We start from the raw sequence: 144,179 nt of genomic DNA, 5'->3' as shown, positions 1-144,179 counted from the left end.
TTAAGTCTCTTTGTTTTATCGTGATGCGGAAATAATGTGTGCAGTTTGGATGCAACTGGTTGTCAAATATGTTGTACCGGCATAGGAAGATAAGTTGATAGAAGGAATGTAAACACATCACGCACTTTAAATCTGGCTATCTGCTCTGGGAGACGGTTTGAATGGATCGTTCATTTATTAGTTTTAAAATTCTGTATTCATATGTTACGTGTATATCTGGATGGAATTGAACCAAGTTCCTTATGATTCCTAACATGGAGAACCTAGTAAACCAAAGGCCAAGCTGATGCCAAGCTTCAGTGTAAAACTTTGAGCAGGTGCCAGGTAAATTGCATTTACAAATCCAAACATTTTAAAACATGAGTTGGACAACATTGTCGTGTTAATTATGCCCCACTACACCAGCCTGTCTGACAAAACAGCCGTTATATGTCATAGTAATCTTAACTAGATAGATGTATGAAAAAAATGACTATTTTAAAGAAATTCCAGGTCGGTCAGTTTATATGTTTGTAATAATTTAGGAACAAACACTCAAGTCAAGGCAAAAACAAATACAACCATATTGATAACAATTTCAAGAAAGCATTAAACAAAAGTGCAGTAGAACTAAATAGGAAAACATGCATGCTATCAGATAATTGAGGGATTCAAGCCAACATGTTCAAAAACTGAATTGTAAAGGTACACATATGATCATCATGTAGCATGAACCATCAATGGCTGTTAAACTTGTCACATTGACACAGACACTGCCACAACACTAATGAATTGATACATGTATATACTAGCATGACTATAGTAACATATTTGATAATATCCATCTAAAAGTCAAATGCTCATGTACATGATAAAGGATACAAATAAATATAAATGGAAAGCAAACAAACAAGCATTCATACATGTATATTGGGAGTTTTTTCTGTTTAATTTCTATGAATGTAAGAAGAAGTTGATACTTTACATGTACAAAATAATGTACATGTACTTTCCATTTTAATCTGATATCCATACCATACTTATTTTTTTTTTTATACAACTAGTCGAAAAATTAAAATGCAGACACATATTTCACGACTGAGCGAATAAGACACAAGTTCATCAAGGTACATTGTCCCTGAGTAAATTTTCAGCGTTGTAAGGTCACATGTTGTAAAGCTTTTCAATATTTGAATTCTTTCATTATTGATCATTATTTATTCTTTTTAGGTACATGTAAATTGGCAAATAGCATTTTTACAACAAATATTATTTAAGAATTCAATGCTTATTTTTGTAAATTTATTGAGGTGTAAAAGCGTTGACCGAAGTACATTTTGTATGAAGCGCAAAAGCGCTTCGTTCTAAAAATGTACGCACGATTCCGTATCAACTTCCCAAATAATACACGATGTTCTTGATGTATAGATTCTGCGTACTGGTGTTGTTTATCATCTTAACAACATGTTTTATTGTTCTTTCATTTGTCTTTGTTCTATTATTAATATTACTTTTACTGTTGAATGGTTTTATGTGATATCCGTTTGACGTGGCTCGGTACTTATACATCTCGTCAATGTGTTTGTATTGGCTTTCATTTTTTGGTGGTTTGTTTTGTATATGCGACTCTTTGTATTTCTTTTGTTCTTATTACGTGACTCTGAACTTTAAAAGATCCCGTCATATTATATTGGTCTATTATATGTCATTATGATATATTTATATTATGAATTACTATATACGTTGAACCACAAACGTCAAAATCATTCAATCGCGTAGTGGAATTAACTTTTTTTGGATTCTCATAAATTCTACCTATAACTTTTGGACTAGTTTGAATCTCGGTCTATTTCTGTAATTTATTCTTACATACTTTGATTTTTTAACCCTGTATGCTTACATTGCCTATGTAAATTTCAACTGTTTGTATGCACATTGAACGACAAATTTATGTGACGTATAAAAAATTTCTGACGTCAGACACTCAAATCAATCAATGTGTTCGTAGATAGAAGATGGTTTTGTGTTCTGTTAAATTGTCCCTTTTAAAATTGTTATACGATGATGACTGATGTACCCATATTATGACTATTTTATTAAATGTGATTGCTTATTTAACGCATCATGTAAATATAACGGCATTTGATGAGACTGTTATTAAAGTGAGAGGGTTAGAGCTATAAAACCAGGTTTAATCCACCATTTTATACATTTGAAAATGCTTGTACTTAGTCAGGAATATGACAGTTCTTGTCCATTCGTTTTTGATGCGTTTTGTAATTTGATTTTGCCATGTGATTATGGACTTTCCGAATTGATTTTCCACTGAGTTCAGTATTTTTGTGATTCTACTTTTTATTGATCAATGTTAGTATTCAAAAGAATTAATATTGATTGTACATTGTATATATAGATATGATAATATTTATTTGTATCCTTTGAAAAATCATGACCATGTTATACTTTCATGATAATGTACAAATAAATATTGAAATGTGATAGAGTTTATTAATTTCATTGAAGAAAATTATTTCTATTATTTATTATGTGCATGAAGTAGGATAAACACTATTTGAAATATTTCATGGGAGATAATTAACCTAACTGAGTTCAATGTTGAACAGGAATGCCAGATGGGGTAATTTCAATGAGCTCTAATTAATACTGGTGTGGAATATAAGAAAATGCATCCTCAGTCTGAGCCCTTATGCTGTCATGTGATGTCTGGTGTTGCTCATTGGACAAAATCGAAAACATGTAGCAAAACCATAAATATAGTCCAACATGTTTAACCCTGCCGCATTATGTATGTATGTGTCTGTCCCAAGTCAGGAGCCTGTTATTAAGTGGTTGTGGTTTGTGTGTGTGTAAAATATTTGTTTTTTGATCATTTTTTTTTTTTAAAAGGTCGTGAGTTTTCTCGTTTGAATTGTTTTGCATTGTCATTTTAGGCCTTTTATAGCTGACTATGCGATATAGGCTTTGCTCATTGTTGAAGGCCGTACAGTTACCTAAAACTGTTAATTTCTGTGTCATTTTGGTCTCTTGTAGAGAGTTGTCTCATTGACAATCATTCCACATTTTCTTTTTATAATATACTTTTGAAATATGAGCAAAAATGAGAGAACTTTCATATTTCAGGTCCTAAAATTACCTTGAACTTTGACCTGTTTACCTCATGATTGAAGCTTATCCTTTATCTAATGCATATCATAAAGTTATCATAATTAACAAATATAATGAAAAAATATAATACATAAAGGTTAGTTTACTATAGAAAATTGCACAAAAAGAGGTCATTGTCTAATTTTAGCTCCAAAAATTACTTGACCTTTTGACCTTTTGACCCTTAAAGGTTGAAACCAAACTATGATCTTTTGAATATCATCAAATGGTCTTTATCTACAAAGGTTGTGAAGATTATGAGACCAATAGGTAGATACACTTTTGCAAATTTAGCAAAAAATGAGATTTTTGTTGATTTTAGCTCCAAAATTTACTTGACCTTTGACCTTCTGAACTTTACATGTCATAAATATCATATTTTATTCTTATTATAAGATTATATGAAGTTTGGTTGGTTTTGCTAAAGATTTACATAAATTATACCAAAAAACATCAGAACAGGGATAGCAGGTTTCTTTTTACAAACTGTGACCTTGACATTCTAAATCAAAAATTTTCGAATTTGGTATGGTAAAAGTTTCTAAATTTTTTTTAGGATGAAACAATATGTAAAGTTAATTTAAATGTCATTTTTTAATGCTCTGCTAAAACATTCACTTTTGAACTGGTGAAGATATAAAATTGACAAATTTAAGACTTTTCTCCTTTTTCTATTATTAGTAACAATAACACAGTTATAAAAATAGAATACAAAAAAAAACAATTTATTTTTTATGTTTAATTTTACAAAGTTTACATGTAAGATTCCTTTTAAATAAACTCATCATAGATACCAGGACTAAATTTAAAAGATAGATAAGTAAAGTATACTATATAGATTTTTTAAAATTAGATACTATTTAAACCCCTTATTTGGCATTTGAGGACAAAAAAGGGGAGGGCACTGTAACCCAGCTCTGCGGTTAACCTCACATATTTTGCGGATTTTTATTTCATAGTAAGAACTCTTAGACCCCCTACTTACAATCATTGATAAAAATGTAAATTATTTTGCTTGTTGTATGTTGGCTAATTATGGGCCGAATACATTAACTCCAAATTATGAGCCTCTGGTAACAAGTTATATTAATCTGGGGTGTATTATTGGACATAAAAATTAGTAAAACTTGTTTGCTTTTAAAGTTTTAAGTTGTCCGTGTATAAATTTATGAAATTATTAAGAAATTAGTATTTGATCTTTCTCAACCAAAGTTGACCTTGTATGGATTTGACTATTAACTGTAAGTCCTTTTTTCCCTATATATCTCTTTAAATTCGGTTCTTATTCATTCAAGGCTTTCTTATATCCTACTTTGAACGTTGAGAACAACGATAATTCCAGAAGTACGCTTCGGGTGCATTCGACTCATGGAGAGCTGTTATAAATTGATTTTATAAGCATATCTTGAAACTACCGTGGATTTGCATTGATGAACAGGCTTAGTTATGTTAAAATGAAATAGTCATATCATAGTTTTCTATGTAGTGTGTGGGATGAATAAAATTACATAAATTATTTCCATTGGTAAAAACAATATCAATGGTGCAAAACTTTGACATTCTTTTGTTTATCTCATTCACGTTACAAGGAGTTAAATATCAAGTCTGTGATTTTCCCTTTTCTTATATTTTATGTATTTATGAACCACTCTTGTATAACTGAAAGATGAAGGGAGAGATAAGTATATCAGATTGTTTTCACGTGCAGACATTAATATATTTTTTAAAACGTGACTGGTGAATGGATTTTGATTTATACCACAGAAGATAGATGACCTTAGTATCTATGTAATAAGGGATTGTCGTAATACCTGTATTATATACCTTGTAATACAAAAGTAGTTTTACTTTCATAATATCACTTTCAGTTCATTATTAGTGTTAGAAAAGTTTCATTACCGATGGTAAATATACTTGGTCATATCAAATTGAGACAAGAGTCATTGAACAATTCGCTATTGTGTGATGCCTTATCACTTGATGTACTATATTTTAAAAGCGATGGATGTCACATGTTGAGAAGGATCTGATTGCCCTTCTGAAGTAACCGAGATCACTCCCTGATATTGGTGCGGCACGTGTTGTTATGATTTTTGGTCTTCAATGCTCTTCAACTTCGTACTTTATTTTGCCTTTTATTTGTTGTATTCGAGTGTCACTGATGAGTCTTTAGTAGAAGAAACGCGCCTCTGCCGTAAGTGTAAAATTTTAGTCCTAGTATCTATAAGGAATATATTTACAACCATTGGGTCGATGCCACTGCTGGTAGAAATTTATATCCCCGAGTGTATCACCAGCCAAGTAGTCAGCACTTCTGTGTTGACCTGAGTTATCATTGATATGTTCATTATAACATAAATTAACTGTTAACAAAATTTTGAATTTTTAAAATACTTAGGCTTTTCTACTTCAGGAATAGGTTACTAGTTCTCGTCCATACGTTTTTGATGCGTTTTGTTATTTGATTTAGCCATGTGATGATGGACTCTCCGAATTGATTTTCCTCTAAGTTCAGTATTTTTGTGATTTTACTTTCTAGCTGTATTTGGCAAAACTTTTAGGAATTTACGGTCCTCAATGCTCTTCAACTTCGTACTTTATTTGGTCTTTTAGATATATTTTGATTCGAGCGTCACTGGTGAGTCTTTTGTAGACTTTGTTTTAAATGTGTTTTACTACTAGTGTTTGTCCTTCCGTCGGTTATTTGTGTTTGGCATTGTCGTTGTTAGTTTAATTCGATTTATGAGATTTAATGTCCTTTTAGCATCTCTGCATCTCTAATAAATTTACATTAAACTAAGTGAACAACACTATAAATGTCACACTATTCTTGGTTTCCCTTCATCAGTAACACTCAAAGCCGAATTGTTCCAAAGCCAAAAATATATAAGAACCAAAACAGCCAAATAGAGCTATAAATGTATATGACCAAACATGGTCTAGACATAACAGCCATAATTCTATATATGCTTATTTTATTTAAGCTCCTAATGGGATATATAACCTTCATTCATTCATTATTGGGTGTGTTTATATAATAGCAAGTAATCCTAGTATCTGAACGCATTTTTTTAAACTAACTTGTTGTTTTTGCCGTATGGGCAGTCACATTTTTATGCCCCACCTACGATAGCAGAGGGGCATTATGTTTTCTAGTCTGTGCGTCCGTTCGTCTGTCTGTTCGTTCGTCCGTCCGGTCGTTCGTTCGTCCATCTATCCCGCTTGAGGTTAAAGTTTTTGGTCAAGGTAGTTTTTGATGAAATTGAAGTCCAATCAACTTGAAACTCAGTATACATGTTCCCTTTGATAAGATCATTCTAATTTTAATGCCAAATTAGAGAATTTATTCCACTTTCACGGTCCACTAAACATAGAAAATGATAGTGTGAGTGGGGCATTCGTGTACTGTGGGCACATTCTTGTTGTTCGTCTTTCAAAGACAAATGATTTTCGTTTTTACTTTGTATTAAGCAACTTGTATCATCTTAATTGAGTTTTTTTGCTTTTCTGGTTATCAGTAAGAACTCAATTACTTTTTGTTAGAATTGACAACAGTTTTGCTGAGGATTTAAAAAAAATTTCACTAACATTAAAAAAGAAATAAAAAATCTTTTAAGAAATGAAAATCCTGGAATAGAGATTTCTACAAAATTCGGGGTGAACATCTTCAAAATATATTTCCATAGGTAAAAACAAATATTGACAATGATGTAAAACTCTCTAATTTGTAATTTTATTTCCTAATGTCAAAAAGTAAATACCATTTCAGGGTTTTCTGTTGATTGCAAATAACAATTAGTTTCGTCACTTTTAATGGACTTCCACTTTTTTCCTTTGAGTTTGTTATTTCTTTCAGATCTTTTCCTTTTTCTTGAATTTATGACACATATCTATATTGATGAAAGATTAACCGAAATAAATAAACGATATCCTTTTAAGAACATATAATAATAATTTGATGAACGTGAATGAAAAACTTAATATTGCTTAAACTACTAACCAAATGCTGTAAGTAGTTACATACTTAAGGCGATTACCGTAACAACCCATTTACGCAATTCTATATATGCTTATTTTATTTAAACTCCTAGTGGAGGTTTCCAGATTTGCTACGTTTCAGGTACGGTTGGTACGTCACACAACCGTTGGTGTTGTTTGAGAGGTTTCATTTAATGCATGAGATTATTGTATGTAACATGATGAAAATAAAAAAAAAAATTGCATATCAGTGATAAAAACCTTAATCTTTTTTTTATTACGATTTCTCTGCTTCTAGAAAACCATGCATGTAATTTTATACGATAACATTTATTTTGTACACAAGAGAATGAATCAAACAGCCCTTACGTTACTGGAACTGAGTTGCCTCGACCTTTATATTCTAAAAGTAGATTTGCGTTTCTGTATGGCTATATATTAAGAAAAGGATTAGGATAAAGAATGTTTTTTAATACTCAAATATAAATTAGAATAATTAGAAATTACTTATTAATATCTTACTACTTGTACCTTACTTGTGTCGTTAATGACTACATAGACGGATTCAGGGGAGGGGGCTTGGGGCCCGACACCCCTTTTCGTGGCAAAAATTTGGTTGATTATATATAAGGAATCCCTGAAGCATGGATGGAGCGCCCCCCCCCCCCGCCCACCCCCCCCCCCCCCCTTTTATGAAAAGTTCTGGATGGGTCACTTAACTAGTACACGTGCTTATGGCAAAAATGAGTTCAAAATTGTGTTGATTTCTCATTAAAATAAATTTTTATTAATTAAGCTATCATTTGAGCAACATGTTTTCATAAAAAGCAACACACACTATAAAACCATCGATCTATCTTTTTCCTTATATTTTGTTACTGAACTTTTTAATAAAATTGTTGATTATATTAATTACTTAAAGAATAAATATAAATTTTATGACACTAACGAAAATCATTTTTTGAGTCGAAATATTTATCATCACGATGTTGGTCCAAGGACACAGTTATCGTCCTTTGGTTTTCGTTGTCTACGAATATAGTCCCTAGTGTAAACAGTGTATAACTTGCATGTTTTATTTAATACACTTTCCCAATTTATTTCTTTACATTAAATGCATGAAATATTAAGTAGGGGGATGTAATTACATGTCCAAAAAAATTGGGTGCTGAAACTTTATGTTAAGTAGTGAATTGGTCCAGTTCTAAAAGGTCAAATTTTATCACGTCTGAAGCTGTCAAACTGAATTTTACACCCCCTTAACACAGAATTGTCAATATTTTGAGTTAGAGCTGGGAGAAGTTTCTATAATTTTGATATTATTTGTCTCACTGGTAGTACACTACACTGTAAAAATATTTTTGAGAAAGAGCAGGTGCGATTTTTTTAATTTGAATTTATTGTCTAAAAGAAATGCACTACGAAATAACTGTGTTCTCGGGCCTGTTACTTTATCGTGTTCGCTTATTATTATTATTACATTAATATTTGTTAATATTGTCGCGAGTAAAAATTGTGTATTGCACGTGCCTTGGAGTAGTATAATATAATCTACGAGGGTTAATGTTAAACCAACATCCATCCGTGAATCCTTTTGTCGTACAGCATTGCCGAAAAAACTTCGTACAACACAGCGTATTTTGTTCACTGATAACGGCAATAATTTGACGCTATATTTACACTTACTCTAATGCAATATGAACAAGTAATCCTGTGTTAGGATGCTAACACAAAAGTCACCAAAACGGACCCCAAATCGTTTGTTCTGCGGTATCAATGATGCCAAATTACCTATGTGTAAAGTTTCATTAAATCGAATGGATTTTGATATTTTAACATTTTTGCCGTTTCCATGGTTACGGCGGCCATTTTGGAAATTTTGAGGTCAAAAGTAATGTCCACATATGGTAGGCAACATTTGTTTTAAGTTTCATCAATTTTGAAGCATTTTCAAATTTTTGGACATTTTTGCTGTTTCCATGGCAACGGCGGCCATTTTGAAAATTCCAAACTCAAAAGTTTAGTCCACATACATTAGGGAACATTTGCTATAAGTTTCAATAATTTTGAAGCATTTTGAAGTTTTTCATAATTTTGCTGTTTCCATGGTAACGGGGGCCATTTTGAATATTCCAAAGTCCAACCCCCACTGTAATGTGTTCCCTCCATAATTAAATACAATCATGTACCATTTAATGTCTCTAGAACTAATTTGACATTGATGTTCTGGAATGTTCCATAAAAATTCACCCCCCTAAAATTATGCCAAGGAGACCCCCTACTGAAATAAAATTAGTTCCAAGTTGAAGCTGACATGTGTCTCTAAACATTCATAAAAGAAAATATAATACCATCTACTCTATTTACAGCAGAAAATTGATGAAATGCAAAAAAAAATTGACCCCACCCATCTTTGAGCCCCCCTAATTATGCCAAGATGACACCCTGGTATCATGGACATTGGGTTCTGCAACCCCCATGATGCAGACCTATACCCAGAATAAATATAAATTTTCCATCCTGTACTGCTTCCCAAAAAATGGTACGACAGTTTAAGGGGTCAGAAAGAGAAGAATAAGAATAATAATAATAAGAAACGATACAAAAACAATAAGTCGCCAAAAACTCCGTTTTGGTGACTTAATAAATCTTTCTAACTCTTCGTAATGTTGCAAGGCAAATACTATGTTGCTATATAATGTCTTTTGCACCATTTACAACTGATTTGTGGATTCAAAATTAAGGATCATTTTCATCGGTTGGTAAATGTTTCTATGTAATTTGTTCAGGTTTATATGTACTAGTATCATGAATACGATACTTCTTAAAATAGTTAACTCCAGTTTTTTCTGAGTTTTCTCTCTCGGCTTACTGCGAAAAAGATAAATGAACAGTTGTGTTGATAAAAAGGGCATGTTTCTAAAATTTATAGAGCATATTGATTTTATGAGGGTTTTTTATTAAGAAAAACTTTAAGCCCGACGGTAAAGATAATTGTCCAAAAAGGAAGGATGTCAAGTAAATACGATATCAGCCATATCTCTATGCATAATTGTTCAAATTGAAGATGTAAACGACCTTGTATTTTTTATAATTTCTTTCTAGACGTCTGAATTTTTTTTTATCTTTATTTAATTCTTCAACATATATATATATATATACAACAGATAAATTACATATAACACAAAATTATCACAAGGCAATGTTATTTAAAAGTATAATGACATACTATTCAGTACAATAATTAGAAATTAAACGTTTTGACACCTTCGGTTTTTTGTAACGGAGTATTAATTTTTATAAAGTACTAGAACACACCCGTGATATCGCGGGTCCGTGACTGAATTAAGGTATATAACTATGCGCAAGCCTTATTTTAGTATTAGTATTGTCATCTGATAAAGTCATGCCGATTATAAGATACACAGTTTTTCTCTGCTTTCAAATCTTTCTGTTTGAACCCGTCGAACTAAAACTTATCAATAATTGGTAATATTAATTATTTGGAAAACAAAAGGTCCTGGAATAGAGTATTTTTAATCAACAACATTGTCCTATATTAGTTATAAATAAAGATGAATTCTTTGATTCGCTGTTTTACGTCATGTATGCCCACTAACAAATTGAAAATTGTTCCTCATTTTTAGTCTTGTTATCTTAGAGAGTCTTACTGATTAAAATACTACACTATGATAGGTAGCTACTTGACAATTTAGTAGTGTCAACCCTGTGATTATGACCCGTGTATATAGCATATTAACCCTGAATACACCGTTTGGTGGTGCCCCTGTTAGACGCGGAACGTACAGATAAGGTAATAGGAAACAGGTGAATATACTATTGGTATCGGTATCGGATTCGACCCGGAACTAGTTAATTATTGGCAACATTGATTACGTGGAAAACAAAAGGGCCTGGAGTGGTGTAATTTTCAATCTACACCTTTGTACTATATTAGTGATATATAAAGTTGAATTGTTTGATTCGTCGTTTTTACGTGATGACGGCTGATAAATTGGACTTCGTAATTTTAGTATTATAGATGTCTCCCTGGACCTTTTTTTTTTTATCTTCATTCAATATCCATTGACAAGGGTTTTAGACCTCACGCGTACAGACTGAGCAACGATTTGGTTTCATATTAGTTTTGTCATTTTTCTTTTGTTATTAAGGTCAATTTATTTTGTTCAAATTCATTTTATTTGATCATGTTTTCTAAAAACTTACCAAAATAAATACAAAACATTTTACAATGATACATAAAGTTATTACAAACAAAATTTATAAAGTTTTAAATTTGTTTTGTAATTTAGCTTCTTTGTATCTATGTAGTTTCATGGGGAAATAACTCTTAACTATAAACCTTTCGTATCAACGGTTACTTGCAACGGTTGCTTGACAGCATAATCGAGTGCACACACTATAGTTTCCTTCGAATACAAGAAGAAACCACATGAAATTAGTTCCAAATTACAGCTAAAAATTCTCAAAACAGTTCTGCATGTGATTCTTAAACATGTATTGATATACAGTGTATGCATCAATAATTTTCAAAAGTTAAATGACGGCTCCCACTTCGTACTACGGTTGGTACGGTAGCAAATCTGGAAACCTCTAATGGGATATATAACATTCATTCATTCATTATTGGGTGTGTTTATATTATAACTAGTAATCCTAGTATCTGAACGCATTTTTTCAAACTAACTTGTTGTTTTTGCCGTATGGGCAGTCACATTTTTATGCCCCACCTACGATAGTAGAGGTCCAATCAACTTGAAACTCAGTATACATGTTCCCTTTGATAAGATCATTCTAATTTTAATGCCAAATTAGAGAATTTATTCCACTTTCACGGTCCACTTAACATAGAAAATGATAGTGTGAGTGGGGCATCCGTGTACTGTGGGCACATTCTTGTTGTTCATCTTTCAAAAACAAATGATTTTCGTTTTACTTTGTATTAAGCAACTTGTATCATCTTAATTGAGTATTTTTGCTTTTCTGGTTATCAGTAAGAACTCAATTACTTTTTGTTAGAATTGACAACAGTTTTGCTGAGGATTTAAAAAAAAAAATTCACTAACACTAAAAAAGAAAAAAAAAATCTTTAAAAAAATGAAAAGCCTGGAATAGAGATTTCTACAAAAAAAGAAAATTCGGGGTAAACATCTTCAAAATATATTTCCATAGGTAAAAACAAATATTGACAATGATGTAAAACTCTCTTATTTGTAATTCTATTTCCTAATGTCAAAAAGTAAATACCATTTCAGGGTTTTCTGTTGATTGCAAATAACAATTGGTTTCGTCACTTTTAATGGACTTCCACTTTTTTCCTTTGAGTTTGTTATTTCTTTCAGACCTTTTCCTTTTTCTTGAATTTATGACACATATCTATATTGATGAAAGATTAACCGAAATAAATATACGATATCCTTTTAAGTACATATACTTATAATTTGATGAACGTGAATGTAAAACTTAATATTGCTTAAACCACTAACAAAATGCTGAAAGTAGTTACATACTTAAGGCGATTACCGTAACAACCCATTTACGCAATTCTATATTTGCTTTCTATTATCAACTCATCATAGATACCACCATTGTCAGTTTGCACACCAGATTCGCTATTTATCGTCAAACGCCTCATCAGTGACGCTCGAATCAAAACAGTTTAAAAGGCAAAATAAAGTACAAAGTTGAAGACTTTCAAAAGATTTTTGCAAATATAACTGATTCATTTTTTTCTGGGGTGAACAATCCCATGTAAGGCGATTATGGTAATGCATTCACCTAATTTCATATTGTGCTTTTTCTATTAAAGTTGCTAACTCCTTTTCATTTACTGTGGATTATTTTTGTTCGTACGTATCAATCTTTGTGGATTGAGATACCAACTTTGTTCGTGGATATTTGATTTTGTCATTTTGTCAAAGACTGCATACACGCCTATGAGAAATTATTCTTCGTTGAAATTTGTGGTATATTTACATCAACAAATACTACGAAATTTGTTATCCTGCGAATTAAAATGAATCCCAATTAAATGACATACTAATATTGTTACATTGCAATGTTTTTTCTCTGATTATTAATGTTGTCATGTATGTACTGATGTGTAACTCAATGTTGACTGCTCTACCCCTGTTTTTGACAATTTTACCTATTATGTATGTTTCTGTTGTTCACACATGGTTGTCAATAATACGGAATTTTAATGCGACTGTCATACAAATAAGATGTTAAGTTAGCGATAAAACCAGGTCTGACTCCATCATCCTCCAAATTAGCAAATGCCTCTACCAATTCAGGATTATTACAGTTGTTATCAAATTTGTTAAATGTGTTTGATCTTATGATTTTGTCATTTAATTAAGAAGTGAGTTTTTATTACTTTCCTTCTAGCTTGGTATTTTTGTTATTTTACTTTTCCCTAGATTAAACAGTTTAGTTCTCGTTTGCTAGTGAACTATAGTTGTACATATAATAAAGAAATTGCATGTCGAAAAACATTGAACTAACTACCTCGGAGAAATCCTTGCAACAATTAAAAAATCATTCAATTATCAGATTTAGGTTTTGTAAACAAAATGGCGATACTGTAAATGAATAATCAATTTTTGATTCAACAATATCCAAATAAGGTCAGAAATAGTATCATTAACTCTTGGTACTTGTTTAATTACTTTTAGCACGCCATCTTTTCATTTGACCACTCTATTAATGCACTAAATATAGGATTCATTTGAACATAAACTTTGTGAATGAAATTTGTTGAAACATATTTCTGATTTCCCAAGGTACTACGCAGACCTACGGGCACCTTGAGTATGACTATATCGTTATAAGATTAGAAACACACTAAAATGTTATAAACAATTTAGAAAGGAGTGTGATATGTGTGAGGTGCAAACCATACCAAACAAAACGTCTGGTTGGTTATGTTTTTTTTATAAATGAAAACCTTACAAACAGAAAAATCTATTTGCCTCTGCTTTGATCGATATAAACGTAACGTAAAGCGAATATCAAACAGATTTTTAGTATGATCGCTGTAAGTTCTGATATGATGGAAGATTAACTATTTCAGAAAGGATATACATACAGTTATATGTAACGGATATATAATGCACAATTTCAGTGCTTTTTGTTTCGTTTTAAGTCGTTTTAAAAAAAAATCTGATTTAACAGTATGTGTTATTTAATTAATTTTTAAATTCTTTTGCTTTGTTTTTGTCATGCGTAATATTATACTACTATTATCATAACACATTGTATTATCGTCACAATGATAAGGCATGTTACAAAAAGATTACACACCTTATCTCTTTACAGCCCAATCCGGCAAATACCAGTCAATTTCGGTTTCGGTCAAATATCGCAAAAATACAAGTGTTCAATATTGAGCTAATCGAGTAAACAAACATTTTAAAATTGTGATATTTAATAAAGCATTTATTTTTAAATACGATCTATGATTTAAGCATGTTTTTATGAAAATTTTAGGCAATATATATTGTTTGAACAATGCGCCAGATAACTTCAACATTATGGAATACTTTAGGTAATTTTAGAACTTATCCGGATTGTCACAAATAACGGTCAGCTGTATAAAACAATCATAGCATGAGAAAATATGTCACATAGTTTCTACGTTAAAATATTTTTATGACTCAATGAATTACGATGATGGTAAGCAGTACATAGTTTTTTTGTGTTATGTATCATTCATACCAGTTTGGTTGACATGTTCTTGTTGTTTAACGTAGATAGACACTTTTAAAAAAGAATTTGAACTCAGCATCAATGTGGGCGGCAGTGTTTGATTTGTTGATTATTTGTCAAATTAACATGTTGTAGATAATATTTACAAATTTTGAAAAAAAAATCACTCAATTGCTTATAACTTTCCTCAGCAGTTTTTGGTTTCTTTTCGACTAATTTACGCCTTATGTCTCCTAAGTATCTCCCCTTTTTTTTATTTGCACAAAAGGTGACAAAATGTATTCAAATTAAAATATACTTCATTAAAATGTCAGTAAGAAATAACCTGCAGTGAAAGGAATATCGAAAATATCTAGATGAAGACTAACCACTTCGCAGTAAAACCCATGTAAAACAAACGTTCAAGGATATGGCTTTTATTATAGCAGGGAAAGAATGAAATTTGTAATAATCTATTTGATATTTACTTAAAACTCGGTTGTGTTTCGTGGCAGCTTTCAGTTTAGTTGTTGTTGAGGCGTGTAAATCAGGTAGTACGCTCTTATGGTTTGGGAAAGTTTTATGTATTCAATGAATGTTGAAGTATTTATCAATCATACCGACAGAATAAACTAAAATACGATGTTCGCAATTTTACATCCTCTACCTGATAGGAAATCATTTAAAGGGGCCCTTTTTTTGATATTGCCATGTGATTATGGACTTTCCAAATTGATTTTCCTCTGAGTTCAGTATTTTTGTGATTTTACTTTTTATAGCTTGTTGTTCGGTGTGAGCAAAGGCTCCCTGTTGAAGGCCGTACTTTAACCTATAATGGTTTACTTTTTAAATTTTTATTTGGATGGAGAGTTGTCTCATTGGCACTCACACCACATCTTCCTATATCTATAGCTATAAAGCACACACATAATTTTAGGGCGTATCTCCTGTACAAAATTATATTTTCAGTATATGATGTCATAGACAAACAAATGTAACACTTACAAGTTCAGTCGTGATCATTTTCGTTAAAAAGAAGTGTGGGAGTAATAAGATATCTTGATGGATGGCCAAGTAACCGACGCTATTTGTCGCCATCCATCCCTTTTCGTTTTCATTCAACATTGATTAAATAGTTAATTGAGGAGCATGCGATGGTGTGTTTACAACAGATCAACTTGGTCTCGCCATTATGATACCGCTTCCGATTGCTTAAGTTGATCTTTAGAACGATCTAATAACATATGTTGATTTTGACAGGTCCTAAGGGGCACCTAATGAGCATTGTTTTCGTGTTGATAAGGAGCAAGTAAAATAAGTCATTTATGTATTGTGCATTACGAATAATGTTGAAGAGCATGCTGTAGAGGTTTTTAATTAAATTACTGTTCTTTTATTACGCATGAAAAATTCAAAAACAAATGGAAAAAGAAAAAAATGTGAATAAATGGCCAACAAGAGGTTAACACAATACAAGAAACATTTTTGCTAGCAATCAGCAAAATGTAAAAATTAAAGAAGTCTATTGAAAATGTTGAAATTAACAAATTAATTACAAACTTATTATTTACATCATGGTATGCAATATCCATTTTGTTCACATGATTTATTTGTTCAATCTAACATTTAAGTTATTTATTTAAATTGTCGACGCTACGAGATTGAGTTTTACTCGCAATGCTGCAATAAATTAACGCAGCAGTACAATAAGAATGTCAAGGACAGTCCTAACAAATAACATTGAACATCAAACTTGTTATTCTGTATTTGTCTGTCCCACGGCAGGAGCCTGATAATTAGTGGTCGTCGTTTGTTGTTGTATATCATATTTTTTCTCGCTCATTATTTTAAATATATTAGACCATTGGTTTTGACTTGTTTTACATTTGACTACGTGGTATAGGTTTAGTTCATTGTTGAATAGTGTATGGTGACCTTTAGTTTAAAAAAGAAGATGAGGTATGATTGCCAATGAGACAACTATCCACACAAGACCAACATTACAGAGACATTAACAACTATCGGTCACCGTACCGCCTTCATCAATGAGCAAAGCCCATACCGCATAGTCAGCTATAAAAGGCTCCGATAAGACAATTTAAAACAATTCGAACGAGAAAACTAACGGCCTTATTTATGTAAAAAAATTAACGAAAAACAAATATGTAACACATAAACAAATGACAACCACTAAATATACAAGCTCCTGACTTGGGAAAAAATTAAAATCACAAAAATACTGAACTCAGAGGAAAATCAATTTGGAAAGTCCATAATCACATGGCAAAATCAAAAAACAAAACGCATCAAAAACGAATGGACAAGAACCGTCATATTCCTGACTTGGTACAGGCATTTTCAAATGTAGAAAATTGTGGATTAAACCTGGTTCTATAGCGCTAACCCTCTCACTTTAATAACAGTCTCATCAAATTCCGCTACATTTACATGATGCGTTAAACAAACAGTCACAATTAATAAAATAGTCAAAACACATAGCAGTTCTCTATGTCATTTGATCTCTTGTCTTGCTGTGTCTTATTGGCAATCATGTCACATCTTCTATTTTGATTAAGTTTTAGAATTCGAGCAAAAATATAAATTAGTTATCTATATCATAAACATTCGGAAGTCACATTATTTTAACTAATATGAGGCAAACTATAAACCAAAAATTTGAATGCCAACATATTTGTATATATTTGCTTGTAAGAGAGAGAAGTAAAAGTTGCTTCATTTGGACTTTTAAATAACTTTAATATGCAACAATAGTTTACCGATGTTCAATGTTATTGGGTTCTGTTCCAATTTATGCCATATTAATATTAATTGATTAAGGAATCAGATGAAAAAATCGTGTAACCTTATGTTAAAGTCATTCGACATTTCAAATTAAAAAAAATAATGATGTACATGTTTTTATAACAAAAAATAACAAAAAACTTATCTACATATACATTTTTTGTCTGAGGAAAATTCTTGAATCGTTCAAATTTGGAAAAAAAACACATCCTTATCTGACTATCCATGCTTCTTCCTATATGATTATGTTGTTATGTTACACTATTGTTTCAGAAAAGGGTGAAGGATGGTAATAGTAAAACGTCAGGAATATAAAATGTTCATTAGTTGTCGTTTGTTGACGTTGTTCATAAATGTTTCTGGTGAAAAGATTAGACAGTAGGTTTTCCCGTTTGAGTGGTTAGAAACAAGACAAAGCTCCGTGTTGAAGACGATACTTTGACCTATAATGGTTTACTTTTACAAATTGTGCCTTGGATGGAGAGTTGTCTCATTGGCACGAATCTCACATCTTCTAAAATTTATTTTTATTGATTGTGTACAAAGGTATCAATGGGTTTACTTCGGTTTCAATATATGAACATTAATCAGCTGCCATATATTCACAACAATACTGTCCGAGTGAAATATATTTTTGAAGATAACTCTGCATTCGGATATTTTCGCGGGTACCAATTTTCGTGGATGAAGGAACACTTGCATGTTCGTTGATACTTGATGTCGTAGTTTTGCCGAAGTCAGCATACAAGTCAAAGAACATTTGTTTTTCATTGTATATTTAAGTTCGTGGTTCACCTTAACCCTCGAAATCCACTAAAATTGGAATTCAACGAATAAATATTAAACAACAGTTAACGATGAGGATGCGTTGAAAATGATTAAAATTGTAATCATGAGACTCAGTTTAAGATATATGCATGCATTGGTTCAAGAATTGGATTAACATTATGTTTCACTCGTTTAATATTTTAAAATAGCATTTGAGCAGTCACTTTACCTTAACATAACGTCAACAATGATACCATACTCCTAATTGTGTACACAAGCCGCGCATTTATTCTTCTTAAAAGGACTATTCAGTCTACCAAAGACAGGAGTCTGTATTTCAGTGGTTGACGTTTGTTGATGTGTTACATATTTGTTTTTGGTGATAAATAAGGCCGTTAGTTTTCTCGTTTGCATTGTTTTACACTTTTCATTTCAGGCTCATTTTAGCTGACTATAAGGTATTGGCTTTGTTCATTGGTAAAGGCCGTATGGTGATCTATAGTTATTTATTTCAGTGTCATTTGGTCGTTTATCTCATTGGCAATCATACCGCAACTTCTTTTTTTTACATTCAGAGTCAGGCATATCAGACATTTGATCTTAATCTGTCTCTCTAATGATTTATATCCTTGCTGGTTAAAGATTTATAGAAACTTGTGCTCTTTATAAGTGAAGTTATCAAGCATGATCGCTTTTTTATGACTTCGCAATTGGAAATTCAGAAGTTATGTACTTTTAACATCATATTCAAATTTCAACTAATCTTTTGTTGAGAACAGATATTTCCTTAGTGAGAAAAGTAGTTTTCTCACACCGCTCAAGAATTTTTAAAATAGCAATTGTCAAAATTAGGGAATGGTCATGCAACACTTTGCAAGCAAATTTAAGTAGTAATGATGGCGGTTCTTTTGGAATTTTAGGTCCTCAATGCTTTTCAACTTTGTACTTGATTGGCTTTAAATTATAACTATTTTGATCTAAGATTCACTGATGTGTCGAGATTGAGGTTGTATGGTTGAATCCAGCTAGTCGGAAGTTGTGTTAAACTCCGATAAAAACTGACCGACATGATGAAAAAAAGTGTTGCTGATTGCCATTCTAAATACATTGTAAATGAAAGGTCATGCAGTCAACACAAAACAAAACAAAAATCCAAATAAGGATAAAGCAGGCATTGTTTTCCGAATGTTAGTCCATTGAGTCATTTAAAAAACTTAACTGAATTCAATAAAGACCTATTCACCCCGCAAAAACATTAGAAATAGCTCTTCGGGTGTATACCTTTCTGGACAACATCTAATCAACATGATAAACGAACGTTAAAAACTGGAACAAAGGAGCTGTGAAGTACAAGATTAGAAGATGCAGACTCTGTTGGAAGATTTCAGAAAGGGATAAATTCCACTTACACTGGTAACTCGATACAAATCAATGCTAATAAATCTTAACAGAGTTATTAAGAAACCTTTACAGATTATGCAAAGAGATGACTATTGTAAAACAGTGTTCAAAAGGATGCATATCGTACCGTATTTATAAACGCAGTCAAAATTTAAAAGAGCACCTAGCTAATCAAGACTCCCGAGAACGGACCCTTGCTACGTTTGTCATAGAACTTTGCAAAAAAAAAATCCAAACACCGGTAGTTAAAAAAGTATATACTTCTTGTAAGTAGGTTATTAGTATAAACGTCCCTCTAAAATGATTTCAAGCCTTGTGGTATTAGTATGCATTCTGGTTATAGGAATCTTTGAATTGAGGAAAGTTTAACCAAAATGTTATTGAAATGGACATTTGAACCCGTCAAATATAAATATATATATATAGAAAAAGAACGGTTGTCATTAGCTACGAATAAATCGGTCAGCACATGCAACATTATCCTATAAATAAGGTTTGATTTTCTTAATCCTATTTTATCTCATCTGAAAGATAAATACATATGTATTAATTGTAAATCCTTTACTAATAATCTTTACAATGATTGTGGCGGTTGAATCAATCTACGGCATTCCGTTGCCGTTTTATTAGTTTCAATGTTCAGCTAATATTCGATTTTCTTAATGTTTTTCATAATTTTAAATGGTAACGTGATAATGAAAACAAATACTGTGATGACTTCCTGATTATTTACTTTGTTTGCTACTAAATGATTAAAATGTTAGGTAGTGGTTTAGTTTCAAGACATGTACGATGAGAGTTTATTACATGAAATATGTAGATGTATAATTATGATCATTTAGACAGCTATTTATAAAACACATGATTTGGATTTAAGTAGTAATAGATAATGTTACGGTCTATAACTGTCACATTATTTTTAGTACATTCCTATTTCTTTATGAATCAGGCGGTTGGCTTTTTTTGTCTTTTGAGTTGTTATATGTGTCAAATCGGTGCCTTTCATGGCAGGATTTACTTACCTTTGCGGAGCACATGAGATCAACCGCAGTTTTCTTGTTGGGTTCGTTTGGCTCAGTCTTCAGTTGTCTATATTGTGTTTTGTGTATTTATTTGCATTTTGTCTCTTTTTCACTTTCTTTTTTCCCAAGGCGTTGTGAATCTATTGGGAAAAGTAGTCAGTGAAACGCTGTTTATATATATTGGTAGTCATACCCCATTTCCTTTTTTTATATTAGTCACCGTTATAACAAGTGCTGAAGATAAGAATATATACGATTTTGTCCAGTTACGATAGCAACTCTTGATGGAAAAAATGATCCTAAATAAAAGGAAGAGATATGTATTTTTATAATGTCAGTTGCAGAGACAAAATGTGCTGATTTCTCTGTTGGTTTATTTGAAAATCAAACATCTAGCAAAAATAAAAACGTTTATAAGGAAACTGGCGACATTTAGATTCTGAATGACTAAAGAAAAAACCCAATTCTGCATAGTCGCGTGAGATTCGAAAAGGACATTAAACAGAGCTATGTTCTTATTGTTCATGTCTATGTATCAATAAGTTATCAAGTCGTTTGTCAAATATTTTATGCTACTTTCACTCAAGTGAGAGGTTTAGCTAGCTGTAAAACTTTTTTCAACAATGTACTATATTAGAAAGTGCTTGTACCAACGCCAGGAATTTGACAGTTGTTATCCATTTGTTTGGTGTATTTGGACATTTGGTTTGGCTATTTGAATAGGAACTTTCTGTTCTGAATTGTCCTCAGCGTTGGATATTTTTGTGATTTTACTTTGTCAATTGTGCGATACTCATATTTATCACATTATAGGTTAAGTATCTTGAATCATTATTCTATGTTGTATGCAATAAAAGACCTTTATTCTTTAATTTTTAAATGAAAACACCTGTTTTCTTTTCTTGGAAACTGCTGATGCGTTATAATCCCTCAGATATACTTTGCTATTCTATTTTAGGTTTCGCTTTGTGATATATATAGCTCCTCCTATATTTAAGTATTTAAGCATTTTCATCATTTACAAATGTCGAATTCGATCAAAAGCCACTTCAAATGCATTACATTAATGAAGTGTTCTACTGATTTTGAAGTGGACTTTGCAAATGACAAAATAAAATTGTAATTTCAGATTTTTTATGTAATTTCATTGTGAAGTACATTTTTGCTTTTGCCTTTTTTCATATTTAATGAAAACATGTTGTTTCATCGAAATTAGAGTCTCTAATTTTGTGCATTCATAATATTGAACTTAAATATCTATAGAAAAAATTCAGAATTTTTTTTTTTTAGTGTAAATTGTGTATTTTGTCCCCATTTTCTGATTGCCAAGATGTCAGATGTCCTGCTCTACTTGTTACTTTCAGGTAATGGGCGAAAAACATTGCATTAATTTACAATTAGTTTGACAAAACCATGCACTACATTACAATTATAATAACATTTTAAAATGTAATAGTTAAAGCAATGCATTACTCTGCAAAAGTAATTGTAATTGGTGCATTTATCAAGGTAATGCATTATATTACAATTACGTTTGCAGAGTAATGTATATAATTATACATTACATTTTGAAATGTTATTATAAAGTGAAAAAAATTAAACATTTTGAAAAACAATATGAAGTCTCAAAAGATTCTTGTATACGCAATTACCTTTCAGTTTACATATAAGAATTAATTATCACTTATTTGTGCATTTTTCCTTTGTTCTTTTTTTGTGATATTTTTCATATCATGCTTCTCGCTTGATATGGACAAATTATCGCTAGAAACTAAGGAGTGGTGTTGCTAACGAAATTGACATTGAAATTGACAACGTCGTCATATGTAAAATAGTGATAAACAGATTATCATTGGTTATCTCAACTCGATTGCTTTTCTCACTTTCGCTGTACAAGCTCAAGCGAGAAAACCAATCTCGTTGAGATAATCAACGATAATCTATAAGTATCATGCATTGGTCTATACAATACAACTATTACACTTATATTATCATAATGGTTGCAAGATATTATGTATCATGTACATCTCTTTGTTTTCTCTAAAAAGATAAGATGTCGTTTAACTTCACTTTTATAAAATTAATATACAGTTGATTTATTAATTCCAATAAAAAATATTTATTGAGAATTTTATGCCTGATTTAATAATAAACAAAGAGCTTAATTTCTGATCAAGAGTCAAAATGGTGAAAAGATTGATTGTAAAACAAACTAATAAGTGCTTTATAACAATGGTCAATTTTCTTTTATTTAAAAAAAATTATAACAAGGTATTGTCATTCTCAACTGTGTACCGACCCTCATTACAATTTCTATATTTAAGTAAAGATATGAGGCATACTTTACTGTATCTGTTTTATCATTTATTATTAAGTTTAATCGTTTAAATGCATAACATTGTCGTTAAACTTTGAATTAAATAGTGAGAGGTTATCAACTAGCTTCTTTTCATTCTTTTAAAGATGCCCCTGTATGAAATCTATCTTACATAAATAAAAAACAAGTCTTTTGCTTGTTGAATATATTGTTTTCTTGAAAATTATTGCGTACCAAAAAAAAAGCAATATTAGTATACCGCTGTTCAAAAGTTATAAATCACTTAAGAGAAAACTAATCCGGATTCAAAACTGAAACAGGAGGAAACACATCAAATATAAGAGGACAAAAAAAAACCAGAAACACTAAGTGCACCAAAAACAAACGACAATGCAACAAACAAATATAACAACTGCAATATTCCTGACTAAGTACAGGATATTTTAAGAAATAAAAGGCTAGAACCTGGTTTTGCCATTATCAAACATTCAGAAGGAAGATTAAAGGAGTTGTTGCAATAATTAATAACATGTTCAACTCTATGTGATCACCAATCTGATGAGAGTTAACATCGGTTTACTACAGTTATATAAATATGATCACGAGCCTTACACAAGTCAGAATCCATATCAGTAGTTATCTTGTGTTTTTAATGGTTGTTTGGTGTTGGTGCCAGATTATGTATTTGATAGTTTATAGTTTTTATACACTTGAATACACTCTCTATATCTTTGCATATGGTTAAGACACTTTTTGTGGTTAATTCCTGCCTTTCTGACTTAAGACAAAATCCTTCCCTTTGATTGATTTTACACAAACAAGTTAATCCTGTATTATACTATAATCGTGTTGTAATAAGACAGCATAACACCTTCTTGTTAAGACACCTCATTCGTGCGTTGAAACCGATAACTATTACTTGCATCGTTACCAAATGTAATTAATACTGAAAACAGTATTTAGTTATTTCATAACTTGTTAATGATTCGCGCCTTTTTACCATCTAAATCCGTGTGTGTTTTCCGTACTACTGGTCAACAAAATGGGAGGTATAGAGGACACCTATGTCCAAACGTCTGTCTTTCTATACGACCGACACTATTGTTACACTGAAATTCGAACTTTTAAAATGACGATTTATGAAAGTAAAACAAATTCATGGTTTTCTTATTTTTGTATTTTCATTACAATTGGGAAATATTTATAGGTTTACCTTAAAATTAAAGATAAGAGGGTGTGGTATAATTGCCCATTATGACATTTTCCACCAGAGACCAAATGATGCAGAAACTATAAACTGTGATAGCTCATCATACGGCCATCAAAAGTGAGAAAAACTTACATCGTATAGCAAACTATAAAAGAACGTGATATGAACTTTAGGCTGCTTCAACTTGCTTTGTAATTCTCATAAGTACCTTACATCTTTCACATAAATTTAACCCATAAAGAAATGACATATAGACAAATATATAGGACCATAAAATTTAATAAAAAGGAAAAAAAACTTAAAACTCTACACAAAGAGCAATAATTGCGTTATAAGACCTAAAAGGTGATATCTATTTGTCATACCAATGACAAGGGAAGATTTAAGTACACAGTTACCGTCTGTATTTTGATAAATGGATACATAATTTTTCATTTTCCATGGCTCGAAATTTAGATTATGATTTCTTGATTTTTAAAATACTGTTTTAAAGTAGCTTCAATAAACACATTGTTTTTAATTAGATTTTAATTATGTACGCCGGACTCGCGATTCGTCTACATACGTCTCATCAGCGACGGTAAATGAAATTTGAACATCATTAAACTCTTGAATTGCCGATTATAACTTTTACTGAGGAAATCCCAAATACTAGTATGTAACATATTATTATACACCTTTCCATTTTCCACTGTTATGATCCGCGCCGTTTATCAATACATGGCAAGGCAGCTTCCTAGGTCAAGCTTATCAACAAAAAATTGGTTGTTCCACTCGTTTGGTGTGTTTGAACTTTCGATTTTGCCATTTGTTTGGGGACTCTCCGTTTTTAATTTTCGATGAGTTCGATAACTTTGCTATTTTACTTACATAATAACAAAATAAAGAGCAATTTTTATTCTTTTATTTGGTTTTGTGTTACAGCATGATGAATATAATAACACAATAAAGAGTTGAAATGAGATATGTATGTATGAATATTGACGAAATTGAAAACTGTACGATATGCATAGTGACATATTACCATAATAGAATAATTCATTTCATAATTCCAAAATTTTACTATTAACAAAATTTGAACCCAAACACGTGGCACTGCACGTTTGATAAAGGCTGAAGTGTATCTATTACAATTAAATAAGGAATAAACATCGGTAGTTATTTTATATTTCCATAAACTGGAACTAACTGGATCGGTGACATATTTGACAGTTCATTAGTAATGAAATACAAAACATACAATTGATAATATAACTTTGGAGGAGTACACCGTTTTATCTGATCTCATGACTTAATCAAATAGACGTCAAATTATTAATAAACATGCAAAAAGGAGAATTGAATAGTCATGTAAAAAGGAAAACTGAGACACACATGCGCGTAAGATTAGCCCACGAGCGTGTAATTATGATTGCGAGTATCTAATTTTTTTCCTTGATACTATGGTTAATGCAATATGATAACTTTTAATATTTAAGTTGGAGGTGTAATTTAAATTATTTCATTGAAAGCATGATAACAGCAGGTTATCCAATTCTATTCAATAGAACCATGGTGTCAATGTCTATGGAATCTGATCATCGACTACTTTCACAAATAACCAGATGAGAAATTAAGTCATGAACTTTTAAATTGTGTTAAAGCCAGAGGGAATTATGAGAGTAAAATTGAAAGTTGAAAATTTTTTACTTGACTTTTGCGCCTGTCACAAGGCAGGTTCCTCTGGGCTTTGTTAGTCTTGTAATTTTTTTAATTTTAGTTTCTCGTGTACAATTTAGAAATGAGTATGGCGTGCATTATCACTGAACTAATATATATTTGTTTAGGGGCCAGCTGAATGACGCCTCCGGTTGCGGGAATTTCTCGCTACATTGAAGACCTGTTGGTGACCTTCTGCTGTTGTTTTTTCTATGGTCGGGTTGTTGTCTCTTTGACACATTCCCCATTTCCATTCTCAATCTTATTATGTTCAACCATCAGCGTGTTATTTACAACATGAAGTATATTTAATTTCATTACCCATAACATTCTCTTGCGTTACCGGGGATTAGGAATAAAATATCTGCTGGTAAAGCCGTCTAATGTTATTGTCATTTTTTTATATATACATATATTTTTAATGTAATCCATCTAAAGTCAATCGCGTTGACTTCATACTTCATATTTTTTTTATAATTCTGAAATTTTTACATTTTGCAAAAACAAAAACGCCATATTAGAAAATAAATCTATTACAATTTTAAACAGCATCTATTCTACACAAACACATACAAAACATCTTATAGAATTTTTATTTCTCATATTTAAAGTTTTCCCTTCTCTGGAAATGTATCAATCCTGTCATGCCTAATGACACGTATCCAGTGCCTACATTCGGTGTTGATTATATTACTGAAAATCTTCTTTAACACTATTTTAGTTTGAAATTTGAGCTTTATAAGAAAATGTTCTCCTTATAATTCTTGTTCTTTTATATGTTGCCTTATTTTAACAACTATTTCGGGAACTTCATGTTCAAAAGTTGTAATTTGTTGATGTGGTTCAAAGTGTTTCTTGTTTCTTGTTATCTATATATATTAATTCTATGACAAATCGTGCAGTGGATTTGGAGTTGTCTCATTGACATTCATACTACACCTCCTTATATCTATTTGAAAACTTTTTAGATTTTAGTATGTAATTGGATCTTTTAGGGAAAAAACTTTATCAACGTATCTAAATGTGAAATCAAATGACCTGGTTTCTTGGAATTTCTGGTCTGAAGGAGCTCCGACTTATTTGAAAATAAGTACAGGTCGGCAAGGAGATTCCATTAGAATGAGAACAATTTGTTGAAAACAATACACATCCAATTTCATCAAATATGTTGTCAATAAGAAACTTCAGCCCTGTTAACACTTGTTCTACTGTGTAGCACATTTTACATCTTGTTGACTATTAGCAAGGTATGTCGTATTGTATCCCATGCTACCACTTTCATGTTGAACAGGCAGACACAGAATGTAGGAAATGGGAGTTTTGAGTGAGTTAAACTTGTTTGAAGGCACTAATTCTACCTATAACCTGGGACTTGGTATAACAGTACAACATTGGAACGAAGTTTAAATATGTTAAATATAAATAACAGTCGACAATGACTGAACAGATAGATACATATTGAGAAAAGCACTGTGTCTAAACCACACCGGCAAAATTTGTTTGGACTCGATGGTATCTAACATCCGGCACAATGACGTTTGCAGAAGTTAAGATTCATATTACTAAGAAGTGTGTAAAGTTTGATCGTTTTGAGATATGGCGCGGCATGTTAAAAAAACACAGCTCCTGTTTTACTTACAAAGTCCTGTAACTCTAAAAGATTAATTTGATTTTCACTAAAAGGTTTGCAGATAGTTTGACCATTTCAAGAAATAACTTTGTTAAGCTTTTCGAAATCTAGATAAGCTGTTCTAAAGTTACGGTGCGACAAGTAAACGTTGGACAGAAGGATATACTGATAGATAGACGGACGGACGGACAGAATGACTGATAGATGGAGGAACGGACGGATGGAACGAATGACATACGGACGGACGGATGTATACAGTAATACGTCCTGTCAAAATTGTGACGAGGGTGGATAAACGCAATGAAATGAAGAAAAAAAACTCATAATTAAAGGTCAATAACTTTTATTAGGATATCAGCCAAGTCGATTTATTTGTATATCTTCTTGACTCCCTAAGTCATTTTTGCTATATGACTTTTATATATATATGTTTGAAAATAAAAGATAGAAATTGATAAAAAGAACTTAAAATTCGTCATTTCAGGACAATGGAATAACTCCTTTAAGAACTAATGTGAGAATTTTATAGTAAATGGACAAATATTAAAAGATAATCATCTGGCCCTTTAGAATTGTCCATATTTCTACGGCTTCTTTTAAATTGAAATCATGCACTTTCCTTTTTGTTTATTTCTTAGCCATGACGGCCATCCTTGTTGACGAGTGGGATCACAGTAAAATACCCTGATTATAATTAAAAAAGACATATGATTATAGATAAGGTTTGTTAAATGCATGTCAAGTAATTATAGATGTGAAAATTTATCAGTGTAAATAGTTATCAAAGGTACCAGGATTATGATTTAGTACGCCAGACGCGCGTTTCGTCTACATAAGACTCATCAGTGACGCTAATATCGAAATAGTTATAAACCAAACAAATACAAAGTTGAAGAGCATTGAGGATCCAAAACTCCAAAAAGTTGTGCCAAATACGGCTAAGGTAATCTATGCCTGGGATAAGAGAATCCTTAGTTTTTCGAAAAATTTAAAGTTTTGTAAACAGAAAATTTATAAAAATGACCACATAATTGATATTCATGTCAACACCGAAGTGCTGACTACTGGGCTGGTGATACTCTCGAGGACGAAACGTCCACCAGCAGAGGCATCGACCCAGTGGTGTAAATAGTTATCAAAGGTACCAGGATTATAATTTAGTACGCCAGACGCGCGTTTCGTCCACATAAGACTCATCAGTGACGCTTATATCGAAATAGTTATAAACCAAACAAATACAAAGTTGAAGAGCATTGAGGATCCAAAACTTCAAAAAGTTGTGCCAAATACGGCTAAGGTAATCTATGCCTGGGATCAGATAATCCTTAGTTTTTCGAAAAATTTAAAGTTTTGTAAACAGGAAATTTATAAAAATGACCACATAATTGATATTCATGTCAACACCGAAGTGCTGACTACTGGGCTGGTGATACCCTCGGGGACGAAACGTCCACCAGCAGAGGCATCGACCCAGTGGTGTAAATAGTTATCAAAGGTACCAGGATTATAATTTAGTACGCCAGACGCGCGTTTCGTCTACATAAGACTCATCAGTGACGCTCATATCGAAATAGTTATAAACCAAACAAATAGAAAGTTGAAGAGCATTGAGGATCCAAAACTCCAAAAAGTTGTGCCAAATACGGCTAAGGTAATCTATGCCTGGGATAAGAAAATCCTTAGTTTTTCGAAAAATTCTAAGTTTTATAAGCAGGAAATTTATAAAAATGACCACATAATTGATATTCATGTCAACACCGAAGTGCTGACTACTGGGCTGGTGATACCCTCGGGGACGAAACGTCCACCAGCAGAGGCATCGACCCAGTGGTGTAAATAGTTATCAAAGGTAACAGGATTATAATTTAGTATGCCAGACGCGCGTTTCGTCTACATAAGTAAAAATTGTATTGAAAGATAATGTACGACGGTCGACCGGTGTCAAGTGATGAAAAAAACATACTTTTCCTGTTGGGTCAAGTGAGCTAAAAACAACCAAGAATTCCAAACAAAATAACACAGTTCTTGAATTAAAAAAAAATGTGTAACAACTGAAAATTTCAAATTTCACTAACCGGATAACTTGATCGGACATACTAGTAGCAAACAACTTCACTGGCGGTTTTTTTTAATAAAAAAATAATACGATATAATATTATCTATATTTAGATGTACGCAATAACATGTCACAAATGCTTAAATGATTGCAATTCAATTTATGATGAAGGTCTGTAAGATAAAAAAAAAACGTTCACAGAAACTTAACCAATTGTTTATGGAACCATTTAAGTCGAGGTCTAATGAATCCTGCCAGACGGACATGGACACATTCTAATTATTAAAGCCAACAACACAAATCCCTTAACATATACCAATCAATGAAGGAAATAAGTTCACGGTCAAATGAATAATCATGTGGCCGAAGGAAAATTAATAGAGAAATAAGGTCAAGGGCAAAGGCAATGAACATATGGCAAATAGGGGGAAAATCGTTAGATCTGTGTTCCATACTTGTACATGTTACAGTCAAACCATCTAACTTTTGACATATGCAGCTTTATACAAATAGATCAAAACGCTATGAATTCGAATCACTTAGTGTCGCCTTGTTTAAAAATATCAATGAAAATATTATAATAAACATAATCAAACTAACATAATCCGATTTCGCGGGTGTCCCTGTTTTCTTATTTCTTACAATATTTTAATTCGGTATTCACTTTATAAGATAAGTGGCAAATTAAGAAGACATATAGATTGCACGCCCCCGTCCCAACCTTTGAAGACGTATAGATTGCACGCCCCCGACCCAACCTTTAATGCTTGGTAGTCGTAATTATTTCTTCCTATAAACATTCATTTTCTTTGTCGGTTATGCATGGATATATACATTTGTCTTATCATCAAAGATTTATTTTAACGATCTTAGAAAAGATTACATACATAGAATAATTATAGTACTTATAAAGGTGTCCATCCTATTGAACGAGAAAATCACATATCAATTGTGTATTTCGATTTTTTAAGACCCTAAAGTTTAACTCTAAATTAAAGTTTAAACATATTTTCCATAATTCATATAGAAAACGCATATTTGAGAACTACAACCTCAATTTGCGTTTAAACCTTCATTTCTATCTATTATTTTGTAAAAAAAAAGAATTGAATGCAAAGTAAAACTAATTATTTGTGTTCTATAAGAGAAGGAATTTTAGTGTTTGCTTATTATTTATTTAAAACTGAGACTAATCATATAAATAATAAGCCGTTGTCCTGTAAAAGAACTTGTTTTCCAACGACCCGGTCACAAAACTCCTTTTAAACACTGAAGTTAAATTATCAATTGTAATGTAATGAAATTATGTTTTTATTTTTTTACCAAACCGGGTTATGCATTGTGAAATATTTGACCAAACCGGATGGTAAACATTGACGTAACCGGCCAGTTCTATTTTTTGACATCACCCATTTCTTTGTTCCATACTCAGAAATACAAGTATTGAGATGGTAATCTCCGTGTTAGTATCCATCTTCCCGTACATTTCTTTTCGTATAATGTGAACAACTGAACGAGAAATTAAACAATTTCAAGTCAAGGTTGACTCAGTTCGTCATTTTGACGTGCATTTTTACTTATTCCTCCGTTAATAAAGAACGGTTGTAGAAAATATTGCATATCACATGCAATAGAAAATAGTTGTATATGTATATGCATTTTTCGATATCATAAAAAAAATAAGAAAATAAGGAGAAAACTATCTTTCTTTTGTCTATTAATGTTCTGTCATTGTGCCGGATATTAGATACCCTCGAGTCCGATCAAATTTTGCCGGTGTGGTTTAGACACAGTGGACGTAGTTTTTCTTGTTTGTCGTTTGTCATGTTTGCTTTTCGTTTAATTTGATATCTTAAATTTAAAAAACAATTTACTTTTTTGTATTGTCTTAAAATATGTTAGTCGAATATATAACGTAAATTATTTCATGAAAAAGGCATCAAAATAGAAGATCATGTTCTGTTTTGAACGCAGATTTATCATAAGTTCACTCTTACTTGAAAGATGAAAAGCCTTTGTACATGTACCAACAAGTTTGCTTTAATTTAACATCTAAATCGCAGTAAAATTAGATAATCAAAATTGAAGAGAATTATTCAAATCTGCCATCAAATCCAAATGTTTCATTTGAAAAATGATAGCAACAAAGAAAACAATGGAAAATAAGAATAGTTGGATTTGAAACCAATCGGCATTCCATATATAAATTGATATGAAATTGTATCCATGTTTTGGTTGTACATTTGTTGAAATTATACAAGTAATTCGCAGTTTTAACCATAATTTAATTAATATTTGCATTTGTGTCAGTGCGGGTTTTATTAATAATTTCCCTCGTGTAAATTTTATTACCTTAATGCCATTTTATTAGTTTTCAATTAAGACCGTAATGAGCTTGACACAGCCGACTTTGTATTATATCCTTTGCTCTGAGTAGGGAATAGTCGGTTAAATCACGTGACAGTGCGTAACGTGAAACCTGCTGTGCAATTTAAAACTGCACTTTCATTTTTGTAAACATGTTCTTCGGAAAGAGATTTCCCCTTTTGTTTGTGAACCATGGATGATTTTATTCCATAAAACAGTTTTATTGATAGTTTCTCTGGTTGGGTACTCTCTTTTGTCTCTCGTGAAAAATCAGTACATTACGCTTTATATGACCTTTCTAACATTAACAAATAAACTATGTTTTCTAAGGTCATATAATTATGTTCAAAGAGAATCTGTCAATTATTAATTTGTTAATGAAAAAATGTATTTTTGTAAAGTTTTAGAATGAAGGCTATTTCGAGTTTAAGGTAGCGCAATAAAATAGGATTGTCATTTCTAAGCCGGAGTTTTGATGTGTGCGTAAGACTAATCAAAGATCTACAAACAGTAGATTTATAGCATTATACTTTATTGCCTTTAACTCGAAAAGAAGATCTTATATTGGTATAATCTATAGTTACCATAGCGGATCATAACGAATAAATGACAACAGAGAACATATCATGTAAAATAAAATGATTAATTATCTTTCAGGAAATTCCGAAGTTTACCTCTAATGACAGACCATAACTTTTAAAATAGAAAGTAATATATATATAGAAAGTAAGTCATGTATATATAGTTCACCATCTGTGCCTGAAACAAATATACGCTTCTGGTAAAAAAAAAAAAAAGTCCGTTGCCAAATACATGAACAATTCGGCATGAATATGAAGCATATTTACCGATAAGTACAAACAACTAAAAGCTGTATGATCTTAATTTTAAACTGATGACATATCATTACTTTTAAAATAAAAATTAATACATATGTAGTACTCAAATATATGGTGGGTTCAAGAAATATGGCAAATTCCTTATCTATGGTAAATATGACGTCATGGCATCTCCAATCTATGGCAGATTTTTAAGACTCCTAATATAAGTCTTCTATGCATTTTTTTAGTTTTATAATCTCTGGCTGATTTTTAGTTTTCAAATCTATGATAGATTTTCTGCAAAAGTCAGAACAGTAATATCTTACCAATGATTTCAAAGTGCTTTAAGCAAATGTCTAAATGTAGCGAAAGAGCGCTTTTAAAGTAAACTTTGAACCAGTATAAGAAAAGTCCGAGTACGACTAGGAAACATATCCACAACCATTTTAAAATGAATATACAGGATCTTATGGCCCGGAAGAATAACCATTTCCTTCTCTGTGCATGATACCTGATTAACCTTGATTCAACTTAGTCCCTATACACCATATTATGCTTTCGCAAATAAAAATATTCATTCATTCATTTAAATAGGCGAAAAACTTTGAATGGCTTTGTCTGTGTGTATCATGCTTTGATCTTGAATGGCTTTGTCTGTGTGTATCATGCTTTGATCTTGAATGGCTTTGTCTGTGTGTATCATGCTTTGATCTTGAATGGCTTTGTCTGTGTGTATCATGCTTTGATCTTGAATGGGAGTGCCAAAGCTCCGATTATTTCTAACTGATCTTGTTTCCATTATTCTTCATATATACAAACAAAATATTCAACTATATATTATGTCAATAATTTAGAAAAAAAACATAGATTAATGGTTATGTGGGATACTATAAAAAGAGTATTAAAGTTTAATACAAAGGCATGTTTTAACCGATTGCTTCCTATTTAGAGAAGTCTAACTGCTTGTAAAAAGATGTTTAATTTGCCAGTGATATGAAATATTGTTTAATTATATTACATAATTACGATGATTCAAATCTATTTTTTCAGGTCGTATTTGTAGATGAATTTATATTTACAAGGAACAACGTGTCATTAGATGTAATAAAAAAATACTTTGGAAAAGTAAAAAACATATTAAAGATAAGATATGTGGTGAAAAGTAAAATTGCAAAATACTGAACATTGAAAATTCAAAACGGAAAGTCCCTAATCAAATAGCGATAACAAAAGCTCAATAACATCAAACCAATGAATAACAACTGTGATATTTCTGACTTGGTATAGGCATTTCTGATGTAGAAAATGGTGGATTAAGCCTGGTTTTATAGCTAGCTTAATTTGGGGAATCATAGCAAACAACAATTTCCCCTTGATAATCACCCTTTTTAATCGAACACTTTTAACTATGATTGTTATATTTTGTTTTGACACGAATGGAATATTGGTGTTATTTCAACAATGAGCAAAACACATACTACATAGTCAGCTATAAAAGACCACGAAATTACAAAGGTGGAACAATTCAATCGAGAGAAAAAAATGACCAGATTCATGTAAACAACAATGAACGAAACACACATATAGTATACAGCAACAAAACAAAACTTGGGACAGGCACATACGGAATGAGGCAGTATTTAACCTGTTAGCGGGTGTTCAACACTTCATCTAAAGGCAGTGGTGTAACAGTACAACATGCAAACTATCAAATGTTGGAAAATGCTAAACTCATCATTTCGATACAAAGTAGGAAAATCAGAAACAAAAACACTGACCGGACAAGGTATTTATAAATACATCCCTACAACAAAAAGGACACTTTCAAGTACAGATATGAGAGTACTCGCAGTTACTGACAGATAGTCCAAAGCCAATGACAACTAATAAACAAATCATGTATGCTAATGTTTGCACCTGTCCTAAGTCAGGAATCTGATGTACAGTAGTTGTCGTTTGTTTATGTGATTTATACGTGTTTCTCGTTTCTCGTTTTTTTACATAGATTAGACCGTTGGTTTTCCCGTTTGACTGGTTTTACACTAGTAATTTTGGGGCCCTTTATAGCTTGTTGTTCGGTGTGAGCCAAGGCTCCGTGTTGAAGGTCGTACATTGACCTTTATGGTTTACTTTATTTTAAATTTTATTTGGATGGAGATTTGTCTCATTGGCACTCACACCACATCTTTCTATATCTATCTAAGTCTAAAGTATCAATAATTTTACGTCCAACGTTCCAGCATCCAATGAATTGAGTGTAAGACGTCATTAACAAGTCACAGAAATACATGACCTTGATCAATGCTAAAATACTGGTATCATCAGTTTGTAAAACAGTAAATGTCCATTATATGAATATAGCATTGATAAAAAAATCAAGTACATTTAATTTTCATAGTTGACAGTTCAGACTTTTGTTTGAATCCGTTTGATTTACAAAGTAAAATTCGTCCGATCTCTACCAAGATAATTGAATGTAAAGTGGTAATTTTTCTTTAACAAAATTATACTTTCTTCCTTAGTTATTATTTAATTAACAAGGAATGATAAGTAAATGGTAGAGGAGTATAAAATGTTGGATACTATCTACCCGATATACTATATCATTCCAGTTAGGATTATTTTTTTAAAATTTGTTTTTTTAGGGAGAGTGGTGTCAATGTAAGCCAAACAAGTGTCCCATGAAATTGTGTCCTCTAGTTCATCTGTGAAATTTTGTTCATGGGACAGAATTCACATTTGTAGACTATAAATGAACTCATCATAGATACCAGGACTAAATTTAGTAAAAACGCCAGACGCGCGTTTCGTCTACAAAAGACTCATCAGTGACGCTCGAATCCAAAAAAGTTAAAAATGCCAAATAAAGTACGAAGTTGAAGAGCATTGAGAACCAAAATTCCTTAAAGTTTTGCCAAATACAGCTAAGGTAATCTATGCCTGAGGTAGAAAAGTCTTAGTATTTCAATAAATTCCAAAATTTTGTAAACAGTAAATTTATAAATATAACCATATCAATGACAATTCATGTCAGCACAACAAGTGCTGACTACTGGGCTTGTGATACCCTCGGGGAAATAAATCTCCACCAGCAGTGGCATCGACCCAGTGGCTGTAAATAAACTCATCATAGATACCAGGACTAAATTTAGTATATACGCCAGACGCGCGTTTCGTCTACAAAAGACTCATCAGTGACGCTCGAATCCAAAAAAGTTAAAAATTCCAAATAAAGTACGAAGTTGAAGAGCATTGAGAACCAAAATTCCTTAAAGTTTTGCCAAATACAGCTAAGGTAATCTATAATAAAATAGTGTCTCCCTCGGTGAAAAATTGTTCATAGTACTTGCACATAATTTCATGGATGTTTTATATAAATATGTCACAAAGGACAATATTTCATACTATAGCTATTTTTTCTGTTCTCAAAGAAGAGAAATAATTTAGAAATCATTGAAATTTTTTAATCAATTAGTTATTAAATCATAATCAAAATTTAAATAAAGACAACACAGATGTGTCTCGATACTAATATTATTCCTGACATTATTGATCTTGTTAAAAAGGGCGATATCTTTTTGCGCCAAAAAGTACCTCATTTGCGCCAAACTTCAAAGATGTTTAATCAATTCAAAGATTCCTATTGTATATTTAAAAAAAAATGTCAATTTAGTCTTATTATTTTTTGTTTAATAATTCTTTTGGTATTTGACAAGACTTTTATGCAGTATGGACATGATTTAACTATGAAAAAATGTCCAACGAAGGTCACAATAGCATCTTTTGTCAAGGGACACTTTTACATAGAAGTAGACAATATTTTATAATAAAATTATGTGCTGGACCAAATTTCATAGGTCGTATCTGTGAAATTTGGTCCATGGGACATCATTTCATGGGGGACATTATTTAATCCTACATCAACGTATATTTGTTCCGCCTAACGGAAGTTCTAATGGAAACGTTGTTATAAACATTGTCATAATATCTATTCCTGTTCGAACTAATACCATTTATTCCGTTAGGAACATATTCTGTAATATTAATTCCTGTGGAACTAATATTCTATAACATTTATTCCGTTAGGAACATATTCTGTTAAATTAATTCCTGTGGAAATAATATTCCAGAATATATTTTCCTTTGGGAACTTATAATATGAAGGAACTTCTATTCCGTGACAGTGGTTCGACGTGTCGGCCATTCGTTAATGATCGTTAATATATTTCTGTGTTGTGTTTTTTGTTGATTTTGTTTTAAATTTTCTCATGGTTATGTCAGTTTTTAATAAGATTATTGGTTTCGAAATTTGATGGGTCAGCTGCCTCAGTGCAACATACGCCACTGACTGCAGTTTTATTTTATTTGATATAATACAAAAGTTATTTTTAACTGTAAAGGTCAAGAATTAGGACAAGTAGTTTTATCTGGTTAAAAATAAAATGGTGGAATTGCACCTTTAAATTCAGCAAAAGTAAACACAAAAGAGGAGAACAATGAACGTTTGTTATCCACAATTGATATTAGAAGCCACAAAGCGGATTAAACCACACATATGGAAGACGCCTCTTATTTATTCATCTTATTTAAGTGATACTGTTAAAAAGACAAACGTGTACATCAAACTAGGTCAGTGAAAACAAATATATGTATGCAGAACTTTGATTTTCATTCTGTATTTAATGTGCAGTCTCTAAAATTAACCTGTATTCCCGTCAGTATTAATGTAGATTTATGTTGTCTTTTAGACCTGTACATTTCATGATGTGTATTTGCTAATCATTAGTATATATATTTTGTGTATCGTCTACATTACGATATTTACAATGATAAATATACACAAGAAAAATCAACGCTTGCATGCTTTATTACTATCAATATAAATTTTACCTGTTATCAAATAATTGTTGTGACCAAAGGAGTAGGTTCAGTAAGGAGGCCCCTCATGGGGGGGTCCTAGTAATCACATAATCACCATTTTTTTGCCAATATAATCACATAATCATTAAATATTTGCTTATCTTTAGTAATCAAATAATCATAAACTAAAAATACAGTCCTAGGTCATCAAATAATCATGAAATATTTGGCTTAATAATCAAATAATCATTAAAAAAACGGCCAAGTAATCACATAATCAAAAACCCCATGAGGGCCCTCAGTAAGACCCCTTTTTGGCCCCAAAATACATAAGTTTTAGAAAATTGTGAAAAAGTAATCTATTATCTTTATTTTGGAAAGTAAAATGCTTCTGCTACATAAATATGAGCTGTTTTTGATAATACAATGCATAAATATCGCGTTCTAGCATCATTTAGTCATGCTAAATTACTGAAATCTTCAAAATTTTAGCATTTTGGTTAATTTTTAGACGGTTTCCGTCCAAAATGAAATTGGCCGCATTCGTGTTCATTCAAAATATTGAAATGGTTTGACGATAATACAAAACATATGTAAAAGTTGAGGATGAACAAGAATGCGGCCACTTTCATTTTTGACAAAAACCATCTGAAAAGTGACGTTTTTTGGCATATTTGGTAGATTTTTCATATTTAAGCTTGAACCAGAGCGTTTTTAATATCAGTTAAAATCGTTCACATAAACTAATGGAATCAATTGAATTAGACGCTTAAGTGTTTAAAAAGTGTCCAAAAACTTTCGTTAAGTGAACCTGAAATTTGAGGCCAAATTCGGCCCTTACCGGACCTACTCCTTTTAGATAGTGATTGTAAATAAACTTCGCTAGCACCCAACATTCAAAATCTTATTTTATTTTTATTAATAAAGTGTTTCCCTTCTGACATAAAATATCAGAAACAAATAAAGCCGAATTTAATCCTAACGTATTTTAAAACAATAGAAACGTACTCTTGAACTTGAACATGATGGACTGAATGAGAAAGATGTGTTCTCAAAAGTATCTGTGAATGAATTAAATGAAGAATGGAAATAGACAATGTGTCAAAGACACAACAACCCGACCAAAGAACAGAAAACAGCAGAAGGTCACCAATAATTATATGTCTTCAATAATGCAGCATGAAATATCCCCTAGAAACTCCGGCACTCGGAGGCGTCCTTCAGCAGGCCCCTAAACATTTATACTAGTTCAGTGAGAATGGACGTCATGCTAAACTCCGAATTATACACAAGAAACTAAAATTAAAAATCATACAAGACTAACAAAGGCAATAGGCTCCTGACAGGCGCAAACAAACGCGGCGGGATTAAACATGTTTTTTTGAAATCTCAACCCTCCCTCTATACCTCTAGCTAATGTATGAAAGTAAACGCATAACAATAAGAACAGTAAAAAAACAGTTCAAGAGGAGTCCGAGTCCGATGTCAAACGAGGTAACAAAAAAAAAATAAACAAAATGACAATACATGTAATACATAAATTATAACAACAGACTAGTAGCAGTCTATATGAAACATATAATATGTTAAAAAGATCCGATCTAATATTGTCCTTAGCTTGTAGAATCTTATTTCCAAATGAAAAATCAATTTGGAATATTATTGTTCGATCTACCATGACCATAGTCATGATAGTGTTGATTCGAGATCCCTGATACAGTCTCCCTAAGTTTTTACACACGGCGCTATCATAGGTTTGGTTGATAAATGCTAGGTGACGCATAAACTGCACCAACTGTTATTCATCCGTATACATATATTCTCGTTTTATATATTCTATTCTCGTTGACGCATGCACATCAGCAACTGTTGAAATGTTTGTTATTGTCTTTTAGAAAGCGAACAGCTGACTGGTTCATTCAAGGTTCGTGGCGCATTTAACAAACTTTTACAACTTTTGGAGACTAATCCTGAGATAAGAAAGACCGGAGTATATACTGCATCATCTGGAAATCATGGTTTAGCATGTGTAAGTTTTTAAGCAATTTAATAAACATGAAATTAGAACTGAAAGTAAGTCTAAAGTAAATGTTATAAAAACAATACATTTTAAAATCCCCAAGCTAAACACGCACGTATACTCTGCAGAAAGAAAATAAACCGCATAAAAAGTCGAATTCATTTTAAATTTAAAGTTAACAATAAGTAACTGAATGTTCGACAAATCAATGCTTTAGCAATGAGTTTAATATTCAAGGGGTATTTGTAATTTGAAATACAGAACGTCGATACGAGCAATTTTGAATCTGTGTTTTCAAGACCTGAAAAATAAAGGTTACAGTTATCGTGAAGAAAAACTGTTTGTGTGTTCCAAAAGGAAACTTGTAGTAGTTAAATTATCTATAAAAGAATACATTGAATATAAATATCTATGGCGTTTAAACAAGCTAATGCCAAATGCTACTGTGCAATACCGTTAAATCAGGACTGTTGTACACTATGTTCAATGTCATCGTCCTGTAATACAATTAACGATTCCAAAGTATGTCACCCGACAATTCATCGGTCATTGACCAATTTCATTCTTTTGGCAGAGATAAAATCAAACTGTATATCTCAAGATAGCCTTACAATCGAAGTAAAAAAACTCAGCTGGATACAGAACCCCAAGAACGGAATCCATTTGTTCCGTCGACGTAATCGAACAGATGGTGATACAGCCACCGTTGCCGGAATGCCCGGTTTGTGTAATTTCCGCCGTGTTACTTTTTGTTTTAAATTATGTCTTGGTATCATCTACAAATAAACGTTCTCTCTTTATATGGAAAAATGCATCCTAAAAGTTTAGAGAACTTATAATCTCTTCGTATCATATTTCAGTTACAAGCGTCAAAGGTTTTAGACGTTCCTCTGACTATATATTGTCAAGAAGGGGTTGATCCTGGCAAGAAGGATTTTCTATTACACGAAGGAGCCAGATTGGTCTTGCATGGTCATGATTGTGTAGAAGCAGAACTCAAGGCAAGGTCAGATGCTGAGGTAACTTAAATAAATATCTTTCATTAAATTCAAAAGACGTAAAATGTTTTAATTTTTTTTTCTTCATTTTTTAGAACACTTGTTTCCACAGATAAAGTAAACACCTACCAAACATATACTCTATGGTCCTTATGCATATTGAAATGTATACATATTTGTATACTTGAAGAGAAATGGAAAATATATTTTGACACGAACGCTATTATAAGACCTAAATGTACACAAAAGATGGAGAACAACAATTAAAGATCAGTTCCTTACTTTATTGTACAGAATATAGTTATAAAAAGATGTGGTATGAGTGTCGATGTGACAACTTTCTCATCCAAGTTACAATTTGTAAAAGTAAACCACTATAGGTCAAAGTACAGTCTGTAACACGACGCCTTCGCTAACGCCGAATAACAAGCTATAACGGTCCCCAAAAATGATTAATGTAAAACCATTGAAACGGGAAAACCGAAATGTCTTTTTTATATACCATTTTCTACATTTTGAAAATGCCTGTACCAAGTCACGAATATGGCAGTTCTTGTCAATTCATTTTTGATGCGTTTTGATATGTGATTATGGACTTTCCAAATTGATTTTCCTCTGAGTTCAGTATTTTTTGTGATTTTACGTTTTTGCTGTGCATGTACTGTTTTTGTGTCATGGATGGATATCATATATTTCTTTATTTTTCTATCATATAAAAGATATTTATACTACATCTTCTTGTTTATTTATAACATATTGTATAGCCATGTGATTTACTTTGGTATTGTTCCGTTTGTTTTGTCTAGTTAAAATTTAGCCAACATGTGCTTTTTATGTCTTTTCCGTTAAGGAATATCCGTTTCCTTATGTGTCTCATAACGTTTCTGCACTCGTATTATAATAATAAAGATATATTGTGATAGTAAATAATGTTTCTCGCTGCAGAAATATATATCTTAGTCAGCAAAGAATAAACACATATAGCATTTACTGTCTTTGTTGCGTCATATCTAACATATATTTCTAGAATACTTTCATCGGGTACAATGACGAACGACAGTAAATGATGTCAACATTGTCTGAAGGAGTACATTTTTGTAGCAATCTTAGTTTTATCCTTCCTTTTTCATAATTTATAAATTGAAAAAATCATTTCAAATGCGTAAGTATTGACATCTAAATGAATTAGATATAGATTGACTTTTTTTAAATTCAATACAGACTCATGGTACAACTTACGTATCTCCGTACAATGACCCTACAGTAGTAGCAGGGCAAGGAAGTATAAGGTAAGTATCAACATAATTATCGTCAGTGCTTTTGTTTGTGACTCTGATTTGAGTGTAGGTTCACATTACTATAAGACGGGTCACGGTACTTTTCTATCCCAAATTCATGTATTTGGTTTTAATGTTATATTTGTTATTCTCGTCGGATTTTGTCTAATGCATAGTCCGTTTCTGTGTGTGCTACATTTTGATGTTGTGTCGTTGTTGTTATATATAACATCTCCATGCTTTATATATCATGTACTGTAGTACGACGCTAGATCAAAACTGACGTGGAAAGGTAACACCCGTCCACAGAAAGCTTCATTTTTATGAAGCCCAGGTGGTCGTGTGGTCTAGTGGGACAGCTACAGTGCAGGCGATTTGGTGTCACGATATCTCAGTAGCATGGGTTCGAATCCCGGCGAGGGAGGAACAAAACATTTGCGAAAGCAAATTTACAGATCTTACATTGTTTTGATGTTCAGTAGTTGGCGTTTGTTGATGTGGTTCATATTTTTTACGTTTTTACATAGATAAACCTGTTGGTTTGACCGTTTGAATGGTTTTACATTTGTTACATTTTGTTACATTTGTTATTCTCGTGGTGTTTTGTCTGATGATTGGTCTGTTTCTGTGTGTGTTGCGTTTCGGTGTTGTGTCGTTGTTCTCCTCTTATATTTAATGCTTTTCCCTCAGTTTAAGTTTGTTACCCAAATTTTGTTTTTTGTCCATAGATTTACGAGTTTTGAACAGCGGTATACTACTTTTGCCTTTATTTGTTGCAAACATCAAAGTATAATAAAGGCATTTTGTTTACGTATATAGATGTTTGACACAGATCAGTGTCGTGAACTTAATTTATTTTCGAGTTGCTTCTCTTTTGAAATAGCCATATGTAACGAAAAATGAAATATCACAATTTGTTCGTTTAAAAATATTTTAAAGTTAAAACAGCTTATGTTTAGATACACAAAGATGTGGTAACAGTGCTGATAAGACAACTATCCATCCATTTCACAATTTGTAAAAGTAAACCATTATAAATTAAAGTACGGTCTTTAACACGGAGCCTTTGTTCACACCGAACAGCAAGCAATAAACGGCACAAAAATGACTAGTGTAAATAAAGGCAACAGTAGTATACCGCTGTTCAAAACTCATAAATCCATGGACAAAAAACAAAATCGGGGTAACAAACCAAAACCGAGCGAAACGCATTAAATATAAGAGGAGAACAACGACACAACACCGAAACGCAACACACACAGAAACAGACCAATCATCAGACAAAACACCACGAGAATAACAAATGTAACAAAATGTAACAAATGTAAAACCATTCAAACGGTCAAACCAACAGGTTTATCTATGTAAAAACGTAAAAAATATGAACCACATCAACAAACGCCAACTACTGAACATCAAAACAATGTAAGATCTGTAAATTTGCTTTCGCAAATGTTTTGTTCCTCCCTCGCCGGGATTCGAACCCATGCTACTGAGATATCGTGACACCAAATCGCCTGCACTGTAGCTGTCCCACTAGACCACACGACCACCTGGGCTTCATAAAAATGAAGCTTTCTGTGGACGGGTGTTACCTTTCCACGTCAGTTTTGATCTAGCGTCGTACTACAGTACATGATATATAAAGCATGGAGATGTTATATATATATATGTCAATAGCTAGTTTATTTGATTAACTGTCCAACTAAATATACATTTAATGTAACCATTCTAAATGTGTTTATTAGTACATTAAAGTTTAATCCTTTACATTATTTCAGCGTAGAAATTTTCGAACAGCTGCCTGAGGTTGACGCCGTTTTAGTTCCAGTCGGAGGAGGTGGGCTGATTGCTGGAATAGCCAGATATATAAAACAAGTTAAACCCTCTACGAAAGTAAGTCAGTTTACACAGTTGAAAAAATCCAATGTTAAAGTATTACGTGGATGACCAATAACAGTCAACCAAATTCAACTTTGTACGAAAGTATTCGAATGATATAACTATGAACTTAAGTAATAAGACTGACACAATGAGGAGGAGTTTTTCTGCTAATTTAGACGTAACTTTTACAGCCTTTGATAACCAAAGGAGTAGGTTCGGTAAGACCCCTTTTTGGCCTGAAAATATATCAGTTTTACCACATTTTTATAATGTAAACTTTTAGACATGTATTGGAAAGTAGAAACTTATAACTACATAAATATGAGTTGTTTTTAATAATACTATGCACATATATTGGGTACTTGCATCATTAAGTCATGCTAAATTACTGAAATCTTCACAATGCTAGCATTTGTGTTAAATATTAGACGGTTTTCGTCTTGAATGGAAGTGGCCGCATTCGTATTCATACTTGATATTTAAAAGTAAGCTGTATTTGATGATAATAATAACATAGGCAAAGGTTGAGGGTGAACACTGATGCGAATACTTTCATTTTTGACAAAAGCTGTCTGAAAAGTGACGTAGTATGGCATATTTGATAGATTTTTCATATTTAAGCTTGAATATGAGCGCCTTAAATGACTTCATAAGTTCAAATCTTTCGCAAAAAATATAAAAGTGCTTAAAATTTTACACTATCTTTCAATCAGATGAACCTGAAATTTGACTTACTGGTCCTACTCCTTCACCAAATATTCTCTTCCGTACCTTATACACTTCGTCTCCTTTAACATGCCTTTATTTCACAGAATCGTCGACAAATTGCACGAGGCGAACCCACAAATTATCACTCTTCGCCATAGTGGTTTAATATATATTTTTAAACATAGTTTGTAATTTATATGTGAAATGCATACAGTTATCGTATCGGCAATATAAGTCTATAACAGTCTAAAGTATTGATATTGTATGAAACTTAACTACAATTTACATATTGTTTTACTTTCATAAGATTGACAGAATATAGGTTTACATAATGAGCTCAACGCAAATTATAATGGTATATGTTTAGAGTTAGATTACTCAGCACATTTTCGGGAAGACTATATATTATCACGTTACGTTTGTTTAAACTACTTATTTAGTGATGATTATGTAGATTTTTCCGGTCTGAACAAGATCACTGTGTTTCTGAAACTTTATCTAAATTATTTGAAACATTTAATTTTAATTAACCGTGTTGGAATACGTAAAAACAAAATTAAATGTATCAACATATTTTGATAAAGTTTCAGGAACACAGTGATCTTGTTCAGACCGGAAAAATCTACATAATCATCACTAAATAAGTAGTTTAAACCAACGTGATAATATCTCGTCTTCCCAAAAATGTGCTGAGTAATTCTAAATCCAAACATATACCATTATAACTTGCGTTAAGCTCATTATGTAAACCTATATTCTGTCAATTTTATGAAAGTAAAACAATATGTAAATTGTAAATAAGTTTCATACAATATTATTACTTTAGACTGTTATAGACTTATATTGCCGATACGATAACTGTATGCATTTCACGTATAAATTACATATTATGTTTAAAAAAAATATATATTAAACCACAATGGCGGTTTTCGGTTTATCGAAAGAGTGAGAATTTGAGGGTTCGCCTCGTGCAATTTTTCGATGATTCTGTGAAATAAAGGCATGTTAAAGGAGACAAAGTGTATTCGGTATGGAAGTGACTACTTGTTAAATTTGGCTACCAAAGACTGTGTAACTGTTACTTTCCTAAAAAGCAGAGACAACTCCAGCACACGTGTCAGTCTTATAACTTTTCTTATAAAAGTTTATTTGTTTCATATTAAATGCGTTTGTCTTCAACATTAAACTACATAGCGCAGCACACATAAGTTCACTCATGTTACCTCAATATATATGTTATCGTCAGTTAAAACGATTACAATAAAAGTTGTTTTCTAATAGATTCAAAATGTAGTCACTTCATTTATCCAGAGACTTCTGCATATCGCAACCAGATATCTTGTGTATGTTTGGTAGGTTTTGATTTTAATTCTAGGTGTATGGTTGTCAGCCGAAAAATTCAAAGGTAATGTTCGAGTCCGTGAAAGCCAACAAAGTAATATTTGAGGAATCTTTTCCAACATTATCAGACGCTACAGCGGGCGGATTAGAAGAATCGACGGTGAGTTGAGAAATTACATTCAAAAATTAGAATGAAAAAATCACTGATAAAACAGAAATCGTATGAGCGGTCTGGTTAAGGAATTTAATATCAAGATGCATAGATAGCGGGGTCGAATCTGAACTGAAGGACGTTCACATACATTGAGAGGTTGATAATTGTTCAAAATAAAAGTTCACAAAAGTCATTTCGAATCTTGCTAATACTTTCTATTCCTATGGGGAAAGGAGTTAAAAAAACATGTTTCGAATAATTTCAAATATTACGAACAGTAAATTAGCATATATGTTTACAACCACGTCATTAGGACTCAGCTGGTTGCAGTTGTCGAATTGGAAATTATACCACACCCTCGCGCCGAATTGGAAATCATACCACACCCTCGCGCCTTTATATTTTGAAATGGTTTATTCCTTGAATGCCAACATCCTTTGATCTACCTACAATTTACCTGTAAAATTATGTTGGCATTCGAGAAATAGGTACAAGAAGTTATCACAACAAAAGTGCATGCTTTTTAAAACAATCATTCTAATTAAACAGAAAAGTATATTCCAGGTAGCTAAATCATATTCCTGTTTGTGAGGTTGTTGAAAATTCATTTTTTTTGGTGTTACTGCTTGAACCAATATGTTCTTCTCTAAAAAATAAAACTTTGAAATTGTTGCATCACTAAGTCTTTGGACTTGGATGCTTTTCAATATTTCTATAGTTTTGTGTGCCGTAATATCCTCCTATTTTACTTGATGGAATTTCTCGAAACTTTGTATAATCTGATACTTTCTTCATAGCATAAACAGAAGAACAAATTGAATAATATGTTACTTGTTTGCAGACAGAGAACACAAAAAACAATACATATAACATAAGTCAACATATAAGCAGATTGACAAAAGCACTAACTAAAAATCTTCATATGTCTTGGAACATTGTTGGATATTTTTTGCAAGCAATTTTCATTAAACAGTCTAATACAAGTGTAAAATTTAATTAATTATACAATTAAAAAGTTAATATAGTATATTTACAAATAAAATATTCAATTTGATATGGATTTAGTTAAATCTATATATATATATCCTTTTTTTAGTTTAAAACAATTGTATTTAACTAGAATTTCTTTAATTTTTTTTAAATAAGTCTTATAAACATTTCCATTCCCAAAATATTTATTTTTAATAAAAAGTAATAAAATATAAAAAAAATCTTTATTTCTTTAGAATTTGTGATCATTTGAACCCCAAAATCTACTATATTTTCTTATCAAAAAGTGATAAAATGTTGCAATTTTATCAAGTACTCTAATTAATTTTTACATTTAAATACTCTTAAAATCATTTCAATAGGTATAAAAACACCTATTGTTCTTATAAACACATCTATAGAAATATTTTTGTTGGCATTCAAGGAATAGGTAATATATAAAATGTTGGCATTCGAGGAAGACACCTTTGAAATTAATCAAGAAGATACACGATACAGTGCAAACTGCACTGATCTCAATCAACAGTATAGCATTATTACACAAGTCTAAAGTTATGACCTGTTTATATTTTGTATTTATGACAATATACATACCAAGTCGGTTATATCATGATCGTGCAGTAACTGAAATAAATTTCCTCGGATTAAGTATACCTTTTTAGATATTATTAAACCTCAAATTGTCAAATCGTTTTACGGAACAACGACATCAAAATCAAACAAACCAACGCCAACCAACGAAACAACACTTAAAAAACAACCAACAATTAAAATGAACACGAACCAACATTTGTCTTTTATAATCGTTCTTTCTTTTTTTGTCTTAAACGTACAATATATTTCGTTATTAGAATTAAGAACCTGTCATTGACCTTGAGTATTTTACGCAAACCATTATTTAAACTTTTTTTTGCCGTAGGTAACATTTGAGTTATGTCGAGATTTTGTAGATGAATGGATAATGGTTGAAGAAGATGATATAGCTAAAGCTATGATGCTTATGGTAGAAAAACACCACAAGGTATACACTAAAAAAAGGGAAAAAAATCTTTTTAAAATATTATTTAGGATCACTTTTGTGATTGTGCCTTCGTGCCCTTTTGTGTTGAAGGTAGATAACCAAACATTTGAATTTATTTAATCACGATGATCTGACACCTCAAAAACTGTCATTCTTATAATTCTTCAGAGATTTCATACATAAAAAACAACAAGTTAAAACAATTGCAAACACGATGCAGAGACGAAAATACGGATGCAATTGTATATTTTAAATAAGGTGTAGGTTCATATCTATATATAGCTAGTACCTCCAAAAACCATGCGTTAAAGACCAATGTTTAACCGTGACAGTCCTTTTAATTTACTAAAAAGAAAAAAATTGATTTGAGAGAATTGCAGAATAATACTACTTTAGGGATTTTAGAAGCCAGAAAATCTACAAATATCTTTTTATTTTGTGAGTAAAATGTATGTATGGTTAGTTAAATGAGGAGACAATACCAATCTTCAAATACATTTGTGTGGATTATTTTAACTCTTAGGTCCGAGAACACAATTAATTCGTAGTGCATTTCTTTTAGAACATAAATGAAAATAAAAAAAATCCCACCTGCGCTTTCTCAAAGAAACTTTTACAGTGTGTTGTACTACTTTTGGGACAAATTATATCAAAATTATAGAAAACTTCATCGCCTCTAACTCAAAATATGGACAATTTTATGTTTAGGGCGTCTTGAAATCTTTTGACAGCTTCCGAAGTGCTCATTTTCAACCTTTTTCAGCTGGAACAAATCACTACTTTCCTTTAAAATTCTGGACCCAAATTTTTTTACAGTGTAATTTTATCCCCCTACTTGCAATTTGAGGCATTAAACATGGAGAAATAAATTTGGAAGAGGTATAAAAATTAATGGCAAGTAACCCACTGTCAACACTAGGGACTATATTTGTGAACAACGAAAAAACAACGAAAATCAAGGGACGAACAACGAAAAAACAACGAAAATCAAGGGACGACAATGGTGGTCTCGGACCAGTATAAGACTTACTTATAGTGGATAGTGTACCGTCAGTGTACTTCAATTTATGTTTAATATATATGTATAATGTAAAAGTTTATATATGTCACTATCTTACATTTCCGTTTGCTTGATTAAAATGTGATCTGTCAATGAAGAAATTAACCAGAAATCGTGTTATAGCCCTATGAGAAATGCATTACATGTTACACATAAGTAGTACATTTACAATAGAGACCTAATTTGCAGTTATATTACATGTGCAAATGTATTGTTCAGAATCAACTGTACTATTAAATTGCACACTGAGGTATGGCAGCCTTTTTATGATCTTTGGGATCGTTGGACGTCACAGATTATTAGTAGACAAATCAAACATCATATGATAACTTATTACGTTATACTTGGTTGGCTTTATAAATATTTTGATATGAGTGTCACTGATGAGTCTTATGTAGACGAAACGCGCGTCTGGCGCACTAATTTATAATCCTGGTACTTTTGATAACTATTATTCATTTTACTTCACAAATTTAATAAACACTAGAACACACCCGCGAAATCGCGGGCATTCAGAGCGTATTTGAAAGGATGTAAAGTGTTGTAGGAAGAATTTAGTAAAAGATTTAATGACTTAGGAATTTCAGGAAAAGTATCAAAAGTCAAAGGTACTTGGGGACCCTCCTCCTTTATTTCCAAAATTCCCATTTTTTTTCAATTAATTATATTATGAACATACATTTAGTGTACATGTATTATGAACATTCCAGTCAGGAGCCTGTAATTCAGTGGTTCAGTGATATTTGTTTTTCGCTCTTTTTTTGTACATAAATGATCATAAATAAGGCTGTTAGTTTTCTCATTTGAATTGTTTTACATTGTCATTTCGGGGCCTTTTACATCAGACTATGCAGTATCGGCTTTTGCGTATTGTTGAAGGCCGTAAGGTGACCTTTAAATGTTAATTTCGGTGTCATTTTGGTCTCTTGTGGAGGGCTGTCTCATTGGCATTCATACCACATCTTTTTTTTTTTAAATTTAGTGACTTGAGAATTTCAGAAAAGGTATCAAAAGTCATAGGTAATTTGGGACAGGATAATTGTTTTCTAGCATGCTCCTCCGTTTTCCACAAAAATATCCTTTTTTTTTTGGTGTGTTCTCTATTAATTTTAGCGCTTATCTGTATATTATGAACATTCATTAAAGGGGGGTCGTGGCAGAGGCGGATTTAGGGGACCCGCCCCCCCCCCCCCTTTCTGGAAAATAATTGGTTGCTTATATAGGGAATCACTGAAGCATGACCGGAGCGGGCCTCTCTTAGGCAGTCAACGGGCCCCTGCGTATAAAAATTTCTGGATCCGCCAATGCGGAGGGGCCCTGATCCCAATACCCACGTCAAAAAGAAATTCCGGATCCCGAAATTGTCCTGAAATTTCGAACTTAAAAACACCCGTTCCAGACGTCCCGAAATTGTATTTTCTTTTTACAGTCAATTCTCAGTTTAATAATTGATCCACAGCGGTCATTGATATATTATTCAGACCCTCTCTATTAAATAAACCACGTGACTGCCGTGGATAGTAAACTTGAAAATGATATCAGACAGAAAATACACTTTGTATTTGTGTCAAAGAAAAAAGAAAAATGCAAACCGGAGGTTTAATCTGACTTAAATTTCGTCCAATGAAGGATATAAGACAGAAAATACATATTCGTATTCGTAGTATTTAATTAATGTATGTTCAAAGTATACAGAAAAACGCAAACTGGAAGTCTAATCTGACTTAAAATTTCGCCCAATGACGGAAACATATCCGGACGTCTTTTTTCTCGTTTTTCACCCAAAATAACTCAATCTGAATAATCATATGAACGGATGACAAATGCGATTATGCACTGCACCCATAGGACACAGAGGCATCATGATTAATTTATTGTGGAAAGAAGAGAAGCGACACCCAAAATGAGATCTTCTCGTTTCATAGTATAGATACTAACCAATGTACCAATGAACGTTTTATTTACATCAAACCAAACTTTTAATTACATACTTTCACTGCCACACAATTCAAAATACAAACGTCAGAGCTATCTCGGACTATGTAAAAGAACTCTGCAAATGTAATAAATCGCATATCAGTAGACATATTAACTAACATTTACAATCATTCACAGCATGTGTGATAGTAAGTGACTATAACATCAGTTGAACAGAGTACATTTTTCAACGAATAAATGCAAAACAAACAATGTAATGGGAGGCATATGCGAATCCATGTCCCCACCCCCTTTTTTCAAAGGAAAGCATTGGTTTATTATATAGGGAATTACTGAAGCATGATTGGAACGGGCCCCTCTGATATATGACAGTCAGTGCCCCTTATAAAAGTTTCTGGATCCGCCAAGGGGGGTAATTCACTTGCTGTGGATTTTGTCTTGTCATAGCTCTTTATAGCTGACAACGGCATGGATCTGGATAACTTTAAAAAGTACGATAATATTCAGCCGAATACAGGCACGTCATGTTTACTTTGTTTGATAGTTGGCCCATTCGCCGTTTAAGAATCTAATGCATTCTGGGAAATATTTTCAAAACGTTATTAACAATTGAATTCAACCAATGACATAACGTTATTTTTATTGTGGTGTACGAATAATGAGATTACCCATAGTTCTTTGGATTCTGAAAAGGCGAATAGGAAATCATACGTATCTCATTAGTTATAAAAAAAATCTTATTTTACATTCGAAACATGTCATTTTTATTCAGATTGTGGAAGGTGCGGCAGGAGTATCCATCGGAGCTTATATGACAAATATGGAAAAGTTTTCTGGACAAAATGTTGTCATCATTTCATGTGGGGGGAATTTAAGTCTTTCCATCTTGAATGATATTGTATCTAAATATAAAAGTAAATAAAAGATTAGATTTTATTCGTGTTTTTTTTTTTTAATGTAATTGTATTCAGTAACAAGTATAAGGTTATTTTCATCAAATGTATAAAGCTAAACTATTAGCTGAAGCTGTAATGTGTAAATCTAGTTTTATCATGAATTAGTTTGATTTGCATGCAGAGATTAAGGTGGTACCTAACACTACAGGGAGATAACTCTATAAAATCAGCTAAGCGTTTTAATTACGTTATATTGTTAATGGAATATTAAGCTTCTCAATGATCAAAATTAGTGTTTGTTAAACTGCTATATAACCAGTGTAATTTTTCTGATAAAACGGTTGGTTCAAATTTTTTAGTCAAGGTGTTGGGTACCACCTTAAACGTTTATAATTGTACCCCATATAAGGGTTCTTAAAAATGTGCATATGAGCTTATGGACCTGGAACCATTTAAACCTTTTTTGTTTTCATTTTTGTTAATTTCTTCAAGATATGTAAGAACGAAAGAATTGCCTACATTTATTGCAGAAAGACAAAAAAAAAAAGCAAAAGGAAAAGGAAATATGGATTTTGGCAACAGTCTTATTTTCTTAACAAACATACCAAAATACTGATCTCCAAGGCAACTAAAAAACAAAATCTTACAAAATCAAATGCTATCGATCAACGGAACAAACATTAAACAACTTCCTGGATACAGACAATGTCCTAATTTAGATTTTAATCGGTGAAAGTTTCGGGACTTATCGTAGACAAAGAAATGATGGCGAATAGGGGACAGAGCCGTTATAGGCGCGCTTCTATTAACGTTACTGGTCGTACTGTAATTGACTTATCGTAGACAAAGAATTGATGGCGAATGGAGGAAAGTATATAAAAAAAAGAAGATGCGGTATGATTGCCAATGAGACACCTGTCCACAAGAAACCCAAATGGCACAGGCATTAACAACTATATGTCACTGTACGGCCTTCAACAATTAATGAGAAAAGCCCATACCGCATAGTCAGCTATAAAAGGCCCCGATAAGACAATGTAAAACAATTCAAACAGAGCCCTTAGAAGCGCGCTTCCATTAACGTTATTGGTGGTACTGTAATTAACCAGATGCACATTTAGTCAATAAATGTTTCTTGAAAGAGGGGCAAAAGTTACAAGAGGAACAGTCAAACTCATAGATTGAAAATAAACTGGCAGCGCTATGGCTAAAAACTAAAAGACAAACAGTCAAATAATATAACACAACAAAGAAACTTATGACGAAGCAACTCCAACCCCACCAAAAACTTGGGTGATCTCATGTGCTCCTGAAAATTATGAGATACTGCTCCACTTAAGAGATGCTTGGAGTCTCATACTCTAGAATGAAACGTTTTTATGGCCCCGGAACGAAGATGTCGGTGCCATATAGTTTTACCCTTGTCCGAAATTCCGAAATTCCGTCATTCCGAAATTCCGTCGTTCCTTCATTCCGCAACAAAACATTATACGGAGTTTTTTGTAAACGCCTTCAGATATTTTGGTATGTGAGTTAACCATGATGAGTTACAGATCAAGTTTAAGTTTTGTTCCGCTCCACTAATTTTTTGACGAAATGACGGGCTTTGGAATTTGATAAGTTGAAAATCACAGATATACGAACTTTTTTTCTAAACGCCTTCAGATATTGGGCTGATTTTTGGTATGTGAGTTACACATGATTGGTTACAGATCAAGTTAAAGTTTCGTTCCACTCCTCTAATTTTTGCCAAAATAACAGACATTGGACTTTGAGAAACTGTTGGAAATCACAGTTATACGGACTTTTTTCTTAAACGCCTCCAGATATTGGGCTGATGTTTTTGGTATGAGAGTTAACCATGATGAGTTACAGTTCCAGTTTAAATTTCGTTCCGCTCAACTAATATTTGACGAAATTACGGACTTTAGACTTTGATAAATTTGATTAACAGTTATATGGATATTTTTTTTCTATACACCTTCACATTTTGAGCTGATATTTTACATGAATAAAACACTTTATGTGTATTTGGCGAAATGTTTAGGAATTTTTGGTCCTCAATGCTCTTCAACTTCGTACTGTTTTTTTACCTTTTTACCTTTTTATGTATTCAATCGTCACAGATAGTCTTTTGTAGACGAACCACGCGGCTGACGCAAATACAAAATGTTGATTCTGGTACTTGTCATGCTTTTATTTCTAAGCTCTGTTTATGCACGTTATGCACAGTAACTCCTAAATGTTGGCCCTTTTTATGCTTCTAAAATACCTCAAAAACAAGTAGTTTGGCGTGTCATTGTCTTTGGAGTGTTTAGATTCTTTGTATTTGTTATAAGATATTTGCTGGGTTTATTTATGAACTCATCATACATTACAGGATTATAATTCTGTACTCCAGACTCGCGTTACTTTACGTCTGCTAAAGACTTAACAGTTACGCTGTACAATTGAAAGGCCAAATAAATTACGAACTTTATGTAGTACGAGTGTTGAGAGTTCAAAATTCCGAAAGGTGTATCCCAAGTCGACCATGGTTATCTATAATGGCGGTACATTGTCCTTTGTATTTTGAAACTATTCGAGACTCACGTTTAGTTCATTCACAGTTTTCAAGTGAAAAATTTAGAAATTGTAGAGATATTCTAAGGCCTGTGCACGTGCTTTCGGGTTTATTCCCTGTAGTATTATTCATTGTAGATGTAGAAGACACGTTGTCACTTTTTAAATGGTATCCTATGTTCACACCGACAACTTTGCTGTCGTAACAAAAACTGAAACAGGGGTTAAATGACAATTATTTTTTTTTTTATGAAAAAATAATGTTTAATAGTAGACAAGGAATAAAATATCCACCATTAAACATGACACCGGTCTTTAGCTCAACTAGAAAAATAATCCACCGGGGTAAAATATTTATCAAGTGGCAATCAAATCTATAATTGGTCGGACAGCGATTAATAAACACACCCGCTATTTTTTAAGGTGCAGTAAAATGAACAAGGAATTATAATTTATTATGTCTCCACAGTGACCAAGCGTGCAAAAATTCACCCCAATAATACTAGAAAGGTTTACCCAGCTATACAACCAGGTTTAATCCATTTTGTACAAAGCAAAATGCATGTACAATGTCAAGAATATGACTTCACAGTGGTTTTTTATTGCTTGATGTGTTCGAGCTCTTTGGGGACTTTCCATTTTGAATTTTCCTCGAAGCTCAGTATATTGTGGTTTAATTTTTAATTCACTGATAAGTCTTTTGTAGACGATACGCGCGTCTGGCACACATTCAAATTAAATTGCAAATGTATCAAAAGCACTGAAAATGAAACTTATACCATATTTTCTACATTATAAAATGCATGTACAAAGTCAGGAATTTGACGGTTGTTACCTTTTCCTTTGATGTATTTGAGCTTTTGATATTGCCATTTGATTACGGCTTTCCGTTTGAAATTTTCCTCGGAGTTCGTTTTTTTTTGTTATTTTACCTCTTATAATTTTTAAATGTACTTTTGACTAATTTAGGAGACTTATACTTTAGATTAGTAGTTGACTTCTGACATGGTCAACATGTCGCATTAGTCTTTTTTGTTGATCTGTTTACTGGTCAACGGTCGATAATCCAGATCAGGATGTTTTATAATAGAAACAACTTCGTTGTAATGATTTTTTTTCATCTTGAATGTCATAATAAAAAATATATCAGTTGAAATTCAGAGTACAATATAAAAAGATTATAAATTAGAAATAACCTATGACACATGATTTTGATTTACAGGCAATTTAAACGGTATTAATATAGTATATCAACGTAGTCAGTTTAGTGGGTTTCGTGTTTCTCAGTCTTATTTTTGCTTTGTTAAGTTTTGTTTACTTTTGTTTGTCTTGTGGTATTTTGCGTTTTTGCCATTGCGTTATGAGTATGTGTTCGACTAATGAGTTATAATGTTACTTTGGCAGCTCTTCTGTTCCTTTTCTATATATATATATTTAGAAGTCTACAGAGAAAATGTTTTGAATAAATAAGCTCATCATAGATACCAGGACCAAATTTTGTATTTACGCCAGACGCGGGTTTCGTCTACAAAAGACTCATCAGTGACGCTCGAATCCAAACAAGTTAAAAAGGCCAAATAAAGTACGAAGTTGAAGAGCATTGAGGATCAAAATTATTAAAAGTTTTTGTCGAAGTCAGCTAAGGTAATCTATGCCTGAGGTAGAATAGCCTTAGTATTTCAAATATTTTGTAAACAGTTAATTTATAAATGTAACCATATCAATTACAATTAATGTCAGCACAAAAAGTGCTTACTACTGGGCTAGTGATACCTTTGGGGAAATAAATATCCACCAGCAATGGCATCGACCCAGTGGTTGAAAATAAACTCATCATGACACATACATGACTTACTAAGAACTTGGGGAAGAAATTTTTGAAAATACGAAAAAGGAAAAATGGATATCTCTTAAATTTGACATTCATTTTACATCTTTCAAGTATAGTAATTAACAAATGTAAGATATCTATGAAGTTTTTAAAAAGTTTTAATTCCCTGATTACAATTAAAACTCCAATTACAATGAAATGCACTGATGAATTAAGTGACAATAAGGTACCTCTTCACAATATGACACACTGTTTTATAATATAATCTTAACATTTTAAATTTAAGTGTAAAATTGGACAAGGTTTCACATCCTTAGATTGTAACTCAACAGAATTTTTTTTTTCTGTGCATTGGATAACTCCATGTGACGTATATAATTTTTCTGACGTCAGACACTCAAATCAATCAATGTGTTCGTAGATAGTAGATGTTGTTGTGTCCTGTTAAATTGTTATACGATGATGACTGATGTTCCCATATTTTGACTATTTTATTGATTGTGACTGTTTATTTAACGCATCATGTAAATGTAACGGAATTTGATGAGACTGTTATTAAAGTGAGAGGGTTAGCGCTATAGAACCAGGTTTAATCCACCATTTTCTACATTTGAAAATGCCTGTACCAAGTCAGGAATATGACAGTTCTTGTCCATTCGTTTTTGATGCGTTTTGTTTTTTGATTTTGCCATGTGATTATGGACTTTCCAAATTGATTTTCCTCTGAGTTCAGTATTTTTGTGATTTTACTTTTTTCCATACAATTATGCATGATTTACTTATTACTTGCAGACACATGTAAGTTAATTAGGCAAATATCGTACATTTCAAAACTTATCTATGTAGAAGATGGTTAACCTAAGACGGAAACGGAAAATCCTGCTGCACCATCAATGTGAGAAAGAGTAGTAATGGCCACACATTAAATGAAACGTATTTGTATGTTATATGATCAACAAGACGGGTGTAACCTGTCGAGTAAGATTGGAATTCCCTTCTTGACCTTAAAGATCACCAACTAATATTTGTTCTCTTCATTGTATTGTTGGTCTGTCTTCGACTTACTCGTATTGATCCACCTTTGATTTTTTTTGCCTACTTGTTCCCATAAAAACAATATCATTGTCATTCAAGATAGCTTTTCGGAGGTTAGTGCAATTCAGTCACTGATGTTATCTTGAAAAATATTAGAAGTGAATGGTAAGAGAACGCAATTTGGCAGCCGTGCATGTATTTTACTGTTTTCTGATTTATTTCCAAATAATGAGAAACAATGCATCCATATGTTGCAATAATTGACATTTTTCCTTTGTTTCAGATCAAACATCATACATCAATTCAGGGAAGGAGGGTTGCATTTTGCTTTACAATATACGATTTCATTATGAGACCGTAAATCGTTGATTCATTCAACCACAAATCAATAAATTGTAATACCTTAAGGATGTAGTAGTAGCCTTTTTGTTTATTTGTTTTTATTTTTTTTAAATGTTTTTTTCTATTTATATACTTTTTTTTTAAATTTGGAAGAAGGGGGATCTTTCTAAGTCCTTTAAAACTAAGAAAAATGCGATGTGAAACACAGTCTTCTTTTAAACTTAGATCTTTGAGAAATCTTTCAACAGTACAATCCATGCACGACATAATGCTCTTAATCTTAGTCCTTCTCACAATGAAGTGGTATTAAACCGGAGTGTCTGATTTCATTTGATTTGATTGCTTGTTGGCAAAAATCAGGCGAATAAAATTAAGGCGTATTTAAGGAAGGTTGCATATCAACTCTGATGCAAAATCAGAAAACATTTGAAAATGTAACGGATCTAAGTTAATTTTCAAAAGAGTGTTATAATACATAATGACTTATGCCAAGATTTCTATACCCAATGTCTAATGGCATTAAAACCTAAACAATGTCTATGATAGGAAGAACATCACTAATAATTATTGCTTCTAATCCTTATCGCCTTTCGGAATATTCAATATTCTGTCGTTAAATGGTGAATTCGGAAGACTAGAATCGTCATCTTCCTTGTCGAAAGTAACCATTTGATCACGTAAGGTCTGAAGTTGTTCGTGAATTTCTTGCATTTGTTTCCGGGCATCACCAAATGCTTCGTCGGACGATTCTAATGAGTCTTCCGGATGATAACCACTTGATGCTACAGGCATATTGTCCTGAAATACATCATCTTCTTCCGGTTCCGGTTCCCACACGACTGGACTTTCTGGCATTGTTTGTACCATATTATAGCTAAATGAGGCATCCACCTTATCATCATATTCTATGTACGGTTTACTAAATATAATTTGACCAAATTCTTCGTCATCGTCCTCATCATCTGCTAGCATACTATCATTACTAGCATCATCATCATCATCCTCCCATTTTTCTGACGCATCGAGGTCAGATTCAGTGTAGGCAACTGATCGCCTACTGCCTTCAGATGATTTATGAAAAGGGGAGTCATAACCTCCCGCTTGTGATTGTTCATATACCTCAGCGGTCGGCGTGAGATCAAAACTCTCTAATTTCTTATCTTGTCTTTCTGGTGTAGATATTGAAAGCTGTTTTGATTTTTCCAGGAATAGTTTCTGAATAGATTGGTCAAGTTTTGAAGGCGTACGTTTTACTGTTATTTGCCTTTCAGTTCGTGGTTCTTCGGAGTATAAAATTTCTTCTTCTGATATCTCATCAGAATAATCTGAATAATCCTCATTTTTATAAGATTTAATAACTTCACAAAGATTATCTGGTTCTCTTTTTGGTCTAAAATCAGAACAATCACTTTCGCTCTGACTTTGACTCCTATTCAGAATATTTTTAAAATCGATTTCCTCGTCCGATGACGGGATGTCACTATATTCCTGATCATGACTTTCAAGTTTCCGTTTGTGTTTTTGAAAATTGTGTTCGTCTTTTTCAAATTCTCTTTCATGTTTTTCAAATTCATAATCGTCTATGTCGAATTCTCGGTTATGTCGAACATTTTCTTTATTTTCCAAATCAAACACTCCTTCATTATATTTCAAATGCTGGTTATGTCTCTGGTAATCATCTAAGTCGTCATAGACTGGTTCAGTTAGACTCTCCAAACTTTCAGACGAACAAGATAATTCAGATTCTTCCTTTGAAATATGATCATGGGTAAATACAGGACATTTTACGTTAAGACCTGTTTCTATAATCATTGATTCGGGTTTATATTTCTGTTCACTTCCGGTTGCAATCCAATCATTACCGTCCATAGTTTTAATGACGTCACGTGTTAAAAGATCCTTCTCTTCATCCATTAATTCTACCAGAATTCCACGTTTTACGCCGTAAGTTTTCTTTGTGACCAATATATAATTATCCGGATCGTTGGCATGTTTATTGTTAACAGCGAACAACGTGGAATTTCTTTTATTTGTTTCATTTTGAGTTGAAAGTATGTTTTGCAGTACTTCTATTTGTTGCTGGATCAATTTTTCATTAAGCTCGTTTTCATGTTTCATTTGCTCCTCAATGTCTAGCTCACTTTTTCGTTTCGATACTTTTTGACATGCATCTCGTTGTGCAACTACAGTACCACCATAGACTTGCGAATTTATGTCTTCATCTGTTGATTTCATTCTAAAATTATTATTCATAACATCTAAAACTGACGCATTGTCTCTACCTTGAGGAGTTTTAACAGAGGCATTAGCTTTTGGTACTGTTAATATTTCGTAATTTTCTTTGCAAATGAGTTTTAAATTTTTATCTTCCCGTTTTAGATTACTTTTTAATTCTGTCTCATCAATTCTCTTGTAATTGTCATCGAAATCGGTAGACTTGAGGCATGATTGTTCCAAATATCTAAACACGTCTTCTTCGAAACGTTCATCGGGATCTATTTGTTGTACTTCCGGTATATCTGGAGAGGATGACGGTGAATCAGTAAACTCGTGAAATTCAGACCGATTTAACTTTGCATTGTCTTGTTCAGATTCCAAAAGCAATGATAATCTTTTACAAATGGAATCTCCGAAAATTTCATCGTCCTTACTTAGATGTATTTCGGAACACGTTTCACTTTCGTTTATTGCACATTCATCCACCTCTAAAAGTGTAACGCCTGAGGCAGGTGAGGGAGGTGGCACAAATTCGGCACAACTTTCAACTTTTAAGTGTACATTATCATGTTCCTCCTTTAATTTCTCGTTCTGAAAAACACAATAAGTTTCGCGTTTAGTTTGTGTATCCCTCTCGGGCCTCTCGATATAATCTATAAAGTTACTATGAACACCTTGCTGAGGGTGTACATTATCAAATTTCACGAAAGGTAATATTATTTTAGTAGTTTTGTCTACCTCATTCTGATGAGTTTGTTTGCACTTTCTCCTCTCGGCAGGTGACAAGTTACCGCCATCATAGCGTATTAATTTAGCTTTTTCGCCAGTTCTGACAAGATTTTCTGTTGTACTGTCACTCATCTCTAAGCTATTATTAGAAAATCTGCTGTCACATGTATTTTTGTTCTGCTGTAATTGCCTTGATTTAACGATTAAAGACCCATTCGTTATACAACGGTTGTCTTTTTCGCGTTCTTTGCATATTTTTGAAGATTTATCGTCACTTCCGCCTTCTGAACACATTTGTGGCGTTTTATTGTCTGATTGAATTGTTAATGTTCTAGAATCTATAGAGCTTCCGCTACTATGTCGAGAAAATTTTCTGTTTTCAAATGCCATATTTTTCGGAGGTTCAGGAGTTGTAAGGAAAAATTTTGCTCTTGGTGAAAGATGACCCAATGATTCATTTGGAGTTTCTATGATTTTCTCTGGACTTTCTAACATTTTCTCACGTTGTAAAAGTCGCCGGACAACACGCGGACTATCTCGTGCTATTACAGGAGAAAATTTCGCATGTATGCCTTTCCGTGGCACAGGGGGCGTGAATGTATCTGATGCAGTGACGTAGCCAATACTTCCATTGGACTGTTCATCTACATTCGTCCCACATAATCTGGATGTGTTGTGTTCGTCCCTTTCATTTTGCTGTGTGATTGTACCAGCTGATGCTATGGTACTGTCTGATAATTTCCTACTACTCAGTGTAGAATATGAATAACTGTCACATTGTGACACGTTCTCTTCGACTCTGTCAGGAGAATCTCCTTTTCCTTTCTTTTTTCTTTTTTTCTTTTTCTTTTTCTTACTTTTAGGTGACTTTTGCTGACCATCATTTAGCTTTAGCCACACGTCATCGGCAATGTCTTCCTCTTTTTGTTTCTTTTTTGTTCCTAAGTTTCCCATATCGACAAAAAGTTATATCTATTCTAAATATATTAAAATCCTAATTCACGTGAAGTAATGAAATATATTTTCATTGTTAGCTGTTATAGTATTCCCAGTCCATCTTTAATGTGTGTCTATTTTTACACTTTTATTCTAAAAAAGAAAAAGTAAAAAAATATGAATTGTATGCATATCTTTCCAACTTTATTTTAAATACTGTAGTAAAATGAGTTATAGATCTTTGCTAGTATATAGTGGTCAATATTTTAAGGCTTTTATATATGTTTTTGTTAAACCTATGACGTTTTGCTGTCTCATTGACATTATCGAACTGGTGCTCCTCATTAGCAGGAGGAAGATACAGAAAAGAAGAAGGTTGGTGTGTCTGTCAATACTTAGTATACATGTCTTCAGTTCGTTTATGTTGTAGAAAACATATTTTTTTCATGTTAGGGTGAGCCAAGCAAGAAAGAATATATTTATATATGCAATGTACATTTATGTTTATTTTATAAAGAATTTTATTATGTGTTTGCAGGTAACGTCCTTAATATGTAATAAAGCAAAATGTTTTTCTTCTATTTAACATCTTGTTTTCAAAATGCCTTCATTTAGTTTAAACATATTTATTTATAGTGGATTGGTAAACAAATTATTGCAACTTATATTAACCCCTTTCCACTTTGCAGTTGCGAGCCCTCATTTTATTCAACTCTATACCAAAATGGAATAAACAAATCCGGATGAATACTGAAAACCGTAAATAAGTTTCATCAAAAGAAATACAAATACATGTGAAATCATTTTACAACTGTCAAATCTTAATAAGCTTTTGATAAACAATATCAGTCTGGCTTGATCGGCAACACAGCGCATTTGTCTGAACAGTAATGAATAGGAGATTTGCAAAAGAAAATATAATTCAACAAGACAATGCAAAGTTTGTTTGATTTCCTGTTGTTTTTTTCACATAGGTATAAACAAAAACATTTGGAGGAAAACAGATCGGCTGCCAAGTATAATATAACTGACGCGCGCCAATTTCCAAAAACCACACAAATCTGGTTAAAAGCTGATTAACAAATGTCAGGTAAAGCAGCATACATGTTCTTTTGATTATCATTCAATTTTTAAGTATATATTGATGAAACTGATTGTAAAGTTCTTCATGGTATACGCATATGCTAGGGCTTTTCACATAAGAATCAGTGTCCAAGAAATCTATACATATTTTACATTAAGTCATGGAGATGTGGTGAAACTGTCCAGTGACGGATCCAGAAATTCTAATAAGTGGAGACCCACTGACTGCCTAAAAGGGGCCCCGCTCTGTTCATGCATCAGTGATTCCCTATATAACCACCCAAATTTTTCCCAGAAAGGGGGAGGGTCCGCTAGCCCCTTTTAATCCGCCTCTGTTGTCAACGAGACGAATTATCCAAAAGAGAATAATATAACAAAACGTATTTATATGCATTGGAATGTTTTTGTAAAACGCATTTTGTTTGCCAAAATTTAATACAGTTTGTTAGAGGTTTAGATTGTGCGATAATGATCAATCCGATAAGCCCATCACAAATGTCATTTCATAATCGGATAATTCGGGAATTCATTAAACACATGCTTACACATACATTATCATTGGAATTTAATACGTCATGCCAAAAAGATAAGTTTTGTTATATTCAATAATGCTACACTCCTTTACCATTATGTTAAGTTTTTACTGCATGCAATTCTAAATAACTCAGCATATGTTAACTTGAGGAACCACCACCCCTCCCCTTATACGTCGTTACTGTCGATACTGGACTTGTATATTAACATAGTTTGGAAGGCAAACCTCCTATGAAAATCAAATTGTAACTTCCATAAATAGTGAGTCTTACAAAAATATGGGAAATGCACTTTAAATTGATACAAAAAACGATTCCTCATTTGATCTTTGTAGAAAATTTAAGCTTGAATACAACGTAATTGTAACCGAGTGTATATTAGACATTTGCGGAAACTGTCATACATCTACGATTAGGATTACAATTACACTTGCAGGTAGCATTTGAAATTGTTCTTTCTGAAAGTGTAAAAAACATTCGTCAATCTAAAACAATGTAACGATATATATATGGGATGTTATTCTGTAGTTGAACAATGGTTTTTTCTTTCTAATCTTTTTGCAGCCATGTGTTAACATTAATTATTGTGTATGGTGCTGTCCAAGGCAGAAAATGCTGCAATTGTACGAAGAGTGATAGAATGAACTTACATTATTTAAACAAAAAAATTAAACATGAGATACACCAAATCGCAATTGTCGTTGCAGTAGATAGATTGGGACAATTGCTGAAGAAAAGTCACCAATACTTTGTGTAAGAAAGGTACAATCAACCATGGAGCATGTTAGCATGTTTATGGTAAGACATGCTTTCTCTCTTTTATTTTGATTTATAAAGAGAATGAGGAAATACACCTGACGGGGTTTTTTGAGCTATTTATTCTTCATGAAATTTCACTTGCCGTTCGATATAATTCTGAACTCTTTTATTTTTCCTGAATAGGACAAACACTTTTGTCTACGTTTTTGATTTCAATAGAACAAAATCACACTATTCGAGAAAAAACAAAAAAAAAGTTATCAACGAACTTTTCTGTGTCGGAAATATATTTCAGACTGTTCGCCAGACTCAGTTGAAATGTAAAATAGCTGTACTCAAATAGTTAAAAATTTTGCTATCTAAGGTTATAACAGCAACAAACAACATGAATATGACAAACGAGTTCCAAGTTGTTTTTCTTTCATGCAATTTAGTATTACAAAAACATCTTTGGAATCATTAAGTATTGACTTTTTTTCGCGGTGTCGATAATTTTCCCTCATGAACATGGGTGGGACTGGTATGCTCGAAACATGAGTTTTATTTAATCCCTGTTCCGAGACTGGTATAATTATATAGAGTGCACTGACGACGCAGGGGTCTATAAAATGGCTTTCCAACCCAAAATTAAAGGGGGTCCGACCGTTTGTTCCTATTCAAATGCATTGATCGGCAGAAAAATTGGTGTTCTAACCCTTGAAACAGCCCGTGATCTCTCACTGCGACTTTGTTCATTGCAACACAACATTTATACGTAAATCTATTCAATTAGTTTTCTCTTATAAATCCTTGTCTTCAAATATTCAGCTTTGTGCGGTCTTGATGGTAAATCAGAAAAGCGCTTCGGACACATGTAGTATAACGTTTTGCTTACATCTTTTTTTATAGAAGACACCATTTGCTACTTTGTATTTATATAGTAGTGTTGGTTTGTTTTTGTATTTTGAGATGACCCCTTGTTTTTGTCACCTGTATTCGTAAGTCTAAAATGTAATACTATGTATAGACCTAGTTTCCGCAAATGTCTATTTACAACCTATTTTGATTAATCCAAAAAAATCTGGTACATGTTTACTGTAAAGTTGCCGGAAAGGTGGCAGAATATTACTTACGTATAACATAACACAATGTAACAGAAAATACAACTCTTCGTAAATACGTAAAAACCTGGTTAAACTGAATCCTGCATAAACAGGAAACCTGTATAAACTAATCATATTTTAAAGCACCGTCGAATGAAATTGTATGCGTTGTGAATCTGATAAAAACCGAAAAAAGTCTCGAAAAAGTTCGGTTTAAACAGGTTTTACTGTTCAAATATTTATTCATTAAGTATAGTTGCAAACTGAAAGGGAAGAGGGATGGAGTTTATAATTATGGTGAGTTTATAAATTATCTAATAACTCAAATTATGAATGCGTTCAAGTAATAGACAAGTATCAATAATTACCATTTGGGGTTACATACACATATAAATATATATTTTTATATATACGAGTCTAAATTGAAAACTACGTTCAAACCTATGATTGCGTTGGATAAAAACCGCAATTTTTATACGTGTGCATGTAAAACAAATTTCGTTGTAGATGGGTCTACAAACAGCACAAACATCATTTTCCAAAAGACCAAAAAAGTGAAAAAGTATGTTTAAATAAAACGCATTTGACTAACAGGTCGAACAACTGGTGTTCTTTAATCCTGCTGATTGCCATTGGCGATTGCCAAATAAAATTGATCACAAGATGTATAAGTTTGGGAATTTTTCGTTATCCACAATCACCTTCCCTTTCATAAATGTGACCTACCGAACTAGACTATTTACCAGATTTGTTATCACATAAGCAACACGACGAGTGTCACATGTGGAGCAGGATCTGTTTACCCTTTCGGAGCACCTGAGATCACCCCTAGTTTTTGGTGGGGTTCGTGTTGTTTATTCTTTAGTTTTCTATGTTGTGTCATGTGTACTATTGTTTGTCTGTTTGTCTTTTTCATTTTTAGCCATGGCGTTGTCAGTTTATTTTAGATTTATGAGTTTGACTGTCCCTTTGCCCAAATTGGTATGTTTCGTCCCTCTTTTAAAGACTCCACATGAGAAGAAAAGCAGAGAAAAATCAAAGTTTGCATTTACGTAAAACAAATGGCTTGTTTTATTCTTAATGATTTGAATACAACTTGAAAGGCTAATTGACAATCGGCATTTATTTTATTTATTTCGCACGATAAAACAACGAACGGCATTTGTTTTTCATTAAAAAAATATTTTGTTGTTGCTAGGCAATTTTGTGTTGCTATGCTCAATATCGAACTTGTAAATAAATATTGATAAATAAGATAGTATATTGAAATGCAACCTGATATGTAAATAGTTATCAAAAGTACCAGGATTATAAAGTGAATATTCAATATATTATTTCTCGAATCATTTCTTTCACAGAAAATGATCGTCGATAACGTGCGCCCTCATGACGCCAAATTAACAACTATAGACCGCTTTACAAACTTCAACAACGGGGAAAATCCTGGTTATTTACAGCGTCTTGCTAACAAATCAAAGTTTATCTTCATTAGAAACTTACATTTTAAAGTTCTTTTTAAAAAATGGGATAATTTTGACACTTCATAATACCTTTTGCTAGGCAACCTTCCTCTAAACAGAATGCCATCAAATCACTGTTGTTTTATACAAGTTCATCAGTTATTCCTTACTAGGTTGATTATGTTTATAAAGGATTATTTTGATATGATCTTTTGGTACTTTGCATTGATATCAAATATTGTTTTACTCTTTCCAAACTTATTCAAAACGTTCCTAGTGAAAATATAACAAATGTACGAAGTCAAGCAAATATATCATGAACCTCGAATATTTCATTGAAATTATGTTGACAGCTTTTAAACACACTGTTATTCCTTCGTGTTCTGATAAATGAATATAGGACAATCGAGTTCAAAATATTATGATTTGTTTTTTTCATAAATTTAACTAATATATCTTAATTTTCAATTGGTTACCATTTCATAAATAGGCAAAGTTATTCATTTCACAAGAAACGCTATCACAATGAGACGACATGTGGCGTATCTTTCGTACATAAGCTTTTATCCGGTTTTCGTGAGGTTCATGTTGCACATTCTTTAGCAATTTCCATGTGGACTGTTTTTAGTATTTATCCTCGTTTTGAGTCTGTTGTCAAATGTTGTATTTGCTTTCAGTTAATGTTGCCCACTGTGTATCTTTTTTAAGAGGTTGTAAAATTTGAACAGCTTTGATAGGTGTCCCTCAAATTTTAAAATAATGCGAATTATTTGGAATAAGAATTTACCTTTAAAGCTGTTTTAAGTGCTGTTTTTAATTATGTCATAAATTTGGAAGAAAACCCAATTAGATGTGATTGTATGATTGGAAGTTTTATTAAACTCATTAAATCTGCTGCCAAGTACTTTCTAGGAGTACGTAGAGCTATTTGCAAAGACCCGCCCTTACTTCGCGATGAAAAGATATATAACATCAGTGAAGATCTATTTACATGTGATATCTCGATGGAAAACAAATGCCCTCCTGAATGTAATTGTTACGAACAACCATCGAGGTCTAGGCCACTAGGGTTGTGGTTAATTGTTCCTCGACAAGAAAACGTAAAATGCCGAGCGTTTGTCCGCAACAAGATGATTTGGATAGCTATTTAAGCCATAACGCTATTTCTGTTTTTGAATACCGTACTTATCTTAACAGAACAATTTCAATTGATTTGTCTTATAATAGAATAACAAGTGTAGATCCGTTTGTTTATGGAATCGTGAAACTACGGAATATTAATCTTCAGCACAATAAAATACTTCAGATTCATAAAAATGTACTGTTAATGACTTATGACCACAAAATATCGTTTGGAAATTGCAATCACGTGTTCCTGTGAAATGAAATGGATTGAACCATGGCTTGAAAATCAACTCAGAAGACATGGAGTTTATAACTCCATTAACTGTTATATACGAGGTAGAAATATTCAAGCGAATTCAATTTCTGAGATTTGTTCCTTTGTAAAACCGAATTCAACTGTTAAATATGTACTTCTTCGCGTCATAATATCTATATTGGTATCATTGCTGCTATGCTTGAAAATGAAATACGAACTGTGTCTCCTTTTAAGAAATTTCAGAAGACTGTACCTCAACCGATTCAATAACAACGACAGTGTGGAGCCGACCCGATTTGACGTATACATTTCGTTCAATGTAGAGAATAGGAATATAATGAAATGGATAAAGACAGTTGTATCCAATCTGGAACAAAATGGCTGCAAAGTTTGTTTACCTCCAAGAGATTTTGATGTAGGAGGTCAAATTTCGACCGAAATAGCTAACTCAATTTCATATTTAGTGATTTTGAGTGACGATTATCTAAAATCACAATCTCAAATGATTGAATGGAACAAGATTTGGGCTCATTACAAGACAAACATATCTCGCAATATTGTTGTTATAAACTATGATATTTCGGATAGTGTAAATATTCAAGATAGGAAATTAAAAGCTTTTGTAAAATTGGGATTTACGTTTGATTTTTGTAACTTTAACAACAAATTGATGAATGATATAGAATTAAAGCTACGAAGAAGGAATCTACAGCTTTTAACTTTTCATGTAGTCTGGTTGATGTAACTAAAATTTCGTATAAATGGTTCATGTTGTGTTCACAAAGGTGTTGACATCCTAAGCGATAACTGTTGATAAAATATGAAGCATCAAAATTATCAGTTCTAAACGTTAAAAAATAATGCTATTGTCACACTGTTATATATTCAACCGTTTTCCCCGATAATGTGTCTGCTTCAATTTTTTTTAAAACTTTGGATACTTTTATCAAAGGGTAAAAAAAAAATATTATGTCAAAATTTTATCAAAAGTAAACGAGCCGAATTAATTTAAGTAAAGGTGTTTGGTACCACCGTAAGCAGTGAATCGATATCTTGAATTCATTGTTTGTTTGTTTATTGTTGTTGTTGGTTTCAATTTTTGATACATTATACATTATTTTATCATCTGATACCAAATGTCAATAATTGTTTTACTATATGACTTTTTATTTTTCACTGATTTTTTTGTACTTGAGATATTTTTAAAACCGATTGTTCTTTTGTCTCGCTTGACGGAGTCAAAAAGCGAGACATAGGTATGCGGCGGTGGCGTCAACAATACATAAGTTTGTGATTAGGTCTAGTTTATAGTGAACCGCTATTGGTAAGTCAAAGATATTCGGTATGCAGTTGTATTACTTTTGGCAAATTCCATTACCATGGAGATAATTTGGCCCCGTTCTCTGAACTATGGTCTATTGTTTTTGAAACTTTTGCTTAGTTTTCAAGTATTAGTTTGTGATTATGTGAGTTTATGAGGAACCACTAGTGGTAAGTAAATGATAATTGGCATGCAATTGTATAAGCATTGGCATATCTCATTTTCCTGGAGATGTTGTGGCCACGCTCCCTCAGTCATGGTCTTTCATTTCAGCATATGCATTATCGAAAAAAGCGAGACATATCTCTGTGATATCAGTTTAGTCTAACTTTTGCAGTTGCTCCCTTTTATAAGTCGAAATATTCAAAAGAAATACATTGAATGAGAAGAGGACAAATTAAACCAAAAACAAGAACAGAGAATGTTCATGCCATCAAAACTTACGTCAATGACGTTGTCTTGAACATCTTTATTTAGGAACACGCTAGATATTCCAAATCTTATAGTAACTTTTTGTAGATTTTTTTTTGTTTACTAAGTGTGATTCATATAGGTCACACGCAACAACTAACTACACATGTTAAAAAATAACAAAACACAATAGGATTTTTGCAGAGAACGAAATTCTATGTTTATTTTGGTTCGTAATCTGCATTTTTAACAAATCTGAACAGATTTTACTTTTTTGTTTCCAGGAACACATGTAAAACAAGTGAAACTGCGAGATACTGCTAACTGATGATACCCCCGCCGCTAGTGGATGATATAAATAGTGTAAAAATATGCAAGTGTTCGGTAAACAGGAAGTTGTCGAGTGATGAATCTGAAAACGCATCACACGGTATAGCTGACTAATATTAATCCTGAAACCAAATTTCAGAAATCCTTGTATTGTAGTTCCTGAGAAAAATGTGACGAAAATTTTCAACTTGGCTATCATGTGTAAAATCATACAAGTGTTCGGTTAACAGGAAGTTGTCAAGTGATCAATCTGAAAACGCATCACACGTTATAACTGACTAAGATAAACCCTGAAACCAAATTTCAGAAATCCTTGTATTGTAGTTCCTGAGAAAAATGCGACGAAAAATATTCATGGGACGGACGGACTGACTGACATACTGACGGAAGAACAGACAGAGGTAAAACAGTATACCCCCCTTTTTTTAAAGCGGGGGTATAAAAATCCTGAAGGCGTTGGTTTCTTAAACTGGAACATAAGTTCTTGTTTTCAGTGTTAACTTTAAATTAGTATTATACTTTGCAAATGGTAAAATAACTTAGATATATCCAATATACGTATAAAAATAAGTAGAACGTGTTTATTAGTTGTGAATATCTAAAAACTGCACTAAAATTATACAGAACAGTATTTCTTTAAAATGATTCATTTATTAATGTTACTTATTACCGGAAACAACTTGAATTCAGACTTGAAAACTTATGGTTTTTTTGGGGACAATATTACTTATCGCTTATTGTAGATATCTATGCACTCTGTATGTAGGATGTTCTACTTAATGATTTAAATATATATTTGACTCACGAAGCAATTAACGATAGAGAATTACACAAAAAACACACATGAGCCATATTGACAATATATTGTTTGTTTTGTGTGATTTGTTTGTTTAAAATACCAAAATGAATGTTCGGCTTATCTGATAATTTATTCTTAATAAAAAAAAAAATGCATATATAAACATATGTTTGATCTGGATGTAGAATAAAAGATGAAATGATGTACATTTATTTATTTTTTTTATTTCGAATATTTCACGTCTTTTGATTATCTTCAACTTTTTTGGCAGTCAACTCATAATTTTGTCATGTGACTGTGGTTCCATCAAAGATTTTGCTTGATTAACTTCTTAACAATACAAAAGAGGGATGAAAGATACCAAAGGGACAGTCAAACTAATAAATCTAAAATAAACTGACAACACCATGGCTAAAAATGAAAAAGACAAACAGACAAACAATAGTACACATGACACAACATAGAACACTTAAAAATAAACAACACGAACCCCAGTTACAACAAAATAATATTAAGGACTGACCGTAATGTTTTTTTATGTCTATTCGAAATGACTTAAAAAATATGGTGCACATTTTAAAAGCTGCGCCGGTTTGTCGGTTAACATTACATGTTTGTGCTATTTCTTCATAGACAGAAATATAATCTATAAAAATAATGAGAAGGTAGATAAATTAAGTAAATGTGTAATTGCATTTCTTAGTATATTAACAGAAGGATAACAACATTCTAAGGGAAGAATATATTTAAGCGAACAACCAACCTCAAAATTTAAGACTTACAATTAAAATATATAGCAGTCACTTGGATAATGATAATATCCAAGTGACTGCTATAAATAATTACAGATTTTCAGTACTTGACCTCATCAGAAGATGCAGATATATTTGGGTGTTGTCTTTCTATTTATAATGGTAGGACGGATACAAATTACAGTAGGCAATTGTATATAGTGTTTGTAGGGGAAAATACCTCGACATTACACCATCCAAAAAGTACATACTATAGAAAAGAGAACAAAAGTATGTGATTATAAAAGATACAAGTAAAATCACACCAGCCCACATGGATTTATTGAATTTTAAAGTTATTTCTTCACACTAGGTGGAGATCATTGCTTCTGATAATCGCCACTGAATGATCTTTTATTTATAGAGTTCTCATATCCATTCTGTCCGCATAATCTCTTTACTTTCTACGTTCCACGTATCTTTCATCCACGTTTAAGAAATTCATATTATGACAATGAACATTATGTTCACCCGTAGATAAAAAAGGATAATGCATTTCATAATTAGATTAAATACACATTCTAGTAAATTAAAAGTAAAATCACAAAAATACTGAACTCCGAGGAAAAAACGGAAAGTCTCTATAATCAAATTTCAAAATCAAAAGCTCAAATATACCATACGAATGGATAACAACTGTCATATTCCTGACTTTGTACAGGCATTTTCTTATGTTAAAAATGGTGAATTAAACCTGGTTTAAAATCTAGCTAAACCTGCCACAGTCGCATCGAATTCCATCATATTGACAACGATGTGTGAACAAAACAAACAAACACAAAAGATAAAAATATCAGATAAAGGTGAACAGCAGTCAAGATTGTGTTATAATCTGAATCATAATAAAAACAAAATAAAATGTAGCAAACAAAGATGTAACGAAAAGGTATATAAACAAATTACGTTAGCAAAAACGAAAGACAAGAATACAAAAATTACTATAAGGTTGAAATGGTATGTACCGATATATAGAGACGTCCTGACTGTTCATAATAATGATAATTTTATCAAGTTGAAGGGTTTTCATGGGATGTTTATAAAATTGAGAACGGTAATGGGGAATGTGCCAATGAGACAACAACCCGACCATAGAATAAACCACAGTAGAAGGTCACCAACAGGTCTTAACTGTATCGAGAAATTCCCGCACCCGGAGGCGTCCTTCAGCTGGTCCCTAAACAAATATACACTAGTTCAGTGATAATAAACGCCATACTAATTTCCAAATTGTACACAAGAAACTTAAATTAGAATAATACTAGACTAACAAAGGTATTCCTCAATTTTATAGGGCATTATTATCTGCCTTCCATTAAATTTTCCATTTGAATTCTGTGTTGTTGTTTTTTTATTTTAGCGCCCTTTTATTCTCTATTCGGCATGTTTTGCTTATTTATCTTTTCTTTTTCTTTTCGGTGTTATTTTCTATTTCTATTCTGTCAAACAAATCAAGACTCTATTCGGAAAAATTTGTGTTGTCTCATGGTATTTATATCGCGCCTCTGTATTAGCTGTCCAAGAGACGGACAGATTCTTAATAATATGAAGATAATTATACTATATATAAGATGTCAGATGTTCCGACTTCTTTTTTCTACGATACAGGTAAAATACTTTACCCTATATCACCAACTTTTCTCTTTATATAAGACTTCAATAATTTATAAAAGGTCGTTTACCAAATTTAAGCAGATTCTATATTTCTTTTCTTACGATTGGAGACCCAAACTAGCCAACTCTAAAAATATAAGGGAAAGTCTGAGCATGGAAGTAATTTTTCTCACAATCTTTTAAAAACTAAATATCTCAAAAGTTGTTCCATTATTATATCTCTAAAGGTGTTCCATTACAGTAACTATCAATATGTTTGCTTGTTTTGTTACTTAACTAATGCTCTTCTGATTGATAGTATCAATTACGAATTCCAATATTTTTTTTAATTTTACCTGATAACATCCTTAACTACATACCACTGTTTGATATCTTATTTCCTGTTTTGCATCGTAATTTCTATTCAAAATAGAATAGTTTGACTGTGAACACCCACATATTTTCAATGAGCAATTATATGACGTTGCTGTCAAATTATTATAATCTAGAAACGTGTTTACACACTTTTTGGAAGAATATTTGAAATATTGTAGATTAAAAGAAGTTAGATAATTTCATTAAATTACTCTCAGCTATGCAGATGATTTAGTGTTACTGTCCGAGACACACCAGGGGCTTCAAAACGCATTAGATAAACTAAATAAATATTGCACTAAATGGCAATTGAGTGTTAATACAAACAAGACTAAAATTCTAGTTTTTCAGAATATTTATAAACAATCCCCACCCCTCTTGTTTAATAATAAATTTTTGACTGAAGTTAAGGACTTCAAATTTCTAGGGAATATTATTAACTATAGGGGAAATTTTACAAAAACTACTGAAGAGCTGTCTAAAAAAGGCATTAAAGTTTTATTTTTATTGAGAAAATATATGTCAAATTTTAATTTTGTTCCCACTAATTTGTCATGTAAATTATTTGATACTCTTATAAGACCTATTTTGACATACAACTCTGAGATTTGGTTTATGGATAATTTTCAGTCAGCTTATAGAGCATCTAATAGAGCTGCAGTAAATAATACATTGTGTGATACTCTTGCATTAGCAGAAAAATATCCCTTTGAGAAGGTTCATTCTAAATTTTGTAAAGCAGTATTAGGACTGAAAAAGACAGCCACTAACATAGGTGCTAGATCAGAATTAGGTAGATTTACTTTGGACTCCTATATAAAAACTCAAACACTCATGTATTTTTATAGAATAAATTGTAATGATATTAATCCCCTGGTTAAAGAATCTCTACAAACAAACATAAATTTACATTCAGAAGGAATTTATTCTTGGTACTCATTTGCAGATAAATTTTTTAAAGAAATGAAAATAAACCCAGAAAATTACTCTAATAATAATGTACCTTTTAAACAATAAAAAAACATGTTAAAATGTAATATAAAAAAGTGTGTTTCAGAGGAATATGAAAAAAATACTTTAATTAAACTTTCAAAAATGGATTCCTCATCCAAACTTTGTCTTTATGGGAAATTAAAAAATAATTGTCAGTCTGAGGAATATTTAAATTGCAATAATTTTATACATAGGCAGTTACTCTCAAAATTTAGACTAAGTGATCATTCCCTAGGCATTGAATTAGGAAGGTACAGAAACATTCCGAGAGCACAAAGATTATGTAAAAAATGTGAAGTCTTAGATGACGAATATCATTTCTTTTTGTATTGTGACATTAACACATCTTTGCGTTCTAATCTTTTTGTTTATCTAAAAGATTATGTTCCATTATTTCAGCATCTTGATGCATTCAATAAACTTAAACACATTCTAAACCCTATCCCTGAACTTGTTTGTCATATTGGAGTCTTCATTAAACAGTCTTTAGAACTGAGGGAGTCAGACCCATGTCAGGCAAGGTTATGATGGTGTTTTTTACAAACATTTATAATTGAACTCTAATGTTCTATTTTTCCATATATTGCATTGTATTATTTTGTATTTCATTGTATTACATTGTATTTCATTGTATTGCATTGTATAGTATAAAATTATTGTTTCATTGTATTGCTTGACCCTCATGGGTGTAATTTTGCAATAAAGATATTATTAAAAGGGTAATTTCTGGTTTTGAGAAATTGAGACACGGCTATATACATTACACAGCTGTTATATGCAAAAGAGGTATTTCACAAAATTCCTACACAGTTCGTCATATGCACCCACATGAAATTTTCAGATCGACGCAGCAAGAACGTTTTCTGATTAGGATTGGGGTTAGGGTTTGTCTCAAATAATCTCTTGATCACTGATCAATAGTTATGATTAATTATTTATTTCTGATCATTTCTCATTAAATGTAAAATATTCTGCAAATACCTAAAAAGAACATACTTAAGGAAAGTCAACTACCTAATGCAATGTGATGATATTGTATCTGTATTGTGAATTTGTTCTCGTCCTGATCAGGTATGAAATAGTTGCCACAGAACGTTAAGTAACCAACAACCAAGAATCAAACTATTCATCGGACATGAATAGATCATATTTGTACTTATATTTAGATATATGATGTTTCAATCTATTAGTATAGAACATATACCACATGTTCATGTGTAAACATCGATTCGACGATAAAATCTCGAGAACATGATTGTGTATTTTGCCTATACGCTGAGACAAATAATAACAAAAATTGGATCACAATTTATGTTAAGCTATTCAATTTGATTTTAGATACTGGAATTGTTCCAGACAGTTGGTCTAATGGAATCATGATTACTATATTTAAAAATAAAGGATCAAGATCTGATCCCGAAATGTACAGAGGAATCACTTTGAATTCATGCTTTAGTAAAACTTTTTCTGCCATGTTGAATTACAGGTTAAATAATTATGCAGATCACGTAGACCTGATTTCAAAGGCACAAGCAGGTTTTCGTAGAGGATTCTCTACTGTTGACAATATATTTGTATTGTATTCTTTAATTACTATATATTTTTCATTTGGTAAGAAGCTATTTTGCACTTTTATAGACTTTAAAAGCGCTTTTGACACTGTATGGAGGTCAGGATTGTGGCAAAAAATGCAAAAATCAAACATTAAAGGTAAATTATTTAATGTGATCTATAATATGTATCAAAATATAAAAACATGTGTCAAGAAAGGAAATGAATTTTCCGAATTTTTTATATCTCATACAGGAGTAAAACAAGGTGAAAATCTATCACCTTTTTTATTTTCTTTGTTTCTAAATGATTTAGAAAGTTATTTTGTGGAAAATGATATAGAAAGTCTAAATAATATTTCAAAGCTGTGCTTGGAATCATTAGAAATGTATGTTAAATTGTTTATTATACTGTACGCAGATGATACTGCGCTATTGTCTGAAAGTGCAGAAGGATTACAAAAAACCCTTGTATGTTTTGAAGAATATTGTAAAAAATGGAAGCTTAAGATTAACACAAGCAAAACCAAAGCAGTGATTTTTAGTAAAAGGAAAGTAAAAAGAAATCAGAATTTTATGATATATGGTGAAAAAATTGAAATTGTTGATTCCTACTGCTACCTTGGTGTACTTTTCAATTACAACGGTAGCTTTTGTACAGCACGAAAAAAACTTCTTGTTCTAGCACAGAAGTCTTTGTATGCTCTATACCGAAAAATAAAAAATATATGTATTCCCGTCGATTTGCAGCTAAAACTTTTTGACTCATTGGTTAGTCCTGTTTTATTATATGCTTCAGAGGTATGGGGATTTGAAAATAAAGCAAGCATTGAGAAAATACACCTTCAATTTTGCAAAAACATTTTGAAATTAAGAAGCAGTACACCAAATTATATGGTGTATGGGGAACTCGGAAGATTCTCTTTGGAAACCATTATTAAACGTAAAATGGTGCTGTTTTGGAATAACTTGGTATCGGAAAATAACAAGTTATCTTCCATTATGTATAAATTAATGCTCAAATTACATTTTCAAAACCCCACACAATTTAAATGGATTACGTACGTTAAATCCATATTTGATGAAAATGGAATTAGTTTTATTTGGCAAAATCAACTTCCATTGGATAAACTGGGATTAAAGAACATTATTTCACAAAAACTGAATGATCAATTCATCCAACATTGGTTTTTACAAATGAATAACTCTTCAAGAGGCGCATTTTATTCATTTTATAAAGAGGAATTTCGTTTGGAAACCTATTTGATAAAGTTGAAGCTGTGTGACAGGATTTATATGGCAAAACTCAGATGTTCAAATTTAAAAATTCCTGTAGAAACGGGAAGATGGTCCGGAATTCCAAAAAATGCACGAATTTGTCATCTTTGTGGAAATGGAATAGGGGATGAATTTCATTATCTTTTTAAATGTCAAAAACAGGAAATAAAACTGCTTAGAAATAAATATATTCCACAATATTATACTGCAAATCCAACGGAGTACAAATTGAAACAGCTTTTAACATTTTGTCATGTAGAACTTTACAAAAACTTAGCAATATTTTTAAAAATTCTTACACGATACTTGTGATTTATGTTGGTTTTTAGTTGAAAGTTATGGTAGTTTGTAAATTGACATTTGCTATATTCTCTCATGTATGTAGCATTATTATGTTTAGTGTGAATGTATTGAGTATAAACATGTGTATACGTGTATATATGATGTCCTCTTGTACACCTATGTGTCTGAGGTTTATTAATAAAGTATTGTCTATTGTCTATTGCTAATAGTTTCTCCGACCAATTCGTTATTCAATCTATATCTTAATTTATTGACGCGTAATTGGGACAAGTTTCTCAAATATGTATATGAACGGGTGGATCATTTAACATTTTAAAATCCGTAAGAATACAACTTTTGATCCCTCTAATTCCATTCAAAGGAAAAAAATGTTTATTATCAGTTTTGTATGTTTTTGAACAGTAACTTTTAACATCTAAAAGGACATCTTTACAGTTTCCTCTTTCGAAACGTGTATATCATGCCCAGGGGTCGAAATTAGCGCTAGTCCGGTAGTCCGGGACTAGTAAAATTTGCGTCGGACCAGTAGATTTTGTCAGCTTGTGGTCCGGTTGACCAGTAGTCTCGATCATCCAGCCGCTTTATTTTTCAAAGTAGAGCGTCTGGATGACAAGTGATATAAAAATGGTAATTTATGACATTCGGAATAGTATTGGATTTTTTAACTTGTATTTAAAGATAATGTCCAAGACGAATAACCAAGAAGTTGGTTATTGACTTCGGAAGAAATTATATTACGATAATACTATTGAAAAGCCCGAGTGTACCGATTGTTGTTTAAAGCTATTTATATTTTTTTTTTGACATACAAGTCGTGGAAAACACCAGACAGCATGGCTTTCATAACAGCGAAAGAAATAACAGCACATCAAACTTTGGTAAGATGACATAACAACACAAACTGTTACATAAATTTTAATACAGCCTGAAACACCGAGTAGTTATATTCTTTCATGCATGTTCGTGCTACGCAAGCAAGTTAATAATTATATACAATAAATGGTATTTTTTGTATTGACTGGGACCACTCGAACAGTTGTGTGTACGCTATAAATACATTTTGTGGTTGATTTGTAGTATCTTTAACTTTTTAAATACTCATACCCAACTATATCAGTCATATTCAGGACCGATAACTCTGTCGATAGATATTATAGGGTATACAATATTGTTAAAACCAGATCAATCGTATCATACGTCTCTGCTGGAATGTATACAATAACTCTTTTTTTTACACAATTTAAACTTATATCGATTCATTGCCTAGATTTAGCTTTAAATATTGAATTAAAAAATAAATAACAATAAAATCATATTTAATGATCGAAATTCATTTAAATTAATATTTGAATCAGAATATTTCTTTGAAATAATTATAGAAACATATAAATATTTGAATGCCTTTTAAGCAAAAAATATTTTTTTAAAGAAATTTTCATAATATTAATATTCTCATAAAGTTTATTATGAACCATACTTCTTCTGATTTGACACGGGAAGGAGAATATATTTATTTGTACATTTATGAAAACGTTTGTATATCACAAAATGTAAACTCTGGCAATACATGTATACACACTGACAGGATGTTGAATGTCACCTGGTTGCTTTTGGTTTGCACGTCTACCTGACAATATATTATGATGTAACATTTAACCCAAGTTAGATTTCACCTGTTCGGTCAAGGAATGTAAAGGTATAGAATATTTCTCTATTACAATTGGACATCGGTTTTTTTTTCTCTTGGGATGAAAATTATTTTTTTTGTTGTAAAAGAAATGTTTTATATATTTCTAAAGAAAAATAAAATATACAGAAAACTTAAAAAACTTTAAAAAAAAAAGAGATTTTTTTTTATTACAGATATTGTAAACTATTTTCTGGTTATAGTATCGCCTGGATGAATATCTGTAAAAATAAATGTTCCTGTGTCACACTTAAAATATTTTTTTTTATTAAGAAATTTTGAAATAAATGATATCGAAATATCACTAAAGGAAAATAACAGAAACATCAGAGATTCTTTATGAAAATTAGATATAATCTAGGAAAGTCTTACTATAATAGAAATCATTGATTTGATGCAACATTTCCATATGATACATCAGCCGCCATTTTGAAAAATCTCGGAAAATTCCCTTTTTAAATCGATGTTTGACCGAATTTGTCCTGAAATTAAACTGTTTTAAGTAGTATTTTTCGCCAGCTATATGTTTGAATATACTTGATCGATTTGCAAAGTTTGTGTTTTATTTACAGAATTTCTTTATTTGTTGTAAAAGTAGACATGGGTATCGGTAATTTAGCATTGAGTCAACGGAGAAATGACGAGAAAAAGTGCATGTTTTACGATGTCGATTTGACCGAATTTAATCAAAAATTAAACTGTCAGGACCAACATTGTTTGATAGAAATATGTTTGAATATCAAGGATTGATTTGCAAAAGTAAGAAAACGGATCAGTTTTATGAGAAAATTAAACTTTATTGAAGCATATATGCATTTTATATGGGGAAATATAATACAAAATGGCGCCTATTATACGTCACAAAAGTCACGTGATGTCTAACTTAGTTGGATATGTTTATTGAAAAGTGTTATGAAATATGAACTTCGTCCAGGATAAGTGTGTTGTATCTGTCTGCAGTGTATAATGGAGTTCGCATTTTGATATGTGTAAAAAAAAAAGGGGGGAGGAAGGATGCGCAATGTTGTACACATTTAAAAGAGGGAACGCAATCCAAAACCATTAGCAGAAGAAAACCAAACAAAGTATATCTAAAAGATGCCAATTTGAACATACACCAAAAGGTCAAAATGATGTATGCTCGATTTTTTTTTAAAACAAATGCATTTAGCTTTATATACAAACATACAAGAAGTGGGACACGTTGTTATAAAAAGTAATTTAAATATACTGTTAGTAAACAAAGTCTGGACTGGTCAACTGGACAATACTTTTTTTGCACTTTTAAAAGGCATTTTTCCACACTAAAAAAAAAAATGATAACAGAATACATGCAATGTTGTCGGTGAATATATACGGTAATACCAATTGGCTTTCTAAACCTTGAAATAAAACCATGACATGAGGAAAACACTGAAAATTCGATTTTATGCAAAACAATAGATCCAGCATCAATGAAAGGAGGTGCCAATGAGGCAGCAACTTGTGAACCCAATAACATACATTACCAAAAGTAAACATCATCATGATTAAGAGGTCATACTGTAGACTAAAACAAAAATTGAGAATAAAAGTACCAAAAGGTCAATATTATACAAATAAGAAGATGCAGTATGAATACCAATGAGACAGTTATTCACCCCAAGTTCAAACGAGGTGGGTGTGAGCAATTATAGGCAACTGTATGGCCTTCAATAATGATAAAAATGCATGCATGATTTTGATAGAGAATACAAACAGGGAATGTGTCAAAGAGACATCAACCCGACAAAAGAACAGGAAACAACCCAATGCCACCAATGTTGAGTCATTAACACAGCGAGATAATATTTCATGCCGTAGCGGGATTCAGTTTGCACCAAGACATTTTAAAATGTATATTTATATATGATGTTTTTTCCAAACATTTTGTTTTTCATATATGCTATGCTGGTGACCAAATATTAATTTGTTTTTAACATTTTACTTTCTTTTGTAGACAAACCAATGAAGATTTCTGGACACAGACATTATGTGTAAAATGTGAAGAATTAAAAAAAAATCTGTAATATTCGAATTTTCATTGTATCAATAAACAGCTCCAATTTTATAAGAAAAAAAGATTCAAAGATTTGTTTTTAATTACTGAAGCTGCCAGCAATCATTATAATCACAGTATAAACATTATTCTGACAGCAACCATAAAGCGAAAAAAGGTACTCAGATGTCTACATTCATTAAAGTGAATAAAACAAAAATCAAGAATCACATGGTTGTAAGATATGTCAGAGAATTAAACAAATTAAAAATCATATAAGAAATTTAACAGTTTTCACGTTTGAATTATATCTCATTTACATGTCAGGCTCTTCTCAATTATTAATATGGTATGGAGTTTTCTTAATATTGAAGGCCGAGCAGTGATTATTTTTGCGAACATCCAGGTTGTTGCCTCATCAGTAAACATACCAATCGTGGGAACTCAGCATAATAGTGTGTGATTAGGAGAATACACTTTTCAGTTATTTTTTTTTACAAGTTATCATGCAGTATGGGATAAATCCCATTCCATCTTTTCAATGTGATTTATTCAAACATATTCAAAGAGTATTAAATTGGGTTTCATGAATGACTGGTTAACTTATGCATTTCTTCATGGACACGGAGACCGGCAAAGTGGTATTGTGTGAAGATTGGTCCCTAAATGTTTTCTTCCCAAAATGATTAGACGATATAGATTATTGTGAAACATTCAGACTATTCTGTCGTTTGCAATTTTAAGATCAGTTAATTTTGTAAATAAAAATTGAGTTGGATCATTGAATGGTCTCACTGATCTGCCAGTAATAAGTTGTTATGGAGGATTTTCTACATTGAAATCTTAGTATTTGTATGAGTTTTTTCCCCCCATAAACGTAACTTGATGTGTGCTTTTCGAGTAAGGTAAGTGCTTCAGATATCTGGAAGATTATATAAAAAGGAAAGCATAAATGATAACAAGAATTTACAGAAATAAGAATAACGAGACAAAACTAAGAAAAAAGGGAAAAAATAAAGAATACAGACTAATGTGGATACACTATAGATCAACATACCGCCCTGTTGGTTGCTTAACGTCCAGTGGCAAATGTTTCATAGAATAGAGAGTGTATGCTATAATACATAAATATAGAAAAATGGCATTTTATAGTATGAAGATAAGAGAATATTTAACGTGGTGTGTTATAATATACAAATAGATTGATTTTGGGTTGCTTGGTTATATATAGTCTTGTGGTAAAAAATGGTAATGTTCAGGACGGAAAAATGACAATAAATATAAAGATGAGGTTCTAGATTATAGGCCGTTCGGGATACATGTCGAAGAAACTATAACTGACCAGTAAATAAGGGTATATTGTATGGCTTTATGTACAACGGTCCACCTATACGGATCCCTGGGCTCTCTGAGCGCACAGCGGAGCGTGGTATCCCCTATAAACCAACAGTGGCTGATCCAGACCTTGTTATAAGGAGGGCACTCTACAGTCATGCTACATTGTTTCCCTATATAATTTACCAAATTTTTCCCCCGAAAAAAAATCCTGTCTTAATTCTTAATTTTTTTTTGGATGTGTCACAAAATTCAGGAAAGAAGACCACCGCTAATTACAGTATTTGATCGTTCTTTTAAGATTGCCCATCTGCAAGTTGGGCAAAATATGGTCAACTACAAAATGTCAGTTTTTATAATCACATAATTTTTATACATGTAACGTTACACTGTTTACCGTTTGTAATAAATATAATGGGGATAACGGAAGTGCTATTTATAGATATGTTCTATATTTAATTATTTGTTACGCCCCCTATAAATATCAAAATACAAAATACAAATATTTTATTGGCACAAACACAATTACAATAATTGGCAATGGCCCATACAACTGTTAGACAAATAGTAATAATGCATAGAATATCAATAGGCATATTTCGAACAATATCATCAAACGATATCAATATCATCAACAGTAAATGATTAAAAAAAGATATATCAATTACATAGTTGGTCAAACAAAATAAGTATTGAAAATAACGACAATATTAATATGTAATATTATTTATTATGAATAATGATTATTAGCAATTTTATAGAGTTTGTTCTGCTTTACGCAGGTTCAAACTGTCTGAGATGAAAGAGGAAGTTAATTTTAGGATTGTGTATGAATTATTATTTAATAAAAAGATTATATTATTTTCATGTTTTTGAAATTTTGTAGAATCAACAATTATATTTGAAACTTTATGGTAAAATATGTCCCTCTTAGTTGAGTATTTTTCACAATGTAAAAGAAAATGTTTTTCATTTTCAATTTGACCAGAATTACATACAGAGCAGTATCTCTCATTTCTGGGAATATTTAGATGTCTCCCTCTTTCAATCATCAGTGTATGAGCGCTTATACGGATCTTACATATTGCAGCTCTGTCACTTCTGTTTTTTAATATATCAACATAGGGTGGTCTTCTGCCCATTATGTAGACACTTTTGAAAAAGTCTAACTTTTTGGATTCAAATATATTTGCATTTTGAACTTGCAAACATTGGTCATTAATTCTTTGTTTAATAGAATTTAAATTACCTTTAACATAATTAAAGTTATTGATAATATAAGACATTCCAAGTTCATTCAAAAGACTCTTGACCTTTATGACCCAAGGGTTTGAATCTACAGATTTAGTGAATATATCATATGCCAAAGAATTTTCCGAAGAAACTATATGGTTCAGGTAGTTGAATATTGAATATAATATTTTATTTTTTAAGGGAATTCTATTAAGTTCAGCTCGACATCCATCATTAGATGCCTTACAGTGAACCCCTAATATGTCTTTGATAAATTTAACATGAAGTTTTTCAAATGGATCAGAGTCTTTAAAATGTGAATCCACCCCCCAAATTTCACTACAATATGTAAGAATGGGAGTAACTAAACAATCAAACAATTTTTCAAGAAGTCTACATGGGTTGTTGAGACCTATAGTTTTCTTTATTTTATAGTATGCCTTCCTGGCCTTTTCCATTAGAGTATTCACAGCAAGGCAAAAATTGCCATTATACTTTAAAACAATACCCAAGTAACAATAATTTGCTACCGTTTCAAGATATGCATTATCATAAGTAAAATGGTTTAACAATGTCTTGCCATTAGAATTAAATATCATAATTTTTGATTTATCAGTATTAACTTGTAGTTTCCATGTTGAACAATATTCATGTAAAATATCAAGAGATTTTTGTAGACCCTCTTTGCTTTCAGATAGTAAAACAATATCATCTGCATATAAAAGAATGTTCAAAGAGGTATCCCCAATAGCAACTGGATCCGTATGTTTGTTATCAAGATTACCTACTAGATCATTTATAAAATAGTTAAAAAGAAGGGGACTCAATACGTCACCTTGTTTAACACCCCTTTCTGATAGGAATGGAGGACTCAACCCATTAGAGAATTTTATTCTACTTACTGTATCAGTATACATTGAATAAATAACATTAAACATTTTTTGGGGGATATTATGTTTTATGAGTTTAGAAAATAAACCTAGTCGCCATACAGTATCAAATGCCTTTTTTAAGTCTATGAAGGCAGCAAAAACTTTTTTCTTTTTTTGTCTATATTGATCAGTTATGGTCTTAAGAGTGAATATGTGGTCAGCTGTACGACTTTTCTCTTTAAAACCTATTTGATTTTTACTTATTAAATTTTTGATATCCATAAATTTTACTAAACGTTTATATAAAACTTTATTAAAAAGTTTACCCAGGTTGGAACTAATAGATATACCTCTATAGTTCCCTGGATCAAATTTGTCCCCTTTCTTATGCAAGAGAACAAGTAAGCTCTCATTCCATATTCTCGGAAATTGACCAGATTCGAATATGCTATTAAAGAGTTTATGAAGTGGTTTTATTAGGATGGGGATTGCATTTTTCAACATTTCATTTGAAATCATGTCGGCTGATGTACTTTTGCCATTTTTAATTAAACGAATAGCTGTTACTATCTCTTCAATTGTTATCTCTGAACTCAAGTGAGTTAAGTCATCTGTAACATGTGATAAATTAAACTTTTCTTTAGAGAGTCAAAATCTTTAATAATTTTAGAGTGAAAACTATTGTGATTTATGTCACAGCTATTCAATTTTTTATAAAACTGGATGAAATCTTCTTGTGGTAAAGATTCATTTTCTTTGTTATTACTTTTTTGTCTACTTAATTTATTCAAAATGTTCCAAAACATCTTTGGGTCTTTCTCACATTTATAAAGTTCTGAAAATATATCTTTTTTGTATTTATTTTCTTCATATTTACATTGACGTCTAAGTCTAGATCTGAAAGAATAAAATTTATGTCTGTATTCAGAATTATAGGGATGTTTATTAACTAACTTTGCATAATTTTTTACTGTAACGCCAAGTTCACGGCAAGATTCAGAGTACCAAGGTCGTCTTTTTGACCTATTTTGATTTTTATTTCTGACTGGGACTTTCTTTACTAGTTTTGCAGACTTCAAAGCATTTTCATATAGTATATTATTAAAAGAATTTACTGCTGATTCAGAGTCTTTAAAAGTTGATTTCAAAAACTGTTCCAATTTGTTTTTACTCTCTATACTATTACTATTTAATGTGTAGAGATTTATTGCTTCAGGTGTCCATATAAATTTATTTGGGATAGGATCCAACTGATATTGGGGTGTATTTTGAGGCATAATAAAACCTATTAATAAAGAACAACTTATTATACAATGATTTGACAAAGAAGTAAAGTCATGTACTTCAAAATAACCAACTATATGTAATAATTCTTTAGACACAAGCATATAATCTACAACACTACATCCATTGTATGTAATACAAGTGTGTTTACCATGTAAATCACCTATGGTTCTACCATTTAGTATTCTAAGACTTGATTCCTTACATAAATTCAGTAGATACTTTCCACTATTGTTGACAAGTTTGGTGTCAAGGTTATTCCTTGGTATATTTTGATCAGAAATATATTGTAAATCATCTTGATTTGAAGTACAAGAATTATCAAAGGCAATAAAATCTGGTTTTGTATTAGTATAGGCATTGAAATCGCCTTGGACTATAATGTGCCCTAAATTAGAGTATTTAACAACATCAGCTAGTAGCTTGTCATAAATGGGTTCTAACCCGGTAATGTTCGTGCTAGAACTTTCTGGAGACATATATACTGTAGCAATATATATGTCCTTATCTAATTTGAAAAAATTATGGTCAATTTTGATCCAAAGGATATCAGTGTGATATTTTGGTAATTTTTTTATTCCTTTTGAAATGGAATTTTTAGCAAAAATATTTATTCCACCAGAATTGCGTCTGGCTTTATGATGTTTTTTTCTATTATTACTGTCAACAAAGCAGAAACCTGGGATACTTATTTCATTAACATCAACATCATTTGTCCAAGTTTCAATAAAGCTTATAATCTGAAACTGTGAAATAATTTTGTTGAAATGTGGGTCATTTATCTTGTCATTGGTGAGACCCTCAATATTCCAAACAGCAGTTTTTAGTAAATTTGTACACATTTTACAATATTGATTTGATAAAACCCATTAATTTAAGATGATGGAACAACACAAACAAAAATCATTATAGTAAGTAGCATATATGCAAATATGCTTTAAACATTTTTATAGTGATCTGATGCATGATATTTCTTAATTCTACATGCATGTATAACTTATATATATTTGTTTATATGTATTGGTTGTATGTAATATTATGACATACTTGATGATACATCTATAGTGATGCAAGATATAAAAGAGATTATGTACAATAAAAGAAGGAAAACATATATGAACCTTTTGGTATTTAAAACATATACCGGTTCTTTGGATACTTTCCAATTAAAATAAAAAAGTTAACAAAAATTTAACATAAAGTGTTTTAGTTAAACAACTTGAGTATTGGCTATTGATGTTTATCTGTAATTTTTTTTTTTATCTTTAACATGTTTAAATGATTTTTAAATTTAATAAAATGTAATTCAAAGAATTAAAGATATTTTTAAAAATTATGTTTTGAATCAAATGTAAAAAAAAAAAAGAAAAGAAAAGAAAATTATATAATCTATAGTTTTAACTTCATAATTTGTAAAATGATCTATTGTTTACATGAACTTATGAATAAATCATGGTAAAACACAGTTAATGTTGTACTTGATTGAACTGACGATAAGGTTGCCACAACCAAGGGACTTGCCACGGCAATATGTTGGGCGGCGGTTGACCCCATGGGGGACACAAAGTTTTATCATGTAGCATCGGACCCCACGGTGGACTTGGGGGGTTTCCTGGGGGCATCGGACCCCATGTTGGACATTGGGGATTTTCTGGTATCATCTGACCCCACGGCGGATACATCGTGTTTTTGTGCAGAATTGGAGGCGGTCTATCCATAGAATTGTCAAATGCACTGAATCTTTGGCTAGTGTTTGGTTGCCGGTGAGAAAAGTTTATACCTCCTGTAGCTATTGGTTGTTGGTTAGCATGATTAGAACGTGAAGGTCTGTTCCCATACATGTTCATTGCTGTTTTAAGGTGTTTTACGATTTCAGGGAGACCTTGTTTACTGTTCAAATGAACCTGGTCGTAGAACATTTCATCTGTTGGTTCAAACTTTTTTATTAATGTTATCTTTTGAAATTTCAAGCATTCTGTGGCTAGGATTTCGTTGGCATCGTGTACTCTTGCATCAGGCATGTCCTTCCTTCGAATTATAGGTAAAACAAATATTTTAGCATTTGGCCAAATTTGTGTTGAAGTATGAAAAAGGTTTTCAAATTCCTTGTTTTTAACTGCATTGTTCTGCAAATCCCTCGTTCCTATGCTGATAAGGACATGCTGTGGTTTTATGTTTTTGCCATTTTTCTCTATGAAAGTGGAACATGTTTCTGCTCCCCCTCTAATGTATCGTTTTATTGTTTTTCCATCTGGAGAAAATTTTTTAGGAATAATTCTTCTGAGAATCGAGTCGCTGAGAATGAGATAATCGCATTCTGACACTCCGACATTTTGAGTATGAGATTCACTTATTCTCTTTTCTCTTTGTTCATTAATTGATTCTTTTGAATTGCATCTTGAATTCATGCTAGTGTTTAATTCCTCTAAACGTGAAATGCGATTATTGAATTCTGCAATTTTGTTCGAAATTGACTCCATACTGTCATTGTTCTCTTCTCGGAAATCAATAAGAATTTTTTCATTATTTTGCAGTTTCTCAATTATGGTATCTTTATTTAATGCTGATTCTTTAAACTGTGTGTCAAGAAGATTTATTTTCAAATGAAGAGATTCCAGAGTCTGATTGCAGTGTTTTATTTTATTGTCAAAATTTTCAATTTGTTGTGAAACATATTTGATTTTTTGGTTTGATGATATTAATTCTGGAACAAATCCTTTGATGTCTGGCACAATAGTGTCTGTTGCATTCTTGAGGTCGGTTAATTTATTTACAAATAACTTAAAGGAAATGTCAATGGTGGTCAAAGTTGCTGTAAGTGTGTCAAGTTTGGAGCTCAACACTTGGCCGTGTTTTGCAATCTTTTCCTTAGGTGTTTCTACTTGATTGTCCTGGTTTTTTAATGTACCCTCTTTCCTGATTGGGGTAGATGTGTTGTTGACATTTGCAAGGGATTTTGCAAATGTTAAAGACGTGTCACTAAGATTGTTTTCATTTTGAAGATTTTTTCCAGTTGTAGATTGTTCAATTTTAGTATTGTCTAAACTTAAGCTATGATCATTAAAACTGTCATCATTTCCACTTTTTTGTAGTAGGGAGCTGTCTTGTGATTTCACTATGTGCTTCAGAGTTTTGAAATATGTTTCGCTAAACTGTACACATTTGGCACCCTGAATCACAACGGAGCCCGTTTTATAAAAGTTTATCTTTATGGTGCAGTTTTTGTCAGTACCGCAGTCACATAAAATTTTGATAACTGTTTTATCCTTTAAGAAGGTAGTTTTTTCTGTTCCAAAATGTTGTACAATTGCATTTTTCCAGGGTTCAATCTTTTCAGGCAGTGTTCTGAACGTAACGTTGTTTGTTTTACCATTAACTTGCTGGCAGGGCATTGGTTCTTCTAATTGACAGTCTGTGTATTTGTTATTCGAGTTTATATCTGTACACTCGTCAAATTCATTACCTGTTACACAATTTTGGAATTTTAATGGTGGTTTAATTTCCCTCGGCACCGCCATTTTTATCACGTTATGTTAGGTGTAAATATTTCAAGGACTGTCAGTGTTAATTATCGGACTCTGTGTTCTAAATTGAGAACTGTAACTATTTTTAACTATTTCATTAATTTATGAAGTTCCATTCATCAAATACCATGGGTTTTATGTGTATTTAAGTGCAGCATGTGAACGGCATGGGCGCATCCATTACCTGTGTCCAGTCCGGTTAATCACCCCAGACGCTATATTAAAATATGCGTCTGGGTTATCGAGACTAGTGGACCAGTAGAAATTTGTCGATAAAAATCACTGATTGCATCGCAATCTCCGTTTGTTTACAAAACAATTTACCTGTGAAATCAATAACAGGTAACTGGAAATATTAGAATTGATTAAGTTAATTAATATCTCGGGTGAGCGTCCTTCACTTAAGAATTGAATGCTTCTTTTTGTATTGGGGTGTAAAAGCGTTGACCGAAGTACATTTTGTAAATGTACGCAAGGTCAACGCTTTTACAACCCTATAAAGTTACAAAAAGAAGCATTCAATACTTAATTACATTTTTTAGCTAGGATTATAAAAACACGATTTTCATGAAGTTAAATTTTTAAATTCACCTGTGCACTTTATTGTGGGACCTCGTGTCATCATGAATGAACTATTATTGTCTCATGCAACTGCTTACGGAATAACATGTGATGTGCAAATAGCCAATCAGAATAACGTATTATAATGAAACATACATCTAAAGTAATTATAACAATATAAAATGTGAAAATTTTTGGAAGGAGTTAAACCGCAGGACAAAAAAATTAGGATAACTGAAAATCAAAAGGAAGATCGAAATAAAGTCCCTTCTTGCTCATTCTGATGATGAAGAAAGGGGGTTTTCTGAGATGAAACTTATTAAGAATGATTGGCGATCAAAATTGCGTCCAACTGTTTTATCAGATCTTTTCTACATTGTGTTTCACACTGAAGATATAGCATCCATCATTTGATCCGGTCCCGGCTATTGAAATGTGGAATATTGCTGGACAGCGCTCCAGACGACCTAGTCAGGCATCCTATGGTCGTCGTGAGGATTGCGATGACGTGGGAGACAATGTTGATATTTTTTCTGATTTTGATAAAAAAAAAAAATCAATCAGATTACCAAAAGCCTTTATCAAAATCAAAATAAAGACTATTACTTTGTTACTGTCTAACTTATGTAAACGAAAGCATCAAAATGAAACATCTGTCATTTATATTAGTGTTTGTCAAATTAATGTAATTTTTGCAGGACCAGAAGATTTGGAGCCGGGCCAGTAGAGTTTTCAGTCAACTGGTCCGGCTGGCCAGTACACAAAAAAGCTTAAATTCGACCCCATTCATGCCATCGATTGTGATGTTGAAATAACAATATATCAAAATAAACAAACAAATAATTCAAACTATAATACTAAAAGAGAAGTTAAAAATGCCAAAGGAACATTCAAACTCATAAATCGAGTCAGACAATGTCATGTTTAAACAGGGAGAAAACAGGACCAACACTGACAGAACACAATTCGAAAACACAACATAGAAAACTCAGGACTAAATGAGGTCCTGTTTTATGTGCCATTTCTCTATAAGATCAAACTAATCAGTACGATTGTGACCTGAAGCTTTAGTCACGAGAACAGCGAAGTGTTTTTTCTGCAATACTTTCGTTTTACATGTAAGCATGCGGTCGAAAGAAACTACATTTACTTTCTCTGTTTACAATGAGAATTTTGAAGAAGAAGAAAAGGGGCATTACTATTCCAATTTACATGTCTGTGAAATATAGTGGTATAATACAATATAGATAAAGAGAAACAATCTTTTAATTTATTATGTTGTTTGATAAAATTATCTGTACAAAAACATGAACTGTCTAGTAATCTGTAGATAAACAACATTTATTAGCCGGATATTATACATTATAGTTTAGGTCTTTGTCGAAACCTTTCAGAATGCACCTCATTTTCGAACTTTATTTGGCATTTTTATCTTTTTATCCGAGCGTCACTGCTGGGTCTTTTGTAGGCGAAACGCGTGTCTGTCGAACAAAATATTAATCTTGAGATATATATAACAGGATGAGTTGAGTTGGAAATATGACAGTTGTTATCCATTCGCTTAATGTGTTTGCTTTTGATTTTGCCATTTGAAAAGGGACTTTGATTCGTCATTATCACACTGGTTTGAAGACTATAGAGCCGAAATTGATTTTCTTATGGACATTACTCTGTCAAAAGGTTACAAAAATACAGCCATGCTATATATTTTCATCATTACATTTATTACTTATAATATGGACAAAGAGATCGAAAGTAGCTGTAATAATTTGACAACACTATCCCCGTATTGCTTTTGGCAAAGATAAGCTTTACATAGAAACATAAACTACTGCATATGATCTCAACGCTTAAATTGAAATGTTATATTTATATGAGAAGATAAAAAAAAAAAATTACAAAAGATGATCTTTCATTGATTATTAAATATTTTTTTTATTGTTATTATTAATATCATTATTTTATCATCATTATTATTATTTTATAGTTGATGCTGCACTTTGATTAAATGGTATGTGTTTAGCAAAGCGAACAAAAAAGCAAGTGCTAACTTGTTATGATCTAGTCAGCGATAGCAGAAACGAAATCCAAATTTGAGATGAAGCCAATGCATATTACACCGCGAGGAGGTCAGTGACAACAAAATAGCAACGATAATAATACCATGTTCGTTATCATAAAAATAGAGGAATGTGGTATGATTGCCACTAGGACAAATATCTACAAGAGTTCAAATGGAGTGGATATAACAATAACAGGCCATTGTACAGCATATAACAAAGAGAAAACACTCATACTGTATAGTCAGCAATATGACATGAAAAATTAAAAAAAATAATCCTAACAGCCTTATTAATAACAAAACAATATACGAAAACCAACATAACAAACATGTTACTACAACAACCACTTAACTGCTGGCTCCTGACTTAAGACAGGAAAATGAAGAATGTGGCGGGGTTAAATATGCTTGTGAGAGCTCAACCATCCCTTAACATGGGACAGCGTTGTAACAACACAAGATAAGAACAAAAAATATATATCATTTGCAATAAGTATATCTTCCTTGATGCATTTTCAAATGTATACCAGTTTGTTTGCAAACATATTGATTAACTATACAGATGCTTCTGTGCAGTAGATTTTAGTTACACTCTCAGCATGTTCAAAGTACAATGCGCAAATTAGGAGCCCTCATCACAACAGCTCATCTTAATCATCAATAACAGGCATGACAGACATAAACAGGGAAAAATATTCACTGCAAAGTTACGCAACCATCTTTGTTTCAAAACAATATAGTAATGGCAACAACATTTGAATGCCTTGTTCAAAATTACGAAACCATCGTTGTTTCCAAACAATGTGTAGTAACGACAACAACATTAGAATTGCCTTGCCAAATCAATTAATGAATTTATTAACGGTTGCTATGGCGACGCTTTTGTAAACAAAACATTGTAATAGTTATACAGGATAAAAATCTGTACAGACTGTTAAACTAATCCATCAAAGTTGCTGCTTTTAATGTCAATTACTTAATGATAAAAAAGTAATAATGTAAGAAGTTTCTGGCACCGTCTCGATGTTTTTGTACTAATAGTTATTGGTTAAAAAATCAGTAACTACGTCATGAAGTTTTCGAAATAAAACAATCTGATAAAAATTGGAGTGTTTCATATGCTATATTGTGATTAAAGTAGTGATAACACACGTGATTTTGAATTTGCAAAATTAAATAAAGACAAATGATGATTGTCTCGTCGGTCTACTGGTACCACGATGTAAGCCGTGAAGATGACGTCATGGTATTTTACAGTTAGGTGGGTTTTTTTTCGTGAACTTTTAATACCATTGAAATCATGTTTGCTCAGGTTAAGCAGCATGGTTCATGTCACTTTATCTTTGATTAAGTAGAGTTTGACATGGGTTGAAAAAACAAAGGTTGAATTTATACCAAGGCCTTGAAGGGGCCGAAAATCGAACTCATAAGTCGAAAACGAACTGACAATACCATGGCAAAACGACAAAAGACAAACGTATACACACACAACATGGAAAATTAAAACCCCACTTATATTTCATGTCATCAGAAGGTTAGGCAGGAAATATATGTAGATTTTATACAATATGTGACTTTCATAACTCGTAAATAATAAAATTTAATCATTGCAAGAAAATTTAACACTATAGTAACGGAGATATATATGGATTCTTTCAATGAGTATGCGAAAATAAAATAAAAATAAACATGAGTCAAGAGACATAAAACTTAACTTAAAAGTAAATGCATCAATGAATAACTAAACCTCTGACTTATCCATATGCATTTTTATCTTGCTAGAAAAAAGTGTAATTTATTATACACAAAAATCGAAAATAATATTGCTTTGAAGAATATCATAAATATGTTAAACTTTATTGCACATTAACTGCGCACATGTGTTTTCGATATTACATTATTGTCTGCAGATATTAAGATGTGCAGCCTGTTGCATAATGCCTATGTTTCTTCGGACTTATCTTTCTCTTCTCTTAATTGAAAATGTAAACAAAACCAGCTTTCAACAGATAAACATGATTTGAATAAATGTTATTAATGATTAAAAGATTACTCACCATAAATTTGATGTAATTTACAAAGAAATTCTCCTGACATTCTTTCCTCTTTACCACTCCAAAATCATCTCACCAACGAAACGTCATAATATGATGAGAACTATTTTGGCGTAAAGAGTTCCTGAAAGCAATAATTAGGTTGAATAGGTACACCTCATCACTAATCATCCATTACAAAATAATTTCTTTCATTTTTTAATAGAATTTATAGATTTGAAACCAAATGGATGAGAATTTTTTTCTGCTGCTAAAACAAGTAGTTTGTTGAAAGAAAATTAGAGTTATGCAATCTGCATTCAGACTATTTTTGTTTTATGTGCAGATTTTGGCACACGTTTGATAAATTAAGCTGCGATGTCAGAACATAATGTGTTTTCAACAATTTGTAAACGTTATTAACATTTAAGCATTAGATAAATCAAGAAATTAATTCCTCTAACTACTAGTATACAACAAATACACGTGCGTAATGTTAACCGCAAAGAACATTTGTCTTATAAGTTCGAGATATGGAGTAAATTTGAGTTTATTCGATTCTTTGAATGTAAAATCTGTTTTTGTTTTGCTGAAAATTATCTCTACAACAAATAACCTTGAAAGACTTGGTAAAACATTGATACACTCATCACGTGTTAATTATGAGAAAGTTTCCTAAGGATACCGGTTGTGCCTCTGTTTCAAAATATCAATATTGTTCAAAGACTATAATGTAAATAGATAGTTGATAGTTTCGATACTAATAAAGCAGATAAAAATGTAATAGTCGTGTTCTTGTTTTTTAAGATTAAAATAAAGTAAAAATTAGGTTGGAATGATTCTCTCCTGATTTTTATGCCCCACCTACGATAGTAGAGGGGCATTATGTTTTCTGGTCTGTGCGTCCGTTCGTCCGTCCGTCCGTTCGTCCGTCTGTCCAGCTTCTGGTTAAAGTTTTTGGTCAAGGTAGTTTTTGATGAAGTTGAAGTTCAATCGACTTGAAACTTAGTACACATGTTTCCTATGATATGATCTTTCTAATTTTAATGCCAAATTAGAGTTTTTACCCCAATTTCACGGTCCACTGAACATGGAAAATGATAGTGCGAGTGGGGCATTCGTGTACTGAGGACACATTCTTGATTTTATATATTTTACATGTTAAACAGACTCTCAGAAACTATGAAAAATAACCAAGATATTCAAAATTGGCTTTTTAAATATGTTATAGAATTATGAAAGAAAAGTAGGGATTAGCTGGCAAACTTTTATTGGAATTACATGGATAAAACTATAGTAATTCTAATATCTGACAAAATGTCATAAACAGGAATAGCACACATCCTTAATCGAATGAGAAATACACCGTGATTAACAAGTCAAGACTAGTATACAGTATACTTGTACTGCAGTTCAGATTCTTCAGATTAATATATACGTGCTAATACAATAGGAAAAAAGAGAGTAATGTTGAGCTTTGTCCTTTTTAGCCGCTATAGTACCAATCGACAATATTCACATGTTCTGACAAAACAACGTTTCATATCACGACTGAAAACACATATTATATTTAAAATAACTAGATAAATATCAGTACAACATCATAGCATAAGCGGCATACCATCCCAATATAGCGGGGGATTATGTATACTCTGGAATATCATATATTATGTCGATTGTTTTAGGAACTGAAATGTTATTTCCCGCTTATATTTTCTAAAAACGATTTTCGTTACTATACAAGTGGTTCTCTGTTATGCTTATGAATTTGAACTGAATTGAGAATGGAAATGAGGAATACATTGTATGTCAAAGAGACAACACGAACAAAGAGCAGATAACAGCCAAAGACTACCAATGAGTCTTCAACGCAGCGAGAAAATCACGCACCCGGAGGTGGTCCTCAGCTGCTCTAAATAAAATTGTGTACTATAACTCAGTTAAAATGGACGTCATTTTAAACACCAAAACATATAAATGAGCTAAATATTAAAATAGAAGTACAAGACTAAAAAAGGTCAGAGGCTTCTCACTTGTGACAGGCGGAAACATGCGGCGGGGTTAAACATGTTTAGTAAATATCTCATTTTGTCATGTTTTGATTGATATATAATACATAATTATAACTTAAGTAAGTTTAACGTTTAACTCTAAGGAGAATGCTTGAACGCTACACTTTTCTCTCACACTTCACTATTTCCCTTTTAACTTCCTTGTGAAATATTTTAGGCAGTGGCCATTCGTCTCAGACGGACAAATAGTCACAAATGTCTATTCATCCGGCAAGCCGGACAAAAAGCATTTTTATAGTTTTTCGCTATTTGTCCGGCCAAAAATATAATGTTATCCGACACCGCATCCGGGACACTTTCCGCATCACATGACACTTTTATTGATATTGAAAATTTGCGCATTCGCAAATAGATGGACGGACGAATAGAGATTTTAAACTTTTTTCTAAAATTAGGGTGCACAAAATTAAATGGTAAAAATAACAATAGATTAAGTTGGAAAATACAGAAAAAAAAGCTTGTACTTGACAGGGACTGGTAGTGGAAGACCTTCTTTTATAGGCTCTTTAACTTTTAAACAGATTTAATTTCCCCTATTCTATATTCCTTTTTTTTTCATTTTTTCTGTGCATATTCTCTATTCTTTCTTAAGTTTTGGCATATTTTCTTCAATTCAATATCGTGTTTGCCCTTTATACTACACTGTTTGCTCTAATCTGTAATTCCAACCCACATCCTCTATTATGCAATCTATACGGTTCATGTAATGAAAGCAGCTAGAATCAGACATTCTTGATGATGTATAGAATTTTCTTTATCACCCCCTTTTCGCTTTCAGTTGATTAAAGCTAGTATCTTGCTAAAAATAACTAAATTATTTCATTCTGCAGTATGTTAATGTTCTTGACAATAGCTAGGAGGTTTTCTTAGCTGTTTTCTTTTTGAACTTTAATTATTTTTTTCTGCTAATGATTTTTTTGGTTATGACAGATCAGCTGATGTCCCTGTCAAATTCATTGACAACTTTGTTTAATTCGGCCGGCTTAGAGCTTGACGAAGTGTACAGAAACTTGTTTTTTGTTGAAGGCAGTATGTTGAACCCTTACAATAGATATATCTGTCCATTCCTTTTTCTTCTTTTTTTTCATTTTTTTTTTCAAGTGCATTCGTATGCATCCTACATCTATATATAAATAAGAAGATGTGGTATATGTTCGTAATTCTTTTAAGATTGTTATCTCCTCTCGAGCTCGTGCATATGTATACATAAAGCGAACAATTGTGTTTTTATATATATATATATATATATCAATTATACAATGTGCACTAGAGCAACACAATAATTTAGATACAAAGATTCAGAGACGACGGTACCAATTTTCTGAAACAGATGCGCATTTCAACAATAAATGTCTCTCGAGGACAAAATATTTGAAAATTAAAAGCTCAGTATTAAAAAGACGCCACGCAAGTTTATGTTATTTTATTTTCTTTTTTAATACTTCTTTACAGTTGAGTTTCCATGTTATATCATAATATCAGAATTATCTATGAATTTCTGAGCACTTAAAACTAACTTTACTGCATGAAATCTTCTATGACGCACAGCAACGTATTATGGTGTAGGACGGCATGGTTTCAAATCAGCAGTATCAAATACTTTGAGCTTAGTACGTTCAGTAACTACGGCTTTTTACAGAATAATATGTTGATTATATTGTGTGTTACAGTAGCTATGCATTGTACTAATGTATCTTAAGAATTAAGTGTTTTTCATGTTCTTATTTTTATTGTATTTTCTATTATAAAAGTTTTGTAAAGTCTACTGGTCAAATTTTTAAAAAAATATTTCAACACTGCCAAATATTCAAGTGCCTGTTCATACTAAGGATCCTCATCTTTTATGAGGGTATTGATGGGGGTTCTATAATATAGAATAAAGAAAAGAAAAAATTAGAATAGGAAAATATAGACCCCAAAAAGAATACAAAATGCTGAGGTGCTAAAATATTTATTGAGAAAAACTTGTAAGACAGAAATGAAGGAACCCTCATCCTGTTTTTATTTTATACAGTCTTGAGAATATTAAGAAGTTAATTGTTATATTGTTTGAGAGCTAGTCTATTTCTGAAGCCTATAAATTATCCACTTGGCTTCTTTTTGTAGTTTGTGTCATTGCATTTCTGACTCCTAATTCATCTATTATTACTAAAGAAACAGAGGTTAGTGCAGCGCAAATTGTTTTGATTTCAAAATATATAACATAATCATTATACCTTTCAGGATTGTAACATTAAATCCAAACTATAAAAAAAAGAAGATGTGGCATGATTGCAAATGAGACAACTCTCCACCAGAGACTAACTAGCACACTTAATGTCACTGAACGGCCTTCAACAATGAGCAAAGCTCATACCACAAAGATCATACCGCAAAGTCAGCTATACAATGCTACGAAACGACAAATGCAAAACAAATCAAACAAGAAAACTAACGGCCTTTTTTTTGTACAAAAAATGAATGAAAAAAAAATATGTTACACATCAAACAAACGACAACCACTGAATAACTTGACTTGGGACAGTCGCATACATACAGAATGTGGCGGAGTTAAACATGTTAGAGGGATCCTAACCCTCCCTTAACCTTGGACAGTGGTGTCACAGTATAACATAAGAACGAACTATAAAAATTTGAACACTTGAGAAAATAAATAAAATGATATACAGAACTGTTTTTATATGTAGATAGTGTTTATAAAGAATTGAAAAGATTCTATATTTATATGTATTATAACAATCTAATGATTTTCTAAAAATGTTCCAATCGAAACAATTGTATTTCCGTATGTTTTACAAAAAGATGCGTTATATTTGTAATAATGACAAATGCATTCCCAAATGATTACTTACCTTAAAACCAGGTGAGCAATCTTTTTTATATATATCCTTGAATGACAGTTAAAATAGAAAGTTAATCCCAGCGAAACAAAGCATTCCCAGCTGATGAAATAAAAGAATATTAAATGGGAATCTAACACTACACATATCTTAGCATATTATCATGCACGGGCGATATGTGTTTAGATTACAATTATTTACGTCTACAATAATCAAATTGATGATCTCACGTGTAAACGCGCGTTAGAGGTTCCTGCAGTGTCTTCAATAATCAATCAATTACTCTTTATCTCTTCATGCAAACAAGCATATGATTGATGAAGTCTTCGGGAAGTCTCTAAAAAAAAACGTAAAACCAGAATTGAGCCGAAACTTAGTATGCAATATCCTTAGTTTAGTTGTTTTACAACTTCCCCTCTCCTTCAACTCTTGACTAACTATATGCACCACTGATATGCACTCTTTCTGTGTTCTTATTTTATTAGGATAAACATATTATATAAAGACCTGTGTTGACGAATCTTTGATTGATAATAACAAAACATTGCTTTTGTTACATTGACTATATATTGGCTTCGGAAAAAATATAGCTGTTTGAAACTGCTGACATTGTTATTTATACTGTCGCTAAGACATGATTATGGTATGAAAAGGGGTTCCATTTATTTCTATTTATTTCTCTTTTGTTTTGAACTCTATGTCACTGAAAGTTTGATTTAACCAAAAATTTGTGTAAAAACTGTAAAAAAAAAAATGAGAGTTTATTCCTGTTTGGATGACACGATATGTTTATCTCTTTTTGATTATTTTTTTTTAAATCAAAATCTCGAGATAAATAAATCTCAAAAATACATGCACGGTCATAGTTTCAAACCACATGTTGATTTATAAATACCTTTCTGGTGTTTAGTGACGCTGGATCTTGCCTCATCAAGGCACCAGACACCTCCTGTTTTAAATTTCTTTAAATGTGAAAATAGAAAAAAGTGTTCCATTTTTTCCCCTGGCATATCATAGTATTAATTTACTGTATAAAGAAATTCCTACTTCCATCATTAAATAAAATAAATCAATAATACTTTTTAACGGATTCAAACTAAAAACGTTGTACAAGAAAGGCAACATAAGATCATGTTTGAATTAGAGTAAAATAAAAAGCAACGATAAATCGATTAAGCTCTCCAAATTTGTTTTCAAAAATAGTTAAACATTGTGTAACTGATAACAAGTTAAAAATTGCATACCATGGTCTGACGCGATTTTTCTTCGACTTACTTCGTAGCCGAATGTTGAAAAACAAGGATGCATAAGAACCGAATAAAAAGAATGTCCAGTTTATGTAGAGGCAGACGCTGTCAGTTTGTAGCGATCAATGACCCCCTGTTGCTACCAGTGTGAATGAGAAACCACTAATCATGTTTCTATATCTATATCTATTTGTTTATTTTAGCAGAATGAATCATAAAATGTTAACATTCAATATAATTAATATCAATAAACAATGACTAAAAACAACAAGCAATACAAACATCTATTAATACATGAATTTAGATTATAACATACACAGCCCAAAAATCTGAAATATGTGAAGATAACGATCTCAATTAATAACATTTCAATTTTTTTATCGTGTAGTTTTTCAACACAAAGCTTCACGCCAAAATTATTGATATGCTGCACGCGCATATGTACGTGTGTGAGTGATTACAATCACCAATCCTAGACACAGTACTATCACGTTTATCTATGACTGATAATTACTGACTCAGAAGGAATCTCAGGCGACTAGGACCGGCTTTATACTATATATACTAGATACATATTATTTCTTATTAATTCTATTAAACAAAGGTAAGCGATAATAATCTTATTAATTACTTATCTATATTATTCAATCTACCAAGAATTATGTCTATAGAATTGTTTATTCAGGACGAGGCTAAACCACTAATTTGTGAAGTACTCTAGACTTATTTTTGCGATTAGTTCTTTTATATTGTCAGTTAGTGCTGTGGTACAAGTTCTAACTATTCTACATGTAGTGTATAGTCATTTTTAAAGCCAGTTTAGAAGGAGACATAACACATGAAAGTTTTAAAGTTTAAACAATTTTCTCAAAACAATTTTAATAATTGAGATGTACAAGTCTTTTGATAATTTATATAATTTATGATTGGATTGCAATGTACGGTACTTGTTTGTTTGGATGTCTGATGTATCGATAATATTGACTTAGTTTTACATATTACTTCATGTTCTACCCTTTGCCTTTCTCTGATTGAGATACAAAAACGTGTAATGGTCAATTAGCCAGAATATTTGGCCTTATTTAACCCCTTCATATGTAAATACACGCTCCAGTATATACGTGTTCCAGTCCTGATGATGGTAAATCAAGAATAGCATTAGGACTCCCGAACTGAAGATGTTATTTTCATTTTCAAGTATTGACGTTCGTCGGTAATCCAGTCTTAACTTTCAGAAATATATAACCTTCTAAATACATCATTGGTATAGACACTATTGTCGAATATCTTGCGGTGACCTACATGTATTTATGAATAAATGGAAATGTGGAGTAAACGTCAATGGGGTTGCAACATGTCGGAAACTGAATTGAATATAATAATCCAGTGTTTACATGTGTGTGCTTCCTTTGGTCGCCGTTAATAGTTTGAAATCATATCACATCTCCTTATTTTCATGAGGTAACGAGAATGGAACTAGGGATGTTTTTGTTTTTTGGAGTGAGGGTGAGTGTTAAAAACAATACCATATTGTTTCATAAAGTCCACATAGTATTCTGTGCTTTTTAGAACGCAGTGTTGCGGTTTCTTTATATTGATACATCGTGTTTTGGCACTTGCCAGATGATAGCATGACAAAACTGTCAATGCAATCTGTCTGAAGTCGATTCATGTGTGTTTTACCTGGCACATAGGATCAACGTGAATGTCATGGGAATTCCAGTGCCAATACTAATGTTCAGAGAAGTTGCTTGCAATCTAGGTTAACAAAACAGTATCTATGCAAGAAAGATCTTGATTTTATGCATTTTTACTTCATCGAATTGGTATCAAAGATTATTTGTTATCTTAATGCAATGTTTAGAATATTTAAATAAATTATTTTTTTCATTTCCAGACAAAACATTCATGGCAAGTATGGGTAAAAGAGGAAAAATTCCGTAAGTATATCAGTTTTAAAGTAAATTGCGATTGCCTTTTACCAAAAAATTGTTTTCAGACATATTCATAAAAACAGTAAAACACATTTCTTGTTTAATTTAATGAGTAAATACCTAAGAAAATCAAATAACAAACCTAACAATACGCCCAACATTCATCAAAGAACTAAATAGCAATATGTGGTAAGGAACTAATGAATTTTACATGTCTCTGATTATGTAATTAACTTCTCAGATCCAATAGATGTTGAAAAACTACAAAATATTTGACATGATTCTCTTGTATCTTTGGATCTGATCCAGAATACAGAGAACGGCGATACATACCATCAATTTTAAAAAGTTCAAGGCAATTTGTAAGAATAAAATTGAGAATGGAAATGGGGAATGTGTCAAATAAACAACAACAAGACGACCATAGAAAAAAGGAAGAATGTATCTCTTACGATTGATAAAAAAAACTCTCAGTTTTCAAATGTTAGATTCAAACTGTATCTTTATCAAAATCTTTGCTATAGATCAAAATAGATATTATACTCGGTAACTTACATGTCAGCCATTTAAACACTTGATCGAATATGATTACCGTAATAACAACACATGTTTTCTATGATAGGATTCATATTGTACGCGCATGACCAATAAATAACTCAAAATACTATCTTAATATACATATAACCACAGAAATTTCATTTCACTATTTATCTTGAAGTATAATGTCGTGCAGTTTGTACCTAGGTGTTGCATAGTTGAATGCTATCCCTCTGAATAGATAATTATATTTACGATAAGAACTCGTGCCAATGAAAAACACGCGCCATGAATATAAAAAATATGGTTCATCCGATACTTGTCTGATTCCTGCTGAAAACTTTTAAGTTGGCTTACCACCCTGTTGCCAAAGAAACTGGCAGAAGAAAGTGCTATGACGTCATAAATCAATGGAAAGATATCTATCAATCTGCAATTACGTCGTTGTTGAACATTTTTCTGCAATGATTATATACAAAAAGTAAATTGTATGATATCATATCTACAGCATCGGTACAGGTAAACAATGTGTTCTCAAATACTCGAGAGGGTATGGGATAGACAACTATCTAGCCGTCTTGTTTAAAGCATGCAACGATATATTAAATTAAAGTCTGCATAGCATTCCTATAATCAAATACAACTAACATCAAATCAGTAGCAAATAGTATACTATACTGATATCAATATGAGCAGCACAAAAACGAAAGATGGATATAATATAAACATTAGAAATGGTATGATAGTTTGTTGTTTTTCTTCTTATTCACTTTAAAGTTGTTTCAATTGTTATTTATAAAAATATATATTAAACATTACCGAATAACACATGTTTTCACTCATGCTCCTCAGAGTTAAGGTAGGTGCCTGTTATTTTCTAAGTCTCGTGTAGCTTAGACTGACATATATTGTAAAACCTTTGCCGAAGACCGTAATATGTAAATCTAGATTGTGTGGTGGTTTTTTTTCTGATTCGAGTGTGTTGATGTTACACAAAACATTTGTCTATTTCAGTAAAGACGTTCAAGCCATATTCGACAAATATGCACAAAGCAATGTTAAACGATTGCATAGACCGCAAGCTATAGAAATGCTACAACAAGAGTTTGGAATGACTCAACAAGAGGCTATGGTTATGTTTGAAACTTTTGATAAAGATAAAAATGAAATAATGAGTATTTGGGAATTCCAACAGTTCTACGAAACAGTAGGAACAAAGTAAGTTTATACATATTGTGAAAAACAAAAAGGTGTCTGTTTGCTTTAAATGTTATAACAATGCTGTTCAAATTGATAAAAATTCTATGCCATCGTTGGAATTTTTAGTCCATGTTCTTCAAGATGAACAAATTGGATATGTTGTTGTACATGTTGTAGCTAAAACAGATAGATCCGGTGTGGGATTTTATTGCAGCATTGAAGATCTATTTGATGGCCTTCGACTGTTTTCTGCTCTTTAGTCGGATTGTTTCAATTCTACATTTTAGACTTTTGTAGATTAAACCAGAACATAAACACCAAATTATTTACATAAACTTAGAAGCAATCGTGTTAATTATTTACGGTATCAATCATTTTGTATTCTGTTCGTTTAAATGATACAACGCTTCGTCCCTAAATTATAAATAATATACAGACTTAGAAACACGATATAAACACAAGCCATGCATGGTTAACTGAAAAAACATGAGAAAGGATAACAGAAGGCAATTCAAAGTTATTGAAGACCGTTTTTCCCAACATATCCAACCAACCTATAAACCCTGACCGAATGATAAATTTTTTGACATTTTGAAGCGCTTCGTATGCATGAAATTTGTAAAGTGTTGTTTCAAGTTTTATTTTTTGCTTTTTATTTCAAAGTTTAATTTAAATATGAATTGTTATTTTAGTGCAGCAGATGTAGTAGCTAGATTCCACGAACTTGACAAAGACAACAGTCTAAAATTAGACGGAGACGAAGCCCGTGCCGGATTAGAGTCTATGGTAACCGGAACCGGAAGAAAGTTAGATGAAAAAGAAATAGAATTTTTCTTAATGACAGCATGTGATAATACTGGTGCTATTGATCTTGGCATGTTTTCCAATTTGTTATACAGACTGAAACTTTATAAATCTGAGCCACCCAAAAAGGGCCAGAAAACGCACATTATAGGAGACGAAACTGATTAAAAATATGTTGTATTGTATATATAGGACTATGAAATTTACATTATTCATTGATATCATTGTAGGTTAGAAAGATTTTATACGAAACATTGTATATTTTATTTATGTCATGTATGTATATAGGTCACAGGAGCATCTATAAAATTTCAAAATATAAATGTAAGATGCGAACGGATTAGATATTTTAAAAAAGTGATATGCTTTGTTAATAAGGGGCATGCGATGTTTACCATTCACGGAATACATGATTTTTAACCCGTCTGAAACCTTTGCCATCTGAATTTAAAATTATTTAAAATACGAGGAATAGAGAAGAGCAATTAGAAATATATAATGAACTTAACATGCTAAAAGGTTTACAATGTAGATTGTCAAAATAAGTAAATGTCTAAGTTTTAAAAACTGAATGTAAAAAAAAATCCAACAAAAAGGATATGTTTTACGATTAATACTATGTCTTTTATAAATGAAAACATCTCTTGATTATGCAATTGTAATAGAAATAATCGTATTAATGAAAAATCATGACATTGATAGCTTGCTTTCGATATATGAGGTTGATTATCGTTTTGGTATCGTTTGCAATCTTTAGAAATCTATTGCACATTTCAAACTTCAATATGCAGAGAAGTAAACAATTAGTTTCACATTTCGAAAACAAATGTTTGTTTCGTTATTTTCGACATAACATCGCTTACCTTTAACACCGAACAGTTCCTAAGCTATGTCGTCTAAAAAAAAACCTATTATCAGATCAATGCAGATTATTTCATTTTTTATACATGTATCATTTATATTCATCAAATTCATATTCGTGTAATTAGCTTCGACCACAATCATATTGATCGTAAAAGTGCTGTAAAATTGAAGGTGATGAGCTTGTGGATTGAATTTGAACAACAAATATTTAAGATTGTATATTTTTATTTTATTGGAATTTTATATATACAGTTTTGTATATATACCCTTAACATTAACAATAAATATTTCCTTGTGAAACACAGATGTTCGATTATAAGTAGAACACGACACAATTAGTTTTTCTACTTCTTTGCAAATTTTAATTTTGTTTAAATAAAATACTGTGCTTTCAACTTGTTTTACGGTAAACTAGTATTCAAAAGAATGAAATTCAAAACAAAATTAATGAGAGGTGGTGAAAACCCGACATAACTCGCTATTATATTTCTGATCAGTTTTGCAATACACAAGTGTAAACTATAAGCATTTTGAATACTAGTAGTCATGTTTATATTTGTTTTACCTTGCAATGTTTTAATATGCATCCTCATACATGTAACTAATCATATAGCTTTAAAACTCATCTGGAACACAAATGTAATACTTCAAACCTACTGATATAAAAATTATTTATTCCATAGCCAAATTATTTTGTATTTTACAATAAAACATATGTTTAACTATAATGATGTTTGTTTGAGCTTATTTTTTAGAAGTGGATATTTTTACTTCTATTAATTTGTTCTATACTGAATGGATTGTGCTGTACGGTGGGTGCCTTCTGAGGAATAGGATTTGTTAACCCTTCCTGAACATTATGTGCCTTTCTAAACACAGCCTTTTCTTGTCGTAGTTTCTTATCCGAAGCGTCTTTAATTCTTTATATAAAATTATGCGACAAAAGTTACTTGGAATGAATAGTAAGGTGCTCCCTCTCCAGTTGAATAAAGTCTCCTGGTTTTGATATTGTTATGATGTTTCCTTTAGACAAACTGCTAGGAATAACAGCTTGTTCCCATATTTTCTGGCATACTTGGTTTAAAGTATATATATATACGCTGATAGCTCTGGATCCATCTTTAAAACATCTGTATTTAGTTGGTCTATACAAGGTCTCTTTTTTGTGACTTTCGGTATTTCTTGTTGTGAAGGTGGATCTGTAATACCAGTTTTTGGAGGGATTCGTGTTGCTTAGTCTTAAGTTTTCTATTGTGTTATCTATTATTTGTCTGCTTGTCTTTTTCTTTTTTATCCATGGCATTTTCAGTTTATTTTCGATCTATGAGTGTGACTGGTATCTTTCGCCCCTCTTCTATGTCCAAGTGTGTTTCGGGATTACTTGATGGGTCGCCTGGACTCTTTTGATTAAGAACCTCTTGAAAATTATCCTTCCATCTTTAGTACTAGTATTGATCTTGTTTCAAAATTTCACAAAGACTTTCCCTGTGTAAGCTGTCAAAGTTTTTTTTTAAAGTCTACAAAATTCACAAGCAGTTTATTTTTCCGTGCCACTCATGACACTTTTCCTTGAAGTTTCGTAGGGAAAATATGTGGTCTCTGGAACCTCTACCTTTCTGAAACCAGCTTGTTCTTGTTGTAGTTTTTTTATCCACCTCGTCTAAACTTATGCAACAAACTTTACTTGGAATGGATAGTAAAGTGATTCCTCTCCAGTTTGTTTCTATATTTTCTTAAATACTTGCTTTAAAGTAGCCGCTGCTTGCATCTTAAAAAGTTTTGTATTTAGTTGGTCTATGCCAGGTCCCTTTTTGTTTTTCAAACTTTTAATGACTTTCGGTATTTCTTGTTTTGAAGGTGGAAGTGTTTCTATTTTAAGTCCAGGTGTGCTTCAGGAATAACTGATAGTTCGCCTGAATCTTTTCGGTTAAGAACCTCTTGAAAATTATCCTTCCGTCTTTAGTATAGGTCTTGTTCTGTTGTTGGTATATTGATGTCTTTTTCTTTAATTGACATATTTACATTAGTTTTCCTTTTAACTACTCAGTTGTTTAGTTACTTGGTAAATCTGTATAATTGTCTGATTTGAATTAATCGAAGCTGCTCCTCCTTGCTTCTCCTGCTATGTCATCCGTAAAATCCAATTTGTTCTTACGAGACGCTGTCTTTACCTTCTAGTTGCATTCAGTATATTTTGTTCTTAGCTTTTCCGTAATTCTCTCAGAACGTGTTAAACATATTTTGTTGTTCACTTCACTTCTTTTCTTTCATCTATCAATTTCTAAGTTTCAGGGGTTAAATCTATATTCTGTTGTTGTACATGTCTTTTAAAAGAAAGTACCTTTCAATTTGCTTCATTGTTGATTTCATGAATATGCAGCCATTCATCATTGACTGATATTGTGTTTGTATAGTCAGTTGTGAGGATGTCTAAGCTAATAACTGAAACTTGTTCTTTATTATTTTTTAAACTCGTGCTGGATTTTTGGGTCTTGTGATTTACCAGCATAAAATTTCTTTTTCACGTTTACATAGGTAGACAACTTTTTAAGTTTTAGTTGTTTGTAATTACTAGATGGTAGCCAGTAACAACATCTGCACCTCTCATAACACGTACATCTTGCATTGATCTTTTCCACAATCCATTGATGATACTATGGTCTATTTGGTTTTTGTCTCTGCCATTTGAAGAAATCCATGTCAGTTTATGTATATCTCTATGAGGGAAGATAGTACCCTTTATCTGAGCTATTGGCACCATATAAATATACTTAACGTTCCCGATTGTCATTGATTTTGCCACACCCGTATTTTCCAATAATACTCTTTCATTTACGGTGTTATAATTTCCACCTTTTGCCTACAAACCACACCTAACTATTGTAACACCATTTTATGTTTTATAAATATCTACATGTACGACCAAATTTAAAATGCAATAGTGTTTTCAGTCAAAAGAAATATATGAAACCGTGCATTTCTTCTCATAATTAGTATATATCAATTTAATGCACCTTGATTTGTTTATTCACTAAATATAAACCTGTCTCAAAAATTAAGTGTATCCTTCTCAATTAAAAGTTCATTCTTGAAGTATTCCAAATTCTGTTTTCGTTTTAATTTGCTTGCAATTCAGTTAACCATGAAGTTTTTTTAATTTTATTTTGAAAATTCAGATATTGATTTATGAGCCAAATTCTTATCTTTCAAATGCATGTATCTCAATAACAAGCACCAGTATGAAAATGAGAAGAGCTGGATATATGTGTAAATGAGATAGATATTCTTCTATATATTACAATAAACATTATGTACAACTTAGATTTGCCTAGTTCCTTCGGTGCAACATGATACTCTTATGACATTTTATGACGTTGAAACTCATTGCAATTTGTTTTGCCAGCCTTCCAATGATTTTAAGTCTTTATGAAGAAGTTCACTGTCTGCTTGGTTGGTGATGGTTCGAAAAAATAGGCTGTAATCGGCAAATTGTTTGGTCTCTGATGTCGTAACTGATTCTGTCATGTCATGATGTAGTCTAAGACCAGTTATGGTTCGAGAACTGTGTCTTGAGGTACAACAGAGAGTACTGGTATTTGCGTGGAAACACAGCTTCCAGTATGACAATATGTCGTTTCCTGTTCTAATGTAGAAAGGAGCAAATTCATCTGTTGGCTTCAGCTTGAAATCGTAATATCCAATATTGTGTTGATAGCGGCGATTTATTACCTTGTAGAATACTTTTGCAAAATCAAGAATGATATTATAATGTTTCCTTAAGTTTCTCTTTTCATTTTCATGCAATGTCATAAATTGTTATTGGGAGTTTGGATTCGCCGTGCTGTGTATAAGATAGTAAAATTGAGACAGGAAATGGGGAATGTGTCAAAGCGACAACAACCCGACCATAGAGCAGACAACAGCCGAAGACCACTAATGGGTCTTCAATGTAGCGAGAAACTCCCGAACCCGGAGGTGGTCTTCAGCTGGCCCCTTAAATTTTTCTGTTTAAGTGGTCCATTATGTGGCTATGTCACAATATGAATAAAGACCGTACATGGTATAAGGGTAAGTGATACAAGTCTGTAATTAGATTCTAAGTGCGCTTTGTCCTTTGAAAAGCGGAACTACGTGTGCATCTCTTCAATCTTGCTGGACTTCGCAAGCAAGTGTTCAATCAGTTTTGGTATCGCTTTATAACTTACTGTACAGTGTTAGGATGGGAGCAAATTGTTTTGCTGCTACTTTCAGAATAAAATATGTTAATGAACCTAGTATCAAGACAAGTGGCTTTAAGGGGTTGAAGTTTGTGGACTCCATTGGTGGAGATTTAAAGGCAGTGTCTGCGTGTACCCGCATGCGGGTAAGAATACCTGTAGTTAAATTGCCATTTGTAGGCTACACATGCCCACATCCGGTTTTATAACAAAATGCCTACTGATAGGGAATGAAACATGAAACATATACAGAAACTGTCGATAATATAGGGATTTCGTGTAGAACGAGTGAAGAGTATGAAAAAAAATATAATAATAATAATTTTAACAACCTTCTTCTCTAAGTAAATTCCTCCGCAACGGAGCACCCGTGTCACACGGTAAAAAGAAATCCCTTATTTCTATATTACTGTTTAAAAATATGGAGCAGACTAGGTTAAAATATATACAATCCTTAAAAGATTATCGTTGTCCTAAAACCATTTATTAATGTAAAAGCTAACATAAAAATATTTACACCTACTATTCTATGTACATTAAGCATATAATAATGTAGTCATAATATCTTAAAACGCACAGATTAAAAAGGAGTGAAATAGATTTACTGTTGAGAGGTAAAAGGACATAGTTTATTTATTTATTTCTTGACAGAAAAAAATAAAAAGATAAAAAATATAGATTGCTATTAATGGTCTGGGATTTAGCATTACTATTTAAATCACTAAAATTAAAATTAACTGTTATGTTACTGTACATAATATGCAGAATTTATATCAGTTTATTTCTATTTAACTAGTTGTTCTACAGTTAAAATAGAGGTTGATTATATGGAATCATAAAACTTTTATAAAATCTAAAATATTTGATCTGAATCATTACCAGTTAAGGCCTTTTAAAAACTAAAATATGGAATATTCCTCTTTTTGTGTTACATTGTCCATTTAAGTTTACTCTTAGGCTTCCATTTAGGATATATATGTCTGATAATTAATCAACTCAATTTTTTTATTTTGTTTTTTGGGGGTAAAAGTTAATTGATAAATTAATGGTTATTTAGACATTACAACCATGTGCCATAAAATTGAGAATGGAAATGGGGAATGTGTCAAAGAGACAAAAAAAAAAACAACAGCAGAAGGTCACCAACAGGTCTTCAATGTAACGAGAAATTCCCGCACCCGGAGGCGTCCTTCAGCTGGACCCTAAACAAATATATACTAGTTCAGTGATAATGAACGCCATACTTATTTCCAAATTGTACACAAGAAACTAAAATTTAAATAATACAAGACTAACAAAGGCCAGAGGCTCCTGACTTGGGACAGGCGCAAAAATGCGGCGGGGTTAAACATGTTTGTGAGATCTCAACCCTCCCCCTATACCTCTAACCAATGTAGAAAAGTAAAAGCATAACAATACGCACATTAAAATTCAGTTCAAGAGAAGTCTGAGTCTGATGTCAGAAGATGTAACCAAAGAAAGTAAACAAAATGACAATAATACATAAATAACAACAGACTACTAGCAGTTAACTGACATGCCAGCTCCAGACTTCAATTAAACTGACTGAAAGATTATGATTTCATCATATGAACATCAGGCACAATCCTTCCCGTTAAGGGTTTAGTATCATACCATCATAACATATATGAGAAGAACATAACCCGTGTCATGCCAACAACTGTTTTTAGAATAAATGTGTTTAGTTCCGACGCAAAGACCTTATCAGTGACTCAATATTAACACCAAAATATTCAATCTTTAATGACTTGACAACAGTATCGTAATTATATCCCTTCTTAATAAGTCTATTCAAAGGTTTTGTAAGTTTCGGAGGTGAATACTGACACCTTTGAGCTTTATAAAGAATATTTCCATAAAAAATTGGATGTGAAATACCTGAACGTATGAGAAGTCTGCATGTTGAACTATATTTACGAATGATGTCTTTATACCGATGATAAAATTTAGTAAATGTTTTGACTAGTTTGTGATATGAAAAACCCTGGTGTAATAATTTTTCAGTAATACATAAATTTCTCTCGTTAAAATCTAAAACATTGTTACATACACGAGCGAATTGTACAAGTTGAGATATATAAACACCGTAAGATGGTGACAAGGGAACATCTGTTTAATGAAGCTGTGGAGCAGTAGTTTGAATTTCATAATCTATCACTGGTATCATATGGAAGCAAGGACCCCCTGACAGAAAAAGCCACCGCTTTATACTGTTCAAACTGAACATCTCTCATGTACCTAACCTACAGGTAAACCTTAATGTCAAGGAGAACAAGGCAACACAATTGATCTAATATATTCATAGGATGAACAATGAGATGCTACTTATTGACAAGAGATGACTCTTTCAGACATGTACAAAGGTTTTTTTCCTAATTTTATTACTTAGTTCTTCAACTTTCTAAATATAAAAATAAAACATTTGGAGGAGGGGAGAAATATCTTACATGAGGCTACTGGCTTACTAGCTTCAACAAGTCTGATTAATTTGGGGAATATTGCACGACTGACTGTACCATTATAAATTTGAGCATACAAAAGTTATAACACATACCAGATATAATAGGCATGATAAAACATGAAACTCTAATTATAAAAGAGAAAACCAATGGCCGAATCAATATTACAAGATGAACAAAAATTAAAGAACCTTAGTGAGCACGCTCACATACCCCACGTCCCCACATTGTTATTGGAGAAATTAAATAAATGTAAGAAAAAAAAAATGTATAAGAAAAATTCATTTCCTGCCAATATGCACATCTAAATGGTATGTCCTTATGATCTACAAAATTTCATGAAATTCTGTTGTGTGGTTTCAGAGGAGTTGAGATGACAAACTGTTGCAGAAGTACATTGAAGCAAATAAGTTTAAAGGTGTGTAACTCCTAAATAAAAAAGAATTGTAATGTCGATATGCACATCTACGTAGTATGTCCTTATTATCTGCAAAGTTTCATAAAACTCTGTTGTGTGGTTTCAGAGTAGTTAAGATGACAAACTGTTGAAGTAGTGCCTTAGAGCAAATAAGTTCAAAGAGGTGTAACTCCTAGAAAAAAAAAATATTTGTAATTTCCTGTCGATATGCACATCTACATAGTATGTCCTTATTCTCTTAAAAGGTTTCATGAAATTCTGTTGTGTAGTTTTAGAGGAGTTGCGATGACAAACTGTTGCAGTAGTAAATTGAAGTAAATAAGTTCAAAGGAGCTTAACTCGTAGAAAAAAAATTGAATCGCAATTTCACGTCGATATGCACAACTACATAGTATGTCCTTATTATCTGAAAAGGTTTCTTGAAATTCTGTTTTGTGGTTTGAGAGGAGTTGCGATGACAAGAAACAGGATTGACGGACTGACGGACGGGTCAAAAACATTATACCCTTCGCAACCCGTTGCCTGGAGTATAATAAGTTTTAGCTTTTCATCTTTTTTGGGGGGGTTATGGTGTAAACTTGTCTGTTTTTATGGGTCTTTTCATAATTTTTTTATAATTTTTACTCCAAATGACCATCAGTTATTGCATATTGCTGTTGCCTCAAGGAATTTCTTTCATCCATTACATTCACTAGAAAATAAGACTTTTCAGAACCAAAACCTCATTTAGCATCAAATGTCACTCATCTAAACAAAGTACCTCAGAAATTATCAAATATTTTACTTAATCAGGAAAGGCAAAATATTTGAAAATGCATAGTATAAAAATTCTTCTTTAATGGTAAGTGTAAATTCATTTAAAGTCAAACCCAAAACATATAAAAATTACACCAAAATAAATAAAGATAAAATGTGAACAGATGTAAACTACATGCTGCAAATCTCAAAAGCAGGGGTTTTACAAAAAATCTCATTTTATTCTAGTATTATAATTATTATCAATATAACCCATAATTTAGTTTCACAATACTTTGCTAAGTTTGTGAATTCTTATAAACAAATAGTATTTTCTAGTCTATGCAATTGTTTCTCCATACTTTACTTCACAGAAGTTTGAAAATATCCATACAAAAACCTTCATTCTCTCTTCATATATTTCTATTTTACTTATTTCTTAGTCAATACATTCAAACTAAATTGGTACAAAATAGAGGAATGTCTACAAAATTCAAGATCACAAAAATGCTGGATAAAAAATAGGAAAAACCCTTTCATTAAATCTAGTCAATGGCAAATATTCAAAAAGGCAAAATTATCATATGCTAATTACAAAGGTTCTTTTTTGGTCAGATATTAAATATAGCTTTCAAAAACACTTATCAATTATGATTTTTAGTGTTTCTTTTGACAAAATGTCAACTATCACAACAGTTATGTTGTTTGGTCAACAGGATGATGGATAAAACATTTCATTTTCTGTTATTTAAAAATGAAAATTCATCCAAATCTTGAAATAAATCAAATGAAGTAACCAATATCTCAAACTTGCCACTTAGCCAAAATTAACAAACTTATTTTGCTAATACCAAACATTTTATAAATAAGTATTCTTTTAAGGAATTCAAAAGCATCCTGACTGAAATGATAGCTATTTTTTTCTTGATAAATTTTTCATGTTTTACTGTAAATCTCTTCTAGAACACTGTTCAAAATTCTGTACAAATAAAAACAAAATTTAAATTATATGATTGTCCTAATATCACATTATGATTTTTCTTCTTGGTCTTGTAAAAACTGGTAAGCTGATGAGAAATCCTTTCCAGCATAGCCACTACTTGTCATGATTCTATATATCTGGTGGGCCAGACTTCCCATGGGTATGGGGGACTTATTCACTGTAGCTGCATTATTGGCAAGACCCAGATCCTATAAAAAATAAATATTAAATAAGTCAAAACATCAACTGTTGCATAAAATACAATTCTTCTTATAAAATACTATTTACTCAAATCCTGAATCAAGAATAAAATCATGAACATGATAAATGCAAAGAAGAATATATTCATTTTCAACTCTTTTTATATACATGTTAAAAATACAGTAAATTCATTTCATTTGTGTAGTACAGTACCAATTTCAGTGCCTTTGATGGGAATAAGTGAACCACAAATTCAAACATTATATAAAGTACAATTTTTTAAAAGTACAAAATCAAATTTCCAGGAAAATACAAAGGAGTAGGTCCGGTCCGGTAAGGGCCCAATTTGGCCTCAAATTTCAGGTTCATCTGACGAAAGATTTTTAACACTTTTTAAACACTTAAGTGTCTATTTTATTTAAATCAATTAGTTTATGTGAAAGATTTAAACTGATTTAGTCATAAACTAGAGGCTCTAAAGAGCCTGAGTCGCTCACCTGGGTATATGTGAATTAAACTAAGGAAGCAGACAGTTCATGACAAAATTGTGTTTAGGTGATTGTGATGTGTTTGTACATCTTACTTTACTGAACATTCTTGCTGCTTACAATTATCTCTATCTATAATGAACTTGTCCGTGTAGTTTCAGTGGAAAATTTTATGAAAATTGTTAAAAATTGATTATAAAGGACAATAACTTCTTAGGGGGTCAATTGACCATTTTGGTCATTTGACTTCTTTTTGAGTCTTAAATTGCTGAACATTATTGCTGTTTACAGTTTATCTCTATCTATAATAATATTCACGATAATAATCCAAAACAGCAAAATTTCCTTAAAATTACCAATTTAGGGGCAGCAACCTAACAACAAGTTGTTCGATTCATCTAAAAATTTCAGGCAAGATAGATCTTGACCAGATAAACAATTTTACCCCTCGTCAAATTTGCTCTAAATGCTTTGGTTTTTGAGTTATAAGCCAAAACTGCATTTTACCCCTATGTTCTATTTCTAGCCATGGCGGCCATCTTGGTTTGTTGGCCGGGTAACAAAACACAAATTTTAAACAAGATACATTAATGATGATTGTGGCCAAGTTTGGATTAATTTGGCCCGGTAGTTTCAGAGGAGAAGATTTTTGTAAAAGATCATGGAGATTCACGAAAAAAGGTAAAAAATTGACTATAAAGGGCAATAACTCCTAAAGGTGTCAACTGACCATTTTGATCCTGTTGACTTGTTTGTAAATCTTACTTTTCTAATCATTATTGCTGTTTACAGTTTATCTCCATCTAAAATAATATTCAAGATAATAACCAAAAACAGTAAAATTTACTTAAAATTACCAATTTAGGGGCAGCAACCCAACAATGGGTTGTCTGATTCATCTAAAAATTTCAGGGCAGGTAGAACTTGGCCAGAAAAACAATTTAACCCCATGTCAGATTTGCTCTAAATGCTTTGGTTTTTGAGTTATAAGCAAAAAACTGCATTTTACCCCTATGTTCTATTTTTAGCCATGACGGCCATCTTGGTTGATTGGCCTGGTAACAAAACACAAATTTTAAACTAGATACATCAATGATGGTTGTGGCCAAGTTTGGTTTAATTTGGCCCAGTAGTTTCAGAGAATAAGATTTTTGTAAAAGATCATGGAGATTTACGAAAAAAGGTTAAAAATTGACTATAAAGGGCAATAACTCCTAAAGGGGTCAACTGACCATTTTGGTCCTGTTGACTTATTTGTAAATCTTATTTTGCTGAACATTATTGCTGTTAACAGTTTATCTCCATCTATAATAATATTCAAGATAATGACCAAAAACAGTAAAATTTCCTTAAAATTACCAATTTAGGGGCAGCAACCCAACAATGGGTTGTCTGATTCATCTAAAAATTTCAGGGCAGATAGAACTTGGCCAGAAAAACAATTTAACCCCATGTCAGATTTGCTCTAAATGCTTTGGTTTTTGAGTTGTAAGCCAAAAACTGCATTTTACCCCTATGTTCTATTTTAAGCCATGGCGGCCATCTTGGTTGATTGGCCTGGTAACAAAACACAAATTTTAAACTAGATACATCAATGATGGTTGTGGCCAAGTTTGGTTTAATTTGGCCCAGTAGTTTCAGAGAAGAAGATTTTTGTAAAAGTTAACGACAGACGACGGACGACAGACAACGGACGCCAAGTGATGAGAAAAGCTCACTTAGCCCTTCGGACCAGGTGAGCTAAAAACGCACCAATTCAAGCTGAAATATGAAAAATCTACCAAATATGCCGAAAAATGTCATTTTCCAGCTGGTTTTTGTCTGAAATGAAAGTGGTCGCATCCGTGTTCATCCTCAACCTTTATATATGTTATGTATTATCGTACAATACAACTTACATTTCAATATTAAGGATGAACACGAATAGGGCCACTTTCTTTTTACATGAAAACCGTCTAAAATTTACCTAAAATGCTAGAATTGTGAAGTTTTCAGTAATTCAGCATGACTTAATGGTGCTAGTACTCAATATATGGGCATTGTATTGTCAAAAGCAGCCCATATTTATGTAGCAGAAGCATTTTTCTGTACAATAAATAACTAAAAGTTTACATTTTAACAATTTCGTAAAACTGCTATATTTTGGGGCCAAAAAGGGGTCTTACTGGACCTACTCCTTTGCCTTCATCCATGAAAAAATAAAATAAATACAGTCCTTGTAATGTACTTTTGTTGTTAATGGTGAACAAACATCCCAAGTAGTGTTTTTGAGAAAGGGTACATTTCTGGAGCAAAGCTCAAGGTATTCATAGTTTAAAGAATAAAACAACATTCAGAAAACAACATGTCTAAATTATTGCAAAGTCCATAACACTCTGCAAAACATGAAGACAGTATTGATACAACTACTTATTGGTAATTTAGGTTACTGTTATCGTTAATGTCATTTTAAGCATATAAAATGTACGATGATTAAACTGACCTTAGTCATGAGAGCTGTTCCAAATCCTCCCTCGTAATTATTACTTGATGGTACACCATCTAATACTCCAGGACAAGGGTTGTATACTTCACTTGACCAACATCTACCAGAGCTTGTGTTTAAAATCTTGGCTAATAATTTTGGCTCCAAGCCTAATCTGAAATATTGTAAAAAAATTAACTGTAAGTGAACTGATAAAATGATAATTTCTTCAATGTAATACTTTTAGTAAGTTGAAGTTAAAATTGGTAAATATGATTATCGCCTCTTTGACATGTTGGATGTCAATTCTTTAAATGCATATCATCTGGCCTCTGCATTCGTTTGCACCTGTCCTAAGTCAAGAACCTGATGTTCAGTAGTTGCTTTTTGTTGATTTGGTTCAGAAGTGTTTCTCATTTCTCGTTTTTTTTAAAGATAAGACTGCTGGTTTTCCTGTTTGAATGGTTTTACACTAGTTATTTGTTGGATCCCTCATAGCACGGTGTGAGTGAAGGCTCTGTACTTTGACATATACATGATATAATAGTTTTTCTTTTACAAATTGTGACTTGGATGGAGAGTTGTCTTATTGGCACTCATACCACATCTTCTTATATCTATTTCAGATTCAACATTGTTCAATGCAACTATAAATCTGAGTACGGATTAAAAAAGGAAGATTTATAGCTTTGAAATTTGTGACTTACTTTTTACCTAGGTTCATTGCTTCAGAAGTTCCTATCATTGATATTCCTAATAACATATTGTTACAAATTTTAGCTGCCTGAAAACATAAAAAAAGATAACTTAAAATGTGATAAATTTAAAAATGTCCATGTCAAAGATAATAATCTTGTGTCTATAAAAAAACCTAGACGATGTGGTCTGTCCTGAGAAGTCTTCAATCATGTATATATATTTCATTCATAAAAAATATGTTTAATTTAGATTTTTACCATGCAACTTTTTGAGCATGTATGTTTTAATATTATATTTGTTAACTTCTGACAGAGGAAAAATATTAAAATCAATAGGCAAACAGAAGTTAAGTTAGCTTCACAAATATCAATCTTTTACGTGTAAGTAAACATATAACAACAATAGGGCTGTTACCAATAATGTTACAATATAATGGAAAGCTACCAGCACTTAAAACTACAAGTTCATTGCACTGGCCAAGCCTTATCAGAATTTCTCAACAATGGACAAAGGGAGATAAATCAAATTCCATGATACTAGAATCACACTTAGTACTATAATGTAACTATCCCTTTCAGTCCTTGGAAGAGTCCTTTCCTCTCCTCTTAACTGAATAATTTATGTGTTGGTATAATTACACTGCACACTTTTACTACACAGATTAAAAATCAGTTCATTATAGTATGGAGATGCCAACTTTAACAAAGTTTAGTAATTAAAAAAAAAGTTAAATATTAAACAGAAAAAAATAAATAATTTATCAAAACCTGTTTAATTTCTTATGCAAAAATCATTTGAAAGCTAACAGTGTCTGGACAAGTACAGTATTAATTTTGACTAAAAATGGTCGACTGTAACCTAACCCATAATTAACATGAAAGTCACTGTAATAAACTTATGTGCCAAAAAAAAGCTCCCAATCCCCAAAAGAGAGTTGGAAAATACTAAAGGAATATTCATACTTGTAAGACTCAAGTTGGAGACACACTGACAAAACCATTACATAGAAAACAGTAACGTACAAAACAAAACTTAGAAAACTAATTTGATCAAAATTAGATCCACTGGAATGAAACTCAAATATGATATGCAAATCATAATTATACACCTTCGTACAAAATTTTTATAAATATTTGCAGGCATAATGAACAGATTGGACAACAGACAGAATGAAAGACAAGTCACAAGGGAAACAAAACATGCCCTAGCCAATCAAACATGGTGCATAATATCCTACATTGTGCAAAGGAAACCAATTTTATATGAAAGTACACAAATGTATACCTAGATGAGTTAAATTAATAATTTATTTTATACCTGTCCTGTTCCTACTGGTCCACAATGCACTACATTCCTCCCCATCACAGACAAGTATTTTTGTGCCATTTCAAAACTTCTAGGAGCTCCACCCACCATGAAGGTCAAGGCTGCATCCCTAGCTGCATTTACACCTGCAAAATGTACACATGTTTTAAGTAAGCATTTTGAATTTAAATACTAAAATGTACACATGTTTTCAGTAAAGCATTTTGAATTTAAATACTTAAATGTACACATGTTTTAAGTAAAGCATTTTGAATTCAAATACTAAAATTGAGAATGATAATGGTGAATATGTTAAGGAGACAACAACCCCACCAAAGAGCACACAACAGCTGAAGGCCACCAATGGGTCTTCAACAGAGACAAAATCTCACACCTGAAAGGTGAGCCTCAGAATTAATTTTGATTATATCCCTTTTTTCTATGAAAGGAAATTTGTTAAACCATGTTGCATGAATCAATCAAATTTTGCAGTGCAAGCTTCCATCAATGATTTCAGGTTTCCATGGTTACAAACCTCCAGAAACAGGTGCGTCAACGTAAGAAGAATCTTTTTCTGCTGCTATAGCTGCCATTTCTTGTGATGCTGCAGGGTCTATGGTACTGCTGTCTACTAATAAACTGTTCTCTTGTATAGCACTGTTAAAATCAAAATATTAATTGACAATGTTTTGAAAAAGAAATCAACAGGAACTCATCCCTTATGGTGCAATCTCAGTTGCAAACAAGTTTAGATTTTCATTTTGACTGATACTTAACAAATAAGTTTTTTTCTAAAAACAATTATTCTGGTAGTTTATAAAAACATTAAAATGACTTAAAAATTAAAATTACATTTTCTTGTGCCAATAGACAGGTGACAGCTTAAAAGAGTTAATTATATAGAGAAAACTTGCAGGAGGCTGTTGTGGACAGGTGATCACTGAAACAAAGTGACTGATTAGGCAGAATTGAATGTACTACCAATGTCTTCAGCCCTTGCGTATTAAACATACCTAAATATACCAGTGCCACGATAAGTGTAGACCTCTTGTACATGTTGTGTGGCTGGTAACATGGTAATAATATGTTTACATTCTGCTGCCACGTCATTTGACCCTAGTACACAGAACTTACCTAAATATACCGGTGCCATGATTAGTATAGACCTCTTGTACATGTTGTGTGGCTGGTAACATGGTAATAATATGTTTACATTGTGCTGCCACGTCATTTGACCCTAGTACACAGAACTTACCTAAATATACCCGTGTCATGATTAGTATAGACCTCTTGTACATGTTGTGTGGCTGGTAACATGGTAATAATATGTTTACATTGTGCTGCCACGTCATTTGACCCTAGTACATAGAACTTACCTAAATATACCTGTGCCATGATTAGTATAGACCTCTTGTACATGTTGTGTGGCTGGTAACATGGTAATAATATGTTTACATTGTGCTGCCACGTCATTTGACCCTAGTACACAGAACTTACCTAAATATACCTGTGCCACTAAAGTGTAGACCTCTTGTACATGTTGTGTGGCTGGTAACATGGTAATGATATGTTTACATTGTGCTGCCACGTCATTTGACCCTAGTACACAGAACTTACCTAAATATACCTGTGCCACTAAAGTGTAGACCTCTTGTACATGTTGTGTGGCTGGTAACATGGTAATGATATGTTTACATTGTGCTGCCACGTCATTTGACCCTAGTACACAGAACTTACCTAAATATACCTGTGCCACGATTAGTATAGACCTCTTGTACATGTTGTGTGGCTGGTAACATGGTAATAATATGTTTACGTTGTGCTGCCACGTCATTTGACCCTAGTACACAGAAGTTACCTAAATATACCCGTGCCACGATTAGTATAGACCTCTTGTACATGTTGTGTGGCTGGTAACATGGTAATAATATGTTTACATTGTGCTGCCACGTCATTTGACCCTAGTACACAGAACTTACCTAAATATACCCGTGCTACGATTAGTATAGACCTCTTGTACATGTTGTGTGGCTGGTAACATGGTAATAATATGTTTACATTGTGCTGCCACGTCATTTGGCCCTAGTACACAGAACTTATCTAAATATACCTGTGCCACGATTAGTATAGACCTCTTGTACATGTTGTGTGGCTGGTAACATGGTAATAATATGTTTACATTGTGCTGCCACGTCATTTGACTCTAGTACACAGAACTTACCTAAATATACCTGTGCCACGATTGGTGTAGACCTCTTGTACATGTTGTGTGGCTGGTAACATAGTAATAATATGTTTACATTGTGCTGCCACGTCAGCTGGGGAGTTTACTGTCTGTACACCTACAATAAATATGATAAAATTAGTCCATTATTCCTCTGTAAAACTGTGTTAAACAGTAAGAGTAACTTGAGACAGAGGCTTGACAATGGAAAACAAAAACCCTCTCAGAACAGTACTTTGTGTCTTTGGTGTTTATGAGTCAAACCCATTTCCAGGTCAAAGCTATAGTATGACAGCATAATAGTCTGACATGCCTTCATTTGTTTAGAACTTAAAAAGTATACCTATAGGCACAAAACATATGTATGAAGGTATAGTGTTCTTCACAGAGTGAGGTTTTTGTTGTTCGACTTATCAGTTCATGATTAAAGTCAGTTTAAGATTTGAACTATAATCCCACATTTCCCATGTAAGAAAATATTTTTTCTATTTTTCTTTCGCAGAAAGTTAGCTCCATCACCCTATAATTTGTAAAATGTAAAACAACTAGCACGCATACACTTATAACATTATTATATTCTATTGCTTAAAATAAATGAATGGTGTTAACTGTTTGAGCTCAACACAATACAAAAGTGTCATTTTAGAGAATAACTAGGTTTGTTTTACAAGCATCATTTAGTGTTTTATAACTAAACTGAAGTAATGAATGTATTAAACAGTTTCAAAGTTGTCTTTTTTTGTCTCTATGTAAAATGTCTTAAAAGATGAAATAGGAACAATTTTGACAATTAATTCTTTTTGATATGATTGGGAAATCTGAGATATGAACATGATGAAGTATATGTAAGATTTAATCTCAAGCTAAACATGTACTGTGGATTCATGATTATTTGTTGGATACCAGTTTTCATGGATTTTATGGATACAGGAGAACCACAAATTTAAATATTCAAGAGGGGTATAGGACCTTTATCGGGACTCAGGGATCGAATGTTTTTAAGCTCGGGATTTCGGGATTGACTCTTTCGGGATCCAGGAATTTTTTTGTTCAAATTTCGAGACCTCGAGATTTCGTTTTTTTAAGCCAAAGATTTCGGGACTTCGTGTTTTAAGCCCAGATTTAGGCTCATTCAACCAATACAAAATGTTAAATAGGCTTGTACAGACTTTGGCAAGACCAGGAAATTAATCCAAGAAAATTGGTAGAGTGGGGGGCCCATATTCGCCGGGGACACAATTTCCCTGTTATATGATTTTGAGGTGTAAAAACTTCAAAGGATGGTTGAAATGGAAGACATATACCGATAAATGATATTATATAACAAATATGATAATTTTTTTAAACTGAGACAAAATTGCGGCACATACTGAAAAGGACCGAGATAAGGACCGATTTTCGGACAATTTCCTGAAGAAAGAACAAGTATTCAAAGAAGTAATTATTTGACTGAATGCCCTTTTCAGTTCTTAACAATAACACCTTTGAAATGTCTGCTATTCGTCTATAATAAAATTGATTTGATCAATGTTGTTTAAAGCTGCGGTTTTTTTTGGTTTTAAATAGATGTGTAAAAACGGCAACTATGTGTCCCCCATTGACAAAATCATGAAATTTCATACGTCCTTTAATCGAACTTTTCAGATGATTATATTCAAACAAACACGTTTTCAAGCTTAAGAATATTTTGCATTTGAAGTTATCTTCATATAGAAATATCAATATACTTCAAAAACATTTAGACCTGAACATTAACTGTAGAAAACATGAAAAGATGTGGCGAAAATGAGCACCCCACTCTTCCCACGAAAATAAAAAAGAATCTTTAGTATATATATGTCAAAGATCAGTTCTTGTATTGCTGTTAATCATTAAGACATATACATTATACTGTGAAATATCAATTGATTGAAAAACATCTTTTAAGAATGCAGAATCTACACTATAAATTTTTAAACATCAAATTGTAAATACCAACTTACAATTTTCACAGCCCTCCATGTTTTCAATTGTTTTCATAGCATTTTTAGACACATCAAAAACAACTAATTTGTGTCCTTTCTTCACCAAGTTCCTTGCCATGTGATTTCCCATATTACCAAGACCAATAAATCCTAATGTCTCTAGGCTAGACTGAAATTAAATGGCAATATTATTCTTTCACATCAACCTTTTACAAATTAATACCAATCTTAGGCAATTTAACGAACCTGCATGTACATGTACCCATTGTATGTTAAAGATATTCATATGTTGTTTGCCTCATGTGTTAAGTTAGTATTTCAATGATGTACATGTATATAAGCCCCAACCAGACTTCTATACTGGCCTGCCGCCTAAATGTATATGGAGTGATCACTCTAGCCATTTGTTACAGTGCGGCCAGTGGACTATAACATCTAATTATTAACTAATACAATTAAATAAAAAGGTGCAAATTATATTTTATTTCAAATGGAACAATGTGATGACAATGTAAAAAAAGTATTACAAGTAAATTTTGTCCATGTCTTTCACATTTTTTTAGAAGTTTTTAAGTAATGTATCAATTAAAAGCTATTTTAGTTTCCTGGAAATTACTTCAAGTTTACCAGCTGGATACTTATGCCGTCCACTGTTTTTAATGACAAAGATGACAACCAGAAGCAACTTTCTTATTCCTGTTTAATTGCTTTTTGATTGTGATTTTTGATGAATGGACAAACATATCATGTGCATGTAAGTTTGATGTTTTGCAATTTCAGAAGAAAAAATAGAGATTCTGATAAATAATAGCAAAAAAAATCTTTCCAAATAATGTTAACAAAATAGTTTTATGTGTGTTACTATAAAAAGTATACTTTCTTTAAAAGAAAAAAAATCATGTTTAATGTTATTTTTTAAGGATAATTAATTCAATGACAACTCAGATGAATGTCTGTAAGGATCTCAGGATAAAGGGCAATCAAATAACTCATTTGATGCTAAAGGTAGCTTAAAATCACATTTGTTTGCATTTTAATTTAGATTATTTCTACCCTCATGTGTGTATCAATTTATTCCTTCGTTTGATTTTTTTTTTATTTACAAAAAAAAAATGTAGAAATGTGATCATTTTTTTTCATTAATCCTCTCTGTGAACACTTGCACATGAGGCCACAACTGTGATGCATTTATGTATAAATTCTTCCAAATAAACTGATTTTCACTGTCAAATTTTATACACCTTATCGCTATTCCTGGCTGACCCGAGAATCTGCCCCGCTTCAACTATTGACGTCATACAACATTCACTTTTCCATTGTGGCATCAGATATTTTGTATTATGACATCAAAATTTGACAAGAACCTGAGTGATGTCCAGTAATGGGGACAAATAGCCACAAGATGTATAGTGATAACATAACTCCTTACCATGTGTTTTACTCCATTTACTGAAAATAGAAAAATAAAAGTTCATTCTTCAGTAGTTTAACTAATTATTAAAATATAATGTCATGACATGCATACAAAAAATAACATTCATCCTACCAACATTTTCTACATATAGGCATTCTGATAATATCACTGACTGACTTGATAAACTTATAATTTCTTTGTAAGCAAATTGAACATAACTGCAAAAATTAATAATAGAATTTTTGACTGTGTCAAGTGTTTGAGCACTTGCATGTTTTACTCGTAATTTAGGCTGCCATGTAAATGCTCACATTATAAATACATAAACAATATTCTCTTTAGTTGTATTACCTAACGATAAGTTGGTGCATTTCGGTGATTGTTGCCACAATAAGTGGTTAAATCTAGTCGATGCTTTCCTCAATGACGCCATGACATTTGTTTATGTTAGAGAGTCAATGCCGATTTATCTCCCCTTATCTGTAGCTGTAAAAAGTATTACGTTGTTGTAAATGATCTTTGGTCATGGTCAAAGTAAGAAAACGTCGTTAGGATCATGTGTTTTGAAATATCTCAAATAACTGATTTTTACTGAAGACCTTACAAAACATCTGAGCTTTCAGGAACAATATCAACAGAGATTAATTTGATTTAGGATTAAATAAAAATCACATTGTAACTTACGGCATCAATTAACCATTTGATTTTTAAGGGGGCTCTTTTTTTTCTGCACAAACTTTTTTTTTTTTTAATCAATCTATTTTCTTTTTTTCGACTAGTAAAACTTTTTTCGTTCAATTTTAGCAGTACATAAAGTGGCAGCTGAGGTTCAAACAACTGTGACAAATTTTTTTCTCAGGGTCAAAAACAAATTATTCTTCTCTCCAACAAATGATACTAGAAACAAACTTTTTTTTTCAAAAAAAAAATAGCCCCCCCACCCGAAAATAAAATAGTTACTGCCTAAGGTGATTAAAAAGGGGTTGGAGGACAATAGAGAGGGGTTGTGCAAGGTGTGTTGTCTACGTGTTAACTCAGTGAAAGGAAAGTTATTCTAATATTTTTGGACCATTAATGATCATTAATGCTTTGGTATAAATTTAAAAGATTGTCATTTTCAAATTTGACGAAAAACTCATCAAAGATGGTATATGATTATCAGGCTTTAAAAATGTAATTAAGTTACTCTTTCAGAACTTGGCTTGATCTGAGAAGTACTACAGTATCTGTATAATACAGTAGTCTCTGGCTTGATATAACAATCATGATAGCAGATGTTCCCAGGGTAAGAACAACTACCCATTGGCTACACTCCTTCAAAACGAACTGGCGAATAATATGAGTGAAGAAATCACTGTTCCTTTTGGATCAGTTCAAAAAGTCTGGTTGGCAAAAGCATGGTAATTGGGAGGGCAGTTCGTGTCAGTGTTCAATCCTCCTGCAGATCTCAGTGAGTTGTAGATCACTTATTTGTCTTGTATACTCTGGCTGTTATGTTCTGTTGCATACCTTTTCATTTGTGTGTTAGATGCCAGACTTACTTTTAGTGCTTTAAACAATAGCTATAGTATTGCACCAATGTTTAATAGTTTGCAACCATCTCAGCACAGGCACTTGTCTCAGATTTCCCCCCATTTAAATATTCAGGAATATGACAGTTCTTGTCCATTCGTTTTTGATGCGTTTTGTTATTTGATTTTGCCATGTGATTATGGACTTTCCGAATTGATTTTCCTATAAGTTCAGTATTTTTGTTATTTTAATTACTTTTTACATGTTTATACTTTAAGTTTATACATTAATGGTATTTACAGATTTTTTTTACATAAACAAGTGCCTGTGCGTCTTTGTGCATTTTATGTTTGCTTTCATGATGATATGCTTTAATTTTGCTTATTAATTGCAGGCTATAATTTGCTGTACTTAATACCAGTATTTATGCTTTGCGTGTTTTGCTTACTCTTTTACTTGTTTTATATCTTGTGCTTATCATATACATATATATATATAGCCCAGGTGGTCGTGTGGTCTAGCGGGACGGCTGCAGTGCAGGCGATTTGGTGTCACGATATCACAGTAGCATGGGTTCGAATCCCGGCGAGGGAAGAACCAAAAAATTGCGAAAGCAAATTTACAGATCTAACATTGTTGGGTTGATGTTTAGACGAAACATCAACCCAACAATGTTAGATCTGTAAATTTGGTTCAAATCCCGGTAAGGGAAAAGCCAAAAATTTGCGAAAGCAAATTTACAGATCTAACATTGTTGGGTTGATGTTTAGATTTGCTTTCGCAAATTTTTGGTTCTTCCCTCGCCGGGATTCGAACTTTCGGTGGGCATGTGTTACCTTTCCACGTCAGTTTTAATCTAGCGGCGTACTACAGTACATGATATATAAGGCATGAAGATTTTATTGTTACAGATCAGCTAAATTATCTATAGTAAAGGATCCTACAAATTAATGTAAGATACAGTCACAGAAAATAATTATATTCATAAGTACGTCTGAGTCAGTGACAACCCTACAACAGATGTATCCATCGGATCGCCATCAATGATGGTGATACATAGCTGTGTACATAATGTATATACAACTCGTCTAAACAACAACCAAACAATGTTAGATCTGTAAATTTGCTTTCGCAAATTTTTGGTTCTTCCCTCGCCGGGATTCGAACCCATGCTACTGTGATATCGTGACACCAAATCGCCTGCACTGCAGCCGTCCCGCTAGACCACACGACCACCTGGGCTTATATATATATCATGGTATGTTAAATAAAACCTTTACATAGCTTATGTTATATTGTTATACTATGTAAACCTAACTTTAAATAAATATGTTATTCAAAAAGAAGATGTGGTATGATTGCCAATGAGACAACTATCCACAAAAGACAAAAATGACACAAACATTAACAACTATAGGTCACCGTACGGCCTTCAACCATGAACAAAGCCCATACCGCATAGTCAGCTATAAAAGGTCCCGATTAGACAATGTAAAACAATTCCGAAATGCATGCTTTTATGTCTTTGCTTATATGCTTATAATTGGTTTCGTATATACGCCAGATCCATGTTTCCTCTTCATAAGACTTAGTGCTCTTATCAAAACAGTTTGACGACCAACTCAAATATAAAGTTGAAGAGCATTACAAATTTTAACCTACAGTGTAGATACTCTAAAGAGCCTGTGTCGCTCACCTAGGTATATGTGAATTAAACAAAGGAAGCAGACAGTTCATGACAAAATTGTGTTTAGGTGATTGTGATGTGTTTGTAAATCTTACTTTACTGAAAATTCTTGCTGCTTACAATTATCTCTATCTATAATGAACTTGTCCGTGTAGTTTCAATGGAAAATGTTAGTAAAAATTTACAAATTTTATGAAAATTGTTAAAAATTGATTATAAAGGACAATAACTTCTTAGGGGGTCAATTAAACATTTTGGTCATTTTGACTTATTTTTGAGTCTTAAATTGCTGTACATTATTGCTGTTTACAAGTTTATCTTTATCTATAATAATATTCAAGATAATAACCCAAAACAGCAAAATTTCCTTAAAATTACCAATTTAGGGGCAGCACTCTAACAACGAGTTGTCCCATTCATCTTAAAATTTCAGGGCAGATAGATCTTGACCAAATAAACAATTTTACCCTTGTCAGATTTGCTCTAAATGCTTTGGTTTTTGAGTTATAAGCCAAAAAGTGCATTTTACCCCTATGTTCTATTTTTAGCCATGGCGGCCATCTTGGATGGTTGGCCGGGTTAAAAAACACAAACTTTAGACTAGATACATGAATGATGATTGTAGCCAAGTTTGGATTAATTTGGCCCGGTCGTTTCAGAGGAGAAGATTTTTGTAAAAGATCATGGATATTTACGAAAAATGGTTAAAATTGACTATAAAGGGCAATAACTCCTAAAGAGGTCAACTGACCATTTTGGTCATGTTGACTTATTTGTAAATCTTACTTTGCTGAACATTATTGCTCTTTACAGTTTATCTCAATCTATAATAATATTCAAGATAAGAACCAAAAACAGTAAAATTTCCTTAAAATTACTAATTTAGGGGCAGCAACCCAACAATGGGTTGTGTGATTCATCTGAAAATTTAAGGGCAGATAGATCTTCACCTGATAAACAATTTTACCCCTCGTCAGATTTGCTCTAAATGCTTTGGTATTTGAGTTATAAGCCAAAAACTGCATTTTACCCCTATGTTCTATTTTTAGCCATGGCGGCCATCTTGGATGGTTGGCCGGGTCAAGAAACACAAACTTTAAACTAGATACATCAGTGATGATTGTGGCCAAGTTTGGTTTAATTTGGCCGAGTAGTTTCAGAGGAGAAGATTTTTGTAAAAGTTAACGCCGGACGACGGACGACAGACGACGGACGACAGACGCCAAGTGATGAGAAAAGCTCACTTGGCCCTTCGTGAACATCATGGTACCTATATCAATATATCCGGTATATACAGCGTACATGTCACTCGAACCTTGAATTTCAGTGAAACACATTGATGGGCACAAAGTTAATACAGAAGACGTCATCATTTATTTCAAGTTGAGGGACCCAAAAAATTACAGGGGGATATAACTATGGTAGATTTTGGTTTCCTGCAGACTGCCAGTAAAACCGGCTGTGCTAACCATGGCGTCCGTTTGGTTTGCGGGCTGTCTATTTATTTCTGTAGTGGCAAAGTCCAAATACCTTTTTTTATTCGTTCTGATTAATTATTACAACATTCTGATTTCTATGAATCCCCTCCCCCGTATTTGATTTATATTTTTTTCTTTTTAATGTCACCTTCGTCTCTAAAGTGGGACGTACTCAGTTTGGTTCACTCACTGAGTCACTGTGTTGAACGTATATACATACGCAGCCACGGTCCGGTAGGATAAATCCGACGTCTCGTGTTGAGAGAGTGCCACGACCTCTGCACGTACAAGAAAACTTGTTATACGTCTGATGATTTCTTATGTGACCTGTTGTAAGCTAAAAGAAATGCCCCTACCCAACAAACCGTGAGTAAGGAGGCAATATTTGCCGCTCAGTAGACGTAAAGCAACAATAATCAATGATAAATTAATTACTGTCCATAGTCAATAGTTAAAAGCACAAATAAATATTTTTGTATATCCATCCGTTTTGACGAGGTTTTTTTTTGTTTTTTTTATAAGAATATTAAAAATTGTACTTACATGTACATCTATATCCATAATTCATTCTGTTTTGCAATTTAATTGAAACTTGGCTGGTATAATTCACAAATCAATTCAAATACTTCTCTAAATAATCATTCAATCGACGTCTAAAGTATATACTAAGATATACTTGAATAACTATTCAATATAATCATAGATGTAATACCTCTATGATATAATATATGTAGAATTCCAATAAAGCAAAAGAACTCTATCTCTTTGTAAACAAATCAACAACGTACGTATGTACCAATCCTTATATTTATTTATGAATGATGCTAACTGTTGTTGTCGGAATCTGGGAGAAAGTATACAAGTAATATTTACTATCTATTAATTACCCCCATGGTCCGTTTATTGACCTGCGTTTTATTATTATTTTCACGTTCCACTCCATTAATATTAGAAATGGAAAATACTGTTTATATTTGAAAATATCTTGTACTCTTAAGCCTTAAGCAAAAACTGACATGCTGACACAGATAAACAAAATCATTGGACATGCTGACACAGATAAACAAAATCATTGGACATGCTGACACAGATAAACAAAATCATTGGACATGCTTTCATAACTGGTGTCCGAAACGATTGCTAAATAGTTGAAATAGTACTAGTGTTTACTTAATGGCTTTATATATAATATATATCGCCATATTATTCGCTTTACTTAATGACTTATATATCGTCAGATTATTCGCTGATCATTTGTAAACAAATTCATCTATATTCATATAGGTCACGATGTTCTATCTATATCTAGGTGACCTAACTGACATAGAGTGCAACAGGGTGAAAAAAGATCAATACTTGACATGATATCTGACATAACTGTAACATCAATAAAATAAATAGTGATGCATGCCAATGAGACTACTTTCAACCAAAAATACAACTATGCGGGGTCCCATGGCTCAGAGCACTTAGAAACAGTAGCTGCATAATACACGAAGGTGTTCAGGGATTTGAACACCTTTTTTGTTTGACTTATGCTTTTGTATGGGAGAATATTTTTGTATCTGCACTTGAGAAAACACACACAGTATAAGATCGTATAAGAAATAATAAAATCACAAAAAAATGTCCCAAATAGAAAAAAAACACAATTTGGTCAAAAGGAGTAGGTCCGGTAAGGGTCGATTGGCCTCAAATTTCAGGTTCATCTAACGAAATATTTGGGACACTTTTGAAACACTTAAATGTCTATTTCAATTGATTCAATTAGTTAATGTGAAAGATGTTAACTGTATAAGTCATTATAAACGCTCCGATTCAAGCTTAAATATGAAAAATCTAACAAATATGCAAAAAAATGAAGGTGGCTGCATCCGTGTTCATCCTTAACCTTTATATGTGTTATGTATTATCATTAAATACAACTTACATTTCAATATTATGAATGAACACGAATGCGGTCACTTTCATTTAAGACGGAAACCGTCTCAAATTTAACTAAAAAGCTAAAATATGAAGATTTCAGTAATTTAGCATGACTTAAGATCACTTAATGTTGTTAGTACCCGACATATGTAAATTATATTGTCAAAAAACAGCCCATTGATTTGTGTAGCAGAAGTGTTCTACTTTCCAATAAATAACTGAAAGATTACATTGTCACAATTTTGTAAAACTGCTATATGTTGAGGCCAAAAAGGGGTCTTACTGAACTTACTCCTTTATACATTTGATATATTGAATAAGAAGTGTCTAGTTCATCAACAATGCATAGCACGGATACCATTTTTTTTATTTCATTAAGAAATGTAAAACAGTGGATTTAAGCACGCAAACAGCAGCTGCATGGACCCATTTCTAGAAGATGATATGAATATTTCATAAACCTAGTGTGCTTAGATTTTTTTTTTGTATATATGCCTTTATAGTGAACGCTCAAACTAAAAACAAATAAAAGTCATGGCCATTGAAGTACTTGAATTATATAAATCCGAAGATATATGACCAAAATCCCCCCCCCCCCCCCCCCAAAAAAAAAAAAAATAAAATAAAATATAAATATTAATTAAGTAAATAGCCAATCAATGTCAAGTCAACTTTGCTTGAGGAAGTCGAAACCATTGGGACTATCGATCCAAAAGCAACGGCTTCGATAAAGCTTTGAAATTGACACTATATACTAGGTGCGTCGAAGAAGGTTTTTTTCATAAAACTTAATCAGAAATGCTTTACCCCACCCAATGGAACAAAGGAAAATGGAATCCACGTATATAGACGAACTTGAAAGGTGCAAAACAAAGCTTAATTCTTTGTTCTTTTCTTAATTATTTCAAAATCAATCGACCAAGTGCTGGAAAATGAAACCTGTTATAATTTGGTGATTCTGAAACACCTGTGCTGGATAAACCTTCATTTGGGCACGACCAACCCCATTTATAAGAAAGTTACGTATGCATAAGTTCTTGAAACATAGTGGGCTATTTTTAAACCTTCCGGAGTACCTGAGATCATCCCCAGTTGTTGGAGGGGTTCGTGTTGGATAGTCTTTAGTTTTCTAAATTGTGTCATGTGTACTTTTATTTGTCTGTTTGCCTTTTTCATTTTTAGCCATGTCGTGGTCAGTTTATTTTGGACCATTGAGTTTGACTGTCCCTCTAGTATCTTTCGCTTCTCTTTTATGGTCATTATAATCAATTGAAATTATCACCAATACTATGTTATAAACCAGAAATTCAATTTTATATATATACAAGCTTATAAAAAATACTGTATTCGGAAAGATGCCCTTGCATGCCACGTAGGAGTGGTACAAAATTTCAGAATTGTACAATAGTTATTGAAGGTACCAGAATTATAATTTTGTACGCCAGACGCGCGTTGATCGTCTACATAAGACTCATCAGTGACGATAAATCAAAATATTTATAAAGCCAAACAAGTGCAAAGTTGAAGAGCCTTAAGGATACAAATTTCCAAAAAGTTGTGCCAAATACTGCTAAGGTAATCTATGCCTGGGACATATAACGTAACTATTCAACAAAAGACATGAGTTGCATGTGGCTAGATTAATTTCATCATCAATACCCCCAATTAAAATCACGAACAATAAAACACAACACTTACAACTGTCTGTGCTCTCTATGACAACGTGTGGGAGGTAAAACAAAAAAGAAACTATATTTTAATTTCCAAGTATCATACACAACTCAAGAATAACACTGCAAATAGGAGCTTCCATTTCTAAAAATGCTGCCTAAGATTTCACAAGTCATATTTTATTTTGTAATTATAGAATACTTTCCCTTAAATAGAAATGTTCAAGTCTTTAAATCATGGCAATCAGATAAGTTTCATTAGGAAGAAATACTTCTAAAAATACTGAATGTAATAACCGAATATTACTTATCTCAAGAAATTCCTTTACTAATTTTAAAAAAATGTATGGTACTTACAAATAGAATAATATCCTTGATACATGTTTGCGTGTTAAGGGAAGTCACAAATTTATGATGATGAAGTCAAATGATTTTAAATCAATCATTCACTCACTGTTTATCAATATACATGAACAAAGTACTGAAATCATCAACAGTCGTCTGAGGAGATATAAATTCAAGTATGTTTTATATGATCTTAAAAAGATTTTTACTAAATAAACATCGTGTGGAGGTGACGAATAATAGTAGATTATTTTTGGTTCTACCCTCCTTCATGATCAATACTTTGTGATATGGCCAAGAAAAAATATCTCTAGACTATCTTACACAACGATATGGTATCTTATGTATAATATGATAAAAAGTCCAATCAACTTTTAAACTTCTACGTGCAACTGCACTATATTACTTCCAATTTTTATTTCTTGATAATTCAAAGAACTGGAATACGTCGTCGGATTAAGAAGTATAACTACCAATTCTGGTGGTTTTTTTTAGTTGTTTTTTATTTTTTGCATATCTATGATGAGTTTATTTATAACCATTGGGTCGATGCCATTGCTGGTGGAGATTTATTTCCCCGAGGGTATCACCAGCCCAGAAGTCAGCACTTTTGTGCTGACATGAATTATCATTGATATGGTTATATTTATCAATTAACTGTTTACAAAATTAAGACTTTTTTAAATACTAAGGCTTTTCTACCTCAGGAAAGGATTACCTTAGCTGGATTTGGCAAAACTTTTAGGAACTTTGGTCCTCAATGCTCTTCAACTTCGTACTTTATTTGGCCTTTTTAAATTTTTGGGATTCGAGCGTCACTGATGAGTCATTTGTAGACGAAACGTGCGTCTGGCGTATAAACAAAATTTTGTCCTGATATCTATGATGAGTTTATCTATAAAGACATTACCATATCAGGCTCAGTTATAATGAATAGTTTAACAATACCAGAGAGAATAATAAAAATGCAACTGTACTTACTTGAACATCTATATCCATACATATGATTCATATTAATATAACCAGTTCTTGCACAAGAATAAAAATACATGTTTTCATATTAATTTCTCTCACATAATAGTATATACTGTACTACAAAACACATATGAACCCATTATATTCTATTCCTATACTGTCTTACTATTTTTGTCAATTTGGAACCCATTTCAAGACTTGTTATTTAATACGTAACAATATTGCATAAAGAAGTCCGTATCTACAAAGAGCTATACCATTATTAATTGTATACCATTGACATGATATTTTTTTTTATCAGATTGTACTTTGTAAGTACTTAATTTGATCGATATTGCTGATTATGCAGTGTTATTATTTAAACCATAATATATACTTGTTCATAATACTGAAATAGTTATTATTACGTCATAACTAAGTTACGCGTCTATAAGCACACGTGATAAACTCCAAATACTATTTGATTATACTCTTTCAAAGATCGGCATTCATATTTGCAAATAATTTATGAATTGAAAACTATTGAAAAGACTCATTTAATAAGTAATACAGGTTGAATGAAATCTATTGAATTCCATTTTTATTAAGATTTTAAGATTTTGTTCAAACCTTAATTTCCTTATCACTGCACTTTCGGTAGAAAATATTGGACATTGATGTCTTCATTTTCTTCTCGTTGCGTCCATCCTTACTTTTTTCAAGACATGTTTCTCTCGAGAATAATAAAATGATATCTGTAGATACGTCATCATTTCAATTGACTATTTTATTTTGGCACGGTACTTGTCTATCCCATATTCATGTATTTGGTTTTGATGTTATATTTGTTATTCTCGTGGTGTATTGTCTGTTGCTTGGTCCGTTTCTGTGTGCTGTTGCGTTTCGGTGTTGTGTCGTTGTTCTCCTCTTATATTTAATGCGTTTCCCTCAGTTTTGGTTTGTTGCCCCGATTTTGTTTTTTGTCCATGGATTTATGAGTTTTGAACAGCGGTATACTACTGTTGCCTTTATTTATTGTTTGGTTCCTATGTTGCTTCTATTGAAAATTAAGAGGAATGTGCCTTATATATCAGAAAAGCGCTGACACATTACAACTTATCACTGCTCAGCTACTGACTAACTATAAAGTCATTCTGTTTAGAAGCATTTTAGAAAAAAACATTTTGATAGTTCATTCAACGTATTTAAAATGCAAAAGAGACTGAATATGAAAAGTAACTCAGATCGGCAAAGTGCTCTTATTTTGTGGGGTTCATGTTGCTCATTTTTTAGTTTTCTATGTTATGTCAGATGTTCTATTGTTTGTCTGTTTGTCTTCTTTCAGCCAGGCGTTGTCAGTTTATTTTTGATTTATGAGTTTGACTGTCCCTTTGGTAACTCTCGTCCCTGTTTTAAAACTCATTACTGGTCACCTGCTGGCAATACTAAAGTAATTTTGTTCAAAGTACCTTTGCAAAAAAATATAACGATAAGACAGATTGATGGAAGTACACAAAAGTAAATGCAATAAAGTCCTATTCAGTTTTGTATTTATTCTGTTAAATATGGATGCGCCAACACGCCCCGTCATTCTGCTGCACAATAAATACCCAATTGAACAATGACTGTTTGTTAAAATACCAACCCATCAAACCCGACAATCATGGCGTTGATTCCGACAAAAAGGACAGCAGTTTAGCTGTATAATTATGGTTGAAATGGATGTTTGTCATCAGGATGTAATGTTTTGATAATTAATATGGTAATATTGATACATTAAATGTTTACAAATATTTTGCATCTCCGAATACCAGGGGGGCAATATTACTGGAAGTGATTAACTTAACTGTGTTAATTCTTAGAGATTATGGTCTCTGTCTCGATGCTTTTCATTTATATACTCTTTTTTGACTTTATCATAATATCATTTATTCGAGTGTCACTGGTGAATTTTTGTCAAACAACACGCACGTCTGGCGTATACAATTTTTATCCTGGTAACTTTGTTGAGTTTTTCTTTATTTGATATGTAAACATTTAACGTAATAGAGAGACGTTCTTGTTCAAGTTTGTAGTCTCATAATGTGTCAACTTTCTTTACGTCATATGCCAGACTTTAATAAGTGGACGTTTATATATTGTACATTGTCACACTTTAAAACCAGAGTAAGACGACCACGTGGGATAACACCTCCCTGCCTGGGATCTATAAGCTCGTATCCAAGTTTTATTTCCTTTCTTCAAAAGAACAACCGCACTTTGAGATGAAGTTTTATGATCAGTAGAACTGTTAGCCTCGTCGTGAGTATAGGCTATGATATTGCCATCTACGACAAACTCGGTGTTGCACCAATTACCGGCTAGTGTTATTAATGTCCAAGAGAAACTATAAGTTCCATCTTGAGGACAGGTAAACACACCTGTGACGGGACTATAGGCTTGACCTTCGTTTGTTACTACCGTCTCAAACTTCACTGTGGCGAATGAAGCAAGATGTGTCTTGTCGGTTGACATTCTTGCATGGAAAGCAATACGTCTTCCTGCGAGAAAACAAACATTTCAATGAGCTGACGAGAATCATTCAATATTTTAATGTGGTTGATGTGAATGATATGATATGGTAGATTTTATGAATTATCACAGCTGATCAAAATAAATAAAATATATATATATATTTATTTATGTCAATCATCGTTTTATTTATCTTTCGTGAAGTTGCATATTTCTTTTATCATATATATTTAAAGATGTATTAATTAATGCAATAGCACATTTGATGGTTTTGATAGGGTCCTATACTTCTATATTCTTTGATTTTTAGGTAATTTGTTCTTTTTCTTTTCTTTATGATTTTTGCCAACTATTCTCTATTCTGCATACTTTAACTATTATCTTATTTATTATTCAGCTTATTCAATATCATGGTGCTTGCAATTGACATCCAAAAAGGGGTATCATAACACTGCTTTCGCGTTGTATATAGTTTTCTAAGTGGGTACATTCCATCTGCCTTTAGATTGTATTGAAAACTGCAAACTGGTCTCATTTTTAGACATATTTATGCATATAAACGAATGAGCAAAATGTTTGGTCTCCCGAAGTAAATCCTAAATTTAATAAACATTTATATGTGATTGTTGTCGAAAGGCTATTTATTTAAAGTTGTGGGCTTTTTTAAAAGGTGATTTGATTAAAACCGAAGAGAAGGCATAATAGAACTAATTCGAATGTTTAACCTCACTAATTCTTTTGGTGCTCTGTGACATTTAAACAGAAACAGAATGTAAATTAGGATAATTGAACATAGACGATATTTTGATTTTATCTGCCAGCCAGTCTGTTTTTTCTTCTGATCAAGGTTTGCTTCGGCTCAATGTTTGTGCTTGTCAATTTGGTGCAGTCCCACGTTCTCTGTTTCATTAATACAATTAAAGTATCAAAACTCTTACAAAAATGTGTTCTTACCTTCAAACTGTAGTACAGTTAAATTACTTGACAACTGTAATACAAGTCTATCTTTCTGTGCATTCGTTTCTGTCAGTATGTGTGTTGTGTTTTGAAGAGCTAATACCTGTTTCAAAAATGAACTTGGTTTTCCCGTTTGAATGGTTTTACACTAGTAATTTTGGGGCCCTTTATAGCTTGTTGTTCGGTGTGAGCCAAGGCTCCGTGTTGAAGGCCGTACTTTAACCTATAATGGTTTAATTTTTAAATTGTTATTTGGATGGAGAGTTGTCTCATTGGCACTCACACCACATCTTCCTATATCTATTGAAATGAAAATAATGTATGAACGTGTAGGATGCACTGATAAAACATTAAAATGCATATCGATAAATGTTTTGCAGACGAAAGAAAACGAAACAATATAATTCATTGTTTACTCTGTGCTTATCATAACTGCAGGAGGCAGCACTACGATATATATACCATATATATATGTACTGTAGTACGCCGCTAGATTAAAACTGACGTGGAAAGGTAACACATGCCCACCAAAAGCTCTTTTTTTTGATAGCCCAGGTGGTCGTGTGGTCTAGCGGGACGGCTGCAGTGCAGGCGATTTGGTGTCACGATATCACAGTAGCATGGGTTCGAATCCCGGCGAAGGAAGAACCAAACATTTGCGAAAGCAAATTTACAGATCTAACATTGTTGGGTTGATGTATAGACGAGTTGTATATACATTATGTACACAGCCATGTATCACCATCTTTGATGGCGATCCGATGGATACATCTGTTGTAGGGTTGTCACTGACTCATACGTACTTATGAATATAATTATTTTCTGTGACTGTATCTTACATTAATTTGTAGGATCCTTTTCTATAGATAATTTAGCTGATCTGTAACAATAACGTCTTCATGCCTTATATATCATGTACTGTAGTATGCCACTAGATTAAAACTGAGGTGGAAAGGTAACACATGCCCACCGTAAGCTCTTTTTTTGAGAGCCCAGGAGGTCGGGTGGTCTAGCGGGACGGCTGCAGTGCAGGCGATTTGGTGTCACGATATCACAGTAGCATGGGTTCGAATCCCGGCGAGGGAAGAACCAAAAATTTGCGAAAGCAAATTTACAGATCTAACATTGTTGGGTTGATGTTTATACGAGTTGTATATATATATATATATATGTTTTGCGTGAATGCAGAGTATTATTTGTTTGTATGAACTGCCCAATGCTTAATTTTGAAAACATGCTTTATTCATTGGTTCAAATTGTGGTGTGAATAAGCTTTCATGAATTGCAAAAAATAGTTTTGTTATTTTATGTTGTGCTAAATACCAATCGTATTAGTCAATTTCAGCGTATAACAGTCTTAAACACAATATAACATGTACTGCGTTATACACTGTAGAGTAATGTACACAGTCTAGGATGTGAAGTAATATTGTCACATAATCCCACTGATTATGAACAAACATTACCTACATTACATATTGTATGATTATATAATATATTATCAAATGTAAAATTGGTTGCTGTTGTTACCTCTTTGTCCTTTTCAGCAAGTCTGGTAGAAAGGCCATGTATAGTGTTTTCCATTTGAATCATCATTTTGTGATAGCTGGGATGCTAAACTTTGTATTCTCTGTTCCAAATGATTGAATCTCGTTTCGACGTGGTCTGGATCATTTGTAAGGATTCGTTTATTGTAGCAAACTACATTTTGGATGAAATTAATACACAGCACAATATAAATGAAACAAATCATAACCATGTCTTACGATGTTCCAATCGTTTACTAGATTTACAACTGATAACAGATCAAACATATGCAAACAACACGAACTTTCCCGATGATAAATAAAGGCAACAGTAGTATACCGCTGTTCAAAACTCATAAATCCATGGACAAAAAACAAAATCGGGGCAACAAACCAAAACCGAGGGAAACGCATTAAATATAAGAGGAGAACAACGACACAACACCGAAACGCAACAGCACACAGAAACGGATCAAGCAACAGACAATACACCACGAGAATAACAAATATAACATCAAAACCAAATACATGAATATGGGATAGACAAGTACCGTGCCACGTCTTATCTCAAAAATAAGAGAAAACAGAAACGACTCAACGTTAAAATGCAACACACTCACAGAAACGAACAATATTATAACAATGGCCATCTTCCTGACTTGGTACGGGACACTTTTAAAGGGGAATAAAAGTGGTGGGTGCACTTTAATGGCACAGTTAAATATAACATAGAAATGAAAACAAAATATTACAGGACTACAATACAAATAAAAAGCAGAACATATAAGACAAAGAAAAGCATGATTAATAGATAACAAAAAGCATCAGGTTTAAAATTCAATACGCCAAAAACGCGTCTAGTCCACACGAGACTCACCAGTGACGAAAAAAATACAAAATTGTACAGCACTGAAGATCAAAAGTTGAAAAGTGTTTGCCAAATACGGCATTGTTTGTATGCCCAGGATAAGAACATTCATATTATATAAAACAATTCACACTATTGCAAACAGTAAATTTTAAAAAATGAATATGAAAGAGATATACATAATGAAACTGAAGTAAAAACTAATTACAGAAAACTGAACCCGAATACATAACGCCCAGATATACAAGATTGAAAGTGAAAAAAGTACAAAGTTGTACAGCACTGAAGATCAAAAGTTGAAAAGGTTTTGCTAAATACGGCATTGTATTATGCCCGGGATAAGAACACTATTATATAGAACGATTCATGCTATTGCAAACAGTAAATTTTAACAAATGAATGTGAAAGATATATTCATAATGAAACTAAAGTATTAACTTATTAAGTTATTACAGAAAACTAAACCCGAATACATGATGTCAAGTTCAATACAGCATAGACACACCAGAATCAGTCCAGGCGTGAACGCAATTAAAAAAATGACGTCACATACGATGGCGAAAAGGCAAACGTTATGCTACATTTGAATTTATAAAATTTAGAAACAGCATGACGTCACACATGAATCCTGGTACTTTTGATAACTATGAAAAACTATAATTTAAAAGTGAGCTAGAATTAGGATTGCTTTAAGATTATATTAAAACTAAATACTGTTAATTCATTAAAACAAAATGCATATTGTAATACTTATTAATAGCAATTAACTGTAATATATATATGTCCAGTTTGTTATGAATGCAACTTCAAACGTAATTAATCGTACAAAATTAAATATAATTAATAAAGGCGGTGATTAATTTATCTATCCGTAACACCTAAATATAATAAAAAGACGTCAACACATTTGACAAAATGAGAAGATGAGAATTACAAATATAACATTAAACATATAAACTAAATACATGAATTTGGGATAAACAAGTACAGAAACACGTCTTATAGTAATACGAATTCACATACAGCAAAACAGTCACAATCGGGAATAAGTCACGTTTGGTAATTAAAAGATAAGACAACATAATGACAAACCACAATCTACCATGTGGTAAAAATGTCCTTAGCTAGTTTGGTTAAAGAGACATCATATGGATCCACCAATTCGTGATGGTGTCCATAAAATTTACGAAGTGTCAATTTGAATCTGTCCTCCTCATAACTTTGTTGGAGCAGTTTCTGCGTAAGGAGCACACTCCTGTATATGAAGTCCGTATAGTGTGAACAAGCACGTGAATAACGTATCAATTGTGATATGTAAACACCATACGAAGGGGCAGAGGGTATGGTACTGCTAAGAAATGGGAAATTGATAATTGGGAAGTTGAAATCGTCCCGTTTATCATAGATTTTCGTGTGAAGTCGTCCATCTACGTCAATATTTAGGAAAAGATCAAGGTATGAAGCAGTCCTTCTAGTATCAGTAGTATCCTTAATTTCAAGTTCACTAGGATATATGAGATGTAAGTATTGGCTGAAGTATGGGTTGTTCAATGATAAAACATCATCAATATATCGGAAAGTAAAATTAAAGAATTTCGCAAGGTGCTTTTTCTTTTTGTCTTTTAGAAGGGTTTGAATAAATTCTGCTTCATACGAATACAAAAACAAATCAGCCAGCAGGGGTGCACAATTAGTACCCATTGGAATACCGACTGTCTGTTGAAATATAAATCCTCCAAACTCAACAAATATATTGTCGATCAAAAAGTCCAGCATTTTAATAATATCATCTTCAGTATATTTTCTGGAAGATTCAGTGTGATTTTTTACAAAATATGAATTATTGTATCCCAAAACAAGAAATTTGTATCTACGATTCCCATTTTTATAGAAAAAGCTCTGTTTTATGAGATGGTGAAGTCGATCTTTCAACTGAGCATGTAAGCCGCGTATAATTATTTACAAAATATAGTTATTTCTAATTTCAAATCCACATGGTGACATTCAGTATGTGAAATATACTTAAAATTCTACTAACTAATATGGTTCTTGCTTCCACGAAGGCAGTTTTGAATCTCCTTTGCATTTATTGAATTAGATTTTGTATTATGATCTGTTGTATCCCTTCGGCGAATTTGAGAGCCATGTACGTAAGTACATTAAGGTCTTCCATTCCCTTTTTGCATGGGCCTGGGCATTTTCCTGCTGCAAAATCTTCCTCTGTCAATAATTAACAATCCGTATCTATGTGGCTGCAAACTATCGTGTCTCTTACGTTTAGTTGTTATATTTCACCGCGATTGTAAAATAAAGCTGCCCACATCAAAGCTGTCATCACTAAATCCGTTTGATTTCTGTACGAATGCAGGAGGTAAATGCCCTTTTCGACGCCTGTGTATATAAATAAGCTCATCATAGATACACGTGTTCGTCAACCACATCTTGAATATAAATAGACTGATTGATGACGCAAATGCGACACCAGATACTCAATGTATGACAGCAACGAACACCTGGTCCAACATAAGGTCAGCTTGTTCCTTTTTCACTAGTGAAGCTATTTGTAAAATTGAAATACAAAAAGTAGGGTTGTAGTGGTGATTACGTAAATTGGACACTAGTTTAAGTAGATTTCGTGTTGGAGTACTGTTGTGTACTCTTTCCCTTTTAGTGTGACGATAAGCTGGTCCACTGTTAATTGTTATTATCAAAGGCGTTGTACCGTGCTCTATTGGTCTTTGTTATATTGGCATTCGTTTGAGATTTTCTAGATGGCTTTGGATCTACTCGTGTCATGGCAGTATTTTGATTGAAGATATAACTATTGCCTATTTTACTTAAGTGTTTTAACGACAATAATTCTTCAAGAATTCAAAATTAGTGTATTTGAAAAGAGAAACGAAAGATACCAAAGGGACATTCAAACTCATAAATCGAAAATAAACTGACAACGCTAAGGCATAAATGAAAAGGACAAACAGACACACAATATAACATATGACACAACATAGAAAACTAAAGAATAAAAAACACGAACCCCACTTAAACTAGGGGAGATATCAGGCGCTCCGGAAGGGTAAGCGGATCCTGCTCCACATGTGGCACCCGTCGTGTTGCTTATTAGATAACAAATCCGGTAAATTGTCTAATTCGGTAGATAACATTTATGAAAAGGAAGGGGATTGTAGTTCCGACGTAAGGAACATATCCGATATCATTTGTGAAACGGTTATTCCATAACGGTCACCCAACTCGTAATGGCGTCCCAACTTCGCCAGGTGCTGCT

General features: G+C 32.2%; 5 protein-coding genes across 9 annotated transcripts; 2 read left to right on the top strand and 3 right to left on the bottom strand.

Moving 5' to 3' along the window:
• The first annotated feature begins 37,333 nt into the window (after positions 1-37,333).
• On the top strand, positions 37,334-52,111 carry LOC134708554 (L-threonine ammonia-lyase-like). Its single transcript, XM_063569194.1, has 8 exons — positions 37,334-37,553; positions 39,680-39,813; positions 40,665-40,823; positions 42,024-42,091; positions 43,861-43,975; positions 46,047-46,172; positions 48,076-48,177; positions 51,948-52,111. The coding sequence occupies exons 1-8, from the start codon at positions 37,421-37,423 to the stop codon at positions 52,095-52,097; spliced, it is 987 nt and encodes a 328-aa protein (XP_063425264.1). The 5' UTR covers positions 37,334-37,420; the 3' UTR covers positions 52,098-52,111.
• Positions 52,112-57,356: 5,245 nt separating this feature from the next.
• On the bottom strand, positions 57,357-99,477 carry LOC134708551 (uncharacterized). 3 transcript variants are annotated; one of them, XM_063569190.1, is made up of 3 exons: positions 99,295-99,476; positions 94,395-94,515; positions 57,357-61,876 (listed from the first exon to the last, which is right to left on the bottom strand). In XM_063569190.1, exon 3 carries the CDS (start codon positions 61,739-61,741, stop codon positions 58,415-58,417), a length of 3,327 nt encoding a protein of 1,108 aa, XP_063425260.1. In that variant the 5' UTR covers positions 61,742-61,876; positions 94,395-94,515; positions 99,295-99,476; the 3' UTR covers positions 57,357-58,414. The 3 variants fall into 3 exon arrangements, with proteins under 3 accessions (XP_063425260.1, XP_063425262.1, XP_063425261.1); XM_063569192.1 differs by lacking the exon at positions 94,395-94,515 and having other exon boundaries at positions 99,295-99,477; XM_063569191.1 differs by lacking the exon at positions 99,295-99,476 and having other exon boundaries at positions 94,395-94,669.
• Positions 99,478-100,995: 1,518 nt separating this feature from the next.
• On the top strand, positions 100,996-106,596 carry LOC134708553 (uncharacterized). The gene is made up of 4 exons (XM_063569193.1): positions 100,996-101,133; positions 102,427-102,469; positions 104,015-104,218; positions 104,893-106,596. Exons 2-4 carry the CDS (start codon positions 102,438-102,440, stop codon positions 105,170-105,172), a joined length of 516 nt encoding a protein of 171 aa, XP_063425263.1. The 5' UTR covers positions 100,996-101,133; positions 102,427-102,437; the 3' UTR covers positions 105,173-106,596.
• A 7,207-nt stretch (positions 106,597-113,803) lies between these two features.
• Positions 113,804-135,211, bottom strand: LOC134708550 (3-hydroxyisobutyrate dehydrogenase, mitochondrial-like). 3 transcript variants are annotated; one of them, XM_063569188.1, is made up of 9 exons: positions 135,059-135,211; positions 125,475-125,494; positions 124,064-124,214; positions 122,079-122,199; positions 120,393-120,514; positions 119,870-120,003; positions 118,561-118,637; positions 117,872-118,028; positions 113,804-114,909 (listed from the first exon to the last, which is right to left on the bottom strand). In XM_063569188.1, the coding sequence occupies exons 1-9, from the start codon at positions 135,126-135,128 to the stop codon at positions 114,748-114,750; spliced, it is 1,014 nt and encodes a 337-aa protein (XP_063425258.1). In that variant the 5' UTR covers positions 135,129-135,211; the 3' UTR covers positions 113,804-114,747. The 3 variants fall into 3 exon arrangements, with proteins under 3 accessions (XP_063425258.1, XP_063425259.1, XP_063425257.1); XM_063569189.1 differs by lacking the exon at positions 135,059-135,211 and adding an exon at positions 130,680-130,913; XM_063569187.1 differs by lacking the exon at positions 135,059-135,211 and adding an exon at positions 125,811-125,939.
• A 1,968-nt stretch (positions 135,212-137,179) lies between these two features.
• On the bottom strand, positions 137,180-140,273 carry LOC134706166 (complement C1q tumor necrosis factor-related protein 7-like). The gene is made up of 3 exons (XM_063564874.1): positions 140,030-140,273; positions 138,497-138,602; positions 137,180-137,571 (listed from the first exon to the last, which is right to left on the bottom strand). Exons 1-3 carry the CDS (start codon positions 140,093-140,095, stop codon positions 137,180-137,182), a joined length of 564 nt encoding a protein of 187 aa, XP_063420944.1. The 5' UTR covers positions 140,096-140,273.
• Between the last annotated feature and the right edge of the window lie 3,906 nt (positions 140,274-144,179).

Source organism: Mytilus trossulus, chromosome 2 (assembly GCF_036588685.1).
Source record: "Mytilus trossulus isolate FHL-02 chromosome 2, PNRI_Mtr1.1.1.hap1, whole genome shotgun sequence".
Lineage (NCBI taxonomy): Eukaryota > Metazoa > Mollusca > Bivalvia > Mytilida > Mytilidae > Mytilus > Mytilus trossulus.
The sequence above is the reverse complement of the archived record's forward strand: the minus strand, read 5'-3'. Positions and strand labels throughout refer to the sequence as shown.

Excerpts from the sequence above, each read along its gene's own strand:
- LOC134708554 (XM_063569194.1), top strand. The coding sequence starts at position 37,421 with ATGAACGTTTGTTATCCACAATTGATATTAGAAGCCACAAAGCGGATT. Across the intron at positions 37,554-39,679 it reads AAACGTGTACATCAAACTAG|AAAGCGAACAGCTGACTGGT; the intron begins GTCAGTGAAAAC and ends ATTGTCTTTTAG. Across the intron at positions 46,173-48,075 it reads GCGGATTAGAAGAATCGACG|GTAACATTTGAGTTATGTCG; the intron begins GTGAGTTGAGAA and ends TTTTTGCCGTAG.
- LOC134708551 (XM_063569192.1), bottom strand. The coding sequence starts at position 61,741 with ATGGGAAACTTAGGAACAAAAAAGAAACAAAAAGAGGAAGACATTGCC.
- LOC134708553 (XM_063569193.1), top strand. The coding sequence starts at position 102,438 with ATGGCAAGTATGGGTAAAAGAGGAAAAATTCC. Across the intron at positions 102,470-104,014 it reads GGTAAAAGAGGAAAAATTCC|TAAAGACGTTCAAGCCATAT; the intron begins GTAAGTATATCA and ends TGTCTATTTCAG. Across the intron at positions 104,219-104,892 it reads TACGAAACAGTAGGAACAAA|TGCAGCAGATGTAGTAGCTA; the intron begins GTAAGTTTATAC and ends TTGTTATTTTAG.
- LOC134708550 (XM_063569187.1), bottom strand. The coding sequence starts at position 125,892 with ATGGCGTCATTGAGGAAAGCATCGACTAGATTTAACCACTTATTGTGG. Across the intron at positions 118,638-119,869 it reads GACCAGTAGGAACAGGACAG|GCAGCTAAAATTTGTAACAA; the intron begins GTATAAAATAAA and ends TTATGTTTTCAG. Across the intron at positions 114,910-117,871 it reads GAACAGCTCTCATGACTAAG|GATCTGGGTCTTGCCAATAA; the intron begins GTCAGTTTAATC and ends TATTTTTTATAG.
- LOC134706166 (XM_063564874.1), bottom strand. The coding sequence starts at position 140,095 with ATGATGATTCAAATGGAAAACACTATACATGGCCTTTCTACCAGACTT. Across the intron at positions 138,603-140,029 it reads TTGCTGAAAAGGACAAAGAG|GTATTAGCTCTTCAAAACAC; the intron begins GTAACAACAGCA and ends TTTTTGAAACAG. Across the intron at positions 137,572-138,496 it reads AACTGTACTACAGTTTGAAG|GAAGACGTATTGCTTTCCAT; the intron begins GTAAGAACACAT and ends GTTTTCTCGCAG.